This window comes from Neoarius graeffei, chromosome 9, assembly GCF_027579695.1.
Source record: "Neoarius graeffei isolate fNeoGra1 chromosome 9, fNeoGra1.pri, whole genome shotgun sequence".
Taxonomy (NCBI): domain Eukaryota; kingdom Metazoa; phylum Chordata; class Actinopteri; order Siluriformes; family Ariidae; genus Neoarius; species Neoarius graeffei.
Window position 1 is genome coordinate 55,061,586 of NC_083577.1, and position 121,896 is coordinate 55,183,481.

The following is a 121,896-nucleotide window of genomic DNA, read 5'->3' on the forward strand; positions in this document are numbered from 1 at the left end:
CCCGAGTGGCACCCTAAATAAGAAACTCAATATTCACGGTTGTTTTTATTGCACGATGCAGTTGAACTAGTGTTTTAGAGTTGATAGTATCTGATTGATCCAGTCAGTTGATTGTGAGTTCAGTTTACATGAAACTTTGCAGTACAGTATTATGTTAAGTGCCAAACTGCTAATCAGTGGTTATGTTATTATTATGTAAATTTTTTTATTCATAATAAGAATGACAGTCAGTCATATGCTTTGTAGGATCTAGATTTCAGAGGTGGACAGTAACGAAGTACATTTACTTGAGTACTGTACTTAAGTACACTTTTTGAGTATCTGTACTTTACTTGAGTATTTTTTTTTTAAACTTATGACTTTAACTTCACTACATTTGAAAGACAAATATCATATGTTTTACTCCACTACATTTCTATCAAGGTCCTGGTTACTCGTTACTGTGAAGCGGCTTTGAAAGTGGATGTTTTTTCTTTTCTAAAACATGATTGTTTTTTTCGCAGGTGACACTGAGACAACCGATCAGTAATCACTAGGGTCACGTCACGTCCATAGACTGGATAAAATAAAGTTCAGTGATTTCTTAGAAGCGTTATTTGAACATGATCAGTTGATGGCAGAATGGAAGGAGGCGGTTCTTCTGGGGAACACATGCGCTCATGGCCCATGAACCCATGTTTCAGTTTTCTGAAAGGATTAAAGATTCATTTTGTTTTAAATGTTTGCCTAAAACGAACCACATCACAGCCTACAAAAACTCACCATCTGACTTGCGGAAGCATATTGAGGGATATAAACATTTTATTCCAAGAGAAAGCTTGCAACAAAGTTGTCTGTGCTTTTAGAGCTAGCAATAACATTGCAATAGCTGTGCAGTCTGGTTAGTCAAATGACTTTCTGTGGATTTGCCCACCAAGTTGCCATCACCTTGTCCATGGCTAACGTTAACACAACACCAGATGGAGTTATAGCTGCTTGTTGTTGGAGCCATCTACGTGTGACTTGTGTGTGGCTTGATATGTCCTCTCATAGATTTACATAGAAGACTAGATGCCTCGTCCCCGTTGCCCGTCAATGAAGTCGAACGTCCGCACATGGCGGCCATCTTACCTCAGACAGCTGGCTTACCCATTACATTGTGTTGGTAGCGATATGTACTTTTCAGATGACCGTAACTTCCTCAAATTTCAATCGATATTCAAACGGTTTGGTTTGTTATATAAAAACAAACAAACGGAAGTATGTATTTATGATATTAATGATGAATAATCATTTTATGTTTTAAAAAAATATGCATAGCTTAGCGAAAATATTTCAGTATACTACAGACTGTAAGACAGGATGCATGCTGAAATTCCTATGCTGTGAGAAGCCTAACACTGCATACTTATGGATAACTGCGGCCTTAGGACAAATAACCATACAATTTATTTCCAATTTTTAGTGAAAATATTTTTACATGTGATAGGGCCGTAGGGGAAGCTAAAGTTAAATAAACAGCTTACTCACTTCTGAAACTTCAGAAATACTTTATCCACCTCAAAAACCTAATGCACTCACAGCATAGCATAATAACAAATGCAAACTCACATCATAGCATAATAACAAATGCACTGCCCGAGTAAGTAATAGTATAAAACAGTGACAGCGACTCATGGTAGTTTGTGACAAAAAAAAACATTTAATTAATCACATGTGGTTATACTTCCAAGGATAAAAAGATATCTTTACATTTACAAAAAGAACATTCAAAGCTGATTATCATGTCAAAGTCAATATACGTTAGCACAGGAGATTGAAATTTCATTAGACTAGGCTCCAATGTGCAGTTAAAATAAAACTAAACATACTCATATAAACATCTACAATTAAAACACACACACACATCATCTTGTCATCAAAGTCAGTACTTTGATTTCCTGTAAATCATAATGTGAGTGCTGGGCTGTGCTGTGCTTGCGTAAGTCTTCATACCCCTTGTCTGTGGTAAGATGGCCGCCCTGTGCGGACGTTCTGGAATACGCGGTGAGGAATCTAGTCTTCTATGTAAATCTATGTGTCCTCTTCTGCTGCTATCCACTGTGCTGCTGCAAACAGGAAATTCTCTCATTGTGGTATAATAAAGGTCTTCTTATCTTATCTTATCTTATCTTATCTTATTAACTTTTGACGAGGCACCTGTTAATTGAAAAGCATTCCAGGTGACTACCTCATGAAGCTGGTTAAGATAATGCCAATAGTGTGCAAAGTGCCATCAGGGTAAATGGTGGATACTTTTAAGAATATAAAATATGAAACATTTTGTTGTTTTAAACACCTTTTTGTTTAAAACCTAATTCCATATATGTTTAATATGTTATTTCATAGTTTTGATGTCATCAGTCTTGTTCTACAATGGAGAAAATAGTCACGATACAGAAAAAAACTAAAAAGTGTGGTGTGTCCAAACTTTTGACTGGTACTGTATACAGTCATGTGAAAAAGAAAGTATACCCTCTTTCAAGTCTAGGTTTTAAGTGTCAGGACATAATAAAAAAAAAAAATCATCTGGTCCTTACCAGGTCATAAAATTAGGCAAATACAACCTCAGATGACCAATAACACATGACATATTCACCCTGTCATTATATATTGAACACAAAGTAAGCCAAAAATGCAGTAGCAGTGTGTGAAAAATTAAGGACACCCTTACTGTTTCCATAGAAATTATGAAGGCAATTAGCAGCCAGCTGTTGCTGATCAAATGAATTTGATTAATTGATCATCAGCAAGTGTGGCCACCTCTTAAAAAGAAGTAGTTTTGGCAGTTTGCTGGTTTGGAGCACTCAGGTGTATGTTGACACAATGCCAAGGAGGAAAGACAGCAATGATCTTAGGTGGGGTTTACATTAGACCGTATCAGCGGATCATCAGATTAACGTTTTTAAAACGATTAGTGTGCACACAGCAACACCAATACACGATTCACCTGCACATAGCAACGCCAATACACGGATACGCTCGGCTCCGCAGGCATCCTGCGCTCCAAATCACTCCGCCCTGAACAGCGAGTGCCCTCTGGAGGGTGCGCACTCCGGCCCTGCGCAGCTCACACAGCACGCGAGTGAAGTGCACAAGCTGTGATTCGGGACTGAGCCGCTGTGTGTGTGATCCCAGTGCATATCGGGCATGCGCGTCACTTACCACTTGCAAGTGGAAGGATGGCAAGCCTAAAGACAATCATGACTACACAATGGGCAGTATTTGCATCAGTATTTGCAGTATTTTCATACTTTTATACTCTTTAATGAAAGGTGATACAAGGCGGAAGTCCGCGCCGTTTTTCAGCAGTCGCGTCACATGACCAACGCCAGCGAATCAGGAAGGTGGATGTCACAGTGACGTTGTCCAATGACGACGCCAGCTAGAGCTCAGCACAGCGTATCTGCGTATTCTGAATGTTTACACAGCACCGGAGCTGACACGATCTGGATTGAATACGTGGACGCTGGCGGATTCCCGTTTCCCGGCGTTTCCAGGCGGTTTAATGTAAACGGACAGTGCATCCGCGAAGAAAACGAGACAGATACGGTCTAATGTAAACGTAGCCTAAAAAGAACATGGCAGCATGGCTTAGGTTTGCAAAGATGCATCTGAACAAGCCACAAGCCTTCTGGAACAATATCCTTTGGATCCAAAGGATCCAATCATACAGCTGCCTTTGGACAGGAGCACAACTGGGGATGATTGTACAGATTATACAGCTGTATGATTGCCATGGGAAACAGACCAGTCACCTCCTTCGAGACTAAGAAAGTCGATGAGAGCCTGTTGTATCTCTTGGGGTACTACTATGTGTTGCACCTCACCTACCCAAAATGCACTGCAACTCTACTGTCAGTCTTGCAGACTGAGGTGCTTGAATACTGAGTGAGATTCGACAGCATTGTACAAGAAAGCCATTGCCAAGTGGAGGGCTTTCATCAAGTAAGCTTGTTCTGCGTCATAGATCTATAGGAACCTGTGTAATGTAGTGATCTTGTAGTGTTTTGGCAGCAGCCAAAATAGTGTTAGCCTTTTCCTGTTTTCACTAATGGAAAAGTTAAAACAACTTGTTATTGTTGAAGAATTTCTGAAAAACCTATACAATCACAAAGTGGGTAAATCCTGCATGTTATTCTTGTATTTCTCATATCTAATATTTTGTTATATGAGAATTACGTGAAACGAATAGTGCATCCTCTTATCTTTATGCATTTCCTTTTGTTATAATACATAGTCAGTAGTGTGCTTGCTAGTGGCAGTCAGAATCGCCAGATGTACTGTTTATTTCTGAATGCAGAAATAAAATCACTGTGATTTCAAGAAATTGTCTATTTTAAGATTTTTTTGCTAGTCTTTAATCTTGCATCAAGGCATCAATTCTTGCACCTAGCTAAATAAAAAGAATCTTATTTTAAGATTTTATTTGCTAGTTATTATCTTATTTTTAAGATATGAATTCTTATCTGCTCAACTAGGGACTACAATGCTCATTTCAAGGAATTCTGTCTTAAGTGTGATTTTCATTGCTTGAAGTAAGCATGGATTGCTTCAATTTTAGCATTTCTGTCTAGTTTTAAGGCACATTTTGAATATTCAATGCCTAGACTTTTTTGCTAGTTTTAAAAATTCTAATCAAGTAAATTTTTCTTACCCCATTGGCAGATTTTTTTTTGCTCAATACAAGACAATTTTACTAGATTCAGGATTATTTGGTTTATTTTGAGAGGGGCCGTTTTTGCACTGCAAAAAATAAAAATCTTAGGAAGTTTATTTGTCTATTTTCAAGTCAAAACATCTAGCCACCCTTATTATAAGACATAATTGCCCAACAAGCAAAACCTCATTTAGCTAGAAAGGCTAGTTTTTAGACAGTCCATCTTGAAAATCTTGTATAGACAAAATGTCTTGAAAAAGTCTTATTTGGAGCACCTTTGAAAATAAAACAAGTTTTTTTTTTAAAAACAAGTAAGTACATTTTGGACATTTGTCAAATGCGGTTCATCTTGTTTCAAGAAAAAAAAAACAAAGTATGCTTGTTTTGGGAATAAGTGAACTTTACTGAAATCTTTGAATCTTTCATTACAATTCAACTCCACCTTACAGATCCTAAGGGCCCGTTTACACGAGGACGCTGTCGGGTAAAAACGACTAAATATTTTATCGGAAGTGCCTTTCGTCTACACGGCGACGGCGTTTCCGAGGCTGAAAAACGGAAAAAATTGAAAACGCCTTCCAGAGTGGATAAGTTAAAAACAGCCCCCGTTGCATATCCGTCTAAACTACCCAATACGCGAAACTCTGCTCAGATCTGCTCACGTCGGGTACGCGTTTACATCATACATATGTCATATACTGTACATGCCAGCCCGGGAAGTAAGAAAGTAAGTAAAAAAGTAAGAGCATGTCTGATTACATCGATCCAACGGACCTTCAAGCTGCTCTGGCAGCTTTAATAAACGTCCAGGAGTCCTTCGAACATCTATACCCTTAATGAACAGAGGCGGGTATAGTATGCTCTTACTTTTTTACTTTCTTTCTTACTTACCATAGCCAGAGTAGTCAAAGTTTTCGCGGCGCAGATGTGCAGATCAGACAAGACGGAAGACGTTGCGCATGCGTGCAGACATAGCGGAGGTCTTTCACAGCACCACCTAGCCGCCTGGCATGCACATCTGTGACAGAGCGCAATGCGTCTGTCACTAAACAGCGGTTCCTCCCGCTGGTCATGTTTCAATGGTCAAGTGCAATGGACTAAACCACAGTTGCAAAGACATTCCAAATACAATCTGTGTTGTATGTCTGTTGTGGGTTTGGTAATGGGGGCTTTACAAGTATGTTTTGTTACGGGTACATTTGTTACAACTTTTAGATATGTAAACCTGAAATGTTTGGTCCATGTGTTCATAGGAAAAGACGCGACACAGGTTTAAACAGCGCAAGCATTTATTAGTTTTCACTATAAAAAATAGCGTGTAAAGATTCATTAAGTGCGCACGCTTAACATCTGAATCCTTTTCTGCTAGAGTTTATCTAACATCAGCCAGAAATGTTTGTAGCCGTTTACTTGCTGTAGTCTTCCGGGTGCGGGACCAAACCAGAATGCAGGGCTGAAAGCGCTTTTCAAGGTTTCTTCAGCGATGCGCGGGAAAGCAGCTCATTAGAGCGGAGAGAAATGGTCTAAAAATCTCACATAAGTGTTTGTTGTAATATTTAAGGTCTGCACATTGTTGTAGGAGTGTAATGCATGCACTGAAAATGTTTAGAACTGTTAAAATCTGTCTAGATGTGTTGATTGATTTTAATTGTGTTAAGACTGTGCCGTAGTCTTTTAAATATGCGCTGCACTGTTCATTGGGGGGATGGCCTCTGCAGGGAGAGGACACGTGACTTGAGCTCTGTGTGAGTAATGCCAGAGTAGCCTAGCTTGCGTGGGCATTTTGTCCCAGAATTTTTTTTGTTTGGTTTTGTCATCAGTGTTTGTTTGTTTGTCCTGTTTGTGTTAACTGCCGGCTTAAGAATAAAAAGAAAACTATTTTTGTACAAGAATTTTCCTTGTTTTGCTCATCATTCTGACTGACTACTCCATCCGCTCGGCACACTCTATTACAACATCCAATTGAATTCCACACATTTATGCGTCACCGTATACACGCAGATTTCCTCCTTGAAAACGGTCGTGTAGACGTGGAAAAAAGTGAGAACGAAAACGGACTTTTGCGTTTTTGTTTCAGACCGTCCCCGTGTAAAGTGGGCCTAAGTTTACTACGACTGTTTACTCAGTCATTCAGAGTGAGCTCCTTCTAGATGCTGTACAGACTCTAGACCAGACAAGTGCCTTCAAAAAGGCTATGAGTGAGTGGAGGGCGTTTTAGTGAGGTCTTTTTGGAATGCTGTGAGTTAAGTTCAGTGTTTTATTTATTTATTTATTTATTTATTTATTTATTTTTGTGCCTGATCTTGTAAACCCCTCGTACACATGAATAGTCAGTGCCCCCAAAATGCACCGTTGCTTTGGCGTTGTGTAAGCACTGTAAGTCAAAGTGTAGACTTTTTTATTTTATTTTTTTTTTGGTGCCTGAGGTCCTGGGGAAGTGGAATCTTAGATGTTTTAATGTTTGAATGTTGAAATGGGAAAAAAAAATAAACTTGTTGCAATGCTACACGTGTCGTCAACTTGATTCAAGATAGTCTCTGGTCTCATATCTAGAGTATTTTACTAATTACAGGTCACAAAAGGAGAATCTTTTAAGCTAGCAATGCTTAGTTGTAGAATTTAAAAATCCTAATATTAGTATATTTATCTTAAATTCAGTTTTTACTGCTAAGACTTTGTCATGAATTTAAGTGAAATACCCTTAAAATGAAATAAATAAAAATGACTTGAATGGCTAAATGTAAGAAGTACGATCTTGTTATAAGAACTATTTTGATTATTTTGAGTTAATCAGATCTCGCATAATAAGTTCCCCAATCTTATTTTGGAATTATTTCATCTAAAAACAGGTTAGATTTTTCATCTTACTTTTAAGAAATCTTACCAAGTCAAATTTGACTAGTTCCATTGGCAGATTTTTTTCACCTGATTCAAGCAAATATGCTTTGTTTTAATCTTTTACTTCTTATTTTTGAAAGGCCATTTTTTGCAGTGTGCACTGGACAGATGAGACCAAAATGGAAATGATTGGCCATAATGCACAGCACCATGTTTGGCGAAAACCAAACACAGCATATCAGCACAAACACCTCATACCAACCATCAAGCACGGTGGTGGAGGGGTGATGATTTGTGCTTGTTTTGCAGCCACAGGACCTGGGCACCTTGCAGTCATTGAGTCAACCACTCCTCTGTATACCAAAGTATTCTAGAGGCAAATGTGAGGTCATCTGTCCAACAGCTAAAGCTTGGCCACAGTTGGGTCATGCAACAGAACAATGATCCCAAGCACACCAGTGAATCTACAGCAGAATGGTTGAAAAAGAAAGGAATCAAGGTGTTGGAATGGCCAAATCAAAGTCCAGACCTCAACCCAATTGAAATGCTGTGGCGGGACCTTAAGAGAGCTGTGCATAAACAAATGCCCTCAAATATGCATGAACTGAAGCAATGTTGTAAAGAAGAGTGGATCAAAATTCCTCCACAACACAGGCGATTGCTCTAAGACAACGAGGGAGGCTCAGCCTCCTCTAAAAATGACGAACATCGTGTAGGCTGAATTGCGCTAGGCTTATGTTATAGCCGACCTTATAACATTGCTATTTCAGATCCAGCATCATAGAAATATATGTGCTCAACCCAACTACAGTGCGAAATCATTCCGTTATAACTTTCCCCAGTTCACCTATTGTGCGCGTGAGTTTTTCCCCCTCGTGACAGCGCGATGCAGCCCAGCCTCAGTGGACTTCAATGGCATTTGGGAGCTCTGCGCTTTCAATCTCAAAATGCAAGAAGATTATTGGACAAATACTGCGAAAACGCCCGCCCACCGGACTCCCAGTGGGAGGGACATGGCAAAGCTTTCCGCGAGGAGACTGGTGATTGGTGAAAGCAGCCGGATATTTTCTTTGATTGACAGCTCGTTTCGAATACAGACAGGAAGCGGTGAATTTCAGTTCAGTCCCATGTGGATTCGCAAGTGCTGTGGTGTATTGTAAGAGATCGGCTTACATTTCGATTTCATTCATTACATACGGTTTCTACCAGCTTTTTTAGTTTGTATATATTTTCATTGTAAATATAGTGCTGTCAAGTTGCTATCTTGGTTCCAGAAAATTTTGTTTATTTGAGTGACTGAACTTGAACTTGAGGGGGCTAGTCAGCTAGCAAGAAAGCTGCCCACGGATGCCAAGCATTGCTGATTTAATTTTGGCAAAGCCATTTGCCAGTCTTCCTTTCGAGGAAAAAATTAAAATTAAAGAGCAGGGTAGACCAACGCCTCAAATTGACTTGGTGAAAAAGGTAGGGAATAATACTCGTTCCTTTCAGCTCTCCTGGTACGAGAAAGTGAATTGGCTAACAGCAAGTGACCCACATCAACAACAGTAAATAGGCTACTTTAGTAATATGTCATGGATGGACCAAAAATATAGAATCTATTTAAAATGTTTATGCTGAGTATATTATATTGGAAGATATATTTTTCTGGATATGAATTAAACACAGCTACAATTTGGAAAACATTTTTAAACAAAAACACAGCCGAGAACATTTCACACTACAGACCTGGATTAAAAGTGAAGGGTTATCAAAATTGTCAATAAAACATTTCTCAGTCAAAATAAGTAAAATATAGGGAAAGTGTCACTGAATGAAATGTGTGGCACCCAGCTCTGTGTTTGGCTCCCCAAGGTCAGTGCTTGTGCCTATTCCAGAACACTCTGCTGTTACTGCTGAGGTTCCTGACAAAGAGCTGCTTTCAATAATGATCAATTTTTAAACAACATGCCACAATTTTAAAATATAAAATGTTAAAATATACCCCCCCCCCAACACCACCATCATGTATATTGGACAGTAGGCTAATGGGCCAAAAGAACCTGTTATTTCACAGTTTGTGACGCTGCCAACAATCAGCCAGATCAGAGGCAAGAGTATGGGCAAAATTTATGTGTTTTTTCTTTTAAAATCTGGAAATATCGTAACCAACCAGCCTCCCCTGTTTGAAAGACTACCAGCCACCACTGCTCCACAACGATGTGAGAGACTGATAAAATCATACAGAAAACGATTGCTTCAAGTTATTGTTGCAAAAGGTACAAGCTATTGAATCATGGGGTGTACTTACTTTTCACATATGGATTCTGCATTTTCACTTCATTTTTGTTAAATAAATAATGACACGATGGAATCTGTTGTGTGTTGCTTTACACCTGAGGTTAGACTTGCATAATTTTCGGACCTGGTAAGGATCAGATGATTTTTTGTTATGTCTTGATTGGTAAAACCATGTAACTGGAAGAGGGTGTACTTTCTTTTTCACATGACTGTATATACACTATATGTATGTAATGTGTAGAAATAATGACACTTGCGAAAAAGTAGATGTGTTTTTATCTATTCTGAAATCTTGTCTTCTCCAGAAAAGTGAGTGTGTATCGGTAATCACATAATTTATGCTTCTGATTAATGTGGTTTACTAGAGTTCAAATTTGATTTGTTTCCAAAGTTGCTTAAATGGCCATTTCATTTCTTGACATTCTGCATGCGTTACCAGAGAACATTTGGTGAAGTTGCGGAGCTTGCCTTTAGTTACTGAGCTGTGACAGCGTGGGACTTAGTTTGTGAGTCGAGCATGGAACCACCAGCTGCTCTAAAACTCAGAAAAATATTGATTGTCACATACACAGAAACTTAAATCAGGCACACCGTTTTCCTTTCTCAGATAAAATGCTAATATACAGTATAGCAGATTGCAATCTAAATGCTTAAGTTTAAAATAGCAGTGTAGAGCCTCTCAATGCATGGCACTAGATCAAGTGTTAAAAGTGAGGCAGTAGAAGATTTTCCCACATTCAAAGGTGTGAGTGTTTTCAAGATTGTACATACACAGTATTATGCTCAGAAGACAGATAAAATGGAAAAAAAAAAAAGATTTTCAGAACACTGTTTGAGCAAACGATCCATTTCCTGAATATATCCATAAGATGTGTATGTGTATACAAAAACCCACCAGCAATTAAAATTTTCTACATTGGTTCCCATCCAGCTGTTTAATTTCAGAGCACAGACTCTTTCCTCCTGATATACAGTGTCTTGTAAAAGTATTCATCCCCCTTGGTGTTTGTCCTATTTTGTCACATTCCAAACTGGAATTAAAATGGGGGGTAGCACCATTTGATTTACACAACATGCCTACAACTTTAAAGGTGCACACTGTTTTTGTATTGTGACACAAACAATAATTAAGATGAAAAAAAAAAACAGAAATCTGGAGTGTGCATAGGTATTCACCCCCCTCAAAGTCAATACTTTGTAGAGCCACCTTTTCCTGCAATTACAGCTGCAAGTCTCATGGGGTATGTCTCTATTAGCTTAGCACATCTAGCCACTGGGATTTTTGCCCATTCCTCAAGGCAAAACTGCTCCAATGCCTTCAAGTTAGATGGCTTGCGTTGGTGTACAGCAATCTTCAAGTTATGCCACAGATTCTCAATTAGATTGAGGTCTGGGCTTTGACTAGGCCATTCCAAGACATTTAAATGTTTTCTTTTAAACCACTCCAGTGTAGTATGTTTAGGGTCATTGTCCTGCTGGAATGTGAACCTTCGTTCCAGTCTCAAACCTCTGACTGACTCAAACAGGTTTTCCTCCAGAATTGCCCTGTATTTAGTGCCATCCATCTTTCCTTCAGTCCTGACCAGCTTTCATGTCCCTGCAGATGAAAAACATCCCCACAGCATGATGCTGCCACCATCGTGCTTCACTGTAGAGATGGTGTTCTCAGGGTGTTGGGTTTGCGTCACACATGGCATTTCCCATGATGGCCGAAAAGATCAACTTTAGTCTCATTTGACCAGAGAATCTTCTTCCATGTGTTTGGGGAGTCTGCCACATGCTGTTGGGCAAACTCCAAATGTATTTTCTTAAGCAATGACTTTTTTCTAGCCACTCTTCCATAAAGCCCCACTCTGTGGAGTGTATAGCTTAAAGTGGTCCTATGGACAGATACTCCCATCTTCACTGTGGATCTTTGCAGCTCCTTCAGTGCTATCTTTGGTGTCTTTGTTCCTTGTCCAGTCTGTGAGTTTTGGTGGGCGGCCTTCTCTTGTCAGGTTTGTAGTGGTGACATATTCTTTCCATTTTGTTATAATGGATTTAATGGTGCTCCCTGGGATATTCAAAGTTTGGTTATTATTTTTTTTTAGAACCCAACCCTGATCTATACTTCTCCACAACTTTGACATGTTTGACTTGTTTGGAGCGCTCCTTGGTTTTCATGTTGCTTGCTTACAAGTAGTAGTGTTGCAGAGTCAGGGTCCTTCCAGATCAGGTTGATTTATACAGACATCATGTGACAGGTCATGTGACACTTTGATTGCACACAGGTGGATCTTAAGCAACTAATTATGTGACTTATGAAGTGACTTGGTTGGACCAGCTCTTATTTAGGGGTTTCATATGAAGGGGGGTGAATACCAATGCTACTCCAGATTTCTATTTTTTCATCTTAATTATTGTTTGTGTCACAATAAAACAACAATTTTCACCTTTAAAGTTGTAGGCATGTTGTGTAAATCAAACAGTGCCAACCCTCCAGAAATCCATTTTAATTCCATCTTGTAATGCAACAAAATAGGACAAACACCAAGGGGGATGAATACCGGTACTTTTGCAAGACACTGTAGACCTGTTTTGACAGATCAGTGTGGGAGCACCAGATATGTGAGCCTCTTACCAAGGTGGAATAACTGAATAATCGTTGTGTGGCTATCTTTCTGTGGTTACTACAAAATAATATGACTCACTTGCTCCATCAGAAATGACACAGAGCTCAGTGTTGTTATGTGTACATAATTCACCCGAATAAACCCATGGCAGACAGCTGAGGTACATTTTCTAGTTATAAATTATAATGTGCCATTATGATAGTGTAGTGTTGTGTAATCAGTTATTCCTGGTTTTCCATATCTTACATTAGAGACATGTTCATTTTTCCCCGTAATGGAATCATAGTTTTGTTTCTTTCGGTATAAAATGTGCTTGAATAGGCAAAAATGTCCTGTTATATGCACCTCTGCACAGCAAATGATCCTCAGTGCTGAATTAACACCTACTCTGTTGCACTTCCAGAGCTCATTTCTGTCCACTGTCAGTGTTAGTTCAGCCCTGAGATTTTTTTTTTTGTTGTTGTTGTTGTGTGCTCTGTGGTTTATTCCACCCACATGTGTGCAATCACAATCTCTACACCCTCTGCAGTTGAGTGGGCAGGATGCCTCTGTGGCTCTCAACTCAGTTGCCAGTCTTTTATTTCAATCGGTAAATCGATTTCCAAATATCATTAGCTGTGATAGATACACCATCACTTCAAAGAATGGTTTATAGAATTAAAAAACGGAGAGACAGAAAATAATAGGATTTTTTTTAAAGAATTAACTGACAGCTCAAGCTGACCATCATACATCCAAACCAGACAATACAGAATTATGTTTGTTTTTAATGTGTTTAATCCGGCGGCACGGTGGTGTAGTGGTTAGCGCTGTCGCCTCACAGCAAGAAGGTCCTGGGTTCGAGCCCTGGGGCCGGCGAGGGCCTTTCTGTGTGGAGTTTGCATGTTCTCCCCGTGTCCGCGTGGGTTTCCTCCGGGTGCTCCGGTTTCCCCCACAGTCCAAAGACATGCAGGTTAGGTTAACTGGTGACTCTAAATTGACCGTAGGTGTGAGTGTGAATGGTTGTCTGTGTCTATGTGTCAGCCCTGTGATGACCTGGCGACTTGTCCAGGGTGTACCCCGCCTTTTGCCCGTAGTCAGCTGGGATAGGCTCCAGCTTGCCTGCGACCCTGCAGAAGGATAAAGCGGCTAGAGATAATGAGATGAGATGTGTTTAATCCATGCACGATATTAATACAACAAATATATTGACTTAATGGTAAAAGTTGTTTATTATTATTATTATTATTGATGTCTGAAGTCCTCTCCTGCTTTAGGTGAGTAAGTGGATTCATCGTTATCAGGTGTTTTACAGTGCAAGGTGAATTGACAGTACCAGAGATTGGAGAAATCTGAATATGAAGAAGAAAAGATTTCCATCAGCAAAGTCTCTCGTCAGCATTCTTTGACAGTTTGAGGAGATTCTGCTTCTAATGGGCTAAGAAGAATTGATCGAGAGGGGAATTGAGTATTCATCCTGCTCTGTGCAGGTTTTGCTATCACACACAAAAACAAGAAGGCTATTACTGGAAAGAGATAAAATTCTAAAAACCACCTGTGAAGTAACTCAGCTCTACAAATACTCAACATTATATTAGTGTATGCTACAACTCAAGAACACCTGCGTCCAGACCCCTCCCTACTCCTATACAGATGAAATAAAAAGTTATTCACTGAATTTACTGAATACATAAAAGTAATTTACTGTTTCAAGACAGCGGGTGAATTAGTTGGCTCAGCACATTCAGGATAGAGACAGATTGAGGAGAGATAAATTAGCCTTGAACGGCTTAACCTGAATATTAACTTCTAGAGCCCTCTGCTGCTTGTGATGGGAACTGCAATAGCAAAGGAGACGGCGTCCATCTTTCCTCTCCTGCAACATCTATCCACCCAACTGCCCCTCCCTCCACCCTGTCCGGCTCAACCCCACTCCCTCTACATATGGACCTCATATAACTCCACGTGTCTCAAGGGTTGGTTTTAAGGAATGTTTTCGCTTTGTGCCAAATGGAGGTGGAGCAAATTTCTGGGCCAGAAAAAAACAGCAGCTATGAATGAAGTAACCAGCCAGATCTATTGCATTTCAGTGTTGCAAATCACAGAGTTATCTTTGAAATTATATGGTTATTCTCAGTCCATGAATACATTTCAATATTACAAACTGTACCTTTAATTGGGAGATTGTGACCCATCGTAGTGAGTTATGAAGTTAAGTAATCCCTGCTGATGTGTTATGATTATGCAGGTTCAAACCTGAATATTTTCAGGGCCACACTGTGGACGTTTAAGTAATGGAAGGAGGAAGAAGGTCTTTGAGCTAAATAGATGTTCAAATGGTTCAATATTTTAATTCAAGAAGAGATTTTACATGGGAGGACATTTACACCTCCTGGTTCTCTGGCTTCCTCCCATTTCCCAAACATGCTGGTAGATGGATTGGCTACAATAAAAAAAGAAAGAGAGAGAGAGAGAGAGAGAGAGAGAGAGATGGTGCCCTGCAATGGACTGATGTCTGTATTCTTGCCTCAAGCCCAGGATAGGTTCTGGATCCACCACTACCACCGCCCTGGGCAAGATAAAGATGAGCGAATGAATGAAAATTTAAGCAGATTACGATAATAAAAACTGTGAACAGAGCCAGTATCCTTTTGTGTCACCTTTATAGCTACATACTTGGATGATAATAAATAAGATAATTGCTTCTGAACCTTTTTTTCAACATTAATGAAACATTCATGTTACAGTTCCACCATCCACAACTCCCTAAACACTCCCATACACTACCATTCAAAAGTTTGGGGTCACTTTGAAATGTCCTTATTTTAGAAAGAAAAGCACTGTTCTTTTCAATGAAGATCACTTTAAACTAATCAGAAATCCACTCTATCCATTGCTAATGTGGTAAATGACTATTCTAGCTGCAAATGTCTGGTTTTTGGTGCAATATCTCCATAGGTGTATAGAGGCCCATTTCCAGCAACTATCACTCCAGTGTCTAATGGTACAATATGTTTGCTCATTGCCTCAGAAGGCTAATGGATGATTAGAAAACCCTTGTACAATCATGTTAGCACAGCTGAAAACAGTTTAGCTCTTTAGAGAAGCTATAAAACTGACCTTCCTTTGAGCAGATTGAGTTTCTGGAGCATCACATTTGTGGGGTCGATTAAATGCTCAAAATGGCCAGAAAAATGTCTTGACTATATTTTCTATTCATTTTACAACTTATGGTGGGAAATAAAAGTGTGACTTTTCATGGAAAACACAAAATTGTCTGGGTGACCCCAAACTTTTGAATGGTAGTGTAGCTTTATCCATTTCACAATGAGTGTATTCACTGAGGATAGGTTAGTTGCACACTTGGAGTTGTTTACAGCAGAGAACTCTCATCTCATCTCATTATCTGTAGCCGCTTTATCCTGTTCTGCAGGGTTGCAGGCAAGCTGGAGCCTATCCCAGCTGACTACGGGCGAAAGGCGGGGTACACCCTGGACAAGTCGCCAGGTCATCACAGGGCTGACACATAGACACAGACAACCATTCACACTCACATTCACACCTACGCTCAATTTAGAGTCACCAGTTAACCTAACCTGCATGTCTTTGGACTGTGGGGGAAACCGGAGCACCCGGAGGAAACCCATGCGGACACGGGGAGAACATGCAAACTCCGCACAGAAAGGCCCTCGTCAGCCGCTGGGCTCGAACCCGGACCTTCTTGTTGTGAGGCGACAGCGCTAACTACTACATCACCATGCCGCCCAGCAGAGAAATCTTCAAATATAATACCAATGTGCTCCAGTCTTCCATACAGCCCCTTTTTATAGCTTTGCTTACTCACACAGTTTACAGACAAGTTTTATATTGTTTGACTTCTAGGCCTTAGTCAAGTAGATTGATTGTTCAAATACGTTAGATTGAGCTTTCCAATTTGATTAAGCCTACTAAGAGATTGGAAGTGATGAATCAAGATACAATAATTCATTTGAGCACTTGCAAAAAAAAAAAAAAACACTGGAGATTTGAACAGTGCAGTGCAATCTAGCCAAATGCATTTATAGACAGCATTTAAAGAATGCACAATAGTTTTAAATGTTTTGTGCAATGGAGCCTGTGGCACTGCTTTCTTGTTTAGATAGCAATTGTAACGAATTAGCAATTATACAAGAGATATATTAAATGTGCAAAGTCATTAATTTACATGGTTGCTGTTTGCTGAAAGGCTTCTCTTATTTATAGTAAGTATAACGCTTTATTTGTGTCACACGAAAGTCTGCCATCTACTAAAGATATCTCTTATTTTCTCTCTATAAATTGTTTTTCTTTTCCTGATATCCATCCATTATCTGTAGCCGCTTATCTTGTACAGGGTCGCAGGCAAGCTGGAGCATATCCTGGCTGACTATGGGCGAGAGGCGGGGTACACCCTGGACAAGTCGCCAGGTCATTGCAGACTGACACACAGAGACAAACAACCATCCACACTCAAGGTCAATTTAGAGCCACCAATTAGCCTAACCTGACACAGACAACCATTCACACTCACATTCACACCTACGGCCAATTTAGAGTCACCAGTTAACCTAACCTGCATGTCTTTGGACTGTGGGGGAAACCGGAGCACCCGGAGGAAACCCACGTGGACACGGGGAGAACGTGCAAACTCCGCACAGAAAGGCCCTCGCCGGCTGCTGGGCTCGAACCCAGGACCTTCTTGCTGTGAGGCGACAGTGCTAACCACTACACCACCGTGCCGCCCTTTCCTGATATTTATCATATTTTATATTTAGTCTTCTACACATATTACACATACCGTATCACTGATTCCCTTTGTGCTTCCAAATTGCACTAGAAAAGATTTACCGTACATTTGACTGTAAATACTGTATATTTTGGCAGCAAATTTTACAGTAAGAAACTGCACAATAAAATAATGATGTGCTGTCATCATTATACAGTATGTTACTTTAATTTACATGTGGGTGAGGCAGGAATACACTCTGGATGGGACACCAACCTATCCATAACAGGGCACCACGTGTGCGTGCACCAAGGCTTTACGTTAGCACATGCCCACCTGCCAAATGCGGGTAAAATTCAGCTTTGGCGGGTAATGACTTTAGTCCCACTAGCCACTTTGGCGGGTGGTCTATTCTGTGGTATGACAATATATTTTAATTGTAGTTTTCTCTGAAGGCATCTGATATAATAAACACATTGCAATGTCATATTATGTGCCTACAACTCCCATGAGCACCTGCATAAACATTCTGACAACATGTTAGAATTGTTTAGAACGTTCGTTAACGTCTCAGATAAAATCAGTAATATGGTAACCTGCGGTTAATGAACGAAGCAACAAAGTTGCTGACGACTGACAAGCGCACTATGTGTCGGCATATAGCTGGAGTTTCAAACCCTGCTGCTCAGGGAAAAAGGAGCAGAGATGAGCAGGGCCGGAGCAGCATTTTAAAATCACCGAGGATCGTGATGCGCAAAGCGCGCGCCGAAACATTTGACATATTTAAATGAGAGGGGTGAATTACACATCACACGAGATCTATTCCTGAAATTACTTTTAATGGTATTTGAACTGAATATCATCAGTTTTGAAAAAAAAAATCATGTATGTGGCAAGAGTAAGAATAATTTAAGCTTGTTTAATGGTTTGATCTGGCCCAAGCAAGGAGGACAAAAGATACCTTAACCATGTAGCCTATGGAACTAAGATACATTAACAATCTGGCATCCGTTACACCTACACAAAAATAAATTCTGGGAAAAAAAAATCAGTATACACCACCATGTTTTAGGCAAAGTTATCCAAGGCAAACATAAGTTGAAACTTTCCACTCTATTGCTTTGGCTTATTGAATTATTTATTTTTTAAATCACAAACAAGGCAGGCTACAACTGCGCTGCTTCGAAAATGTAAATTGAACAGTTTGATGAAAGTGCGCTGATGGTCCCACGAAAAAAACGTGTCTACTGCACTGCGTTCCTGCGCTAAGTCGTGCGCTCATTTGCTTTTGTGTTCTTGGTCTCAAAGCCGCGTGCACGAAACACACACAGAAGACAGAATCAACGTTTAACATAATTAACAATGCACTTTTTACAGAGACGTTTTAATGTTATTCTTTATTTTTTTATCCAGTTGAATATTTAGCGTACAAATGTATTTTCAGCTCTTAAAAATGACCAAGGTCCGGATCGCGGGGGCCTCATAGCTGGCTACGGCCATGGAGATGAAGAAGACGCTAATAGGAAGATAAGACAGTTCAATGACAAATGGAAGTTCGGGTGAGATTGGCTAGTTCATAGCAAAACCGAAAATACCATGTACTGCGAAGACTGTAGAAAGTCTGGCAAAGACAGGCACCAGCAATTTTAAACTCGAAACTATAAAGGACCACGAAAAGTCAAATGCACACATCGGCACTATAACATCAAAACAGGCGGAGACAGCTGGTTTACTACAGGACAGCATTGCTTTCAGTCCCTGGCTGTCATGAAGTCGGTTGAGCTGGAGAGGATGGAGCTGCTGTTTAGAAACGTTCACGCGATTGGAAAGAAGTTGATCCCGCCCCAGCTATCAACTTATGGCCTGCTGGAAGCCTCAGGTCATGAAGACCATTTTTCATGGACCATTCAGACTCATCTGATGATGAATGGAATGAGGACATTTAATGTCTCTCTCTACACATGTTCACACACACACACACACACACACACACACACACACACACACACACACACACACACACACACTTAATAGATAATGCATAATATACATAATAATGCTTGATAATACACAATACTTGCATATCAAAACATCAAATGTTTTTCAGTGATAAATGTTTTGAATTGGACTTTTAATATTAGAATCAGTTCAGTTGTACTGAAGGTTATTTTTCATATTATACGATATTTCATATTGTAAGGGGCTTGAATTTGAGTTCAATAAACAGAATACTGTGTTTATATTTCTGTCTGAATTGGTTGCATGTTTTCATATAGGGAGCTACCTTAACAGCAGTGAATAATTGAGTGCTACTGTAGAGATACATTATACGCTGCCATTCATAATTAAATCTAGATCTTCCGAACTTTAACGTATCATGGTGAAGAAAAAACTGTGATTTCCTGGCAACTAAATTGTGGCTAGTGAAAAGGCTGAATGGCTAGTGACTCAGGAAAACCACTAGCCACAGTGGCCAGTGAGCAAAAAAGTTAATGTAAAGCCCTGGCATGCGCACACACACACACACACACACACACACACACACACACACACACACACACACACACACACACACCTAGTGGAAAATTAGAGTAACCAATTCACCTACTGGCATGAATCTACAGAAAAATCCCTGTTAAAAATGTCTGGAGAATCACAACCCTGTTCTTGTGTGGTTTGAGTGTTTCTTGTTCGTTATGTGCCCGGTGGAGTATAAGATCAGGTAAGGGATGGTCCATGATATCGTGAACCTATTTTCACCTGCACTGACATGCTGTTTTTCGAAAAAATACACTGTAGATGGTTTTTGGAAGATTATTGATATTTTGCATTGCGTGGAAATGATTACAAAGTCCAGCAGTTCTATAGGAAAAAACAAAATCATTCCAAAGTATTTGCGCTGCTGATAAAATCGAATTTTGACTTTAGTATTCCAAGAAAGAGTAACACAAACACTAGCTTTCTAACTATGACAAAGCACAGAATAGTAGTTAACAGAATTTATATTGAGCACTGCATCACCATCCACGATTCAGGATTGCAGCGTCTCTCTGAAATACCACAACCAAAACCCCAGCTGAATGAGAAATCTATATGGTGGGCTTCTCACAGGAATATTTAGCATACAATTTCCAGGTTTGTCAAATGGAGGAGGACAGAGAATAATGTGGTATGAGTATCATGACTACAGTATATCATGGGGGCTGTGACTCATGCCAGAGCCCTGAGGCCTTACTCCTGCTGGTTATAAACCCAATACCTTCATGACAGATTGGGAAGCAAATTGCCTGTGTCACTTTTCATATGCATCAGAATGACTGTGGGTCCAAAGTAATGGCCTGGTCATGTGAGACTGCAACCTGTGTGTCATTGTAATGGCTAACATCAGCACCTTTGCGTAGAACAATATGCCTATCCTACAGAAATAAATGTGCTGTGCTGACTGGTAAAACAATTAAATGAGAAATTACATTAAGGAGCAAGCACTAGCGAGATGCATTGCTATTAGTGCTCGACCCTGTGAATAATATCAAGCCTCTGAAACAGAAGCAGTGTCCATGAAGATCACACGCCATCTGGTGTTGGTGCTGCTCCTGCTGTTAGCTCAATGCTGAAACTGTGTCGTAACTGTGTCGGACTAACGCATGGACACAAGCCAAGCCTCCTGACGCATTTCAGTGGGCCTTTCATTCATTTCTCATCCTGATGGAAAGCTGCCACTGCCAAAATGGACAAATATCTCTTCCGCGTTCTCCTCTCTTCCTTTCTGTTATCACGTGCTGTGTGAAGCTCCAGCAGATGGAGCACAGCTGTACGTCTGATACACTACAAAAATGACATCTTAGCAAGTGAAAATATCTTGAATATAGTCAGGTTTGTATAGTATTTCCGATTACACTGCAAAAAATGATATCTTAGCAAGTGAAAATATCTTGAAAATAGTTGAAATGATCTAGCATTTCCTATTAGAAGAATACAAGACACCAATTCTGAGATTATTAAACCTAGTTGTAGATTGCAACCAACTTATTCTAAGATGTCTTATCAAGTAAAAATCTCTGTCCATGCAGCAAGATAATTTCACTAGTATTAAGTAATATTCTCCTCAAATTCAGTTTTCAATTTTTTGCAGTGATTACCATAAATCAAATATGAGCTTATTAAACCTATTTGTAGACTTTTTTTTAATAATTAATTTCTATCTTCAAAGAGGCTTGTTCTGGGCAGCACAGTGGTGTGGTGGTTAGTACTGTCGCTTCACAGTAAGAAGGTTCTGGGTTCAAACCTCATGGCTGATGGGGGTCTTGCTGTGTGGGGCTTGCATGTTCTCCTTGTTTCTGTGTGGGTTTCCTCCCACAGTTCAAATATATGCAGATTAGGTAAAAATACCCAGCCACTGGGGTTGCACAAGCCAGTGCATACTTAGTGCTGGTCCCAAGCATGGATAGACTGGGGAGGGTTGTGTCAGGGCATCTGGTGTAAAACTTATCTCATCTCATTATCTCTAGCCGCTTTATCCTGTTCTACAGGGTCGCAGGCAAGCTGGAGCCTATCCCAGCTGACTACGGGCGAAAGGCGGGGTACACCCTGGACAAGTCACCAGGTCATCACAGGGCTGACACATAGACACAGACAACCATTCACACTCACATTCACACCTACGGTCAATTTAGAGTCACCAGTTAACCTAACCTGCATGTCTTTGGACTGTGGGGGAAACCGGAGGAAACCCATGCGGACACAGGGAGAACATGCAAACTCCGCACAGAAAGGCCCTCGCCAGCCACGGGGCTCAAACCCGGACCATCTTGCTGTGAGGCGACAGCGCTAACCACTACACCACCGTGCCGCCTGTGTAAAACTTATGTTGAATCAAATATGCGGATTGGGAAGCTCTGCTGTGGCGACCCCTAATGGGAGCAACTGAAAGAAGAAGAAACAGGCTTGCTCTATAGATAGTTTTCACATGACATCACAGAGTCAGGGATTCCCTAGTGGCGGCCATCTTGCGGGTCAAGCTTACCGAGCTTACCAAGCTTACATTGTAATGCGCGAGTACAAAGTCTTCAAAAGAACCCAAGCAGGCTATTTGAAGCTAGCAATGGTGCACACCTGTTGTATTCACGGCTGTCGTAATAGGCCAGATGATGACGTCAAGTGGAGCTTTTATGGAATTCCCACTGTACGGGAGCACGAAGGCGAGCAAACAAAGAAACTCAGCATACAAAGGAGAAATCTATGGCTTGCAAGAATCAACCGCAAGGATTATCAGCCTTCCAAACACAGCAAAGTCTGCTCCGATCATTTTATAAGTGGTAAGTTGTTTAAATAAACAATCAATTGTGTTTAAGTTTGTTTTTGGAAACCAAAACATCGTGTAAACAATCTCTGGAGAATGCCTAACTGGAACCGCTGAGTGTACATTTACATTGTAATGTACACTTAATATCGCTCATTTGTCATGTTTCTATTTGAAACTTGTCACTTCACTCACGCAAGGGTCATTTTTGAAAAACATTTTAGGTCTATTCTGTATGATTTGATTTGTGTTTGGGATGCAAACAGCGCGCCTTTTGGTGGATGCCGCCTGAATCGCGCAGATCTGATTTTTTTTGGGGGGGGGGGGGGGGGGGGGGCGTTGGAGTGTCTGATTATAATTTCAAAGTAAATTCTGTATTAAAATTACTAAATAAGCAAATCCGTTACAGTCCATGAAACAGGAAGTATAAGGATGAGAAAAAAAAACAGTTTAAATCGCAAAGCTGCGCACATTTGCGCAGCCTGAGCGGTGTGCAGGACTGCGCAAATGTGCGCAGCTTTCCGATTTAAACTGTTTTTTTCTCATCCTTATACTTCCTGTTTCATGGACTGTAACGGATTTCCTTATTTAGTAATTTTAATCCAGAATTTACTTTGAAATTATAATCAGACACTCCAACGCCCCCCCTAAAAAAAAAATCGGATCTGCGCGATTCAGCCGTGAAAAAGGCGGCATCCGCCAAAAGGCGCGCTGTGAATATATAAAGTTGTATATATCAGACAGCCTTTCAAGTTTGATGAAGTCAGTTTCAGGCTTTGGAGCAGGCTTTGGCAGTTTCAGGCTTTGGCAGCCCTGCATAGTCACTTGAAAATGCATCTTTGATCACTTTGTAGGGGTCAATTCCCCCAATCAAGGCCAGTTTGGCTGCATACCGTTGTCGTGAGATGTCGTCCAATGTGTCTATATACTTCTGTTTGCTTGATTTTGCTGACATTGATCTTTATTTTAGAAAACTGACTATATAACTTCATAAATTCGTCCGAGATAACGTAGCCAGTAATGGCGATGGTCCGTTTTGTTTGCCCCACAAGATGGCGGCTGGAGAGCGTTCCCCGGAATGCCGTGACGTCAGTGAAAACTATCTATTGGCAGATCATTTTAAGCATTTATTTCTAGAAAGAAACAAAATTATCTGACAAGAGAATAAGAAGATGTAGGTGGTGGCATGGCGGTGTAGTGGTTAGCACTGTCGCCTCACAGCAAGAAGGTTCTGGGTTTGAGCCCAGTGGCCTTTCTGTGTGGAGTTTGCATGTTCTCCCCGTGTCTGTGTGGTTTTCCTCTAGGTGCTCCGGTTTCCCCCACAGTCCAAAGGCATGTAGTTAGGTTAACTGGCTACTCTAAATTGTCCATACGTGTGCTCCCTTTGCTCATTGTTTCCCAAGCCTGGAAATGGGAGGGTTATGCAGGAAGGGCATCCGGCATAAAATTATGCTCCAATTAATATGACATGTCGTTCTATAGGGTTCACATGGCAGTGACCCCACACATATAAGTGGGACAAGCTGGAAGGAGTGAGTGAGTGAGAATAAGAAAATGTAGAGCCTTAACTAGTAAAAGTGTCTTAAAACTGGTTAAATAATCTTATATTTGGATTATTGCAATCTTATAATCAGAAATACCCAATAAATATTACTATATTCCAGATGTTTTCACTTGATAAGATGCCAGGTTTTGCAGGAATGTGACAGACAAGCTGTCTTTGTGCTGAACATAAATGGGTTTGTGTTGAATGCGCTTGCGGTAATTGGACACAGTTGGACCACATTATTCTGTCAGATTCTATAAATACAAGAAGCTGAATGCAAACCATGATTGATTCCTTTTATACTTTGTTTCAAATGCAGTCTGATCGGTGGTGACGTACCTGCCTGTCTAAACACTCGTAAGATTGTGCTTATACACTGCAAAAAATAAAAATCTTAGGAAGTTTATTTGTCTATTTTCAAGTCAAAACATCTAGCCACCCTTATTATAAGACATAATTGCCCAACAAGCAAAACCTCATTTAGCTAGAAAGGCTAGTTTTTAGACAGTCCATCTTGAAAATCTTGTATAGACAAAATGTCTTGAAAAAGTCTTATTTGGAGCACCTTTGAAAATAAAACAATTTTTTTTTAAAACAAGTAAGTACATTTTGGACATTTGTCAAATGCGTTTCATCTTGTTTCAAGAAAAAAAAACAAAGTATGCTTGTTTTGGGAATAAATGAACTTTACTGAAATCTTTGAATCTTTCATTACAATTCAACTCCACCTTACATATCCTAAGTTTACTGTGACTGTTTTCTCAGTCAGTCATTCAGAGTGAGCTCCTTCTAGATGCTGTACAGACTCTAGACCAGACAAATGCCTTCAAAAAGGCTATGACTGAGTGGAGGGCGTTTTAGTGAGGTCTTTTTGGAATGCTGTGAGTTAAGTTCAGTGTTTTTTAAATTTATTTATTTAAAAAAAATTTTTTTTTTTGTGCCTGATCTTGTAAACCCCTCGTACACATGAATAGTCCGCGCCCCCAAAATGCACTGTTGCTTTGGCGTTGTGTAAGCACTGTAAGTCAAAATGCGTAGCCTTTTTTTTTTTTGGTGCCTGAGGTCCTGGGGAAGTGGAATCTTAAGAGATGTTTTAATGTTTGAATGTTGAAATGGGAAAAAAAAAAAAAACTTGTTGCAATGCTACACGTGTCGTCAACTTGATTCAAGATAGTCTCTGGTCTCATATCTAGAGTATTTTACTAATTACAGGTCACAAAAGGAGAATCTTTTAAGCTAGCAATGCTTAGTTGTAGAGTTTAAAAATCCTAATATTAGTATATTTATCTTAAATTCAGTTTTTACTGCTAAGACTTTGTCATGAATTTAAGTGAAATACCCTTAAAATGAAATAAATAAAAATGACTTGAATGGCTAAATGTAAGAAGTACGATCTTGTTATAAGAACTATTTTGATTATTTTGAGTTAATCAGATCTCGCATAATAAGTTCCCCAATCTTATTTTGGAATTATTTCATCTAAAAATAGGTTAGATTTTTCATCTTACTTTAAGAAATCTTACCAAGTCAAATTTGACTAGTTCCATTGGCAGATTTTTTTTTCACCTGATTCAAGCAAATATGCTTTGTTTTAATCTTTTATTTCTTATTTTTGAAAGGCCATTTTTTGCAGTGATACTGTATGTGTTTACATGCTCATGTCTGATTTAGGCTGCTAACAGTAAAAGTATGAAGGTATGTCAGTAACAGTGGTGGTAGATAATGGATAAGATTAAGACAGAGCATTCCAATTAAAAAAAAGATTTGAAAGCAAAGCTCATATCTTGATTGTGTTGTCTCTAGAGGTCAATCTACGTGTCTCATTATCAGGAAGACTTTTCTCATTATTGACATTGCCAGTGAAAAAGTCACAACAAAGGACATCAGATGTATGGATCTGATAATCACTCTACAGACAATTGTGATAGACATTATTAGTTAAACAAAAGGGCTTCTTAAGGGCATATCGCTGATGTACAGTAAAAGTCTTAGGCACATGTAAAGAAATGCTGTCGACCAAAAGTGGCTTAAACATAATGAAACAAAATGTTTTGACATTAAAAAAATTATAAACAGCAGTAAGCCATTATAAATGAAACAAAGTCAATATTTGCTATGAGACGACCTTTTGCTTAAAAAAAAAAGTAGTCTCAGGTACAATGAGAGCAGTTTTATAAGGAAATGAGCTGTAGGTTTTACTGAACATCTTGCAGAAGCAGCCACAGTTCTTCTGGACACTTTGACTGTCATACTCGCTTCTTAATTTTGCACTAAAACCCAGCAGCCTTCATTATGTTTTCTTTTTTAATCTGAAAAGTGGTTTCTTGTGTAATATGCTGCTCAGATACAATTTTGTTTTCCTGTAACATTTAATTTTGTGCTGGAAAATGAACGTCTGGAACTTTAAAATGTTTTTGTATTGACTCGATAATGTAGAAGTCATAAAATAGAAACATATAACAAAGTTTGTTTGAAAAAAAAATAGGGTGCCTAAGACTTTTGCATAGTACTGTACATCTCAAGGAGATCACAGACAGACAGTACACAGACAGACGTCAGAGTTGGAGGATGATACAAACTGAGGTCTCATTTCTATCCAATGAGAGCATTGTAAAGTAAAGCAGTATAAGCCTTCACCCACTGATGACTTGCATAAACTCTGAATAGAAACAGGTCGAGGTGGGAGTTTGATGTGCACTTGAACAGATCGGCGTCTTTGTACAAGTAAATGGAATATGAGCTGTCTTTTCAAACCATAAGTGAAGTCAGAAATATAACAAGTGTCTCTTTTTATTTCAAGGTACTGAGCAACTGAATACATATTTGTGGAGAAAACTGTAAATGATGTTTCATGACTTCTCAAAGCTTGGCATATTCATCAAGGTAAAAAAGATCTTTTTATTAGTCATTTTCTGGCTGTGGCTCAGCACTCATATGGACCTCACATTATAACCTCTTTTGCATTTTTAATTATCAGTCAAAGCAGAGGTGGACAGTAATGAAGTACATTTACTTGAGTGCTGTACTTAAGTACATTTTTTGAGTATCTGTACTTTACTTGAGTATTTTTTTTTTTTTGGAAACTTATGACTTTAACTTCACACCATTTGAAAGACAAATATCGTACTTTTCACTCCACTACATTTCTATCAAGGTCCTTGTTACTCGTTACTCTGAAGCGGCTTTGAAAGTGGATGTTTTTTCTTTTCTTTTCTAAAACATGATTGGTTTTTTCGCAGGTGACCACTGAGACAGGCTATCGGTAATCACTAGGGTCACGTCACGTCCATAGACTGTATAAAATCAAGATCAATGATTTCTCAGCAGTGTTATTTAACACGATCAGTTGATGGCAGAACGGAAGGAGGCAGTTCTTCTGGGGAATGCACGCACTCACGGCTTTACCTAGAACCCATGTTTCAGTTTTCTGAAAGGATTAAAGATTTGTTTAGTTTTAAATGTTTGCTTTGTTTGCTTAAAACGAACCATATCACGGCCTACAAAAACTCGCCATCAACATTTTATTCCAAGAGAAAGCTTGCAGTAAAGTTGTCTGTGCTTTTAGAGCTAGCGATAACGTTGCAATAGCTATGCAGTCTGGTTAGTCAAATGACTTTCTATGGATTTGCCCGCCAAGTTGCTGTAGCCTTGTCTACGGCTAACGTTAACACATAGCTAGTTAACTTGGACACCGTTAGTTAGCATGTAAAAACGGAGTTACGCTGACATAAATGACGTTAACTTATCTGAAGTCCTTTCAGAAATATGTTTTAGCATAATCTTGCTAAATGAACAGAATGTAGAAATCTTTCTTTTCTAGTAGCATTAGCTACCCAATATGATTTCGAGTTTGAAAAGAGTTTGCTCGCATGTCAGGTGGAGTTTCACTGACTAGCTAGCTTAACGTTAAACCACCATGATTCCACAGCATGCGTTCATTTTGTGACTTCACATTTCTGTCTTTGGTAATGGCATTAGGTTTTGTAAGCATTGTGGCAATAATACAATGATGCGTTGACACAAAATGTACATTTAATACTTAAGTATTTTTAAAAGCAAGTACTTCAGTACTTTAACTTAAGTAAAAATTTGACTGGAGAACTTTCACTTGTACCGGAGTGGGATCTGACCAGTGGGATCTGTACTTTGACTTAAGTAATGAAGTTGGGTACTTTGTCCACCTCTGAATCAATCAAAAGGATGGGAGTTTTATAGTTAAGAAACACTGAGGAACATAACATCATTAACCGGTGCTCTCAAAGTAAATCCATGAGTTCAGACAGAATATTATATGTTCAATTTTGACACATTCATGAATGCTCACATTCATGTGGCATGATGATGGACTCCTGAATTATACTCAATCACCAGTTTTCTTTAGCACACCCGCCTGGCTACACTCACTGACCATTTTAGCAGATACATCTATCATAAACGTTACTCTTTAGGTAACTAATTACTGAGTGTAGCCAATCCTGTTGCTATGCACCATTTGCCCACCCCATGTGACATATTGCTCAATTATAAAAGGCCAACATAAAGGCCACTGCTACACAGATATTATTTGAAAGGGTATATAATTCTCAACACCGCAACATCTCTGATATGGCAGCGTGTACTGCGTAGCAGTATCAGTGTATTTAAACACAGGGTTCAATGTGCTGAAACTTTTAGGGATAGATGAGACTACAGCTCGTGTTTTTCTATACACTGTATGTGTTCATTGTGTACGAGACCTTCATCAGCATCAGTTTCTGACCACAAGACTGCTGTTCAATGGAGATTGGGTTTTTTTCTTTCTGGATCCAAGATTGCAAACGTAGCAATGCAAAAAAAAAAATCAGTCAGTCAGTCAATACTACTGTGTTAATACAGCTGTGCTGCAAATGGTACACCATCCAGAAAACATCTGGGCAGCAGTGGTCTTACCATGGTCTCTTTCCACAAACAGAAGGGGCTATTGGTGGGTTGACAAAAAGAGCTGGTAATACTGTGCCTACAGTCGCTTTGAAAAAGGGCTGAGTCACCATGATTCCTTGCAAACATTTACTTTGACAGTAAGATGCTAGTTTAGAATAAAAGGTTGTTTTAGTTTGCTTAAGGGCTGTACAGTGCTGTAGTGGTTAGCACTGTCGCCTGACAGCAAGAAGGTTCTGGGTTTGAGCCCAGTGGCCGGCGAGGGCCTTTCTGTGCCGAGTTTGCATGTTCTCCCCGTGTCTGCGTGGGTTTCCTCCGGGTGCTCCGGTTTCCCCCACAGTCCAAAGGCATGCAGGTTAGGTTAACTGGTGGCTCTAAATTGACCGTAGGTGTGAATGTGAGTGTGAATGGTTGTCTGTGTCTCTGTGTGTCAGCCCTGCGATGATCTTGTCCAGGGTGTACCCCGCCTCTCGCCCATAGTCAGCTGGGATAGGCTCCGGCTTGCCTGCGACCCTGCACAGGATAAGCGGTTATAGATAATGGATGGATCAATAGTTTGCTTACTTATTTGCATGTTGTGTAGGAAATTAGGAAAATGTAACAAGTGCTTACATTATTAAGGTCTGATTATTATTAAAAATAACAATTAGCATTTGATTAACAGTTTTGCAGTATTTGTTAACGAGCAAAACAAAATGGTTGAATTTCCTCTTGCATGCTTTCAGATAAAATATTAAAATCACTTTTTTAGACCAACACCCATGATTTTTCTTGCCTTATAGAGGCACCATGCATCATTTGTAACAGATGGTAACACCTCAGGCAAGCATACTGTGCTGTTCATACGCAGTGACCATGCTATACCCAAAATAGCAAACCTATAGAGCAAACTTACCCCACACACACACACACACAGTGAGGGTGCTGTGATTAAACTGAGAGATGCTGAATGCAGTAACTCAGTGTGGGGAATCACATCTCATATGCCTGCTCATGTGATGTAAATCCTCTCTCTATAACCTCGTCAATCCGGGTTGGAGTCCTTTCATCATCTGATTATGCCTTATCGGGCATTTTTTAAAATTTCTTTCATCTAAGATTTACCCTTTTTCTTTGATGGAAAATTGTGAAGCCTCTTTTCTTGCGTTACTCTCCTCGGTTCAGTTGGTCTTATCCTTTGCTAATCGCATTTTGATTTGATTTTGTATTTTTCTAGATGCTACTGCCCATTTTCAGTGCTTGTGTGTTTGAAGTGGCATTTTGTTGACGCTTATCTCAGTGTACCACTGGAAATTTCTTTGAACTTGGCCTCGGGTGGTGGGGAGCATGGGACAGATAGGGACAGGCAGCTGATTTATGGAACAGATACACATCATTGTGAATGTGTGATTGCACTGAGTGCCATGATCAGGACTAACTAAACACACTGTAGCTGGTGGATCATAGGAGTTGCATGTACAGTATGGTTCTGATAAATCTATATATAATAACGCTAAGTTCCAGTATGTCAATTTTTGGAAAAAAAAAACAACAAATGAAAAAAAAAGACAACAGTGACGACAACAACAACAACAACAAATACAACAACCCACTCAACCTATAGAATTAATGTATGGCTGTATTTATAATGACCATGTGTCCTGTTTTCCTCAATATAACTACTGTATGCTTCTGGAAAACTGTGCCTTGGTCATTTGGGACTCAGTAATAACATTTTGAATAAACATCTCAATAAGATAAAGCAAAGAAAAATAACTGAGACGTAAATGATAACTCAGACATTTTAGTAGTTACGGTTCTGTGTTATCCATCCACTCATTATCTGTAGCCACTTATCCTGTTCTACAGGGTCACAAGCAAGCTGGAGCCTATCCCAGCTGACTATGGGCGAGAGGTGGGGTACACCCTGGACAAGTCGCCAGGTTATCGCAGGGCTGACACCGAGACAAACAACCATTCACACCTACAGTCAATTTAGAGCCACCAATTAACCTAACCTGCATGCCTTTGGACTGTGGGGGAAACCGGAGGAAACCCATGCAGACATGGGGAGAACATGCAGACTCCACACAGAAAGGCCCTTGCTGGCCGCGAACCCAGGACCTTCTTGCTGTGAGGCGACAGTGCTAACCACTACACCACTGTGCCATCCTGGTTCTATGTTAGTAGACTGTAAATTGTAATGCATTCCTAGGGCCTTGATGAAGGCTCTTAACCATTAATTGCTCTACACATGTTTTATATTCATCACTTATAAACTGCTTTGTATAAAAGTTCTAATTCATGGGTAGAAGCAAACTCCTAATGCTGATTATATCAAAGTGTGTTACACTGGCGTCACCTTGTGGTCATTATTAACACTGCATCATTTGGAAAGATATGAAGTTAGTTAGTTATGACCAGGTTCTTGGCCAAACTGATCATTACATCATCAGTTTTTCCTCTAGCTAAATCAGACACAAGGTACACTACTCTTGCTGGAGCAATTGGGGGTTAGGCACCTTGCTCAAGGGCACTTGAGCCAGTCCTGCTGGTTCAGGGAATCAAACCAGCAACCTTTTGGTCCCAAAGCCATTTCTCTAACCATTTGGTCATGGCTTCCCCGACAGAGATATGAAGTAGGTGTCATGAACAGTTAACGGTTTCTCCTGCTCTATTTCCACCTCCCTTTGCTCAATGTTAGTTTCTTTCTTTCTTTTTTTTGACAAATTTCTTTTCCCTCAATGTTGTTTTTGAGACTTGGAATCTTGTTCCTGCCATACTTTTATGTTTATTTTTTTTTTAGTTTTCCTAACCTATCTCAGGTGGTGTAGTTGTTAGCACTGTCGCCTCACAGCAAGAAGGTTCTGGGCTTGAGTCCAGTGGCTGGCGAGGGCCTTTCTGTGCGGAGTTTGCATGTTCTCCCCGTGTCTGCAATGGGTTTCCTCCGGGTGCTCTGGTTTCCCCCAAAGACATGCAGGTTAGGCTAATTGGTGGCTCTAAATTGTCCATAGGTGCGAGTGTGGATGGTTGAGAGGAGAAAATATCAATAATAATCCAGTAGAAGGCAACGGGAAACCACTACTGTAATGTTCCCTAGACACTTTGATGGCTGAAGCCGTCAGAGCAGCCATGTCACTGTAGTCATACACCAAAATGGATGGATGGAGCCTACCTCAAGTAGTTCCATCCAAAATGGATGATAATAGACATACTGTATATGACAGTGTTCTGACCCCTGCCATAATTTATATAATAAACCTAGAAAAGCTTGTTTTTTACAGTGAACTCATTCATTCACCCTCAGCAACAAGTTGGTGAATTCGGAGTCTATTCCAGGAACACTGGGAACAAGGCGGAAGAATTCAACCTGGATGGGACGTCAGGGCACCTATCCATATTTCTGGAGAGGGGGAGGAACCCGGTGAACTGGGAGGAAACTAATATGGACACAGAGAGAACATGCAAAACTATTCAGATACAATAGTAACCTGAGCTCAGGATCAAAACAAGGTCCCTGGACTTGTGAGACAGCCCGACCCTGAAGTCCACAGGGACAAACCATAAACAAACCATAAAACCCTAAACTGAACCTTTGGCACACTGAAGATTGTTAAAAAACAACAACAAAAAAAACTAATGACGCACAAGATGAATTGGTTATTGTCTTCCATCTCCCTCTGACGGACGACACACTCCACATGCATGATACATGACTGCTGTTTATTCACTGATAATAAAAAACTATGCACAGCCAAGAGGGTGGTACTTTTCACATTTTATATCCAGTTGTGTTGTTGGATTTATACAAAGAGATCAAGTAATGCAATTACAAGATTAAAACACTGGACACTGCAAACGGACATGGCTTGACAAAGGGTCCTCACAGGAGACTAGTGCAAGCAGCAGCAGACATGGAGTACAGAGACTGTACCATGGTTTAGCAAAGCGTCATTAAAGTACGGAGACATGATTCACCAGTCAAAGAGGCTACATCAATCACAATGTTACATAAGGACATCAGAGACAGAATCACTGAACCATTACAGTTCATAGTCCACCAGGTTCAAGAAAGGGTAACGTGTGCTATGGGAACTTCATCCAGGTAAAGTTTTAAAGATAATGGTATAGTCAGTACTTCATTTACCATCTGGTTCACATCAGTCTTCTCTGGGTCATCAGTGGCTACTTTAGGGGTGAGTAACATTAGGCTGGTTCAAAAACATGAAAGATCAAGATCAGTCACCACCCATCAGCATGAGCATGATTGCACCAACATGAGACACTAACACAATATGATGATGGCACTATCTGATTCAATCTAAATAGTCTAAAAGAGATGACACTAGAAGAGAGGAATTAATAATAATTAATAAGAGGAATCTTGTCACTAAAGTAGCCAGTGACTGACCCTGGAGCTGTTTACCAAACGCGCGCACGCGCATTCACAGAGGCTTTTGAGAAATGACAAACACTATTAAATTATTAAGGCACCACAGACGACAACACACACCTTTGGAATAATGACACATTCCACAAACACCAGGTTTACACACACACACACACACACACACCTATTCATTTAAACAAACAAACAAACAAACAAACAAACAAACAAACAAACAAACCAAACCAAACCAAACCAAAAACCCCCATTTTGTCCCATTTCTTGTGTCTTTCTTATGGATGTGTTACAATCATTTTCACGAAATCACATTTTACGTCACATTAAGAAATTTCAAATTCTTTTGGTTTAGCAAACTATGTTTTAGCAGTGAAATATTAAAACATATCTAAAGTATCAGAATCAACCTGTTCAATCTCTATTGACAAAACAGAGATCTATATTGTACTCTAAGATGCTATTATGTGCAACCGTGAATATGAAGTGCAAAAAAGGGCTTACTCTGACTCTTCTATGAAAATGATAAAACCTGATGCAAGGGGCTTCCTGTAGATAGATATGATATAAATGTGAATGATGAAACACAGTTAAAAGGGTGACAATAGAGTAACAAAAACATAATATATATAGTATCAGTCAAATGTTTATACACACTCATTCATAGTAATGAGTGTGTCCAAACTTTTGATTGGTACTGTATATCAAGTTTACATCTGCCTAAATTATGATCAAAATCATATACAATATGTAATCAGAAAAGAATACATTCAAATACCTTCATTAAAAATCAATCATAAGTGACACTAATGCCATAATCATGCACAGTAGCTTGAAGAAATCCCCAAAACATGGCTTTCTCAAACCATCTAAACTGTGCTAAATGGAAAATGTGTGCACTTAGTGTGCCATGCGTCAGAGAGGACATATTCTCAAAATGTCAAGTCTCTTGTGAAAGACTATCATAAAACTAAACAGAAATATTCAGCTAATGCTTTAGCTTTGTCTCTCATAGTTTGAACGGCTACTTCAGGGAAGGAGTTCCTTAGAACAGCACCTAAAATTATCAGAGGTAATCAAATCGACTGGTTCATCTCACACACACACACAGTACTGCGCGTGAAGATAATATGTGTCGTGACTATATGGTGAAACGTTACTGATGTTCTCTGTGGACTTGGAGATTTTTTAGAAATTAGTGACCAGACAAACGTCCTTAAAAGTTCTCACTTCTGACTATGTGTCCCGTGAAAAAAAGCAGCTCCCATTTCAACAGTAATGATTACATATTTTATTCATTACACTGGTTAAAACGTGATTGGGTGATCAAGTGCTTGAGTTTTAAATCAAATCTATAACTGACATGAGCTCACGCCAAGTCAGTAGTATAGCCTTAGTGTGATTACTGCATGGAGGAAGCAGTCTTAACCAAGGCCAGGGAGACACTAAAGTGGGAGCTCTAGCTTCGGGGAAGGAGTCCCTTTTTATAGGCCACTGCACCTACAATAGTGCCAATCGTCAGGACTGAGGACACGCCCATGAACTTCAAGAATCCTCCAACAGATGGCAAGTTTCTCTCCCAGAAAGTGGTGACAAAGGGGAAAGCAGGGACATCCTGAAAGAATGTCAAAAATATACAATAAAAAAACAATAAATTCACGGACACAGACTGATAATAGATAAATATACAACCCCAAACCAGAAAAAGGTGGGACAGTATTTTGAAATTTAAATTAACCCTTTGGTGACTGACCCCTTGAAGATGGTTCCTCCAGGAACGATGATGTTTCAGTTGTCAAGACAACGGAAAAACTAAAATACAAAAACAGAAAGATACGTCACAATGCTCTTGTGCACAAAATAAAATGCTCTTGTATTTGTATTTTAGTTTTTCCGTTGTCTTGACAACTGAAACGTCATGGTTCCTGGAGGAACCATTTTCAAGGGGTCAGTCACCAAAGGGTTAAAACTGAAAACAATGATTTGTAAATAATATTTGACCTGCATTGCACTCAAAACAATACAACAGCACATGATTTGATGTTTTCCCCCATGAAATGTATTTTTTTTTTTTTCAAAATAAACACTTATTTTAATTTCAATGGCAGCATATGTTGCTCCAAAATCTCATTCTACTTTTCTACACTAATGCTACCATCACAGAAGTGTAAGTTACCTTTGCTAAGGGCACTGACATCAACCCCATACCATGGCAGACCCTGGTTTTTGGACTTGTTGCTGGTAACAATCTGGATGGTCTTTTTCATCTTTGGTCCGGAGCACATGGCATCCATTTCTTACAAAAAAAAAAAATCTGGAATACTGATTCATCTGACCACAGTACACATTTCCACTGTGTGATGTTCCATCCCAAATGCCTCCAAGCCCAGAGAAGTAACTCAGTATTGTAGTGTCGGACAAAGGTCTGCCAAAGTAATCCTGAGCCCATGTGGTTATATCAGCTATAGATGAATGATGGTTCTTGATTCAATTCCATCTGAGGGATCAAAGATCACGGGTGTTCAGCTTAGGCTTGTGCCCTTGTCCTTTATGCACCACAATTCCACCATATTCCTCAAACTGTTTAATGATATTATGCGCCATAGAGGGTGAAATATCCAAATCCCTTCATATCTTTCTTTGAGGAATATTGTTTTTAAATATTTCAATAATTTTCTTGTACATTTGTTGATAGACTGGAGATCCTCGACCCAGCTTTGCTTCTCAAAGACTAGGCCTTTCCTGGATACTGATTTTGTACCAAATCATGATTACAATCACCTCTTGACATCACCTGTTTCAAATCACATCATTATTTAATGGTTTTATCTCATTACTAGCCCTAAATTGCCCCTGTCCTAACTTTTTTTGAAGTGTGGTGCAGGCCTGAAATGTAGGAATGGATGTATATTAACAAATGACAAAGTTGACCAGACAAAACATGAAACAGCTTGGGTTTATACTGTCTGCAATGAAATACAAGTCAAAGTAAGAAATCGCTGCTTTCCTTTTTATTTGCATTTTCCATATTGTCCCAAAATTTTCTGATTTGGGGTTGTAGGTAGAATAAGCACAGTGGAAATAGATTTGGTACCAATGACTCAGGCTCTGTTTGCCAGATCTGACTTGAATGCAGTCTCCCCATTGTAAACAAAATCTGAAAGAGAATCAAAGGGTTAATGCATAAAAATTCATATTATATTTATTTAATGCTATGTATATATGCACACATGCACACCAAGCATGGGTGCAGATCCCGGGGGGGACGGGGGGAGACATGACCCACCCCCCATTTCTGAAAAACATGAATTGTCCCCCCCAATAAAAATCCCCTAAATTATTCAAAATTGTACAAACAAATGTATTTTCAGACAAATGATTCCCTGTGCAGTACTTTTTGAATGATGTGGCGAGCCTCTATGAAGTTGTGATTTATGGTTGCATGGTATGAGTTGCATACGGGCAAAAAAAAAAAAAAAAAAAATCACTTTTGTGTCCCCCCCCCAATCCTGACATCGGATCTGCACCCGACACCAAGTGTATACAGAGTGCAGTGATGTCTCACCTCCCTGACTGCTCTCTCCCCGGCCTGTACAGCCCCTTCCATATATCCACTCCACTCTGTAGCTGTCTCAGTGCCTGCGAAGTAAAGTCTACCCACAGGCTCCCTCAGGACTCTACACACAGAGAAATGCATAACTGTTAGCTCACATCTACTTTTTAAGACTCCATGTGCCCATCAACATTTTCACCATGGATTCTCTTAAAACTTTAATAATTGCTATGGAGAATGAAGAGGACGAATTAAATTAAAACAAATATATCTATCGTTAAATCCTTCAATACATCATTCATACATAAATAAATGTACAATATCCATCCAGCCATTATCCGTAACTTATCCTGTGCAGGGTTGCGGGCAAGCTGGAGCCTATCCCAGCTAACTATCACAGGGCTGACACATAGAGATAAACAACCATTCACACTCACATTCACACCTACAGTCAATTTAGAGCCACCAATTAACCTAACCTGCATGTCTTTGGACTGTGGAGGGAACCAGAGCACCTGGAGGAAACCCACACAGACACGGGGAGAACATGCAAACTCCACACAGAAAGGCCCCTGTCGGCCACTGGGCTTGAACCCAGAACCTTCCTGCTGTGAGGTGACAGTGCTAACCACTACACCACCATGCCGCCCTAAATGTACAATATCTGGAATGTTATCTGCCTTGCAGTACAGCATCTTTCAACATGATTGTGGTTGTTATTAGCGGGATTATTTTCAGAATTATTGTACAGCCCAATCAGAACTCCTCTTAAAGGAAGCCCACCCTCACTGATTGTATAAATATACTGTAATTGTATAAATACACCGATGGGCCACAACCTTGAAACCACTGAGAGGTAAAATGAATAACATTGATTATTTCATTACAGTGGCACCTGCACAGGTGTGGGATATATTAGGCAGCACATGAGCAGTCAGTTCTCAAAGTTAGTGCGTTGGAAGCAGGAAAAATTGGCAAGCATAAGGATCTGAATGACTTTGATAAGGGCCAAATTGTGATGATTAGATGACTGGGTTTGAGCATCTCCAAAACAGCAGGTCTTGTGGAGTGTTTCTGGTATGCAGTGGTTAGTACCTACCAAAAGTGGTCCAAGGAAGGACAACCGATGAAACAGTGACAGGGTTATTTGCGCCAAAGACTCACTGATCTGTGTGGGAGCTAGCCTGTCTGGTCTGATACCACAGAACAGCTACAGAAGTACAAGCTGCTGAAAAAGTTAAAGCTGGCTATGACAGAAACATGTCAGAACACACAGTGCATTGCAGTTTGCTGAGTATGGGGCTGCATAGCTGCAGACCGCTCAGAGTGCCCATACTGACCCCTATCCACCGCTGAAAGCACCTACACTGGGCACATGAGCATCAGAACTGGACCATGGAACAATGGAAGAAGGTGGCCTGGTCTGATGAATCATGTTTTCTTTTACATCACACCTGGAGAAGAGACGGCACCAGGATGCACTACGGGAAGAAGGAAAGCTGGTGGAGGCAGTGTGATGTTGGGAAACCTTGAGTCCTGGCACTCATGTGGATGTTACTTTGACTCATACTACCTACCGAAACAATGTTGTAGACCAAGTACACCCCTTCGTGGCAACGGTATTCTCTAATGGCAGTGCCCTCTTTCAGCAGGATAATACGCCCTGTCACACTGCAAAAATTGTTCAGGAACATGACAGAGAGCTCAAGGTGTTGACTTGGTCTCCAAATTCCCCAGATCTATCCGATTGAGCATCTGTGGGATGTACTGGACAAACAAGGTCGATCCATGGAAGCCCCACCTCATAACTTACAGGACTGAAAGGATCGCTGCTAACATCTTAGTGCCAGATACCACAGCACACCTCCAGAGGTCTTGTGGAGTCCATGTCTCAATGTGTTAGACAATATTAGGCAGCTGTTTTTAATGTTATGGCTGATCGGTGTATATCCACCACTATTGCCTAGTTACAATTTTTAAAAAATGATATGGAAAAGAAGCCACTTTTAGGCTCAGGCTTAAGTCTTACAGTTATGGACTTATATGGCATGTGGATACTAGAACAGATCAGGATATACCATGATCTGGTTATCTGGATATACCATGATCAGGATATACCATGAGATAAAGGTATATAATAAAATTTTACTATATTTCAGTAACCACTTTATTCTCTTCAGGGTTGTGGTGTATCTGGAGTGATGCAAGGCAGGAGAAGTCACCCCAGATGGGACATGTAATAAAGGGCAGGAATAGGAGAGTCATTTCACATGAAGTCTTGAAAGTGTACTTACTTGCCATACTGAGTGAGGACTCCGGGGGGGATGCTGGCTGTATAGCAGCCACCAGAGTATTCATCCTCATTCCAGTTCTTTTCCTCATAGTGCACAGGCTGGAAAAAAGAACCATTATCCATCAAACTTGTAGGTTTAACACAAATATTTTAAATAGCTGAAATCATGCATCTTAAATTTAAAAGTTGAAATTTGATCAATTTAATCAGTAACTTCATCGATTAAATACAACTAATGTATTTTATGCTCATTAGAACACAATTTATGCCAGCAAAGAATCAGTGTCTGTGTGCATGCACAATTTCCACTTATAAATTATACATTAAATAACCACAAATGTGTGTTAAATTTACTTTGCTTTTATTTCAGGAACGTGGTCGTTCCTGAAATATAAGTAACTGTAAAATAATTGACTTTCCCACTACGAACAAACTGGACCTGTTTGTGGCTGGTAGGCAGATTTCAAGATTTAATTTCAAGTCCTGATCATAATGCTATGAAATGTACTCCTTTTTTAACACTCATGCACCTGATGGTAGAACATAAGGTATGTACTACTTACTCTATTTCTGTACTGTGCCTTATATAACCAATAGCTTTATATACACAGTGGTGGCAGCGGGGGTGACCCCCCTCCAAAAAAAAAAAGCAACAACAAAAAACTAGACAGAACTCGACGCCAACGGCGTCGATGGGGATGCCTCCGCCCGGTAGACTACACGCCTTATTAAGTTGTGATTTGGGGATGAACATTTGACCTCACAGTAATCGTGACCTGGTGAAATTACTTGTATCAGCCTTGGAGACATTGTGTTCACAAGGTTTTCGCACAGACATTTGACCTCACAGTGACTTTGACCTTAGACCTTTTAATCTCAAAATCTAATCAGTTCATGTTTGTCCCAAAGCGCACAAATGGTGAAAGTTTGGTGAAATTCCTTTCATTAGCCTTTGAGATATCGCGTTCACAAGGTTTTGGGACGGACGCACGCGGACAGACATTTGACCTCACAGTGACCTTGACCTTAGACCTTTTGATCTCAAAATCTAATCAGTTCATGTTTGTCCCAAAGCGCACAAATGGTGAAAGTTTGGTGAAATTCTTTTCATTAGCCTTTGAGATATTATGTTCACAAGGTTTCAAGACGGTCGCACAGACGGACAACCCGAAAACATAATGCCTCCTGCACCTTACGGTGGCGGAGGCATAACTAGATAGAACTCGACGCCAACGGCGTCGATGGGGATGCCTCTGCCTGGTAGACTACACGCCTTAAGTTGTCATTTGGGGATGGACATTTGACCTCACAGTAATCGTGACCTGGTGAAATTACTTGCATCAGCCTTGGAGATATTGTGTTCACAAGGTTTTCGGACAGACATTTGACATCACAGTGACCTTGACCTTAGACCTTTTGATCTCAAAATCTAATCAGTTCATGTTTGTCCCAAAGCGCACAAATGGTGAAAGTTTGGTGAAACTCCTTTCATCAGCCTTTGAGATATCGCGTTCACAAAGTTTCGGGACGGACACACGCACAGATGCACGCATGCACGCACGGACGTTTGACCTTTTGATCTCAAAATCTAACAGTTTATCCTTGTCCCCGAATGAGCAAATGGTGAAAGTTTGGTGAAATTCCTTTGATTTGCCTTGGAGATATTGTGTTCACAAGGTTCTCGGACAGACATTTGACCTCACAGTGACCTTGACCTTAGACCTTTTGAGCTCAAAATCTAATCAGTTTATCTTTGTCCCCAAATGCACAAATGGTGAAAGTTTGGTGAAATTCCTTTGATCTGCCTTGGAGATATTGTGTTCACAAGGTTTGCGGACAGACATTTGACCTCACAATGACCTTGACCTTTTGATCTCAAAATCTAATCAGTTCATGTTTGTCCCAAAGCGCACAAATGGTGAAAGTTTGGTGAAATTCCTTTCATCAGCCTTTGAGATATCACGTTCACAAGGTTTCGGGACGGATGCATGCACGCACGCACGCATGGACGGACGGACAACCCGAAAACATAATGCCTCCTGCATCTTACGGTGGCGGAGGCATAAAAGTTATGTTGGGGGCTGTGCCCCCCCAAGTTACGATGGGAGTCTTTTGACTATTTACAAGGAAGAAAAGGAGAGAGTAGTGTGAATAAACAGCCCGCTGCGCGCCTTTGTTTTCCCTTATTAAATCCCGCTGCATCCCTTCATCCTGGCACCATCCCTTTGTACTGTAGGTTGGTAGTACCCATTCGCTCCAAAACCGATGCAAATTAGCCTGGCCCTGACGTCACCCATTTCCTCCGCTTTTCGGGATTTTCCTTATTTGGCTTACGCAGAACTGTAAAACCCATCACTTTTAGTAGACAAGCTGATTTATGAATATTCTGTGGACTAATTAACCCATTGCTGTGGCAACTGTCTAGATATGTCTGGTCTCCTTGGGTACTCGTGCCAAAGCGGGGACCCTGTGACAGCAAGGCTATGACAGTGTCGCTACATTTGTATTGGACTGATAACTCGTGTCCTGTCTGGATGGCTAGATAGCGTTCACGAGGCGTACAAGCAGTTTTGGGCACCCAAAAACTTGATGCTGCTCTAGATCTACATGAATTCGTTTGCTGCCCTGACCACTCACTGAAAATCAGTATGAAGAGGAGTTTCAGACAAATATCCACTGCAAACTTTTTGGGCTCGACAAAGGCACCCAAGTTGCTTGATGATAACGAGGCAAGTTTTCAGTATAAATGTTTTTTAAACACCCCAAGTCAAATTTCGCAAACCAAGAAAGGAATGATTGTTTACTTGCACCGAAGACTAAAGGAAAGACAGTTATTCATGTTCTTGCTTTATACCATGTAGCTGAGCGGGTATATAACTATTAGCTCTTTAATTCAACAAGGATATTGAGAACAAAAATTTCTCAGGTTTTGTTTTTGTGTGTGTGTGTGTGTGGGGGGGGGGGGAATCCATGAGAAAACTACGGGAATGCAGTTTTTACAATTTACCAATACAGCCCCAGTAGACATTAAACTTAGCTTTACTCTCACCAAAATTTACCTCTCAAAATGCGGGAAATAGCATTTTAGAGGGTTAAAAATTCCAAAATTTCATGGGGGGCATGCCCCCGGACCCCCCCTACATTTGGCGCGCCACACGTTGACCCCCCCCCCCCATCCAATATATCAATAGTGCTCTACTATTTACTCAGTGACCTGATTTTTTCTCAATATAAGCATTGTGCTCATTTCTTCCTTCATGTAATTAAGCAGATTTGATCCTCCTTGCATTTTTAGAATACCCAAAGTTCATATCAGGTGTATTTTTGCCCTTATCATTTGTTATAGAGCATAATTTTATACATGAGTTTGTGAGTTCTGCAACGATATCCAGATTAGGTATAATTTCAGTTTGTGTACGTATGAAGAAGGAACTTATAGTGGTGCTTGAAAGTTTGTGAACCCTTTAGAATTTTCTATATTTCTCCATAAATATGACCTAAAACATCATCAGATTTTCACACAAGTCCTAAAAGTAGATAAAGAGAACCCAGTTAAACAAATGAGACAAAAATATTATACTTGGTCATTTATTTACTGAGGAAAATGATCCAATATTACATATCTGTGGATGGCAAAAGTATGTGAACCTCTACGATTAGCAGTTAATTTGAAGGTGAAATCAGAGTCAGGTGTTTTCAATCAGTGGGATGACAATCAGGTGTGAGTGGGCACCCTGTTTTATTTAAAGAACAGGGATCTATCAAAGTCTGATCTTCACAACACATGTTTGTGGAAGCGTATCATAGCACCAACAAAGGAGATTTCTGAAGACCTCAGAAAAAGCATTGTTGATGCTCATCAGGCTGGAAAAGGTTACAAAACCATCTCTAAAGAATTTGGACTCCACCAATCCACAGTCAGACAGACTGTGTACAAATGGAGTAAATTCAAGACCATTGGTACCCTCCCCAGGAGTGGTCGACCAACAAAGATCACTCCATGAGCAAGGCGTGTAATAGTCGGTGAGGTCACAAAGGACCCCAGGGTAACTTCTAAGCAACTGAAGGCCTCTCTCACATTGGCTAATGTTAATGTTCATGAGTCCACCATCAGGAGAACACTGAACAACAATGGTGTGCATGGCAGGGTTGCAAGGAGAAAGCCACTGCTCTCCAAGAAGAACATTGCTGCTCATCTGCAGTTTGCTAAAGATCATGTGGACAAGCCAGAAGGCTATTGGAAAAATGTTTTGTGAACGGATGAGACCAAAATAGAACTTTTTGGTTTAAATGAGAAGTGCTATGTTTGGAGAAAGGAAAACACTGCATTCCAGCATAAGAACCTTATCCCATCTGTGAAACATGGTGGTGGTAGTATCATGGTTTGGGTCTGTTTTGCTGCATCTGGGCCAGGACGGCTTGCCATCATTGATGGAACAATGAATTCTGAATTATACCAGCAAATTCTAAAGGAAAATGTCAGGACATCTGCCCATGAACTGAATCTCAAGAGAAGGTGGGTCATGCAGCAAGACAACGACCCTAATCACACAAGTCGTTCTACCAAAGAATGGTTAAAGAAGAATAAAGTTAATGTTTTGGAACGGCCAAGTCAAAGTCCCGACCTTAATCCACTCGAAATGTTGTGGAAGGACCTGAAGCGAGCAGTTCATGTGAGGAAACCCACCAACATCCCAGAGTTGAAGCTGTTCTGTATGGAGGAATGGGCTAAAATTCCTCCAAGCCGGTGTGCAGAACTGATCAACAGTTATCGGAAATGTTTAGTTGCAGTTATTGCTGCACAAGGGGGTCACACCAGATACTGAAAGCAAAGGTTCACATACTTTTGCCACTCATGGATATGTAATATTGCATCATTTTCCTCAATAAATAAATGAACGAGTATAATATTTTTGCCTCATTTGTTTAACTGGGTTCTCTTGATCTATTTTTAGGACTTGTGTGAAAATCTGATGATGTTTTAGGTCATATTTATGCAGAAATATAGAAAATTCAAAAGGGTTCACAAACTTTCAAGCACCACTGTACTTAGTTGAAACCGCTACACACAATTAAAAGATGATGTAGTCCTGCCTCATGACATTTCTGTTTGATTTTCTAAAAGAATCTCTAAACAATGTGCCTGTAATATTTGTAACAAATCCAGTACATTATTTTTGCGAGAGGAAGTCATGTTCTGCTCATCGTGCTGTTCTTATTAAACAACACCAGCTCGAAAAGACAAATATTTATGTAGATAATTACTCTTCAATGATTAGATTTATGTCATTTTGTTGGCTTAAAGGGCATATCCTGGACCAATTTAGTGTGTTTTATATGAAAGAATGTCCCTTTACACACTCATCCAGAAGGGTAATTTTGCACAAGGCCATCTGTCTACAGCAGAAAAAAATAAAATAACAAAACGCATCTGGAAAAATCCCAAGGGAGTCTGGAGACAGATTCGCGACGTCACGTACGGATCCGCCAGCAGGCTGAGAGAGCTTGCATGGATTCAGTGCACAGCCTGTGTAGACCAAGTTTAGCAGCTAGCGATTTTGCATTGAAATATGGACTTGTCACCTGAGCTTCTAAACCCATGGATTCATGTATCAATGCTCATCTATATATTGTTACATAAATCATATTTTTTCTAATTACTATTATTTATTTATATATTTCTTCATTTAGAAGAGTACTGGCTACTGTAGGAGAAAGATTTCATAAGCTACACACATGGAATCAGCTAAGCAGGGTTGTATATACATTTAATGTGTTTGACAGGTCCCAAAATCTCAAGCCCTGACACGCATATCCCTTAATACATGTGAAGTAAGTGTATTATCACCCGGCGCTTTCGTGTTGTTTATTTTTGTGCGCGTCAATAAATAACATCATCCGTGTACCAAACAAACACAGGAACACCTAATTTAGTATATAGTATAGTACTTGTGAATTGCTGATTTTCTTCGTCTTTTTCTCGTCTCTGCTTGGTCCTCAGCTTTTTCCGGGTGTCTTGCACGAAGCACCCCCATTTCTCTCTCATTGTCCGGTCTTTTGGGAAACGATGAGTACTAATCCCATCATGACTGGTGTTGCTACACCCTCCTACAATACATCTGTTAACCATTTTAATAATTATGTGATAATGTTGAAGAAATTTGCAGAAAACCACCAGGTCGTTTTCTCATAAACAAACCAACGCTGACATGGGATTCAGAGGGAGACGTCCCGCGCGTGACGTAACGAAAATCAATGTTTGCTGGGAAATCCAAATGCCAATTTTTTTCAGAGGCAGACGAATTCGCCTCCAATGGCTTGATTTCAACTGAATTTTTCTGGTATTGCGCAAGGTAAAAAAATTGCACAAAATGCAAAACGTGACAGATATTTGACCAAAGTTTAATATAAAATAAGAGAATTACATTGATCTTGCTCCTAAATATACCCAAGATGTGCACTTTAATGTAAACACAGTTCATCACTACTTGATTCTCTCCACCATAATTTGGAAGGGAAAGCAGCTCAGTACTCATCCACCATGGCCAGAAAGAAAACCTTAAGAATGAAGGATTTAATGAAGAACAGAAACTCACATGCAAAGCTTCGTCAGAGCCTAGGACACGTGCATAGATCTCACAGATCCTCTTCTTTCTATTGAAGTAAAATTCCACATTTCAGATCAGCTGTGACTACAGATGAAAAAAGCTTCAAAAGAAAAAAAAATTCAGTTTCCAACAAATACAGTGGTGCTTGAAAGTTTGTGAACCCTTTAGAATTTTCTATATTTCTGCATAAATATGACCTAAAACATCATCAGATTTTCACACAAGTCCTAAACGTAGATAAAGAGAACCCAGTTAAACAAATGAGACAAAAATATTATACTTGGTCATTTATTTATTGAGGAAAATGATCCAATATTACATATTTGTGAGTGGCAAAAGTACGTGAACCTATGCTTTCAGTATCTGGTATGATCCCCTTGTGCAGCAATAACTGCAACTAAACGTTTCCGATAACTGTTGATCAGTCCTGCACACCGGCTTGGAGGAATTTCAGCCCATTCCTCTGTACAGAACAGCTTCAACTCTGGGATGTTGGTGGGTTTCCTCACATGAACTGCTCACTTCAGGTCCTTCCACAACATTTCGAGTGGATTAAGGTCAGGACTTTGACTTGGCCATTCCAAAACATTAACTTTATTCTTCTTTAACCATTTTTTGGTAGAACGACTTGTGTGCTTAGAGTCGTTGTCCTGCTGCATGACCCACCTTCTCTTGAGATTCAGTTTATGGACAGATGTCTTGACATTTTTCCTTTAGAATTTGCTGGTATAATTCAGAATTCATTGTTCCATCAATGATGGCAAGCCGTCCTGGCCCAGATGCAGCAAAACAGGCCCAAACCATGATACTACCACCACAATGTTTCACAGATGGGATAAGGTTCTTATGCTGGAATGCAGTGCTTTCCTTTCTCCAAACATCTCATCTCATTATCTCTAGCCGCTTTATCCTTCTACAGGGTCGCAGGCAAGCTGGAGCCTATCCCAGCTGACTACGGGCGAAAGGCGGGGTACACCCTGGACAAGTTGCCAGGTCATCACAGGGCTGACACATAGACACAGACAACCATTCACACTCACATTCACACCTACGGTCAATTTAGAGTCACCAGTTAACCTAACCTGCATGTCTTTAGACTGTGGGGGGAAACCGGAGCACCCGGAGGAAACCCACGCGGACACAGGGAGAACATGCAAACTCCGCACAGAAAGGCCCTCGTCGGCCCCGGGGCTCGAACCCGGACCTTCTTGCTGTGAGGCGACAGCGCTAACCATTACACCACCGTGCTGCCTTCTCCAAACATAATGCTTCTAATTTAAACCAAAAAGTTCTATTTTGGTCTCATCTGTCCACAAAACATTTTTCCAATAGCCTTCTGGCTTCTCCACGTGTCTTTAGCAAACTGCAGACGAGCAGCAATTTTCTTTTTGGAGAGCAGTGGCTTTCTCCTTGCAACCCTGCCATGCACACCATTGTTGTTCAGTGTTCTCCTGATGGTGGACTCATGAACATTAACATTAGCCAATGTGAGAGAGGCCTTCATTTGCTTAGAAATTATCCTGGGGTCCTTTGTGGCCTCGCTGACTATTACACGTCTTGCTCTTAGTGTGATCTTTGTTGGTTGAGCACTCCTGGGGAGGGTAACAATGGTCTTGAATTTCCTCCATTTGTACACAATCTGTCTGACTGTGGATTGGTGGAGTCCAAACTCTTTAGAGATGGTTTTGTAACCTTTTCCAGCCTGATGAGCATCAACAACGCTTTTTCTGAGGTCCTCAGAAATTTCCTTTGTTCGTGCCATGATACACTTCCGCAAACGTGTTGTGAAGATCAGACTTTGATAGATCCCTGTTCTTTAAATAAAACAGGGTGCCCACTCACACCTGACTCTAATTTCACCTTCAAATTAACTGCTAATCCTAGAGGTTCACATACTTTTGCCACTCACAGATCTGTAATATTGGATCATTTTCCTCAATAAATAAATGACCAAGTATAATATTTTTGTCTCATTTGCTTAACTGGGTTCTCTTTATCTACTTTTAGGACTTGTATGAAAATCTGATGATGTTTTAGGTCATATTTATGCAGAAATATAGAAAATTCTAAAGGGTTCACAAACTTTCAAGCATCACTGTATTTACCTTTCTTCCTTGGTGAGTCCAGCAAGCCTCCTGCTTTTGCGTGCAAGGATGAAACTGCAAGAACCGAAAAGGTACGGTCAGCCAAACATGTTTTAACCAGCTGTGTCTACAAAGAACATGTGCTTCTATTCGCTGCAGGTGAAAGTGCACTATCCCATTAGTGTACACAACTTGTTTTACCCCATAATGGCTGGCACTGTTCCATCAGGCTTAGTGTCATCTAGAGTCAGTCCAATAGGCGCCTCCTCGTCTTCGATAACCATGGTTCCACAGTAGCCTGGAACAAAACAGCACTAATAAGCACATGCATGATACATGTAAACACTAAACACGATGTGTCATTTGTCCAAGGTGATTTTCACATTGTCTCCATAGAGAAAAATAAATAAACCTGATAGACAGACAGCACATAGAACTAGTAACAGTAATTTGAAAATGAACATACACCAGTAGAGACAATATGAAGAACAATAAGCGTTCAATCTCAGAATAATTCAAACTTATTTAGTTTTTATTAAACTTACAAATATCAGTTTATGGCTTTCACAAGTGCCCCTTTAAGTGACTTAATATTGATATGAGTGTCTCTAATTTCTTTGTTGGTGGCATTTGATTTTCTGGCCCTGAAATCTCAGCATTCAGACTGATGACACTATTTAGTTACACTTTCCTCTCTTTTCTCTAAACAACAACCCACAAGCCAAACAAATTAAAGCACAAGCTACATGTCTTGATATGGAATTACTAATAACATAGACAGACTGGTGATGATGCTGAACAGTGAAAGCAGAGAGAGGACTCATAACTCTAGGCCAGAGTTTAGATATATTATGAAAAGTGCTGAATTGCCAATGTTGAGTATGTTGTATCTATACAACTAGTGTTGGGGAGTAACGGGATACATGTAACAGTGCTACGTATTTAGAATACAAAATGCGAGTGTGGCAGCGGGGGCGTGGTCAAGCGCCGGTCTGTGACTGGAGGGCGGAGTCAGGGAAGGTAAATGGCAGAATCACTACACCTGATGTCAATTAACCTGTGTTTGTGTGTCTTCCCAGTGACCACGCCCTATATAAAGAGAGAGAGAGCAGAGGAAGTGAGCTCTCTCCCCAACCAGACGACTTGTGTGTGTGTGTGTGTGTGTGTGTGTGTGTGTGCATGGCTGGGAGAGTGAATTTGCATCTGAAAAGACCAAAAGAAACAAATTATGGAACTTTATTCTGCCTGCCGTCTTTCTGTGCTCCTCCCCCTCCTACGAACTGCTACCGTGGTGCTGAAACCCGGGACCGAGCACAGGAAAAGAACAGCCCCATGGAGTCCTCCCCCTTCACAGACCTGGTCCATGCCCTCGCCACGGCCCAGCAGAGCCAGCACCAGGCGCTAGTCACCCTCTGGAAGGAGCAAGAGCACCGGTTCGAGGCCCTGGTGCTGGAGCAGCAGGAAGATCGACAGGCATTCCGGCACCTCCTCGCGTCGGCGGGGTCCACCATCTCCACCGCCGCGGGCCCTTCTTCCCTCACCCTAACTAAGATGGGCCCGCATGACGACCCCGAGGCCTTCCTCACGCTCTTCGAGCAGGCAGCAGAGGCCTCGGGCTGGCCAGTGGAACAGCGTGCCTCCTCCCCATGCTAACGAGCGAGGTGCAGCTGGCCGCGCTACAGCTCCCCGCCAACCGCCGGCTGGCCTACGCGGACCTTTGCCGGGCCGTCCTCCAGCGGGTGGGGAGCACCTCCGAACAACAGCGACAGCGCTTCCGTGCTCTGCGTCTGGAGGAAGTCGGCCGGCCGTTCGCGTTTGGCCAGCAGCTCTGGGACGCCTGCTGGCAGTGGTTGAGGGCCGACAACAGCGACGCCAAGGGAATCATCAATCAGGTGGTGCTGGAGCAGTTAATCGCCCGCCTACCAGAGGGAACCGCAGAGTGGGTCCAGTGCCACCGCCCAGCGTCGCTGGATCAGGCCATCGAGTTGGCGGAGGACCATTTGGCGGCTGTTCCAACGGCAGGACAGTGGACATCCTCTTCTCTCCTCTCTCTCCTCCTGTGTCTCGTCCTTGCCCCTTTACCCCACTGCAGAGGCGGGGGCCGGCCCCACCCCAGCCGGCCCGTTGCACCCGCGGTGTTCTCACATTTTTCCCTTCTGTGTCTGTCTCTTCCCCCCCTCACGTGAGTGAGCCCCAGATAGCCAGTGCAGAGAGGAAGCCTGGGCCGGTTTGCTGGCGCTGCGGGGAGCCGGGCCACCTCCAACAGCAGTGCTCGGCAATGGAAGTGGGCGCGGTGGTTCGGATCCCCGACGTGCCAGGAGCCGCCCTCGATCAGGCTGGAGTGTATCGCATACCGGTGAGTATCCAAGGGGATACATATCAGGCGTTGGTGGACTCTGGCTGTAATCAGACCTCAATTCACCAAAGCCTGGTGCAAGACGAGGCATTGGGGGGAGCACAGGGGGTGAAGGTGTTGTGTGTGCACGGGGATGTTCACAGCTACCCTTTAGTGTCGGTCCACATTTTTTTCCGAGGGGAAAAATTTAGAGTATAGGCGGCGGTTAATCCTCGCCTCACCCACTCGATAATTTTGGGGACTGATTGGCCGGGATTCGGGGAGTTAATGAGTCATTTAGTGAAGAGTGGGTCCTGCCATAGTTCAGCAGGGGGAGGTCCTGGTGTCGCATTGGTGGGAGCAGCTGTCACAGAGCCGTCTATGTCATCTCTGCATCAGAGTGAGGAGCCGCAGGCTCCTCCTCCTTCTCTCGGGGAATCCCTTGTGGATTTTCCGTTAGAGCAGTCGCGAGACGAGACTCTGCGACATGCGTTTGACCAAGTGAGAGTAATCGATGGTCAAACGCTCCAGCTGAACGCCACCCCGTCCTTCCCCTATTTTTCTATTATGAAGGATAGATTATACCGAGTGACGCAGGACACTCAGACTAAAGAGCAAGTCACACAGCTTTTGATCCCAAAGAGCCGCCGGGAATTGGTATTCCAGGCGGCTCACTTTAATCCCATGGCTGGACACTTAGGGCAGGATAAGACACTAGCCTGACTAATGGCCCGGTTCTATTGGCCAGGGATTCGCGGTGATGTCCGTAGGTGGTGTACGGCGTGCCACGAATGCCAGTTAGTAAATCCAGCGGCCATTCCAAAAGCGCCTTTGCGCCCTCTCCCATTAATCGAGACCCCGTTCGAAAGAATTGGGATGGATCTCGTCGGGCCATTAGATCCGTCAACACGAGGGTACCGCTTTATTTTAGTTCTGGTGGACTATGCAACGCGATATCCGGAAGCAGTGCCTCTTCGCAATATCTCAGCACGCAGTATTGCGGAAGTGCTCTTCCGCGTCATCTCCCGAGTTGGAATCCCGAAAGAGATTCTGACTGACCGAGGCACCTCGTTTATGTCACGTACACTGAACGAACTGTATGGGTTATTAGGTATTAAGCTGATCCGCACCAGCGTGTATCATCCACAAATGGACGGTTTAGTTGAACGGTTCAATCGCACCCTCAAGAATATAATTAAAAAATTCGTAAGTGAGGATGCACCTAATTGGGATAAATGGCTCGAACCCTTGTTATTTGCAGTGCGAGAGGTCCCCCAAGCCTCCACGGGGTTCTCCCCGTTCGAATTATTATATGGGCGTAAGCCGCGCGGCATTCTAGTTGTGCTGCGAGAAAATTGGGAGGAGGGACCTTCACCAAGTAAAAACGAAATTCAATACGTTATTGACCTGCGCGCAAAACTCCACACACTCACACACCTAACCCAGGAGAATTTGCGGCAGGCCCAAGAACGGCAAACCCACCTGTACGACAGGGGTACGCGCCTTAGGGAGTTCGCACCGGGAGATAAAGTACTCGTACTGTTGCCCACATCGAGCTCCAAATTGATCGCCAAGTGGCAAGGACCCTTTGAGGTCACACGGCGAGTCGGGGACATCGACTACGAGGTGAGGCGAACGGACAGGGGTGGGGCGCTACAGATTTACCACCTCAATCTGCTCAAACTCTGGAACGAGGAGGTCCCCGTAGCGTTGGTGTCAGTGGTTCCGGAGAAGGCGGAGCTGGGGCCGGAGGTTCAAAAGGGAACATTGGCATCGCGTACCTCTCTGGTCCCCTGTGGAGACCACCTCTCCCCGAACCAACTCGCGGAGGTTGCCCAGTTGCAGACCGAGTTTTCGGACGTGTTCTCGCCCCTGCCCAGCCGCACCGACCTCATAGAGCACTACATTGAGACGCCCCCGGGGGTGGTAGTGCGTAGCCGCCCTTACAGGCTACCCGAACACAAGAAAAAAGTGGTTCAGGAAGAACTTGAGGCCATGCTTGAAATGGGCATCGTCGAGGAGTCCCACAGTGACTGGAGCAGCCCGGTGGTCTTGGTACCCAAGGCCGATGGGTCGGTCCGGTTCTGTGTAGACTATAGAAAAGTCAACGCGGTGTCTAAATTCGACGCGTACCCAATGCCTCGTATTGATGAGTTGCTCGATTGACTAGGCATGGCTCGCTTTTACTCAACACTGGATTTGACAAAGGGTTATTGGCAGATCCCCTTGACTCCATTATCCCAAGAAAAAATGGCCTTTTCCACACCGTTCGGCTTACACCAGTTTGTCACACTTCCTTTTGGGTTGTTTGGGGCGCCCGCTACGTTCCAGCAGCTGATGGATAGGGTCCTCCGCCCCCACGCCACCTATGCAGCCCCGTACCTCGACGACATCATTTATAGTAATGACTGGCCGCGGCACCTACAACACCTGAGGGCCGTCCTTAGGTCGCTGAGGCGAGCGGGTCTCACAGCCAACCCGAAGAAGTGTGCGATTGGGCGGGTGGAAGTACAGTATCTGGGCTTCCACTTGGGCAACGGGCAGGCGTGTCCCCAAATTAACAAGACAGCAGCAATTGCAGCCTGCCCGAGGCCCAAGACCAAAAAGGGGGTGAGACAGTTCCTGGGGCTGGCTGGCTACTATCGTAGGTTTATACCTAATTATTCGGACGTCACCAGCCCGCTGACTGATCTGACTAATAAGGGGGCACCAGATCCGGTCCAGTGGACGGAGCAATGCCAGCGGGCTTTCTCTGAGGTGAAGGCTGCACTGTGTGGGGGACCACTGTTACACTCCTCTGACTTTTCTCTCCCTTTTATGTTACAGACGGATGCATCGGACAGAGGGCTGGGGGCCGTTTTGTCCCAGGAGGTGGAGGGGGAGGACCGTCCACTGCTGTACATCAGCAGAAAGCTGTCGGTACACGAGGGGCGCTACAGCACCATCGAAAAGGAGTGCCTCGTGATCAAGTGGATGGTCCTTGCCCTCCGCTACTACCTGCTGGGATGCCCTTTCACCCTCTGTTCGGACCACGTGCCCCTCCAGTGGCTCCACCGCATGAAGGATGCCAACGCGCAGATCACCCGTTGGTATCTGGCACTCCAACCCTTTAACTTCAAGGTGGTCCACAGGCCGGGGGCGCAGATGGTTGTGGTGGACTTTCTCTCCCGTCGGGGGGGGGAGTCGGCTGCATGCCAGATGGCTGCCCGGCCTGAGTCGGGCGGTGGGGGTATGTGGCAGCGGGGGCGTGGTCAAGCGCCGGTCTGTGACCGGAGGGCGGAGTCAGGGAAGGTACAGTAAGTGGCAGAATCACTACACCTGATGTCAATTAACCTGTGTTTGTGTGTCTTCCCAGTGACCGCACCCTATATAAAGAGAGAGAGAGAGCAGAGGAAGTGAGCTCTCTCCCCAACCAGACGACTTGTGTGTGTGTGTGTGCGCGCGCGCGTGTGTGTGTGTGTGTGTGTGTGTGTGTGTGCGCGCGTGTGCATGGCTGGGAGAGTGAATTTGCATCTGAAAAGACCAAAATAAACAAATTATGGAACTTTATTCTGGCCTGCCGTCTTTCTGTGCTCCTCCCCCTCCTACGAACTGCTACAACGAGTAACTGTATTCACATATAGTTACAATATAAATCAGTGGTAATCAGAATACAGCTACATTCTTGAAATTAATGGATTACTTGAAAGAACTGATTTCTTAGTTCACATATTCATTTGCTCTCTGTAAGGATTTATTTCTTTGTAAGGATAAATAATTGTAAGAATTTATTCTTAATAATTGTAAAGGATTTAGTATGTGACCCTCTGTTTTGTTTAAAATGACCTTCTGTCTCAGCTAGACACAGTATCTTTGTTTAAAAATTCCATTCTGTCTGAACATTACTATCATATCATGAGAACAGGCTGTGCGTCAGGGACAGCCTATCATATCATATCATATCATATCATATCATATCATATCATATCACATCATATCATATCATCAGAACATTCTGCTTATTTTGATATGAAATGTGTATCATTGATCAGAAATGTGTCTGAACAGCGCCAAGGTCTTCAATGATGTCACATTCATTTACACACACACATAGACACAGATATCAAAATGATGTCACTCACTCACACCCCCCATACACACACACACCCTCTGCAGTGATGTCACTTCATCCACACAGATAACACACACACATAAAATCCCCTGTATTCTCTTGCCTCATTGGGGACTTGCGAATAAAAGATTGTGAACTCATGGGGTTCCTGTCTTTTTTTTGCGACTCACCCCCAGAGCTCTGGGTGACGCGAGGGGACTGATTTCGAGATGGGTAATTGCTCTGGCTGAGGGCAAGAGGTTAAGAACCCTAACACTCTCAAATTAAATTACAGAAATTCAGTGCATTTTCCAGAAGCCCTTGACTGAAAAAACTGCAGCACGCCTTCATATTACACCATTATACCTACCCATACACCACAAAACGAGCTAATGGAGTTGGCACACTGCCAGGACAGAAATGCATTTCTGTCATGGAAATTCAAACACTATTTCACTTTTCAAGAAGGAAAAGGAGATTGCAACATCACTGTGCAGTGCAACCTCTGCTTTCCAGCAATCAAGTAGCTGTCAGCATCAAAAGACTCCATTTCTAACTTCAAGAAGCATCTCAAAGTATCCATCCATCCATTATCTGTAGCTGCTTATCCTATTCTACAGGGTCGCAGGCAAGCTGGAGCCTATCCCAGCTGACTATGGGCGAGAGGCGGGGTACACCCTGGACAAGTCACCAGGTTATCGCAGGGCTGACAGAGACAAACAAGTCATTCACACCTACGGGCGGTGGGGGTACGGTATGTGGCAGCGGGGGTGTGGCCAAGCAGCTGTCTCTGAATGGAGGGCGGGGTCGGGGACGGTAAGTGGCTAAGTCATTCCATCTTCTGTCAATTAATGTGCGTGTGTGTTTGTTACAGGAATGGAGCATAAAAGGAGGGAGAGAGCAGAGAAAAAGGGCTCCCTCTTGACCATAACGCATGTGTGCATGTTTAGTGAGTGAGTGAGTGAAAGCTGAAAAGCTGAAATCAGTGAAATAAAGCGTTTGTGTGTGACCATCAACTCTCGTCTGCCGTGCTTCTGTGCTTCACGCACATCAGGAACTGCTACAGTGGTGCCAAAACCCGGGAGCACAGAAGGGAACCACCCCATGGAATCCTCCCCGTTCAAAGAGCTCATCCTTGCCCTCGCTACCGCCCAACAGAACTAGCATCAAGCACTGATCACCCTCCGAAAGGAACAGGAGCAACACTTTGAAGCCTTGATGCTGGCCCAACAGGAAGATCGCCAGGCGTTCCGGCACCTTCTTGCGTCAGCAGGGGCGTTGACCATCGCCGCAGCCGGCACCCTTACGAAGATGGGCCCGCAGGACGATCCAGAAGTGTTCCTCGCCCTCTTTGAGCAAGCAGCCGAGGCGTGGGGGTTGGCCACTGGAGCAGTGCGCGGTGCGCCTCCTTCCGCTCCTGACTGGCGAGGCGCAGCTCGCAGCGCAGCAGCTCCCTGCTGACAGCCGACCGGTTTATGCTGACCTGAGGAAAGCCATCCTGCAGCAGGTCGGCTGTTCCCCAGAACAACATCGCCAGTGCTTCCGGAAGCTGGCATTGGAGGATGTCGGCCAGCCGTTTGCATTCGGCCAGCAACTCCGGGACGCCTGCCGGTGGTGGCTGAGGACAGAAGACCACGACGAGATCATCGATCTGGTGGCACTGGAACAGTTTATCTCTCGACTTCTGGAAGGAATAGCAGAATGGGTCCAGTGTCATCGCCCGGCGTTGCTGGAATGAGCCATCAAGCTGGCGGAGGACCATCTGGAGGCGGCTCCGATGGCAGGCAGACGAGGCGTCTCCTCTCGCTTCTCTTCTCTCTCTCTTCCCCTCGTCTCTCGTTCCCTTGCCGCGGAGGCGGCGGCCGGCTCCTCCCCAGCCAGCCTGTCGCACCCGTGGTGTCCTCCCATTTTCCTCTTCCATGTCTGTGTTGTCTCCCCCTCAGGTGAGTGACACCCATAACACCAGTGCAGAGGGAAAGCCTGGGCCGGTATACTGGCGCGGCGAGGAATCGGAGCATCTCCAGAGTCAGAGCTCCGGAAGGGAGGTGGGAGCTGTAATCCGAATCCCCGGCATGCCAGAAACCACCCCCGATCGGACCAGAACGTATCACATATCGGTAAGTGTTCAAGGGGATACATATCATGCTTTGGTGGATTCCAGTTGTAATCAGACCTCAATTCACCAACACCTGGTGCAAGGCAAGGCATTGGGGAGAGCACAAGCAGTGAAAGTGTTGTGTGTGCATGGGGATGTTCACAATTATCCCTTAGTGTCTGTCCGTATTCTATTCCGGGGACAAATGCATAGAGTAAAGGCGGCGGTTAGTCCTCGTCTCACCCATGAGTTGATTTGGGCACTGATTGGCCAGGGTTTAAAAAGCTGATGGAATATTTAACACGTAGTGGGTCCTGTACTAGTAGGTCACGAGAAGATCCTGGTGTAGAGTTGACTGGAGAAGCTGTCACAGAGCCGTCTACGTCAACACCATGTCAGAGTGGGGAGCAGCCTGCTCCTCCTCCCTCTCTCGGGGATTCCCTTGGGGATTTCCTGTTAGAGCAGTCGCGAGACGAGACTCTGCAGCATGCGTTTGACCAAGTGAGAGTAATCGATGGTCAAACTCTTCAGCCAAGCGTGGCACTGGCCTTCCCTTATTTTGCTATTATTAAAGATAGATTATACCGAGTGACACAGGACACTCAAACTAGCAAACGAATAACCCAATTGTTAATCCCAAAGAACCGTAGGGAACTCGTATTCCATGTGGCTCACTTTAATCCCATGGCTGGACACTTAGGGCAAAATAAAACACTAGCCCAAATAATGACCCGGTTCTATTGGCCAAGGATTCGCAGGGATGTCCGTCGGTGGTGTGCAGCGTGCCGTGAACGCCAATTAGTAAATCCGCGGCCACTCCAAAAGTGCCGTTGCGCCCTCTTCCTCTAATCAAGACCCCGTTTGAGCGAATTGGGATTAGATCGGGATTAGAATTGGGATTAATTAGCCATTAGATCGGTCAGCACGGGGATATCGCTTTATTTTAGTTCTGGTGGACTATGCAACGCGATATCCGGAAGCAGTGCCTCTCCACAATACCTCAGCATGCAGTATTGTGGAAGCGCTCTTCCGCTTTATCTCCTGGGTCGGGATTCCGAAAGAAATCCTGACAGATCAAGGCACTTCTTTTATGTCTCGCACACTGTGCGAACTGTATGGGGTATTGGGGATTAAGTCTATCCGCACCAGTGTCTATCACCCACAAACGGATGACTTAGTAGAGCGATTTAACCAAACACTCAAGAACATAATCCGGAAATTTGCAAGTGAAGATGCGTGTAATTGGGATAAGTGGCTCGAGCACCTGTTATTCGCAGTACGAGAGGTCCCGCAAGCCTCCACGGGGTTTTCTCCATTTGAATTATTATATGGGCATAAGCCATGTGGCATTCTGGACGTGCTATGGGAAAATTGGGAGGAGGGACCTTCACCTAGCAAAAACGAAATCCAGTACATTCTTGACCTGCGCGCAAAACTCCACACCCTCACGCACCTAACCCAGGAGAATTTGCAGCAGGCACAAGAACATCAAATCTGGCTGTATGACAGGGGCACGCGCCTTAGAGAGTTCATGCTGGGAGACAAAAGTGCTTGTATTATTGCCCACATCGAGCTCCAAATTAGTTGCCAAGTGGCAAGGGCCCTTCGAGGTCACACGGTGAGTCGGGGACGTCGACTATGAGGGGAGGCGAACGGATAGGGGCAGGGCACTGCAAATCTACCACTTCAACCATTTAAAACGCTGGAATGAGGGAGTCCCCATGGCGTTGGTAGTTCCAGAGAAGGCAGAGCTGGGGCTGGAGGTGAAAAAAAGATAACATCTCGGACCACTCCGGTCCCTTGTGGAGACCACCTCTCACCGGCCCAACTCATGGAGGTAGCCAAGTTGCAGAAGGAATTTTCCAACGTGTTCTCACCCCTTCCTGGTCATACCCACCTCATAGAACACCACATCGAAACGCCCCCGGGGGTGGTAGTGTGTAGCCGCCCTTACCACTTGCCCGAACACAAGAAAAAGGTGGTACGGGACGAACTCAAGGCCATGCTCGAAATGGGCATGATCGAGGAGTCCCACAGTGACTAAAGCAGCCCAGTGGTCCTGGTTCCCAAGCCCGACGGGTCGGTCCGGTTTTGTGTGGACTATAGAAAGGTCAATGCGGTGTCTAAATTTGACGCATACCCAATGCCTTGCATTGATGAGCTGCTTGATCGGTTAGGTGCTGCTCGCTTTTATTCGACACTGGATCTAACAAAGGGATATTGGCAGATCCCCTTGACTCCTCTATCCCGAGAGAAAACGGCCTTTTCCACACTGTTTGGTTTACACCAATTTGTCACACTCCCTTTTGGGTTGTTTGGGGCGCCTGCTACGTTCCAGCGGCTTATGGACAGGGTCCTCCGCCCTCACGCTGCCTACGCGGCCGCCTATCTGGACAATATAATAATCAGCAATCATGATTGGCCGCGGCACTTGGAACACCTGAGGGCCTGTTCTAAAGTCGCTGAGGTGAGTGGGCCTCACAACTAACCCAAAAAAGTGTGCAATTGGGTGGGTGGAAGTATGGTATCTGGGTTTCCACTTGGGTCATGGGCAGGTGCGTCTCCAAATTAACAAGACTGCAGCGATTACGGCCTGTCTGAGGCCCAAGACCAAAAAGGAGGTGAGACGGTTCCTGGGGCTGACTGGCTATTATCGTAGGTTTATACCTGATTATTCAGACGTCACCAGCCCACTAACCAATCTCAATAAAAAGGGGGCTCCAGATCCAGTCCAGTGGATGGAGCAGTGCCAACAGGCCTTCTCTGAGGTAAAAGCTGCACTGTGTGGGGGGCCAGTTTTACACTCCCCTGACTTCTCTCTCCCCTTTATTTTGCAGACTGATGCATCGGACAGAGGGCTGGGGGCCGTTTTGTCCCAGGAGGTTGGTGGGTACAGCTGTACAGCTAGTGTGTTGTCTCCTCCTGAGGGGAAACACCTCATCTGCCTGCCATCGCAGCCGCCTCCAGATGGTCCTCTGCCAGCTCGATGGCTCGTTCCAGCGATGCCGGGTGATGACACTGGACCCATTCCGCTGTTCCTTCCGGAAGTCGAGAGATGAACTGTTCCAGTGCCACCAGATCGATGATCTTGCTGGCGTCGCAGTCTTCCACCCTCAGCCACCACCGGCAGGGGTCTCGGAGTTGCTGGCTGAATGCAAACGGCCGGCCGACCTCCTCCAATGCCAGCGTCCGGAAGCGCTGGCGATGTTGTTCCAAGGAGCGGCCAACCCGCTGCAGGATGACTTTCCTCAGGTCAGCATACACCAGTCGGCTGTCAGCAGGGAGCTGCTGAGCTGCGCCTCACCAGTCAGGAACGGGAGGAGGCATGCCATGCGCTGCTCCATGCCTTGGCTGCTTGCTCGAAGAGGGCGAGGAACGCTTCTGAATCGCCCTGCGGGCCCATCTTCGTGGGGGTGCCGGCTGCGGTGATGGTCGACACTCCTGCTGACGCGAGCAGGTGCCGGAACGCCTGGCGATCTTCCTGCTGGGCCAGCATCAAGGCTTCGAAGCGTTGCTCTTGTTCCTTTCGGAGGGCGATCAGCGCTTGATGCTGGTTCTGCTGGGCGGTAGCAAGGGCAAGGATGAGCTCTTTGAATGGGGAGGACTCCATGGGGTGGTTCCCTTCTGTGCTTCCTGGGTTTCGGCACCACTGTGGCAGTTCCTGGTGTGGGTGGAGCACAGAAGCACGGCAGGCGAGTTGATGGTCATACACAAACTATTTCACTTTACTACTAGCTTTTCAGCTTGCAAACTTGCTTTCATTCACTCACTCACTCTACACACACACACACACACACACACACACACACACACACAATGAGTTGTGGTCGGGAGGGAGCCCCTTTTCTCTGCTCTCTCCCTCCTTTTATGCTCCGTCCCTGTAACAAACAAACACACACACACACACACACACACACACACACACACACATTATTTGACAGCAGGTGGAATGACTTAGCCACTTGCCTTCCTCGACTCCGCCCTCCATTCACAGACTGCTGCTTGGCCACGCCTCTGCTGACACATATTTATTCAACTTAAATTCTGGGGAAAAAACATCTCATCTCATCTCATTATCTCTAGCCGCTTTATCCTTCTACAGGGTCGCAGGCAAGCTGGAGCCTATCCCAGCTGACTACGGGCGAAAGGCAGGGTACACCCTGGACAAGTTGCCAGGTCATCACAGGGCTGACACATAGACACAGACAACCATTCACACTCACATTCACACCTACGGTCAATTTAGAGTCACCAGTTAACCTAACCTGCATGTCTTTGGACTGTGGGGGAAACCGGAGCACCCGGAAGAAACCCACGCGGACACGGGGAGAACATGCAAACTCCACACAGAAAGGCCCTCGCCGGCCACGGGGCTCGAACCCGGACCTTCTTGCTGTGAGGCGACAGCGCTAACCACTACACCACCGTGCCACCCTTAATAATATAATATTCACTTTAAATTTATTGAATTTATTTTAGTTAAAAACTCACATGTGAACAACTCATTGTTCATACTGAGAAATTAAATCATCCTCCTGACCATATTTTAAACAGGGGTGGGTGGGGACCAAGCATGTCAATATTTTTACTATTTATACTGATGTTCATTTCACTTCGTAGGTAATAGGGGACTCAAAACCACTTAATAAACTGATCAATTACCCTTCTTCCTCCAGAAGTTTTCCCTGTAGTAGACCATGCACTTGATGACTGAGCCCATGGGTACTCTGTGGATAAGTTGATTCCTCAGTGGCGGAAGTTCAGGGTTAAAGTGGATCTTCACGTTCAACCCTGGTGGTATGGCAACAATAACATATTTTGCCTAAAGAAAAAAAAAAGACAACATTCAACATTTAAGTATCTAAGCTCAATCAGCGCAAGTTGTACACACAAACTCATTTTTTGTAAAAAAAAAAAAAAGTTGCGTAGTAAGTAGAATTTTTGGAGAAATGTTAGCTGTACACACAAAGTGCTGATGTTGTTGGTTGTGAAACCTGAGGCCTGGTCTTTGTATGCAGATTATGGATTTAGCTGGAATGGATGGTTGATGATGAGTGGATGAGTAATTGATGTCTTGTTACCAAGACATCAAGTCCATAAGCTCAAACCTGCTTAGGTGCAGGCTTATTAAATATAAACAAGATTAGATCAGGCATTTAAAAGCATTTTTGATCCACAGAATCATACACTTTAAAATATGTAACTTTAGCTAAGGGATGCGAGACATATTGTCTTGGTCACCCATATCATAATTTTATGACGACTATTGTGGTTTACGGTTTATTTAGAGTAGCAAAAATAAACCAATACATGGATATAACTCTAGAAAATTTGTGTGCTATATTTCTCATTACCTAGAGAACCAGTCAAAAGTTTGGACACACGTAATTCTTTTTTTTTTTCTTTTCTTTTCATTAATTTAAAAACACTTCATGTCTTAAACTTATTATAGACTGTAGTTTCTCTTGACTTAGTTGAGCGGTTCTTCACATAATATGGATTACTACAGTTGTGGAATAGGGCTATTTACTATATTTTTATTAATTACTGTTTACTGTCTGATGATCTCAACTGCAATAACAAGGCAAGAAATTGCACTAATTAACTTTTGACAAGGCACACATGTTAACTGAAAAGCATTCCATGTGACTACCTCATGAAGCTGGTTAAGATAATGCCAATAGTGTGCAAAGTGTCACAAAGGTAAACGCTGGCAACTTTAAAGAATCTAAAATTTAACACTTTTTTTTACCACATAATTCCATATATGTTCCAAAATATAGAAAATAGTCAAAATACAGAAAACATGTGAATGATTACATCACATCTCACATCACATTATCTCTAGCCGCTTTATCCTTCTACAGGGTCGCAGGCAAGCTGGAGCCTATCCCAGCTGACTACGGGCGAAAGGCGGGGTACACCCTGGACAAGTCGCCAGGTCATCACAGGGCTGACACATAGACACAGACAGCCATTCACACTCACATTCACACCTACGGTCAATTTAGAGTCACCAGTTAACCTAACCTGCATGTCTTTGGACTGTGGGGGAAACCGGAGCACCCGGAGGAAACCCACGCGGACACGGGGAGAACATGCAAACTCCACACAGAAAGGCCCTCACCGGCCCCGGGGCTCGAACCCAAGACCTTCTTGCTGTGAGGCGACAGCGCTAACCACTACACCACCGTGCCGCCCATTCACAGTAAATCATCCTACAAAACAGTATTGTACATATTTCCCTTATGGGTTCCTAGTAGATGAGAAGACCTTCCAGCTCTGGCTATTGCCCTTTGCAATAGCTCTTTAAAGAGGATGTGGTCAGTGCAAGGGAGATAAAGAGCAGTTTAGTGGTCACAATTCCACATGCTTGCATGGTTACTTGTACACCAAGACATGCTGCAGAGAAACGCTCTTTTTATACCCCCAAACCTTCTAGATTTAGAAATATGTATGTTCTACCATGGTGCAGTTACTATTTAATGAAACAACAGAAATCATATCAAAAGGTGGAAAGTCCTGCAAGCACACAATTACTTGGACTCAATTAGAAATACCCCTCCCTAAATTGCCACCTTATTGTGGTGGAGGGATTTGTGTGTTCCAGTGATCATAGAAGTTGTCAGGAGCAGTCAGCCCTCATAGGCTCTTCCAAGGCAAACTAGGTGAGGGACCAGACAAAGAGCGATTCAGAAGACCCTCATGAGGAAAAATAAAAATGAGGAAAAATAAAAACAAGGACACAGATACCTCGCCCGAAACAAGGATACCGGGGCCCTGCTCTAGAACCAGGCTTGGAGTAGGGGCTCGTTAGCGAGCACCTGGTGGCCGGGCCTTTACCCATGGGGATTGGCTGGGTACAGCCTCAAAGATTATCATGGGTCCGCCCTCCTCTGGGCTCACCACTGGCAGAGGGAACCATAAGGGTCTGGTGCGATGTGGATTGGGCGGCAATATGAGGCAGGTGCCTTGGCGGTCTGATCCCAGACTGACAAAACTGGCTTTTGGAACATGGAATGTAACTGCTGTGGTGGGAAAGGAGCCTGACCTGGTGTGGGAGGTACCAGATAGATATTGTTAGGTTCACCTCAATGCATAGTACAGGCTCCAGAATCAAACTCCTGGAGAGAGGCCGGACTCTATTCTGGAGTTGCCCTCAGTGCAAGGCAACGTAGCAGGTGCAAGTTTTCTCCTAGCCCTCCCGGTATGGTGCCAGTACGTTGGTATTCACCCCAGTGGATGAGAGAGTTCTCTCCCTGAGGCTTCAAGTTGGGGCACATGCACTGACTGTTGTCTGTGCTTATGCACTTGTAACCCATATGGTTACTAAACCCATACCCATATGTTATTTGAGTGTAGTTCCTGTGCGTCACCAATTGGTGGCGAATCGGCCCCGTATTGCCACACTCACTGCCAATACACCGAACCGAGAACAGCACACCTGTTGAGTGAGCTGACGGACCTTGGGTATGAAACGTGACATAGAACTCATAAATTCACAATTAATCTTCACATAGTGTGTTGATAAACCTTTCGTTTATTAGGAGAGAGTTTGTGAATGTTGGGGAAAAGGGAGAGGAGCCGCTACGACTGCGTAAGCCCTCTGTTGGACTCCGGTAAGTGCAGAGCTACATGTTAAGATTTTAAGATGCTAGACCTCAGTATTAGCCTGTTGATATTAGCTCATGTGAAGCTGTTGCTTACTAAAACACTTTAATAAAACCAGTCGGATTTATCATCCGATGTTTTTACCCACCGTGGTACGGTTGTATCATTGTGTTATGTGAAAAAAAACAACTTTAAAAAGATCGCTAGCTACCGTGCTAATGCTAATTGCGGTTAGCCCCGCTACGCTAACTGAGGTAACCCGCCAAGTGGGCAGTATAGAGATTAATGGTGTAGCTGGCCAAGCTACTGGGCCACTGCCATTTTAAATGAGGGAGACAGAGATGCGATATGATGACAAGCTGTAAGAATGTTGTCCTACTATACTGTTGTGTACATAATGTGATTTGTTTTATTGTGGTTGTTTAGTTATTCATGATGATTAAAAAGAGTGAAGTAATAAAATTCATTTAAGGTTTAAAAGGTTAAGAAAAGATAAATATATTGAAGTTAAAAGATAAATATTCATTTAAAAAGCTGCTTAAAAAGACAATTAAATCAGTTATAAGTAAGTTGGTTATGAATATTTAGAGAATCAGAGTGGAAGTGGTAGAGGGTCAGTGTGAATGTAGTATTAATGGAATGTGTTTTCTACACCATGTGTGTAGATTGGTTTTATTCCTTTGCTAGATCAGGGATTGATCAGTACAAGTTCTGAACCTTCCGGTTCAGTGGCGAGCCAGGCGATGACAGAGAACGGAGAACGGGATCCACTCCAAAGAATACAGACCTCTACTCACTACACTCTGATACAGATGAGAACGTTCACCACAAAACCTACCCGGGTAGTAGAACGAACTGATACACACACACACCAAACCCAGAACTGAATTTTGTTCTTCGGATACAGAAGAACAGGAAACTTTTGGTTGAACTTTGTTTTATTTTTTTATTAATTTATTTCCTTATTAAAGAGCTCTATTTTGTTTTTTGGGGTTTTCAAAGTCCATGTACTGCAAGTAATAATTGTTGGATGCAATAAATGATCATTGTTCAACTTCCACTCAAGTCCAACTTTCCGTACCTAAAGAATGTGGTTTCTTCCCTAACATTTAGGTTAAAGGTGCTACACACTAAATACCAATTCGGAGTATTCAGCCTTCTTGGAGGCCTTGGGTGGGGTGCTGGAAGGCACCCCTTTGGGTGAGTAACACTCAGATGGGCAATGACAGTGAAACCTGGAAGGGCGTGATTGGGAGTACTGAACCCCGAGTGGTACTCTGTTATTGAACTTCCGTGCTAAGTGTAGTCTGTCCATAACGAACACCATGTTTTTGTCCTGGCCATGGAACACTGAACCACCCCTTTACCCTGTCAGGAATACTGGAGGGTTCATGGGAGTTTTACCCAACCAGTCCACATGTACTTTGTGGACTTGGAAACAGCATATGACTGTGTCCCTCTGGGAGTCTTGTGGGAGGTGCTCCAGGAGTATGGGGTATCGGGCCCATTGATACAGGCCATTAGGTCTCTGTATGAACGGAGTGAGAGCTTGGCTCGCATTGCCGGCAGTAAGTCAGTCTGTGGGTGTCAGAGTCTACTAGGGCTGCCCTTTGTCACTGAGTCTGTTCATAATTTTTATGGACAGGATTTCTAGGCACAGTCAGGGGATGGAAGGTGTCCGGTTTGGGACAATCAGGATTGCATCATTGCTTTTTGCAGATGGTCTTTTTGGCTTCATCATGCTGTGACCTCCAGCATGCCCTGGGACAGTTTGCAGCTGAGTGTGAAGCAGTTGGGATGAGAATCAGCACCTCCAAATCAGAGGCCATGGTTCTGAGCCAGAAAAGAAGAAGAAGAAGAAGAAGAAGAAGCAGCCTTTATTTGTCACATGTACACTCAAGCACAGTGAAATTCGTCCTCTGCATTTAACCCAGCTGAAACAGTGAACATACACATGCACACACAAGTGAGCAATGAGCACACACACGTCCAGAGCAGTGGGCAGCTATGCTACAGTACCTGGGGAGTAGTTGGGGCTTAGGTGCCTTGCTCAAGGGCACTTCAGCCATGATACAGAGGGAGGAGAAAGTGCTGTTCATTCACTCAACTCCCCTCATGTTTTTCCTGCCAGTCCCAAGAATCAAACTGGTGACACTTTGGGCCCAAGACTGCTTCTCTTACCTTCAGGCCATTCCCCCAAGGGTGGAATGCCCTCTTGAGATTGGGAGTAGGTCACTGCCTCAAGAGAAGGAGTCTAAGTATCTCAGCAGCTTGTTCACGAGCGAGGGAAAAAAATGAATGGGTGATTGACAGGCGGATCAGTGCAGCATCAGCAGTCATGCAGATGCTCTACTGATCTATCGTGGTGAAGAGAGAGCTGAGCCAAAAGGTGACGTTATCGATTTACCTGTCAATCTACGTTCCCACCCTCACCTATGGTAACGAGCTCTGGGTAATGACCAAAAGAACGAGATCGCAGATACAAGTGGAAGAAATGAGCTTCCTCCGCAGGATGTCTGGGCTCAGCCTTAGAGATAGCACCCTATCTCTAAGGCTGAGCCCAGACATGACTTTGGTCTATAGCTGTAAAAGGCCTCAGTGGCTCCTTTCCCACCACAGCAGTTACATTCCATGTTCCAAAAGCCAGTTTTGTCAGTCTGGGATCAGACCGCCAAGGCACCCGCCTCATATTGCTGCCCAATCCACATCACACCAGACCCTTATGGTTCCCTCTGCCAGTGGTGAGCCCAGAGGAGGGCGGACCCATGATAATCTTTGAGGCTGTACCCAGCCAATCCCCATGGGTAAAGGCCCGGCCACCAGGTGCTCGCTAATGAGCCCCTACTCCAAGCCTGGTTCTAGAGCAGGGCCCCGGTATCCTTGTTCCGGCGAGGTATCTGTGTCCTTGTTTTTATTTTTCCTTGTTTTTATTTTTCCTCATGAGGGTCTTCTGAATCGCTCTTTGTCTGGTCCCTCACCTAGTTTGCCTTGGAATATCCTATGAGAGATGACTGCTCCTGACAACTTCTATGAATACACAGGGATGATTTTATTTCAATTTGGTACACATTTTTTAATTTTTTTATTAAGAGCTCAGACATTCAGGAGGGGCTCAAAGTACAGCCACTGCTCTTTCACATCAAAAGGAGCCAGCTGAGGTGGTTCGGGCAATCTGTCTAGAATTCCTCTCGGATGCCTCCCAGGGGAGGTATTTCGGACATGTCCAACCGGACGGAGACCCTGGGGCAGACCCAGGACACACTGTAGGGATTATATTTCTTAGCTGTACTGGGAATGCCTTGACACCCCTTCTGGAGGAGTTAGAGGAGGTGGCTGGGGAGAGAAAGGTTTGGGCATCATTTCTGAGACTGCTGCCCCCGCGACCCGGATTGGACAAGTGGTAGAAAATGGATGGATAGATGGAATTAGAAATACTACATTTATTGACAAATCATCTCCATACTGTACATGCCACATATTGCAGTTAAAGCAGAATGGCAAAGCTACACAGACTGAATGGTCATACACAATGAAAAATACAGAAGGGGCTTTTACTGATGGTCTCTAAATACTAGGCTGTTAGATTTTGAGAGTGAGGGACATATACCCTATAAAGTCTGTGCATGTAGAAGGCTCTGCTATAAATTTAATTTGCTTACCTTATATGTCTCCTCATTGATGGTCTTGACTTCCACCATGTCTCCACTCTGGTCAATGCTGTAGACAGCACTCTGAAGCTTGACCCTGTCTCCCAGCTCCCTGGCCATGCACTCACTGATCTGATTTGACCCTCCTACAAACTTGCGCTCCTAGGGAAAAAAAAAACATGAAACTATTTTGTCAGATAAAAACACGTACAAATTAAGGCCTTGCAGTAATCCCCATAATCTGTAGTCTGTATTTTCTGCTACCACTTTGATTCTGGAACTTTTCCTGTCTAGTTCTGCTCCTTGTCAGCAAATACACAGGGATGATTTTATTTCAATTTGGTACACATTTTTTTATTTACCAACAGGAGGGTCCATATTTCAAAGACCTGAGTCAAACCATGTTCACACCGCTGTTGAGACAAAATCCTTAAAGCAGATACGCAGAACCTTTATTTTTAAATACATTTCTGAGTGGATAGTATCTCCATCCTTGACTCTTGTATGCTGCATAAATGGGAATATAAAAATATATTTTTGAGAGTTAAAATCAACCGCAAAGTTGGCATTTGAGCTGCCCCGCTGAGCTAGCCATGCCTGAGTGCGTGACGTCACAGCGGTAACCACTGAGGCCTTTTACAGCTATAGACCAAAGTCATATAAATAAAAATTTATGGTGAAAGTAAGAAATATCGTTACCGACTTGCTCAACTAAGACTGATTTGACTTCACTGATTGTGGGTTGACTCTCATTAAAACGGGATAGGTGTTATAACTTATGCAACATACATGTACATGCATGCATTTTCACTGATAAAACGTAAAAGGCTAATTAAATAATCAGATGAACTGAGACAATCACATTCTGAAGCAAATTAAATAATCTTATACCGGTAACTTAAATACACAATACTAGTTACATGTATGAATCTAAATGCAAGTAAACATGTTGTTTTTGTTGTTTTTTTTAATCCAAATGAGAGTTGGAGCTTACCCGTCTGTGTTCTCGCTTCTTGAAGGCCGATCTTGTGGCCGATTGTTTTGAAACAATCTGACTTTCAGTTGTTCGTTCAGTTCTCCGTTCATTCGCTTCTTCCACATAAGGGCGAGATGGCAGCAATATCCAGTTTAGAAATAAGACGGCTGGTCCATTCATTCTCTCCATACTGTGTATTCCGCCATTACGGCTCGACTCAGGCAATTACTAAAACCTGGGACGGAACGGGATGTCACTGGTTTTAGCAACAACCGCGGGGAGGTCACTGCCTGAGCGATATGTCCCGTCCCGTCCCGTCCCAGGTTTTAGCAACAACCCTCAGCTCATGCTCCAGGAGGACTGGTGCAACTGAACTCACTTTAAAAAATAAAATAAAAACTTTCCTTTTCTTGTTTTATTTTTCTTTAATTGTTGGTACTGCACCCTCTTTCAATATGGGCTTATAGCCAATGCTCCTCAACAGATCAGAGGTCTCGTACGAGTCTTCAGTAAAATGTGCAGAGCAGAGGAGAGACCACTTTGTAGTCGCCCAATGTGTCCATGAATTTCTCGCAAAACGCATCCAAATCTTTGCAGTTTGAACATTCTTGGGCCATGAATGCAACATAAATCCACCTTCTGTCGTGTTGCTGACACATCTACGTGGCATGGCGAAAAATTAGCTCAAAATGGAGGATCGGAGTTGCAGTCAGCTCTGTGTTTTAGTATAGCGGAAATGGCGATGAGACCGATAGACTTCCTGTTGTGACGTTACGGATGTCAAGGTCAATCACTCAGGCCACTACCTAAATTACTTTAATCGTAAAAATTACTATATTAGATTTATTGATAGCGCTTAAAACTACTCCTGTGCCATTCTTGAAGTCTCAAGGCATTTATAAACGAAAGTGAGGCCATGGTTCTGCGTATATGCTTTAAGACTCTGGTTATACACATACAAAAATAACTTAATACTGTGTGTTTCAATGTACTTAAGTTAAACAGTTTGCTCAGCTGCTCAAATTACTTGCTGTAAAAATCATAAATTAAAGGCTCAATCAAAAGTGCCAGCATTTAAAATTTTCTAATTGTTCATAGATGATAACATGAGATATCATATTTCAAATACATAGAATTGTGGAATCTAAGTTAGAGCACCAACAATTAAATTTTATTTGTACAGAGCTTTTAACAATAGAAATGGCCACAAAGCAGGCAGGCTTTAATCAGTTTCAATACGGTGACTCTTCTGAACAGTTTTAAATGATGTATCCCCACATACGGAGGGCGCTGTATATGAACCAGAATCCAAGATGGCGGCACAGGTGTTTTCACGTTTGTCTCTGCGTTTGTTTGTGTAGCTAAACTGTGTTTATATACGTTTGAATGGGCTACCAGATCTGGGACTTCAGAACTTAAACCGCAGCTGCATTTGCAAATAGCAACATAATTAAGCCTAATTAACAAACGCGCAACTTGGATAACATCAACGTCATGAAAGCGGTTGGCCTGCTACTCCTGCTTGCTTATATGCTGAGCTTACCTGAGGAGTGTGTTCTGCGATGTGATGAGCAACTGAACGTATTCCGGATCGTTTTTCCGAGTTCTGGCACTATGGTGCTTCTTTCAAGAAGTAATGCTTTCTATCTGACTTCATTCACTACCTCCACTGAGGCCCCATTGGGATTGCTGCCCCGATGGACAGAGATACGACCTATGCCCACCTCCAAGCGTGAGCAGGGATCCTGGGCTACTCGGTCAACAAAACCAGCAACCCTATGGATTATTCTACTTCTGTTCCTCTCAGGTAACATTCACCCCAATCCAGGCCCAGAGCGGATTGAATTCACGAATCCTGATGAACTAAAAAAACAGTAGTGGCTTGCGTTTTTTTCATGTTAATGTACGTAGTCTGGTGAATAAAATCGATGAAATTCGCCTGTGGGCGAAGTTGACAGAAAGTGACATAATTGTTCTCTCTGAGACATGGCTTAAACCTTCAACTACTGACAGTATGCTCCATATCGATGGATATAATCTCTTTCGGGCGGATCGTACACATAAAGGAGGAGGAGTAGCTATTTATGCCAAAGCATCATTGGACTGTTGTTGCGTTGAAACAATATCCAAACCAAAATGTTTTGAATTGTGTGCCATCAAACTGAACCTTTCCAACAATGCAAATCTGACAGTGGTGGGTTGTTATCGCCCACCTTCGGCTGTGGTTGGAGCGACTGCTCTACTGACAGACTTTCTACAGAAACTTCCAAACAAGTACGCTGTTCTAGGAGACCTAAATTGGGACTGGCTATCGACCTCTACGTTAAGGGATTTATGCGACGCACTACACCTAACACAGCTGGTACAGTCACCAACACGCCTTAACTCGAAGAGAATGGACAAATCTACATTAATTGACGTTATTCTTACTAATGCACCATATAAGTACCCTGCTGTGGGCGTTTTCTCCAACGATGTTAGTGATCTGTGTAAGAAACTGTAAATCAATTAAAGTGAAGCCACGGTTTATTTTTAAAAGGAATTATAAATGTTTTAATGAGCAGGCTTTTTTGCATGACATCCATCTAAGTGACTTAAATAGAGTGTGTTATATGGATGATGTAGAACTGGCATGGGATTATTTCAAAACCACGTTTTTATCTATAATAGACAAACATGCGCCTCTTCGAAAATATAGAGTGAAGGGTAGGGATAACCCTTGGTTTAACGACACTCTTGCAGTAGCCATTAGAGAAAGAAATGAAGCTTGGGCTAAAGCTAAACGGTTTAATGACGAGAAACACTGGTTATCTTATAGAGTTTTAAGAAATAAATGTACTAGATTAATAAAAAAATACAAAAAGTGAGCACTACCTAAATTTAATACAGGAAAACCTGAATGACCCCAAAACATTCTGGAAACTAGTTAAATCTACCTCGGGGGATGTGCCACTCCCCACCATTCCTGAAGCTATTATAACAGAACAAGGAGAAGTGAGGGGTAAACTAAATTTAGTAGAGGTTTTTAATAAATATTTTATCAATGCAGGAATGGTGACACAGTCGGTCCTCCAATGCGGACAGTGAACCTCCTTCAGTCTCTTCTAGCTTTTTGAATGTGTTTAACTTTTCTTATATATCTGCAGATGATGTACAAAAGGCACTTATAAATTTGAACTGTAAAAAGTCTGCTGGTTCAGATCAGATTGAACCATACTTTCTTAAGCTGGCTGCAAGATTGACAGCTGATCCTGTTTCTGCTATTTTTAATCTAAGTTTAAACAGTGGCGCTATTCCAAATTCTTGGAAATCTGCACTTGTGCTCCCACTGTTAAAGGGTGGTGACCCTACTAATTTGGACAATTATCGTCCTATTTCCAGACTATCCGTCATGGCTAAATTATTTGAATCACTTATAAATGAACAAATAAAGCATTTCTTAGCTGATCAGTGTTTTAAGCCCCATGCAGTCTGGTTTTAGACAAGGGCACAGTACTATTACTGCCATAACGTCAGTCACGAATGATATTATTACTGCTTTAGACAACAAAAAATCGTGTGCTGCTTTATTCATCGATTTGTCTAAAGCATTTGATACGGTTTGTCATGATCTATACTTTTCAATCTGTTCAAAAGAAGGTTTCAGCCCTTCTGTTATTAGGTGGTTCTCTAACTATTTGAGTGGTAGAACTCAGTGTGTAACTGTTGATAACTGAACCTCATCCTCTCTAGAGGTAAAAATGGGTGTGCCCCAAGGATCAATTCTAGGCCCCATTTTGTTTTCTATCTATATAAATAACTTGGGTGCAGGACTAGGTCCCACAAAAGTACATCTTTATGCAGACAACACAATATTATACACTTTTGCTTCATCAGTGCAGGAGGCTGTGATACTTACAGTCTGCTTTTAACAAGGTACAAAATTCCCTTGTAGGATTTAAGTTGGTGCTAAATGCTAAAAAAACTAAATTCATGGTCTTCACATGTTCACACACATCTTGTAATGACACTATTTGTACTACGAATAGAACACAGTTAGAAAAAGTATCCTCCTATAAATACCTAGGAATATGGTTGGATGATAAACTGTCGTTTAGTACACATATTGAGTGTCTCTTAAAAAAAACTCAGACCCAAATTAGGATTTTATTTTAGACAAAGAAAGTGTTTTCCATACAAAGCAAGAAAAAGGTTGGTAGAGAGCACCTTCTTATTAGTATTAGACTATGGTGATATGATTTATATGCATTCCTCACAATTGCTATTGAAAAAATTGGATGTTTTATATCATTCTGCCTTGCGTTTTATCACAGGAACAGCAAATAGGACTCACCACTGCTTGCTATATGAAATGGTTCAATGGTCCTCTCTCTCAAGAGAAAGTTTCACTTGTTGATTTTTACTCTGAAAGCATTAATGGGTAAATTACCACAGTACATCTCAAATTTGCTTTCTTATCACACTAGTATTTATAGTACAAGGTCTACAAATAAGATACTATTAATCACACCCTCAATAAGGACTGAACTGGGCAAGACCTCTTTTTCCTTCTATGCACCATACATTTGGAATGAACTTCAGAACACAACACCTAGAAACACTTCCTTCTGTTAATACTTTTAAAAATCTTTTAAAATCAGCTCTTACAGAGCAGTGCCATTGCTTTTAAATATGGTGTCTACGTTTTTTTTTTTAAATTCTTTTATTGTTGTTTAGTTTGTGTTTTATCTTAGAATTTATGTGAGTCTTGTCTTCTTGCAGTCTCTTGTCTTTAGTGTTCTTGGCTGTACTGTCAATTGTTTTTGTTATGTTTGTGAGATTTGTCTTTAGTTGTGTTCCTTTGACTTGGTGTATTTAGTGTATGTTATATGTTTAGTTACAGCACATATTCCACTGTTTTGTGTGCTTTGTAGTCTGATTTAGTCTTTAGTGTTTTGGTAGTGTTGTCCTCTGTCTTTGTGTTTTTTTTTTAACTTGCTGCCACTTGGCCAGGACTCCCTGGAAGAAGAGTCACTGTGACTCAACGGGACCTTTCCTGGTTAAACAAGGGTTAAATAAAAAAAAATAAAATGTAATAATTATTTGGTAGAGTCCTCTTATAAAGACAACAGCGATCCTTGCTAACCATGTTGGTTTGTTCACCTGCACAACATGCATCTTTCCTTTTAGGCCACAAACCCCTGGCCTCCCTCCCAAGCTGCACATTGATCACTGACCACACACCCAGTACCCAACGCAGAACAATATGTGACACAGAGCAACCTATCTTTAAAGGGTGCCAGAATGTAGGAAATCCCTCAGAATCTCATAATAAAGTTCTCTAATTACCCCTGTGTGCGCTCTTTTCTCTGTAGCTATAGCAGCTGAGCATTCATTATTTTATCATTGCCAAAGAATGGCTGTCCTCCAGCTCTCACAATCCCCTATTGTGAGTACCACAATTAACTAAATTAGGGGTAAAGAACAGAGAGAGGTGCTGATTACAGGATTTTAGGTTAGGATGTAGAAAACTCAACTCGATGCCTATTTACTTTTGTATGCACCTGCCTTTTGAGAGTGCTTTTTTTTTTTACAACAGTACATAATGTAATGCGCGTAATGTTACCTGATTACACTGTAATCAGCATTAGAGAGGAACAGAAACGTGTGTAAGCACGTTGCCACACATTTCTGTGCAAATGCAAAAATCATAGTATTAAGTCCTGGGCCCTTTGTTATTCAAGGCCTTATTATAAAGCAATATTTCAGAGACTGGACTCAGTGTGATAATATTAAGGCAACCATTTAATGGTCTGGTGAGCCGCTATGATTTACCTGGCCTCCATTACTGGTGGAGAAGATCCTCATGGTGCCTCCGCACTGCTTGACATACCAGAGAAACCAGAGAGCGGAAACCTCATGAGGTTCTGAGGTCACATTCACATTAACAAACAGTGTGGCAAAATGGCGGGCAGCGCTGCATGGAAACAATTTAAAGGAGCAGGTTTATCGCTACATCAAGAATCCCCATCTCATGAAAAACACAACTGAACATTTTTCTTTCATCACAGTTTTCTGGTGTTTCCTTTACCTTGTCCAGCAAACCTTCTCCAAGAGCTCTTTCATGGTCATTTTATCCCACTCTTCAGCATGCGGGGCCCTCCATGGAGCTTCTCTTGGGATCTAGAGTGTACCATCACAATCAGCTACCATAAAGGACATCAATAACAATATCAATGTCTCTTCAATGTAAAAAAAAAAAAAAAGGATAATCTGAAAGGCTTAGAAAGCTGTCACTGTGAAACCAATTCACAGCAGCTCCTATGCGATGTTTAGGCCTAACATAGAATTCCTGTTTCTTCATAATATGGTTGACTTTACCTCCATACCCATCTTGTCCATAACCCTCCAGAGGTTGTTGTAGTCCATCAGAGCTAAAGGGTTCCACATTGGGGGAAAAGGCCCCTTGAATGGATATGACTTCCCCTAGGAGGCATAAAGCAACCATCATGAGAATTTTTTTTGCACCTCAGCATGCTACCATAAAACTAAAATGATCATAACACGTCATTGTTTGAGGTAATGTCTTTGTGATCACCATGCATCATAATTGGAATTACAATTATGTTTTGGATTGGAAAACTTTTTTGTCTGCCTAAAATATTCGTCACTACATTTTTCAGGGCTTGTATTAAAATAAGCAAAAACAAAAGTGGGGGAATTTTTTCCCCCAGTCTATACTGCATTTCACAATTTGACATCAGACGTAATTAGATCCTATTAAGTGTAAGGTTTTAAAAACGACACAGGAAGTCGCGTAATTTTTGCATATAATTTGCCAATTATTTTGGTACTTTAAGGGGTCTCAAATTATTATAGCTCCTTAAGAAATTATAACTCCATCTGTAATCTCAATAAAATAAAAACTTCATTACCATGAACAAAAAAAATGTCTCTTTGGCACACAGCAGCAATATGACACAGGATGTTTGTTCACACAGCATTTCATTCTCACAGTAGTGGAAATGCTTAGTCAGGATGACAACATGGTCCATAGCTGGCCGATGGGGTAACAGTAAGCAGACATTACTTCATACCTGAATTGCTTTGTTGCAGAGGGACTCTTAAATAAATGCATTTATGGCTGATTGATTAATATTTCACTACAGATTCGAGATCTGAGACACATACACCAGAGGAGATAAACTCCCCCTAATCTACGCTTCATTCGAATATGGCTTTAATAATTGCTCAATCTGTGCAGCCTTCTAATGTGGTCACTGATAAAGGGGATAGAGTGATCAGGAGCAAGGGTTACAACATTGCTCAATGTTTGACGTTCAGTATTTTATCTAGTATGTTGCATTTTTTAATGTGCAGTTTAAGGACCATGCTTTAGAAAACCTTAAAGCATGGTAAGATGGTAACAACAAGTGTCTGAGGAAAACAAGCACTGAGATATATGGCTCTGCAAACAATAGAAGAATGCATCAAAACATTAATTGGAGAAATAAAAGGAAAGCCTCATCCAATCAACCACTGCTTTTGATAAGACCTGATTATACACTCTGCTGTCATCAAACTGGATATTGATCAGAAAATAAAGCAAAGCTCACGCTAAATGCAACAATGTGTCGCACAGGCAATGCATTTCCACTCATCAATATCTTACGAGATGGAGAGCTAGAAAGCAGCAAGCAGGAAAACATCACATTTATCTGTGTAATTATAGGGCTGTGTGTGTGTGGGGGGGTTTGAGCATTGCATTAGAGCACAGTAGCTCACTCACCATCTAGCAACAGGTCTGTTCCCATGGTGACAGAAGTGAGGAGAATGCACAGACAGATGAGAAACGACATGTGCCTTTTCTTTTCTCTCAGGCACAGCATGAGCCGAGCCTGTCTGCTTCTTGTGTCCACACACTGGCTCTGAATCCGTCCCTTCATAACCTTTCATCTTCATCTATATTTAATCCCTGATGTGCTGAACTTGCTCAAGTAGACAGTTTGGTAAAAGGTGGATAGAACAAACAGGTCTGGCCTTTAGGATTAGAGCTATAAGAAAGCTGATTAGCCAGAACCATTTGCTCAGATGCACCCCCTTATTACAAAATGGTCAGCTCATTGTGTGGCTATGAGCCAGGGCATATTGCTGCACTAAAATTCAAATCATAAAGCTTTCAACATACTGTAGTATTATAGTATTTTAGGTAATAAAGCAATAAAGCAATACTTCAACAACCATACAGATACCTATGCTTTCATGATGACATTTCAAAAATATGAGTAAAGGTAACTGCTATTCAGCTTAAATAAAGTAAAATGATTTACTATCCGAATGTGGCTGAATATGTTCATATTTTTGTACAAGATGATTCACTACTACACTGCACAGTTTCTGGTTGAACATTTTTCAGTACACCTGATTTATTTTATCTTGGGGCTTTTTCCTACACTTGTCAAGTTACAGACATCAAAATATTCATAGAATGTCACAGTAACAGTTGAGTTTTCAAAACAGTGTGACAGAGTTCAAAACAAAGAGTCTAGAAGATGGTGCATAATAGACCAGAGAACCAAATTCTAAAAAAATTTAAATGATGAACTTCAAAACAGAAGAATAATAATACAGTAAATAATCTCACTAAAGGATGAACGTCTAAAAATTATTTTTAATATTGGCTAACTCTCTTAGATTTTTATGGATGTCAAAGGTTATGTTCTAGAGAGAGAGGATATTGCACGGTGGCACGAAGATATTAAGTTTATCTTTGAGTGGTGAATGTATATTTCACGAGTGAGCAAAGTAAACGAGTGATATATTTTTCAACACAAGAAGATAAACGGGCGGCACGGTGGTGTAGTGGTTAGCGCTGTCACCTCACAGCAAGAAGGTCTGGGTTCGAGCCCCGTGGCCGGCAAGGGCCTTTCTGTGCGGAGTTTGCATGTTCTCCCCGTGTCCGCGTGGGTTTCCTCCGGGTGCTCCGGTTTCCCCCACAGTCCAAAGACATGCAGGTTAGGTTAACTGGTGACTCTAAATTGACCGTAGGTGTGAATGTGAGTGTGAATGGGTGTCTGTGTCTATGTGTTAGCCCTGTGATGACCTGGGTGTACCTCGCCTTTCGCCCGCAGTCAGCTGGGATAGGCTCCAGCTTGCCTGTGACCCTGTAGAACAGGATAAACTGGCGAGAGATAATGAGATGAGATGAGAAGAAGATAAACTTCATACCTTTATCTGATTTTCTTTTTACTATACAGACACATTCACAAATAAAAAGTACCCAAATTTCTCAAAACAAAACAACTCACTGATTTCCTCACAAGTGACATACATACAGTATACACACACACACACACATGTTATTTACCAGCTTAAGGTCGGTCCATATCGTGAAATACCATGACTGAGGACTTGAAAGTATTGACCGAGGCCCTCTGGGCCTCGGTCAGTATTCAACGCCGAGGTCACGGTATTTCACCATACGGACCGACCTTAAGCTGGTAAATAATATATATCATCTCATTATCTGTAGCCGCTTTATCCTGTCCTACAGGGTCGCAGGCAAGCTGAAGCCTATCCCAGCTGACTACGGGCGAAAGGCGGGGTACATCCTGGACAAGTCACCAGGTCATCACAGGGCTGACACATAGACACAGACAACCATTCACACTCACATTCACACCTACGGTCAATTTAGAGTCACCAGTTAACCTAACCTGCATGTCTTTGGACTGTGGGGGAAACCGGAGCACCCGGAGGAAACCCACGCGGACACAGGGAGAACATGCAAACTCCACACAGAAAGGCCCTTGCCGGCCACGGGGCTCGAACCTGGACCTTCTTGCTGTGAGATGACAGCGCTAACCACTACACCACCGTGCCACTCCATATATATATATATATATATATATATATATATATATATATATATATATATATATTTTTTTTTTTTTTTTCTTTACCAAATTCTAACAGAAAACGAGAGCGCCTGAAAGGGAAAACTGAGCTGAGACGCCATTTTGAATCCTCATTCACGGCTGTAATGCAAATGGCTTCCTCCTCGGTATACAAGTGCACTTCCATGGCAGGAAAAAAACTACATTTTGCCACTTATGTAGTCCCCTATTTATACAAATAGGAGTCATTCAGGATTCAGCCATGTTTTTGCTCGGTGTTAGCAAGTTAGAGGTTTTTAGCTTTCTCCTGAAATGTTTTTTTTATTTCTTCTTCCTCAGGGTAGTAAAACTTGCTTTCGCTGTGAAGACTTATCACTATCCATGCTGTAAAATTAATGCTATTCTCCTTAGAAATGTGAAAATAAATGTTGACAAAAATTGCTACTATGTTTGTTGTTGTGAACGAGCGAGTCGTCAGAGGTCCGTATCCGGGGTCCGTAATTGGTGTCCGTATTGTAGGATACGGACCCGCTCGCCAGCCAGTCAGAGCGCAGGATTTAATGGAAACTGGACCGCAAAAAAATAAATATATATGTTATTTACCAGCTGGGAGGTCCGTATTGTGAAATACCATAACCGAGGTCTTGAAAGTACTGAGCGAGGCCCTCTGGGCCGAGGTCAGTATTCAAGGCTGAGGTCACGGTATTTCACCATACGGATTGACCTTAAGCTGGTAAATAATATATTTATTTTTTTCTTTACCAAATTCTAACAGAAAACGAGAGCGCCGGAAAGGGAAAACCGAGCCGAGGTGAGCCGCCATTTTGAATCCTCATTCACGGCTGTAATGCAAATTGCTTCCTCCTCAGTATACAAGTGCACTTCCATGGCAGAAAAAAAAACTACATTTTGCTGCCTATGTAGTCCCCTATTTACACCAAAATTGAGTCATTCAGGATTCAGCCATGTTTTTGCTCGGCGTTAGCAACAGTTACAGGTTTTTAGCTTTCTCCTGAAATGTTTTCTTTTATTTCGTCTTCATCAGGGTAGTAAAACTCGCTTTCGCTGTGAAGACTGTCATTACTGCTATCCATGATGTAAAATTAATGCTATTCTTCTGAGAAATGCGAAAATAAATGTTGACAAAAAATGCTACTATGTTTGTTGTTGTTGTTGTTGTGAACGAGTGAGTCGCCAGAGGTATGTATCCGGGGTCCATAACTGGTGTCTGTATCGTAGGATACGGACCCGCTCGCCAGCCAATCAGAGCGCAGGATTTGATGGAAACAGGGCCGCGAAAAAAATAAAGAGAATTATGTCATGGTTTTGGTTCTCCATGTCCCAGATGTAGCTTGTATGAAAAATACGAGTGGTGTATTTCCCAGTAAAACTCCCATGTCCATATGTGTATGTGTGTGTGTGTGTGAAGGGGGCTTGCGAGCTAGGAGGAATTTTCAGAACCAGGAACGGAACGGGGCAGGGCGGCATGGTGGTGTAGTGGTTAGCGCTGTCGCCTCACAGCAAGAAGGTCCTGGGTTCGAGCCCCGGGGCCGGCGAGGGCCTTTCTGTGCGGAGTTTGCATGTTCTCCCCGTGTCTGCGTGGGTTTCCTCCGGGTGCTCCGGTTTCCCCCACAGTCCAAAGACATGCAGGTTAGGTTAACTGGTGACTCTAAATTGACCGTAGGTGTGAATGTGAGTGTGAATGGTTGTCTGTGTCTATGTGTCAGCCCTGTGATGACCTGGCGACTTGTCCAGGGTGTACCCCGCCTTTCGCCCGTAGTCAGCTGGGATAGGCTCCAGCTTGCCTGCGACCCTGTAGAAGGATAAAGTGGCTAGAGATAATGAGATGAGATGAGGAACGGGGCATATTTACTTCATATTCACCTGAAAGATACTTTTGACAATCAGATAGTCCATCCGTTTATTGTTTTTTATAAAATAAAAGACAATAAACGGATGGACTATCTGATTGTCAAAAGTATCTTTCAGGTGAATATGAAGTAAATATGCCCCGTTCCTGGTTCTAAAAATTCCTCCTAGCTTGCAAGCCCCCTTCACACACACACACACACACACACACACACACACACACACACACACACACACACACATCATGTCGCGTCATTCATTACACCATCAAGTAATTCTTCATAAATAGTCCAGGAGACCTTGAACAATCATGACCATGCACAAAAGCTCTCTAATTAGAGGCTGTATCAGGAGAAGACAGCTTACAAACTGTGTCAATGCTCTGCATGTTTACATTGGGTGAATTCTGTCTCTAGAGTCTGGTTATGAAATGTACCGTATGAAGGGCAACACCCCTTTTACTAAACCCAGGGACAAGCAGAGAGATAGAGACAGGAGGGGGAGGGGGATAGAGGGAGCCAGTCTTTTCAGAACTGATAGCAATCGCCTTTTGATGGAAGCAGCAGCCAAGATGAGGGCACAGGAAGAGTGCCTCAGAGTAGATTCAGAGAAAACACACACACACACACACACACACACACACACACACGTACATACACACACACACGTACATACACACTAAATCATGTGCAATCAGATACAGGGAAGCATGGGTCATAAGCACGGTTCAGCTGGCAACTGTAAAGACAAGGAACATGAGCTTCCTCAATTCAGGCACAAAAAAAAACAAGTTAATCATACACATGTGGTAGTGACTATACAGGCTGCAGTGCTGTTCCTCTGAACGAGGTCATGTCAACAGAAAAACGACTCTTTGAGCTCTGATAGAATAAAAAGCAAACATTTTTGTGGTCTGTGGGTGGAATAATGCAGGGCTTTTGCCAGATAAGCCTACCTTATCAACCATTTTTCACACAAAAGTTCTCTCCAAATATGCATCTAAGCATAAATCATACATTTGAAAAAAAAAAGGAAAATATATATATAAAACACACACACACACACACACACACACACACACACACACACACACACACACACACACACAGGTGTTTGAAAGTTTGTGAACCCTTTAGAATTTTCTATATTTCTGCATAAATATGACCAAAACAACATCAGATTTTCACACAAGTCCTAAACGTAGATAAAGAGAACCCAGTTAAACAAATGAGACAAAAATATTATACTTGATCATTTATTTATTGAGGAAAATGATCCAATATTACATATCTGTGAGTGGCAAAAGTATGTGAACCTTTGCTTTCAGTATCTGGTGTGACCCCCTTGTGCAGCAATAACTGCAACTAAACGTTTGCGGTAACTGTTGATCAGTCCTGCACACCGGCTTGGAGGAATTTTAGCCCATTCCTTCGTACAGAACAGCTTCAACTCTGGGATGTTGGTGGGTTTCCTCACAAGAACTGCTCGCTTCAAGTCCTTCCACAACATTTCGATTGGATTAAGGTGAGAACTTTGACTTGGCCATTCCAAAACATTAACTTTATTCTTCTTTAACCATGTTTTACAAGATGGCGGCGCGTATGGATGCAACGGCCCTTCTCTCTCCGTGTTTAGCGTTTAAAAGTGCGTGTTCTAGTGTATGTTTGTGTGCTTTATGTCTATGTACATGTGCGAGTAGTGCACTGACAATGTCGGTCACAAGATATTGTCGACACTGCCTTCTAGCTATAGGAAATATGACCAAACAGCTCCTCTTGGACCAGAAAGTCATTGAGGAACTTCGAGGCCTGGGTCTTCTCCGCCAGACTACAACATCACTGGACTCGCCTGCTGTGTCTCACCCAGAGAGGAGGCGCCAGAAGCGGTGTAAGAGGAAACAGAAGCGTGGCAAGTGCGGAGGTATCCGCGCTAGGCTAGCCGCTAGCCCGCACAGACCTGCGATACCATCCCTCATTCTGGCCAATGTACACTCACTAGACAACAAAATAGATCACAGAACTCATGCGATCTGTGCTACGTGATGCGAGGGATTGCTGTGTTTTCATCTTTATGGAATCCTGGCTGAATAACAACATCCTAGACTCTGCTATGTTAGCTGGGCTAACATGCTACCGTGCTGACCGAGCCTTTATGGAAGGAGGCAAGACTCGCGGCGGGGGAGTGTGTGTTTACATCAGCGATGCCTGGTGCCAGAATGCTACTGTTGTGCACAAACACTGTTCTCCGCTGGATCAGACCAACACAAAAGGAGGTACGTGTGTGGCCAGAGGGGGCCTTCTATGCTCTGAAAGACTGTTTTAGCACGACACACTGGGACATTTTCAAAGAAGCAGCCACTTACAACGACCACATAGACTTAGAGGAATACACTGAAGCCGTCACATCATACATCGCTAAATGCACTGATGATGTCACTCACTGCAAAACCATCACTGTTCGTGCTAACCAGAAGCCTTGGCTGACAGGAGAGGTTCACAGGCTCCTGCGGGCTCGAGACGCAGCCATTAGGGCCGGTGACACCGCAGGTCTAACAACAGCCAGAGCCAACCTGTCCCGTGGCATCAGGGAGGCAAAACGTCAGTACAGCAATAAAATATCTGGACACTTCAGCAACACCAGAGATGCACAGTCTCTCTGGTGTGGCATTCAAACCCTCACAAACTACAAACCCCCACCACGGACCTGTGAGAGTGACATCACATTGCTAAACTGCCTAAATGACTTCTTTGGATGCGTTGAAACACAAAACAACACACCAGCACAGAAGACCACTCCTCCCCTGGATGAACAGGCCGTATGTCTGGATCCAGCCAACGTGGAGAGGACCCTCTCCAGGATCAACCTATGTAAGGCAGCTGGACCAGACAACATACCTGGTCGTGTTCTGAAGGACTGTGCCATGGAGCTCAGGGATGTCCTCGCTGACATCTTTAACATGTCCCTGAACCAAGCTGTTGTCCCCACGTGTTTCAAAGCTACAACCATAATACCAGTGCCAAAGAAGCCCCCCCATCTAACTATAACGACTATCGACCCGTAGCACTGACTTCCATCATCATGAAGTGCTTTGAGCGACTGGTCATGCAGAACATCAAGTCCATTCTCCCTTTCTCTCATGACCCATTCCAGTTTGCATATAGGTCAAACAGGTCCATAGAGGACGCTATCTCCGGTGCTCTACACCCAGCCCTCACTCACCTGGACTCAAAGAACATCTATGTGCGAATGCTGCTCTTGGATTACAGTTCAGCATTCAATTCAATCATTCGCCAGCAGCTAATACAAAAATTCAGACATTTGGGACTCAACATCTCTTTGTAACTGGGTGCTGGACTTTCTTACAGGGAGGCCACAGAATGTGCGGGTCGGTAGTAACACCTCCAGGACCATCATCCTCAACACAGGGGCCCCACAAGGGTGTGTGCTCAGCCCACTGCTCTTCACCCTGCTGACCCATGACTGTGTACCAATCAAATTTGAGGATGACAACTGTGGTGGGCCTCATCACTAACAACGATGAAGCCAACTACAGGAATGAGGTGAGCCAACTGGTCGAGTGGAGTAAAGACAACAATCTCTTCCTGAACATGGAGAAGACCAAAGAGATTGTAGTCGACTTCAGGAGAGGTCACTCACAGCATCCCCCTCTGACCATCGATGGTGCTGCAGTGGAGAAGGTGAGCAGCACCAAATCCCTAGGGGTGCACATCGCTGAGGACCTCTCCTGGTCCAACAACACCGCATCACTAGCCAAGAAGGCTCAAACTCGCCTCTACTTCCTCTGCAAACTGAGGAGTGTACGAGTCCCACCTCCCATCATGTGCTCATTTTACAGGGGCACCATTGAGAGTGTCTTCACTGGCTGCATCACTGTGTGGTATGGAGGCTGCAGTGCATCCTGCTGGAAGACTCTGCAATGCATAGTGAACACGGCCAGCAAGATCATCGGTACCCCTCAGCCCTCCCTTACGGACATCTATCACACCCGTCTCACCCGCAGAGCCATCAGCATCGCTGGTGACATCTCCCACCCTTCACAGTCACTCTTCAGCCTCCTGCCCTCAGGGAAAAGGTACCGGAGCCTCCGGGCCCACTCCACAAGACTGCTAAACAGCTTCATCCACCAGGCTGTCAGGATGCTGAACTCTGTCCACTACCCACCCCCTACCCCTGGTCTGTAACACATTCATTCACACAAGAAAACTACCTCATCCATTTGCACATCACACCACAAACATTAGCATTACTCATCCATTTGCGCATCACACCACAAACATTAGCATTACTGCTGTATCTGCTGCTATTGCTCATTTGCACTACTGTCATATACGCCTCATAAGCTGCTCTTCTAGCACCTTCTCCTGTATTGTACTGTATTGCACTACTGTTATTTTGTACATTGATTTTAGAGTGTATTTTTTCTCCTATATGTCCTGGATATACAGTGAATTGACAATAAAGAATCTTTGAATATTTGAATCTTAAAAAAAAATGTGTAGGTAATTGGTTGTGTTCCTCTCCATTCACATGAGTTACACAAAGCCTCTGAGTGTATTTGTATTACATGTCTACACTATTACAAATTAATCAGTGAGGGCACCAGATTAACCATTTCTCAGATGGCTATGATTTACAGCTCCATATGGCCAGAGCCATAGAGGAGCTGAGTCTACAGGGAAATCTAATAAGAGCATACATAATGTGTGTACTAAAGGCAGAGATGCGTCTGCTCAAATTGGATATAAGAGGCAAGAGGGGTGGGGTTGCTACTGTTTTCTCTTCCTTTTCCTCCGTGTCCACTCTGAACAGGAGAAAGCATATTACACACTTCCTTCAGGCACTGATTAGCATCTCCAGGCTCTGCCACACCATAATGTTAAACAAGGTTCTGAGCCAATGTCTTTATGCGACAAAGAGCTCAAGCCCAGCTATGACATTCTGTGCACTACAACATAAATACACAGGATGAAGAGGGTATTTCGTCTTCTGAAAACAGTAAATTCTTCAAAGCCTAACTGATTATTTCCTTGTCTGCTCACCCATTTTAATTTATGGCATTTGGTAGGCACCCTTATTCAGAGCATCTTACAGGTATCTCATTTATACACATAAGCAGCTGAGGGTGAAGGGCCTTGCTCAAGAACCCAGCAGTGGCAGCTTAGCAATGCTGCCACTCACAACCTTCCTATCAGTAGTCCAACATCTTAGCCACTGAGCTACCACTGCTCAGCAATGCTAGGCTTTGAGTGTGTTTATGCTGCAATGGTAGGAGGCACGTTTTCTTTCTTACCTTCACAAAGTGCACTAGGGACTCTTCTTCGTTGACTCTGTAAGTCTGAACCCCGTACTCCTTGGCCAGACGCAGAATCCGATTTTGAGTGGGCCCGATGTACGCTCCGCCCAAATCCACCCATTTGGCATGTTTATTCTGAGGCACAAATTCATAACTCAGTACCACTCTCCAAAAGATTTAATACAAACGATATAAAGTAGAACATGGGAGAACATGGAGCTAATTTATAAATCCACTGGCGAATTTATAAATCTCATGCAACCTGTAACTATACGTAATCAAACTGGAAACAGTTTCCTTACCTACAGGTAAGCCTATCTAGTTTGGATTTCTAAGTGTCTGCACTCAGGTGTAAACCACATGTTTATACATTTCGCCCTTATTACACCATCATACCTGAACAGTGAAAGTTCTTCCACCAACACGGTCTCTGGCTTCCAACACCACAGGGTTTAAACCACTCTTCACCAACAGCTTAGCTGCACTTAAACCTGTAGAGAAAAGGTGCAGGAATCGGTGTTATAGTTTGTTAAATCAATTCTAAAAGCTCTAATTATGTATCATTAGTTACTTTAAAATTATAGCAAGCACAGTGCTTCATCGCAGTATTAAGTATTAATTAGCTATTTTACAACAATCCAGCATATACACATATATATACACACATACAGGAATTTTAGCCCTGTCAGAATCCGTCATGTCAGTCATTTTTTTACAGACTGTGTGCATGCACATCTCTGGAAAGGTTACGCCGTATCTTATCCATAACACCCATCAAAAATATATTCACCCAGGCCATATATATTCAGTCTGATTTGACATATCGGTAAAGATTATTTTATATCTTGTGGGAAAGGAGATGTCCAGAAGACACACCAGGAAGCGTTCTTTATGATCATATTCTGCAAATCAAAAGCAAATTCACAACACAGAACAATAAAATGCAGACATGTAAGGACTTGGCACTGTAGTGATGGGTAAGTTAGTGAGCAAGTTCCAGCACTGGCATAGCCAGTAATAATCATGTGACTTACTGATCATCAAATGCAATTTTCACAGCCACAAGTACTTGTAATAACATGAAATGTATGTTGACGTACATGTGGAATTTTAAGTGTGAAGGCACTCCCATCTGTGTGAGATATTATAAATTATACACACACACACACACACACACACACACCAATCCTATGCCAATCCTGATATATGTTAATCCTGCTAATCCTGTGTGAATCCTTCATGATCACTATTGATATCCTGCAACAACATTGCAGAAGTTAGATCAGTTAGATCATGGTGTGGTAATTCCTCTACACAGACACAGCCTTCCTCTTCCTATAGGGGAAGTGAAATCTCTACTTCTGTGAGAAAATGCATTTGGTCTTAGGGAAGCTATAACCAAAGAAAAGAATACTCAAGCACGGATGTATATTTAAAGGGGTTTGTTGAGGGAGAGACTGGACTTCCTGTGATGAAAGTTCTCTCTGTTACTACCAGTGACCTTATGATTGCGCTTTTAACATCTGATAGGAGTAAAACTACATACAAGGCCAGCTTTTGTCACACAGCAGTCTGTCTTAAAAAATAGCTGACACAACATATCATTCGCTCCGTAAAAGATTTCAGACTAACAAAGCCCATTTACACAAATCAAACCACTTACACACAGTAGGAATGCCAAAGTGTACACCATTAAAAGTTTGTTCCATGGATTCTTTTTTACTTTATGAAAACAAAATAGGAGGGTGTAGACATAACTGTTTTCTCATGTACTGTATGTAGAGGTATACTGTGTGTATATATGTCCATCCATCCATCCATTATCTGTAGCCGCTTATCCTGTTCTACAGGGTTGCAGGCAAGCTGGAGCCTATCCCAGCTGACTACGGGCGAAAGGCGGGGTACACCCTGGACAAGTCGCCAGGTCATCACAGGGCTGACACACAGAGACACACAACAATTCACACCCGCATTAACACCTACAGTCAATTTAGAGCCACCAATTAACCTAACCTGCATGTCTTTGGACTGTGGGGGAAACCGGAGCACCCGGGGGAAACCCCCACAGACACGGGGAGAACATGCAAACTCCTGTACATGTCCAGTATATGGAAAACTTTTACAACCTCTGAAGGCTGTGGATAGTGGACAAACCAATAGTCAATGACTGAAAAGAATCATGAATTATAATGTCACAAGAAGACTCAGGAAGACTCTTATGATTACTGTCCTTTGCAGATAAGATCACATATAAAACAGTGTGGGGGGGAAAAAACTGGCCAGTGAAGCATGCAGCAGAGCACGTAAGCAGTCAAACTACATCAACACACTCTGGGGAACCCCCACAAAAAACAAAACAAAAAAAAACAGCAGTTTAAACAGAAGAGACTGAAGTACACAATTTGATGGCATCCAGACAAACCAGGCTCCTTTTTCAACACTCCTGATGTCTATATATTTAACACCAGGGAGAGAGAGTCAGTAAGTAATGCCTGCTAGTATGGTGTGATATAACCATCTATGTGGATTCTGGAATATAAAAAAGGACTACTTTATCATACATCCACAGAACACCACACCCATTAGTGTGGACTGATGATAAGTATATGATAAGTAAGACATCGAAGCTCTCAAAAAATGTGATGCTGCTGTGAGTACACCCACCCAGTTAGCGAAGGGGGCCACACAACCTCAAACATACCTTTAAGGTGGTATTAACAACTCTTTTCGGCACTTGACTCATGCCAGCTTTTTTACAATTGACAGTTTAGTGAGGTGCCTTGAACAGCTAGTATACATAGTCTGTTGGCCTTTCTGCTTGGTCTTCCTCTGGATTTAATTCAATAAAGTAATTGTAAAGCTTTGAGCGGGTGGAACATAAAAAGAGGAAGAGAACAGAGAAAAGGGGCTCCCTCTGGACCACAACGCATGTGAGTGAGTGAGTGAGTGAGTGAGTGAGTGAAAGCAGAAAAGCTAGTAGTAAAGGGAAATAAAGAGTTTGTGTGTGACCATCAACTCGCCTGCCATGCTTCTGTGCTCCACCCACATCAAGAAGTGCCACAGTGGTGCCAAAACCCGGGAAGCACAGAAGAGCTCATCCTTGCCCTCGCTACCGCCCGGCAGAACCAGCATCAAGCGCAGACCGTCCTCCGAAAGGAACAAAAGCAACGCTTCGAAGCCTTGATGCTGGCCCAGCAGGAAGATCGCCAGGTGTTCCGGCACCTGCTTGCGTCAGCATGAGTGTCGACCATCACTGCAGCCAGCACCCCCATGAAGATGGGCCCACAGGACGATCCAGAAGCGTTCCTTGCTCTCTTCAAGCCAGCAGCCAAGGCATGGGGGTGGCCGCTGGAACAGCGCGCAGCACGTCTCCTCCCGCTCCTGACTGGCAAGGCGCAGCTCCCCTGCTGACAGCCGACTGGTGTATGCTGACCTGAGGAAAGCCATCCTGCAGCAGGTCGGCCGTTCCCCGGAACAACATCGCCAACGCTTCTGGACACTGGCATTGGAGGAGGTTGGCAGGCCATTGGCATTCAGCCAGCAACTCCGGGACACCTGCCGGTAGCTGAGGGCGGAAGGCCACGACACCGACGAGATCATCAATCTGGTGGCACTGGAACAGTTCATCTCTCGACTTCTGGAAGGAACGGCGGAATGGGTCCAGTGTCATCACCCGGCGTCGCTGGAACAAGCCATCGAGCTGGTGGAGGACCATCTGGAGGCGGCTCTGACGGCAGGCAGACGAGGCGTCTCCCCTCGCTCCTCTTCTCTCTCTCTCTCCCCCCCCCACCCCGTTCCCCTGCCGTGGAGGCAGCGGCCGGCTCCTTCCCAGCCGGCCTGTCACACCCGTGGTGTCCTCCTATCTCCCTCTTCCGTGTTGTCTCCTCCTCAGGTGAGTGACACCCAGAACACCAGTGCAGAGGGAAAGTCTGGGCCGGTGTGATGGCGCAGCAGGGAGTCAGAGCGTCTCCAGAGTCGGGGCTCTGCAAGGGAGGTGGGAGACATGATCCGGATCCCCGACGCACCAGAAACTGCCCCCGATCAGGCCAGAACGTATTGCATACCGATCAGTGTTCAAAGGGATACACATCATGCGTTGGTGGATTCCAGTTGTAATCAGACCTCAATTCACCAATGCCTGGTGCAAGATGAGGCACTGGGGACAGCACAAGCAGTGAAAGTGTTGTGTGTGCACGGGGATGTTCACAATTATCCCTTAGTGTCCCTCCGTATTCTATTCCGGGGCCAAATGCATAGACTAAAGGCGGCGGTTAGTCCTTGTCTCACCCACTCGTTGGTTTTGGGTACTGATTGGCCAGAGTTTAAAAAGCTGATGGAATATTTAACACGTAGTGGGTCCTGCACTATTAGGTCATGGGAAGATCCCGGTTCGCAGGACACAGGTCAATAACTAATAACTCCCCATCTAAATTATGCAAAACCCATTCTAAATGTAGGTGTAATTAATGATTTTGTGTATTCAAGATTGGATAAGTGATCAATCTTTAATAATTACATGAAATCAGTCTCATTAAAATTTGAAGGTTAATAATTAAAATGAATCAATCCTATTGAATCGTTTAATTTAACTCATTTGAATTGAATCATACCATAGAATCAGTCTCATTTGAATCGTTTGAAGTGAATCATTCAGTGAATCGAATCAGTGAATCATTTAGTGAATCATACCATTAATCCTGGTTAAATTACCAAACAGCTAAAAATCTCATCTCATCTCATTATCTCTAGCCACTTTATCCTTCTACAGGGTCACAGGCAAGCTGGAGCCTATCCCAGCTGACTACGGGCGAAAGGCGGGGTACACCTAACCTGCATATCTTTGGACTGTGGGGGAAACCAGAGCACCCGGAGGAAACCCACGCGGAGAACATGCAAACTCCACACAGAAAGGCCCTCGCCGGCCCCGGGGCTCAAACCCAGGACCTTCTTGCTGTGAGGCAACAGCGCTAACCACTACACCACCGTGCCACCACAGCTAAAAATGGTATCTTCAAATTATTATTGATCACTTACCATATTACAAATTTTCTACACCTTTCCTTGAATTCTTTGCGATTGGGCAACTTCAAAAGTATTAGAACAGCAGATAGACACCACACAATTTCAATAATAATGAAGTTTATTATAAAAAGATAATAAAAATTTTAATAAAAAGAAAAGGAAAAATTGAACAATTTAATAGCAGCAGAATTGAAATCTTCTGTAAACAGAGTGTGTGTGTGGGGTGTGTGTATAAGCAGTTTTAGCTTGTGAGCTATGTGAGACACAGGAATTTTGTTATCTGCAATCTTGGTATGCGTGTGTGCGTGGGGGAAGGAGTTAAGTTCAAAGAATTTGGTCCGTGCCAGGACGAGCTAGGGTGTGTTATCTGCAATCTTGTGGCCCTTTTCCACTACCCTTTTTCAGCTCACTTCAGCTCGCTTCAGCTCACTTCAGCCCGACACGGCTCGCGTTTCGACTACCAAAAACCAGCACGACTCAGCTCGTTTCAGCCCTGCTTAGCCCCTAAAACTCGCACCGTTTTGGAGTGGGGCTGAAGCGAGCCAAAGCGAGCCGACTGAGGCTGGAGGCGTGAGCAGACACTCCCCTGTGCACTGATTGGTGAGGAGGCGTGTCCTCACATGCCCACACACGCCCCGCGAGCGCACTGTGTGGGGGGCCACTTTTACACTCCCCTGACTTCTCTCTCCCCTTTTATTTTGCAGACTGATGCATCGGACAGAGGGCTGGGGGCCGTTTTGTCCCAGTAGGTGGAGGGCGAGGAGCGCCCATGCTGTACATCAGCCAGAAACTGTCGATGCATGAAAGTAAGTAGAGCACAATTGAGAAGGAGTGTCTTGCCATCAAGTGGGTGTTCCTTGCCCTCCGATACTACCTGCTGGGGCACCCTTTCACTCTCTGTTCGGACCACGTGCCCCTCCAGTGGTTCCACTGCATGAAGGATGTCAATGTGCGGATCATCCGTTGGTATCTTGCCCTCCAGCCATTTAAGTTCGAGGTGATCCACAGGCCAGGGGCACAGATGGTGGTGGCGGACTTCCTGTCCCATCGGGGGGGGGGATCAGCTTCAGGCCGGATGGCTCCCCGCCCTGAGTCGGGCAGCGGGGGCGTGGCCAGGCAGCAGTCTGTGAATGGAGGGCGGGGTCGGAGAAGGTAAGTGGCTAAGTCATTCCACCTGCTGTCAATGTATGTATGTGTGTGTGTGTGTGTGTGTGTGTGTGTGTGTGTGTGTGTGTGTGTTAGTTAGTTACAGGGATGGAGCATAAAAAGAGGGAGAGAGCAGAGAAAAGGGGCTTCCCCCCGACCACAACGCATGTGTGTGTGTGTAGAGTGAGTGAGTGAGTGAATGAATGAATGAAAGAAAGCTGAAAAGCTAGTAGTAAAGGGAAATAGAGTTTGTGTGTGACCATCAACTCGCCTGGCGTGCTTCTGTGCTCCACCCACATCAAGAAGTGCCACAGCCCTGTTCCCTTCATCTGCTGGGGCTGCATTGGAGCTTTTACATCACTTTGAACCTAAGTTGGCTAAGTTGATTTTTGTCTTTTATTTGTGTCTAAAGCATTTAGAACAAAGCCAGTGTAATACATCTGGAAATACAAAATTTGCCTTTTTAAAAAAAAAATACATTTGGTTAGAGTTACAGTGTGGAGGGAAAAAAATGCACTCTGGAAATAATAATTTCATGGCAAGCAGAACAATCCAAAAGAATGATGAAATTGCACTAGAAGAAGAACAACAACTTTATTCATCACACGCTTGTGAAATTCCTCTCTGCATTTAACCCATCTGAAGCAGTGAACACACACATGCACGTGCAATGAGCACACACACATACTCAGAGCTGTGGGCAGCCATGCTAACAGCACCCAGAGAGCAGTTGGGAGTTAGGTGCCTCACTCAAGGACACCTCAGCCCAAGGCCGTCCCATATTAACCTAACTGCATGTCTTTGAACTGTGGGGGAAACCAGAGCACCCGGAGGAAACTCATGCAGACATGGGGAGAACATGCAAACTCCACACAGAAAGGCCCCCGCCGGCCACTGGGCTCAAACCCAGAACCTTCTTGCTGTGAGGTGACCATGCTAACTACTTACACCACCGTGCCGCCCACCACAACTGCATAGTAGATAACAATTACCTGCGTGACCCATTGGATGGTGCAGATCAATTTACATCTGCGACTCAGTAGGCAGCCAAAATTGGGTGGACTGAATTGATCTGCACTAAGTGGTTGTGATAGCGTAAGGGTAGTGCAGTGCTTGCTTGCTTTTGGGCTGTTCCACTTCCCATAGTAATTCACAATTATTCAATAATGCTGAATTATTCAATGCTGCGATCGAATTGGCACACATTATGTGTCAGCTCATATGTCCTACATCCTGCTTTAAAAAAGGGATCAGGATGGCCATGACTGGTTATATTGATCAAGGTTGGTTCTGTGATCAGTGTAATATTTTTGTGCACATTTATGCTGTCAGGGCAAAAGGCCCAAATATTACATTCAGCAGCTTTAAGTTTATGAAGTCAATTAAAATAATTAACTTAATCTTATACTCACAGCGGCTGATTAGGATAGCACTGTGCTTGTCGATATGTATACTACTGTAAATACTACTGCACACACATACAGGACAACTTTCAATAAATCATATCATTCAAGTTTATCATTTCTTCCAGAGTAAACTGATTCAGTGGGATTGTCATAATACGCAAAAAAAAGGGATAGGGGACTTTAAAGGAAATTTTCAGTGACCAAAGTGCTTCTCTCAAGCTCGGGTGTCTCTCCCATGCAGTTTCTTTCTCTTGGTCAGTCTGTCTCTCCCTTAATCCCTCTCTTCATTTCTCATCTCAAGACTTTTGCTCTTTTGCTTGCCCACTCTCCAACACCAAGCTACACCTGAGGCAGATGCTGACCTAAATGCAGTGACTTTTATTTAATAATTGGATGGAGCAGAAAGCTTGTGGCTCTTAAATTAGGCAAATATCCTAGCCTCGATCGATTACTCTCTCTCTCTCTCTCTCTCTCTCCCTGGCAAAAGTGGCAAACACACAGTAAGCTAAAATTCGCAACTGGTTGGAGAAACTACAGCTTATAACGCAGTAAATTATTTATCAGAAACTCTACAATAAAACATTATAAAGTCAGTTACAATGTTTTTAGTGAATCAGACATGGTCTCACAATGCTCAAAAGACTACAATCAATATAACCTGTCTGAAAATGTACAAATGAATAAAGCGAGGATTTGATGGCTTTAACCTTATTAATTACAGTTTTTAATTAAAATGAAATATGTTGCTCCTTAATTTTTTTTTTCTTAAAATAAACTTGAGCCAGATATACTAATATAGTTAAGTTGGGACCTGTGGGCTAAATGTATTGCAATTATTACTGCTTCACTGGTTCATGAAAATATGCTAATGGAACAGAACAAATCTTTGAGCCTTAAATCAAAACAAACCAAACTTGCTCTTGCAGTCAGCCAGTTAAACAAGCATCTGTATTTATTCTTGTTAGCGTCAATACAGCAGGCCTTTTGCCAATACAGGCCATCTGTAAAACAAGAGCGCAGAGGAACCAAACATGGTTGCCATGGCAACTGCAAATGTAAGGATGCAGTCGCTTGGCAAGGGTAAGCATAAGAATGGTCTGACTTCCTCTCAGTATTCATCAAGAACGAAAGGTGACACAGCAGGTGGCTCCAAGATATCAAAACAAATGTAAACTCTGAATGTCACAATAGTCTGTCTTGAATCATGTTTGTTTTAGAAGTCGTCTCTGATGGAGTCCTTTCCAGCAGCAGTTCACTTCTCCATCATTAAAAAAAGAAAGATGTTCACTCTTTGGAGCTCAGATTCAGACATTAACCACCGCATCCATCTCTAAGTGTCCCAAAGGTCAACTGCAAATGAATGTTTCTTGGTATTTAAAGTCCAATTCAAACTTAATTACTTCAATTGTTCTCTCAGATGAAACATAATATTAAAGTCTACACATAATCTAGTTTATGTACCAGCTTCAGCCTTAATTAAGAAATCCTATTATCAGATCTGGCTGCCAGAAAAACAGACTGGATGTGACAGAGAACACATTTTGGTCTCTAGAGCCTCTACTGGGTGGCACGGCGGTGCAGTGGTTAACACTGTTGCCTCACAGCAAGAAGGTTCTGGGTTCGAACCTTGTGGCTGATGTGGGTTTCCTCCAAGTGCTCTGGTTTCCCCCACTGTCATGACATGTGGTTAGATTAATTGACAACTCTAAATTACTCATAGGTATGAATGGTTGAGAGGAGAAAACCTCTATAATAATCTAGTAGAAGGTAACAGGAAACCACTACTGTAATTCTTCCCTAGAAACTGATGGCTGGAACTATCAGAGCAGCCACATCACTGTAGTGATGTGTCAGATAGATAGAGTCTTTGCTATTTAAATGCATAGCATTGGCTAACCCACCCTCAATACTATGCTCAAATGTTCAATGTACCGTTTATGACAGTTTGTGTTCAAGGCCTCATGCATTTTTTTCCCTTTCCAAAAAAGACACGTTTCTGCTAAGCACAGAGCACACTATTTACTACCACTGAACACAAGGAAACACCCAGAAAAAGGGTGTACTGGGTGCTGCTAGCTAGTACAAAATGTCATTGATCATTGAGAGAATACACATCTATCCTTAATATTATAAAGCACAGCTGTCTTATCTAATAAGTCTAACAAAATTAGTATTTCTGCTTTTCCCCCTGTAGTATGTCATATTAAATCAATATCTTTTGCTCAAAAATCTCTAAAAAAAAAAATCCAGACGAAAACCCAGTTACTGCAAAGAATACACGAGGCTTGCTCCCTGAATGTGAATGCTAACAAACAAGAAGCAGTGGGGATGTTTATGAGTGGTGCACGTTATTCTCTGGTTCTCACATCCTCCAATCTAGTGAAAGTTATTGTGCTTCAGTAGTGCTACCAAAAGCCAATATATTGTGTAGCTGAAAAGGCAATCACCCAGAAACAGTTCAGGGAAAGTTGAGAGCTGTGAAACACAAGGACATTTGTCCTCTCAGAGAAACAGGAAAGCATTATCTGAAGTTGCATAATGAAGCCAGTCATACTGAATGCAGGCTGTACTCCACTCAAATGGATAAAAACAAAGAAAGAAAGAAGAAATTCTGTTTATACGTGCTCAGACGGCAATACCATAGAGCATTCAGATATCTAAATAAATTTAAGCATACAGTTCCCTCCAAAAGTGATGGATCAGCAAGGGCATCCATCCATTATCCGTAACCACTTATCCTGTGCAGGGTCAGGGACAAGCTGGAGCCTATCCAGCTATGGGCAAGAGGCAGGGTACACCCTGAACAAGTCACCAGATCATTGCAGGGCTGACACACAGAGACAAACAACCATTCATACTCACACCTACGGTCAATTTGGAGCCACCAATTAGCCTAACTTGCATGTCTTTGGGGGAAACTGGAGCACCCAGAGGAAACCCACACAGACAGAACATGAAAACTCCATACAGAAAGGCCCCCATCAGCCACTGGGCTCGAACCCAGAACCTTCTTGCTGTGAGGCAACAGTACGTCGCACACAGACAAGCAATATATCAAAACGTGCGGCTCGATCGGACTCGGTATGCTATTACTTTTCTCTACAGAATACGATTTTTTCGCGACGTAGTCCACCCGAAATTTCCCATTCATTTCTATGGAATTATTTGAAAAACTACACATATTTATAGCTACCCCTAGAACGGTCTGGCACAAAGTTGTGAAATTTTGTACACTGATTCTTGACAACGTCAGGGTTCTTCTCAGCAAGTTTCAAGTCACCACCGTAAACTCTCTAGCGCCACCAACAGCTCAAAGTCGCAGGTACATTTCTGCTCGTAACTTTTGAACCGTTGGTCCGATTTTCAAAAACTTGGTATCCCTGGAATCCTTGGGCCAAGACGAATGCAGCGCAACCTCTAACAAAATTTTCAACCTCGGAAAGTTTCAGCGCTATTTTGAATTTTGTGAAAAACAATTAAAATGCTTCTCCTCCCTCAATTTTTGACCAATTTCTCCCAAACTTGGTACATGCCAACTTTGGACTAAGCTGCAAGAAAGACATTCCCAGATTTTTGAATTTCATAAGCGTTTGGCTGTGGCAGCCAATCAAATTTGGCTGCGCAGACGCGAAACGGGATGTGTGCTCATATCTCGGCCGCGCTTTGGCGTATCTTAACAGAACTTGGTGTCATTATGCCCCACCCCTCCACGAAGGCCCACAAAAAAAGTGGAACAAGTTGGCCGCTAGGGGGCGCTACAGCTGGGAAAAGTGTCCTTTGGTGTCATATTCTGGAAAAGTTCTGCAATTTTGCACACTGCTTCTTGACAAACTCAAGGTTCTTCTCAGCAAGTTTCGAGTCACCACCTTAAACTCTCTAGCGCCACCAACAGCTCAAAGTCGCAGGTCCAAAAAACCCCATCTTCCGTACAAATTTTGATTCGTAATAACTCAATAACCGTACGTCGCACACAGACAAGCAATATATCAAAATGTGCGGCTCGGTCGGACTCGGTGTGGTATTACTTTGTTCGTTATTCTACGATTTTTTCACGAAATGGTCGCGGAAAAATCGTCCAAAATTTCCCAATCATTTCTCGGGAATTAATTGAAAAACAACGCACTTTTTCAAACCTCCGTGCTCTGGCATGCATTGACCTAGAGACATGATTCAAACGTAAAAACGTAGAGAAACTTCTCCTGTGTGGATCTGGCATTCAACTTTTTTGCTAGGTTCTATACTTTTGGATCAGTCCCGGCTCAAACACCATGAGCAAAAATGGAGAAATTCGGGGTTTATAATGGGTGTCTATTGCGTTACACACAAGTGAAGTTCGTTAAGTTAGAGTGTAGAGGGCCTGAAAAAAACCCTCAAACTTTCTCGTTTAAACTGTGTTTTCAGCCACAAATTTCACTCTACAGATATAATTTTCTCAAAAGTAGTAGTCACACTTGTCCTGATTCACACAATGTGTCTACCTAACCGATAGGATTTACAGTTTTTGAATGAGAAGCCTCAAAGTGAGGAGAGTGCAGGTGAGCGGCCTCATTGACTGCCATTATAAACATGCCTGAAAAGTCACTCGTTTTTAACTCGCTCTAGTGTCCTCATTTTTAACACGACAGACAAAAAATTACATCAGTCTATTCAAGAGACCCTTGTGGCACTCCCGGTGAAAGAATTTTGTGAATAGCTGCTTTCGTTTTCGAGTTATTCGTTGTTGTTCGAGGCCTGCTCCTGAGCAAAAAACAGCAGAAAACTGACAAGATCTTGTGTGACTCAGCGCTCCTGCTCAGGCCCGTCGCCATGCCGACTGGGGCCAGTGAGGGAGCAGAGAGGGGAGGGGCTGCTGTCTCAAGCACACACATAATCATTGTAGCTTCATAGCAAGTCACACATTCACGGCCAGCAAACATGCATGACCGAATTGCTTCGCGCACTGCATCCTCTCACAATTTCCCCCGGGGAATTGTCCGGTCTAGTTTTGTTTTTGCTATACACTTAAGACATTTGAGCTTGCAATCAAAAGATGAGTGAGATGATGGATCAGAATTGCAGCTTTCATTTCCTGATGTTTACATCTAAATATGTTAAACATCTTAGATCATGGGACCTTTATTGGCAGACCTACCAATTTTTACGTGAGCAAAATTATAGGAACAAATAGTCTTCAAGTAATTTAAAGTAAATATCATTTAATATTTGGTTGCAGACCACTTGCTTGCAGTAACTGCATCAAGTCATCACTGATATTACCAAAATGTTGCATTCCTCTTTTGTGAGGCTTTTCCAGGCTTGTACTGCAGCTTTTTTCAACTGTTTACTTTGGGGGGTTTCTCCCTTCAGTCCCCTCTTCAGGAGGTGAAATGCATGGTCAGTTGTATTACGGTCTAGTGATTGACTTGACCAGTCTAAGGCCAAGTTTACATTAGACCGTATCTGTCTCATTTTCTTCGCGGATGCACTGTCCGTTTACATTAAAACGCCTGGAAACGCCGGGAAACGGGAATCCGCCAGGGTCCACGTATTCAATCCAGATCGTGTCTGGTCCGGTGCTGTGTAAACATTGAGAATACGCGGATACGCTGTGCCGAGCTCTAGCTGGTGTCGTCATTGGACAACGTCACTGTGACATCCACCTTCCTGATTCGCTGGCGTTGGTCATGTGACGCGACTGCTGAAAAACGGCGCGGACTTCCGCCTTGTATCACCTTTCATTAAAGAGTATAAAAGTATGAAAATACTGCAAATACTGATGAAAATACTGCCCATTGTGTAGTTATGATTGTCTTTAGGCTTGCCATCCTTCCACTTGCAAGTGGTAAGTGACGCGCATGCCTGACATGCACTGAGATCACACACACAGCGGCTCAGTCCCAAATCACTGTTCGTGCGCTCCACTCGCGCGCTCTTTGAGCTGCGCAGGGCCGGAGTGTGCACCCTCCAGAGGGCACTCGCTGTTCAGGGCGGAGTGATTTGGAGCGCAGGATGCCTGCGGAGCCGAGCGTATCCATGTATTGGCGTTGCTGTGTGCACGCGAATCGTGTATTGGCGTTGCTGTGTGCACACTAATCGTTTTAAAAACGTTAATCTGATGATCTGCTGATACGGTCTAATGTAAACCCCACCTAAAACCTTCCACTTTCATTTCCCCCTGATGAAATCCTTTGTTGTGTTGACAGTGTGTTTTGGGTCATTGTCTTGCTGAATGATGAAACTCCTACCAATTAAATTTGATGAATTTCTCTGTAAATTAGCAGACCAAATGTTTCTGTAGACTTCTGAATCCATTCTGCTGTTACCATCATGAGTTAGATCATCAATAAAGTTAGTGAATCTGTTCCAGAAGCAGCCATGCAAGTCCAAGCCATGACACTAACTCCACCTGGCGTGCTCGTATGTTTTTGGATCATGAACAGATCATTTCTTTCTTGACAGTTTGGGCTTTACATAATTTTGGTAGAGGTTATTCTTGCCTCCACAACTTTTTTGGCTCATCTCTGTAATTGTTTGCCAATTCCATTCTGGCTTTCTGATCCTTATTGCTGATGAGTGATTTGCATCTTGTGGTATGGCCTCTATATTTCTGCTCTCAAAGTCTTCTTCAAACTGTGAATTCTGATCCCTTCACCCCTGTCCTGTGTTTGGGGTTTTCTTCTGTTGTTTTCCTTGTCTGACCTGTTCCATGCCAGCTTGATAGTACCCAAGTGGTTTCTTTCTTTTTCAGTACATTCCAAATTGTTGTATTGGCTATGCTCAAATGCTTGTGCAATAGCTCCAATTGATTTTCCCCTCTTCTCTCATCTTACAAATGGCTTGCTTTTCTCCCATACACAGATCTCTGGTCTTCATGTTGGTTTATCCTTTTCAACAACAAATGCAGTCTTCACAGGTGAAACCCAGAGCTCAAACCAAGAGTAGACTGTCAGAGCTATTAACTGTTTAAATAATTAATCTGGGCAAACAAGAAGCACTTGCCAGTCACGTGTTCTAATATATTCGATTATTTGAAAAATGGGTGGATTCAAACAAAAGGTGCCATGTTCTGAGCTATTTAACATATGTAGATATAAATATCACGGAAATTAAAGCTGAAATTCTAATCTATCATCTTATATTCATCTTTTCATCTCAAACCACATGGCTTGCCGTTCCACTACTTTCATGGGGAACTGTATCTTCAACAGTCACTTGTTTTACATGTTCCTGTTTTTCTATGTCTTGGCTTTTGTCACGGAAACGGCAGAGAACACGGACAGTTGAATGCCCCACTGCCACTTAAAATGCTTGGCTGTTAAATAACGAATCCCTGTTGAATTCTCACTGTTTACAGACAAAAACTAAACAATATAAACCAACATTTGGTGTTGTGCTCACAGTGAGAAATCCACAGCTGTGTCCCTTTCATTGCAAACATTCTGGTGTTGGGTCATTCTGATTACATGAATATGGAAAAGTAAATATTGATTTGGAACCTCATCATACATGTGACAACACTGTCCGGGCTCACTTTTGTGTTTAATGTTTATTCAGCTTTTTACAATAATCAGTTGCATGTTGCTAATGTTGGCATGGTAGTTTAGCTACATGGTATGTAGTGTACTATTGTATGTCTGTGAAGATTCTCAATCATCCAGGTCATAGTAAACTGTGGGTGGTAGAAATGGGCAACTGGACTTGCTTGAAGATTCTTGAAAACGTTTCACCTCTTGTCCAAAAGGCTTCCTCAGTTCTGTCTGACTAATAGGGAGTATCAGCTATTTCTAAAATAGCTGATACTCCCTCAGTTCTGTCTGACTAATAGGGAGTATCAGCAATTTCTAAATAGCTGATACTCCCTATTAGTCAGACAGAACTGAGGAAGCCTTTTGGACGAGAGGTAAAACGTTTTCAAGAATCTTCAAGCAAGTCCAGTTGCCCATTTCTACCACCCACAGTGTACTATTGTATGTTACCATAAGTACATACAATCTCTTGCAGTACACATATGATCCAAATAGTTCCCTACACGCACTTTGATTTTCAGTTGCCATATTTTGTTTTATATTGATGCATACCTTTCTCATTATTATTATTATTTTTATTAAACTTTGTATATTTTACATGTGTGTGTTTCTCTCAAATCATGTATCCTTCCATCAGATGACAGACAAATTATAACTTGATTATCTTGGTGATGCAACCAAATCATATATCATTCTGAGATTCTTTTGTCTAATGGTGCCCCATTTAATGGAATTATTATTATTAAAATTAAATACTATAGTGGACTACAGTGGAAAAACACATAAAATCCAAGAAACCTCACTGTGGCTCCAAATGTCTGTTGTGTATAAAGCATTTTTAGAGGCCTTATGAAATATCTAAAGTTTGGAACAAAGGTCATGTCCGAATCTCCCCTATACTATTTATTATAGTCTGCAGTCATTCTGCATGAAAAAAATTCTACACAGACTCCTCAAGCCACAAATAATGTAACTGGAGATGTGACCTGTATTAGAAAATAAGAAAAGAAAGTATCAGCTCCCACTGACACCCAAGACACAAAGATGTTAAATCAGATATGGCAGTTAATGATAGTTTTATGCAGAATGCTGGCATGTAGCTGTGCTTATGTCAACTCCTGGACAATTTTTCTTTTGAGTAAATACTCCTCGCTAACGGCATGTTAGAGTAGGGGCTGGGCACTAATTGGTCTATAGATCAAGGGTGATGACATCCACGACCCAGTGGCTTACCGAAAGGAATTCCTTGAGTCTTACCTCAAAGGAACGTTTTGTCTGAGGACTAGATGACTCCTATCTGGTCCAAATAACACCACTGAGTAACAGACTTTGAAACAGAAGTGTTTGCCCTTAGAAGTAAAATTTGTGTTCCAGGACAAACCAGCAATTATGCTGGTCCACAAACATGAACCAGTCCTGTCACTACAAGGCTTAAAGGGCATATCCTGGACCAATTTAGTGTTTTTTTTATATGAAAGTATGTCCCTTTACACATTCTTCCAGAAGGGTAATTTTGCACAAGGCCATCTGTCTACAGCAGAAAAAAATAAAATAACAAAACGCGTCTGGAAAAATCCCAAGGGAGTCTGGAGCCAGATTGATCCAGATTCGTGACGTCACGTATGGATCCGCCAGCAGGCAGAGAGACCCGGCATGGGTTCAGTGCACAGTCTGTGTAGACCAAGTTTAGCAGCTAGCAATTTTGCATTGAAATTAGGATAGTTAAAAGCTTCAGCTTCTAAACCCATGGATTCATGTATCTATCTATTGTTACATAAATCATATTTTTTCTAATTACTATTATGTATTTATATATTTCTTCATTTAGAAGAGTACTGGCTACTGTAGGAGAAAGATTTCATAAGCGACACACATGGAATCGGCTAAGCAGGGTTGTAGATACATTTAATGTATTTGACAGGTCCCAAGATCTCAAGCCCTGACACGCATATCCCTTGATACATGTGAAGTAAGTGTATTATCACCCGGCGCTTTCGTGTTGTTTACTTTTGTGTGTGTCAATAAATAATATTATCCGTGTACCACACAAACACAGGAACACCTAATTTAGAGTCTCTCTTATTTCTTACCCTGGCAACAGTCAACTTGTGAATTGCCGATTTTCTTGGTCTTTTTCTCGGCTCTGCTTGGTCCTCGGCTTCAAGGGCCTCAGAGGATGTGGCACTTCGCCTTCTGTCAGGAGAGATGAACACGGCTGGCTCCTTTGGTGATGCTGACACAGATAGAGACGGTGTTGCTTTGGGCATTCTAACAGATGGAACTGCGTCTTTTTTCAGATCAAGTTGCTTCTTGAAGTCCATTTCCCACTGCAAATAGTTCTCAAAGTCGTCGGGCTTTATGAAGTGAGCCCCACATATGATGCTGTGGTCTGTTGCATGTTGCCAGTTTTTCCGGGTGCCTTGCACGAAGCGCCCCCATTTCTCTCTCATTGTCCGGTCTTTTGGAAAACGATGAGTACTAATCCCATCATGATTGGTGCTGCTACACTCTCCTATGATACATCTGTTGACCATTTTAATAATTATGTGATAACGTTGAAGAAATTTGCAGAAAACCACCAGGTCGTATTCGCATAAACAAACCAACGCTGACATGGGATTCAGAAGGAGGCGTCCCGCACATGACGTCACGAAAATTAATGTTTGCCGGGAAATTCAAATGCCAAGGTTTTCCAGAGGCAGACAAATTTGCCTCACATGGCTTGATTTCAAATGAATTTTTCTGGTATTGCGCAAGGTAAAAAATTGCACAAAATGCAAAAATGTGACAGATATTTGAACAAAGTTTAACATAAAATAAGAGAATTACATTGATCTTGCTCCTAAATATACCCAAGATGTGCCCTTTAAACTACATCTACAGGAACCAGTTTAGCCCTCCAAGATTTAGAACTGGACAAAAATGCTGTTTTGTTTTTGACCCTGACCCCTAGATGCCTAGTCCACTCAGGAACCCATAAGGGGGATATGGGGGACCCATATTGTAGCATCCTCTCACTCCTTTGATAAAAAGCAAGTATGATGACCAGGCACTGGATTCTTGCAGCATCCACTAGAGGTTCTTGCTGCAGATCCAAAGTCCAGGGGGTGGAGTTAATTGGATCCAACTCCTCCTAAAACCCTAACCCTAACCCACAAGACACTACTCCATGGAATAGCATACTTAACAACATACACCCAGCCTGTAACACAGAGTTGTCTCCTCCCCTTGGAATTTATTGAGAAATTCTCACCCATAGTCAGTTGGGATAGGCTCCAGTTTGCCTGCGACCCTGTACAGGATAAGTGGCTACAGATAATGGATGGATGGATGGATGGTAAAAGGTAAAATACAACCCCAAATTAGAAAATGTTGGGATGGTATGTTGAAATTGAAATTAAAACTGAAAACAATGATTTATAAATAATCTTTGACCTGTATTGCACTCAAAACAATGCCCCCCCCCATTATTTGATGTTTTGCCTCATTAATTTTATTGTTTTTTCAAAATAAACTTATTTCAAATTTGATTCTTGCAACATATTTCTAAAAAAAGTCATGGATCAGTAAAGAAATACCACTTTATAATGTTGTCATTCCTTCTCACGACACTTAAAAGATGTTTAGGGACTGAAGACACCAAGTGATGCAGCATTTCAGGTGTTATTTTGTCCCATTCATCCTGCAAACAGGTCATAAGGTCATTGTTTCAAAATTCGCCACACATTCTCTATTGGGGACAGGCACCCTCTACTACTGCAGCCATGCCTTTGCAATGTGTGCAGAATGTGGTTTTGTACTGTCTTGTTGAACTATTCCTGGAAAAGATGTTGTCTTGAAGGCAGCATATGTTGTTCCAAAATTTCAGTCTACTTTTCTGCATTAATGCTGCTATCACAGAAGAAGTGTAAGTTACCTTTGCCAAGGGCACTTACATTAACCCCATACCATGATAGACCCTGGCTTTTGGACTTCTTGCTGGTAACAGTGTGGACGGTCCTTTTCGTCTTTGGTCTGAAGCACACTGCATCCATTTCTTCCAAAAACAACCTGACATACTGATTTTCCTGACCACGTTTCCACTGTGTGATGGTCCATCCCAGATGCCTTTGAACCCAGAGAAATCGATGGCGCTTCTGGACACAGTTAACATAAGGCTTCCTTTTTGTACAGTAAAGTTTTAACTGGCACTTGTGGATGTAACTCAGTATTGTCATGCTTGATAAAGGTCTGCCAAAGTAATCCCAAGCCCATGTGGTTATATCAGCTATAGATGAATGATGATTCTTGATTCTGTGCCATCTGAGGAATCGGAGATCACGGGTGTTCAGCTTAGGCTTGCGCCCTTGTCCTCTACGTACTGAATTCCACCATATTCCTTGAATTCTAGATAATGTAGCTCCTCTTAAAAGGAAAATGATCAGAGAGAAAAAATTAGCACCCTGGTATAATGATGACACTCACACTTTAAAACAGACCACTCGAAAACTGGAACGTAAATGGCGTCAAACAAAATTGGTAGTGTTCAAATTAGCTTGGAAGGAGAGCTTCCTGAAGTATAGAAAAGCTCTTAGTGCCGCTAGATCAACATATCTCTCCTCCCTAATAGAAGATAACAAAAATAATCCTAGATTCCTATTTAATACTGAAGCAAAATGAACCAGGAATAAGACCACTATAGACACATGCACACCTGCAGTATGTAGTAGTAACGACTTCATGAATTTTTTCAATGACAAAATTGAAAATATCCAACAAAAAAATTCACACTACTAATTTAAGGTCAGACAATTTAAGTGACCCTGTAGTTAACAATATAACTGTATCAGATCAGCAACTAGAATGTTTTACTCCACTTAGAGAAATCGAATTACTTTCATTAATCCCCGCATCAAAATCCTCAACTTGTGTATTAGATCCCTTACCTACATGTCTATTCAAACAGATAATACCTGAAGTAACTGAATCACTTCTAAAAAAAATAATAAATTATTCTCTTAGGATTGGCTATGTACCCAAATCCTTTAAATTAGCAGTTATCAAACCCCTGATTAAAAAACCTGACCTTGATCCCTGTCAGCTGTCCAATTATCGGCCAATATCAAACCTCCCCTTTATCTCCAAGATCCTTGAAAAAGCTGTGGCACAGCATTTATGCTCATATTTACATAGGAATAACATCCATGAAATGTATCAGTCAGGATTTAGACCTCATCATAGCACTGAGACAGCACTGGTGAAAGCAGTAAATGACCTACTGTTGGCGTCTGATTAGAGCTGCCTCGCTGCTTGTGTTGCTTGACCTTAGTTCAGCATTTGATACCACTGATCATTCCATTCTTCTGGATAGACTAGAAAATGTTGTGGGATTTAAGGGAACGGCCCTCTCCTGGCTCAGCTCTTATTTAACTGATCGCTATCAGTATGTTGACATAAATGGTGATTTTTCTAGACATACTGAGGTAAAGTTTGGTGTTCCACAAGGTTCTGTCTTAGGTCCACTTCTTTTGTCTTTATACACATTAGCTCTTGGTGATATCATTCGTAAGCATGGTATTAGTTTCCACTGTTATGCTGATGACACACAATTGTATGTTTCTATAAAACCAGATGAAAGACACCAGCTTAATAGAATTGAGGAATATGTAAAGGACATTAGACACTGGATGCTTATTCACTTCCTTCTGCTTAACTCTGACAAGACTGAAGTACTTGTACTAGGACCACATGCAGCTAGAAGCAAGTTTTCTGATTACACAGTAACTCTGGATGACCTTTTTGTTTCTTCATGTGCAGCAGTAAAAGACCTTGGGGTGATTATTGACCCCAGTCTTTCATTTGAAACTCATATTGATAACATTACCCAGATAGCTTTCTTTCATCTCAGAAATATTGCTAAGATAAGAAATTTAATGTCACTACACGACACAGAGAAACTAGTTCATGCTTTCGTTACCTCCAGGTTGGATTATTGTAATGCCTTACTGTCTGGATGTTCCAATAAGTGCATAAACAAGCTCCCATTAGTTCAAAATACAGCAGCAAGAGTCCTTACTAGAACTAGAAAATATGACCACACCCCGTCTTATCCACACTGCATTGGCTCCCAATCAAATTTCATATTGATTATAAAATACTACTATTGACCTTTAAAGCACTGAATGGTCTCGCACCACAGCACCTGAGCGAACTTCTGGTCCTTTATGACCAGCCATGCCTACTTAGATCAAAAGGTGCAGGCTGTCTGCTGGTACCTCATATAGTGAAGGCTACGTCAGGGGGCAGAGCCTTTCCTTACAAAGCCCCACAGTTATGGAACAGCCTTCCAAGTAATGTTTGGGAATCAGACACAGTCTAGGCTGAAAACATATCTGTTTAGTCAAGCCTTTTGTTAATACTGTTTCTGAGGGAAAGGTGTAGATCTGGAGGGTCTTCAGACATAGAGTGTTTTAGTAAACTGGGATGTATGGATGCTGTCAGTCCCCCACTTGCTTGCTCACTCGAGTTTGTTGATGGTGTAATGGCTGCTGCTTTATGTCCTGGGGTGCCCTCATGCCTGTGTTACCTTCTGGCTCTCCCCTTTTAGTTATGCTGTCATAGTTAGTTTTGCCGGAGTCCCTGCTTGTACTCAGTGCAAAATGTATACTGTTCTTCCTCATCAGGTGACATTGGACATACCTAACAATCTGTGTTTTCTCTCTCTCTCCCGCCCCATCTGTCCCTCTGAGTTACATATCAATCCTGAGATCAAGATGCTGGCCCCCTCTGCTCCTTGGACCTGTCTGATCCATCCTGATGCCCTACGTCTGGTTGGAGTCTCATCACATTGCTCCTGTGGAGGATGGCTCCATATGGACAGTTGAAAAAGTCACACTTGGAAGATGCTCTGGACACTTACAGTAATGCTTTTATGGCTGACGACTACAGCTGACTTGCTAACATTAGGACTGCAGTTGTCATGAACAATTTTGCACTCAAGTTTCAATCAACGAAGAGTTATAACATCAACGAAACTGACTTCATGTTAAAACTGTTATCACGTTGTCTGTTATCACCCAAATGAGGATGGGTTCCCTTTTGAATCTGGTTCCTCTCAAGGTTTCTTCCTCATGTCGTCTGAGGGAGTTTTTCCTTGCCACCGTCGCCACAGGCTTGCTCATTGGGGATAGATTAGGGATAGAATTAGCTCATGCTTAAAGTTATTTAAATTCTGTAAAGCTGCTTTGCAACAATGTCTATTGTTAAAAGTGCTATAAAAATAAACTTGACTTGAATTGTTTAATGATATTATGTACCGTAGAGGGTGAAATATCCAAATCCCATCCTATCTTTCTTTGAGGTACATCTCATCTCATCTCTTTATCTCTAGCCGCTTTATCCTGTTCTACAGGGTCGCAGGCAAGCTGGAGCCTATCCCAGCTGACTATGGGTGAAAGGCAGGGTACACCCTGGACAAGTCGCCAGGTCATCATAGGGCTTGAGGTACATTTGTTTTTAAACATTTCAATAATTTTCTTGCATGCTTGTTGACAAACTGGATCTCCTCGGCCCATCTTTATTCCTCAAAGACTAGGCCTTTCCTGGATACTGAATTTGTACCAAATCATGATTATAATCACCTGTTGACACCACCTGTTTCAAATCACACCATTATTTAATTGTTTTAATCTCATTTCTAGCCCTAAATTGCCCCGTCCCAACTTTTTTTAGAATGTGTTGCAGGCCTGAAATGCAGTAATGGATGTACATTAACAAATGAAATGAAGTTGACCAGACAAAACATGAAATATCTTGGGTCCATACTGTCTGCAAGGAAATACAAGTTAAAGTAAATTTAGAAATCACTTCTTTCTTTTTTAATTTTCATTTTTCCATACCATCCCAACTTTTTCTGATTTGGGGTTGTACAAGGTGTGACCTATTGAGAAGTACAAGATGTTCATGGTCTCAACTTCTGGATCAGTTGAGTTGTTTATGATAGCATGCTAGTGAGTCATCCAAAGAGTAAATCATACTGTTTTTTGGGGCTTCTTGTTGGGGCTGTTAGTGCAAAAGGCGTCCAAGACAGACAGTGTCCTTGAGATGGTTAATTCATAGGCAGTGAACACATACCAGTACAGAGCTCAAGACCCAGAATAGTCTAAAAAAAAAAAAAAAGCACTTGTAAAAACCCCCACAAATGTGAGGAATCTATCCCCAGCTATAAAGGACAGGACTGTGGTCATTTGTAGTCATAAGCTGCTAAGTGTATAGAGCCATAGCATGTTTATATAGTCAGACATGCACGCAAGTGAAAAAGGAGAAATTAATGAAACCTCTATAATGGTGGCATTTATTGCAAATATGGCATCATACTTACAACCCCGATTCCAAAAAAAGTTGGGACAAAGTACAAATTGTAAATAAAAACGGAACGCAATGATGTGGAAGTTTCAAAATTCCATATTTTATTCAGAATAGAACATAGATGACATATCAAATGTTTAAACTGAGAAAATGTATCATTTAAAGAGAAAAATTAGGTGATTTTAAATTTCATGACAACAACACATCTCAAAAAAGTTGGGACAAGGCCATGTTTACCACTGTGAGACATCCCCTTTTCTCTTTACAACAGTCTGTAAACGTCTGAGGACTGAGGAGACAAGTTGCTCAAGTTTAGGGATAGGAATGTTAACCCATTCTTGTCTAATGTAGGATTCTAGTTGCTCAACTGTCTTAGGTCTTTTTTGTCGTATCTTCCGTTTTATGATGCGCCAAATGTTTTCTATGGGTGAAAGATCTGGACTGCAGGCTGGCCAGTTCAGTACCCGGACCCTTCTTCTACGCAGCCATGATGCTGTAATTGATGCAGTATGTGGTTTGGCATTGTCATTTTGGAAAATGCAAGGTCTTCCCTGAAAGAGACATCGTCTGGATGGGAGCATATGTTGCTCTAGAACCTGGATATACCTTTCAGCATTGATGGTGTCTTTCCAGATGTGCAAGCTGCCCATGCCACACACACTAATGCAACCCCATACCATCAGAGATGCAGGCTTCTGAACTGAGCGCTGATAACAACTTGGGTCGTCCTTCTCCTCTTTAGTCGGAATGACACGGCGTCCCTGATTTCCATAAAGAACTTCAAATTTTGATTCGTCTGACCACAGAACAGTTTTCCACTTTGCCACAGTCCATTTTAAATGAGCCTTGGCCCAGAGAAGATGTCTGCGCTTCTGGATCATGTTTAGATACGGCGTCTTCTTTGAACTATAGAGTTTTAGCTGGCGACGGCGGATGGCACGGTGAATTGTGTTCACAGATAATGTTCTCTGGAAATATTCCTGAGCCCACTTTGTGATTTCCAATACAGAAGCATGCCTGTATGTGATGCAGTGCCGTCTAAGGGCCTGAAGATCATGGGCACCCAGTATGGTTTTCCGGCCTTGACCCTTACGCTCAGAGATTCTTCCAGATTCTCTGAATCTTTTGATGATATTATGCACTGTAGATGATGATATGTTCAAACTCTTTGCAATTTTACACTGTCGAACTCCTTTCTGATATTGCTCCACTATTTGTCGGTGCAGAATTAGGGGGATTGGTGATCCTCTTCCCATCTTTACTTCTGAGAGCCGCTGCCACTCCAAGATGCTCTTTTTATTCCCAGTCATGTTAATGACCTATTGCCAATTGACCTAATGAGTTGCAATTTGGTCCTCCAGCTGTTCCTTTTTTGTACCTTTAACTTTTCCAGCCTCTTATTGCCCCTGTCCCAACTTTTTTGAGATGTGTTGCTGTCATGAAATTTCAAATGAGCCAATATTTGGCATGAAATTTCAAAATGTCTCACTTTCGACATTTGATATGTTGTCTATGTTCTATTGTGAATACAATATCAGTTTTTGAGATTTGTAAATTATTGCATTCAGTTTTTATTTACAATTTGTACTTTGTCCCAACTTTTTTGGAATCGGGGTTGTACTTTGGTGGAAAATCTCAGCATGAGTGCACACTTGCACAAGTAGTGTAAAACAAAACCATCTATCCATCTCTGTTACATTGCAATGAACTGCACTTCACATATTGCATAATCACAGAGGCGTAACTTATATTGAGTATGCTGGGAACATTAAAAATATTCAACTGACTGATTTGTGCCCACCACATTTTGAAATAGATATTTTTAACATAATAGCTCAATAGATCCAAACACTTTCTAAAGATATTTGTGTTTTTAGTTATTCGAGAGAGAATGGTCTCTTCTGTGATATTGTTTGAATCACACATTGTGATATAATATTTGAATCTTAACTTTATTTATACAAAACTTTAGTCATGACATTATATCATACATGTAAATATAAAGTGTGAGACTTTATACCACAGCTATAGGTACTTCAATCAGTTTATGGGCTTTCGCTCTTTTGGTTTACATTTTCACTGGAGCTTAGATAACCCAGAGAAAACATGTAGGTGATGTAAAACAGATGAACTACGTTTACTTACAAACACATCCATTATCTGTTCTACAGGGTCGCAGCCAAGCTGGAGCCTATCCCAGCTAACAAGTTGCCAGGTCATCGCAGGGATACACACACACACACACACCAGCACCCAAAACATACTTGCCCGAAAAACAAGTCCACTTGCCCAGAGCTTTATTTTATTTTGGAGAGGACAGAATGCAGTTGATTTTTTTTTTTTAAATAGGTGAAGCAGCATAATTATCATAAATCCACAAAACCACAACACCAGTATGTGCAGGCACATTCAGAAAGAAAAGTTCTAATAGCAGGGGAATTAATAATTTAGGATATATTAAGCTGTGTAGAGTTTTGAATGAGTATAATAATAATAATAATAATAATAATAATAATGCTGGAGGACCTGGCGACTTGTCCAGGGTGTACCCCGCCTTTCGCCCATAGTCAGCTGGGATAGGCTCCAGCTTGCCTGCGACCCTGTAGAAGGATAAAGCGGCTAGAGATAATGAATGAATGAATGAATGAATGAATAATGCTGGAGCTTTGTTTCTGTTATCAAAGGAACACAGTCCTGTGCAAAATGTCACCGTGGAACCAGAGTGCAGAAATTAACCTACAGTTCGAGAGAGTCTCTCTCTCTCTCTCTCTCTCTCTCTCACACACACACACACACACATACACACACACACACACACACGCTGAACTTTACAACAGCTGCATGCATGTGAAATGGAAATAAAAATCGACTAAGTGTGACTCAGCTGTGTCTTTTGAATCGAGAATTAATGAAAAGGGAACTGAACATTAACGATTTATTGAAATTATTATTACAAGAATGATTATAGTTACTATATGACTACAGCTACAACTGAAATGTGCTGATTCTGTTAGTGTTTGTAATTATTGTACCATCCACTATTAGATACAATTTAAAATAAAATCTTACAATATTGTTTGAACATCGAGAGTAAGATATTTTGTTATTCTACAAATAACACTTCAGATATTGTTTTAACAATAATAAGCATCACTGTATAAATGACAGAGTCCAGATAACTGTGTAGCTACATGCTTGATAAGACATGAAGGGGCAGGATTTAGGTCAGAGCCCTTTGAGAATAAATGTTTTGGCTTTCGTAACATTCCGTTCCCAAAAGCTCATGTCGGGAAAAAAGTCTTTATACAAAGAAGGTTTTCTTGCTTCTGTAGTTTTTATAAACTGTTCTTCCGTGTCGGGACTCTTCAGGAAAAAGAAGGTATATTCACACATGCACACGTGTGTGTTCACTGCTTTAGATGGGTTAAATGCAGAGAGGAATTTCACAAGCGTATGATGAATAAAGTTGTTGTTGTTCTTCCAATATGTAGCTAACGCTAGGCCATAAATCTGCACCGTCACTCCAGTCATTTCGAGGAATTTTGTACGGATCATAACCGCTAATAAACTCTAATTTCCGTGTATATCTATCCTTCATTTCTTTCTGACTAAGATTGTCCAAGTAATCTGGTAGTAGAGCTTTTTTAGCTGTAGTTTTCTTCGGACAACAGCAACAGATGCCGGACATCTCCGCTTGGCTTCAGTATGTGAACGGCCAATCAGCGGGTCCCGTATGTGTTTACGATTTTATGTCACGATTTACAACTAATGGGAGACACCCTTTGTCGGCTGTCCACCAATCACAGGCTCCCGTGCCACAATGGCGGTATGTTGATAAATATTTAGAAAATAAAAATATTATGAAATATATGAAACCATCAAAAACAATAAAAAAATCATTATATATATATATATATATATATATACACTGGTTAGAGGTAAGGAACATTATTCAGTAATACTGTTTATTATTAACTCCAACTGTGATATATCATGATTGGAGTTAATAATAAAAAATATCACTGAATAAATGTTCCAAGTTTGACACCTGCCCGCTTCAACCACGCTGCTGGCACACGATCTTCTTGACCCTTGTCACCCTTAGCCAGTTGGTATAATCACGTAATTACGTGGACCCCTCTGAGCCGAGCTTTTCCAGTACACACAAACACATGCATACTTCGACCAAAAACAAGGAAATTTGAATGATTTCCTCAAAATATTTTTTGTACTTTTATATATTGTCGTGTTGATGAATAAAACTTTTTAATGCATTTCCTGTGAAACAAGACGAGCTACTTTAGACTGGTTCCCTGCTCTCTTGGCGCCTGCGTTGCTTAGGTTGCCAGCACTAACTTTTGTCGTCCGATTGGATGATTACCATTAAAGTTTTACTCGTCCTTGCACAGACTTTAGTCACCTCGGACAATCAGACATGAGGTTTTTCGAGCATTGATATATATTAAATTATTTTTTATATATTTTTTTAACTTGTGTGACTTGATATGTCCTCTTCTGATGCTAGCCACTGTGCTGCTGCAAACAGGAAATTCCCCCACTGTAGGATAATAAAGGTCTTATCTTTTTCCCCAGCACTTCAAAACAAAGATATACCCATCAGCATACAATATTACACAATGCCAAAGGGATTTTGCCAGTAACGAATAAGTCAGTGGATGGAACAGAGAGCTGTGCAGCCTTATTTCGCTCAGCATGTTTAACCAAAAGTGACCATAAAGCTTTCAAACACACACACATTCCACATCTGTCTCATCTGTCTCCGTGTGCTGTTTTATTCTGTTTGGGTTTTTTTTGCCTGGCAGTTCTTCAGAAGCAGAATACCAGTATCCTAGCAAGCACAGGATACATAACAGTACACACAAGGGTCAACTGATTCGATATGGAATTCCCAGCCATCATGGTTCATTCTCTCAGAGTTTATAGACAGATGAAATGTAGCGGGTACTCTAAAGTACACTTAGGAGGAATAAATGTTTTGAAGGTTCAGAAAGGACAGAAGGATGACATTCTGCGTTATGGAGAAGTACGACCATGTGATTCTGTCCTAAGGGCATCAGCGCTATAAGTTTTTATCAACCAAATGGACTGGTATTGGACCAGATTGGACTGAACCGAAATGCTGGATCAGAATCAGATTTGACATATTTCCATACCTGACATTTTGCATAACTTGACCACAGAAACTCAGCTCAAATTCTGTGAATTTGTCATTATTAGATCAGTCCTGAGTATGGCAGAATACACAGGGGTTTGATTTTGGTATCCTATCAAAAATGGATGCATGGGAATAGGTCATACCCATTAGTAAGAATAACTACGCTATTTAGGACAGACTCTTGTGCAAGTACAAGGATGAGCCTGAAACAGCCACACTGCAATAAGCAGTTTGGTTTGACAATGTGTATTCATCGCATGAACATGTCAAATACTGGTAACAAAATGAGTGTAAACAGAAAGCTTCCCCTCTTAGAAGGAATGTGCAGAAAAATTACACAAATTATGTGTAGCACTCTATTGTGCACATTTTGTGTCAATAGTAAATGCATTTGCATTGGAATAATTCAGCTTTTTTTAATTTATACACAATTTTAAAACTACACATGACTAACACAACCTGTGAATTTGTTCACAACATTCAACACAATGCATGGGGACTGATCTGCTCCACACAAACTCAGTGTCAGTATTTTAATGCATGAACTATTTGATTTAGCTGAACAGCAGCCAGTCGGTAGTTAGATCATGACATCGACTTGCCATTTCATTTTCATTTTATTGTATATGGTTGTACATAAAAATATATTTTATAATCATTTCGCTATGTGAATCGCTAAAAAAAAAAATCCACAGCTCAACGGTCACTGAACGCCTCTGAACATCCTCTGCGTTTCTTAGAAGCGATGTAAACAACACTGCTAACACCAGACATTTAGAAGCTCATCAGTACTTACTACTCACAGTATAATACACTGGCTCTTTGTGGATAAGACTCAAGACCCCTGATTACAACCCCCTGGTGGAATGATAGTAACTCGGTTGAGGGATTTCATTGGGGAAATTTTAACTAATAGAGTTACTCAAGTAGTGTTACATTAACGCTAGCTCTATCTTCAGTCTGAATGACGTTAGCTTACTACTTGCTTTTAACAACTACATTTGATGTGCTCTTTAAGTGGGTAAAGATTGGTTAACGTTGTAGTTACAGTAGTGTGTGTGTGTATATATATATATATATATATATATATATATATACACACATTACACACACACACACACACACACACACACACACACACACACACACATACAGTGGCATACAAAAGTTTGGGCACCCTTACTGAAAATGTCTGTTACTGTGAATACTTAAGTGAGCAGAAGATGAACTGATCACCAAAAGGCATAATGGTAAAGACGACACATTTCTTATCAGCATTTTCTGCAAGATTTGTGTATTATTTTTGTTTTGTACAATTGGAGAGTGAAAAAAGAAAAGGAACACCATGCGAAAGTTGGGGCATCCCAATACATTTGAGTTCTCAGGTAACTTTTACCAAGGTTCCAGACCTTAATTAGCTTATTGAGCTGTAGCTTGGGCGGCACGGTGGTGTAGTGGTTAGCGCTGTCGCCTCACAGCAAGAAGGTCCGGGTTCGAGCCCTGTGGCCGGCGAGGGCCTTTCTGTGCGGAGTTTGCATGTTCTCCCCGTGTCCGCGTGGGTTTCCTCCAGGTGCTCCGGTTTCCCCCACAGTCCAAAGACATGCAGGTTAGGTTAACTGGTGACTCTAAATTGACCGTAGGTGTGAATGTGAGTGTGAATGGTTGTCTGTGTCTATGTGTCAGCCCTGTGATGACCTGGCGACTTGTCCAGGGTGTATCCTGCCTTTCGCCCGTAGTCAGCTGGGATAGGCTCCAGCTTGCCTGTGACCCTGTAGAACAGGATAAAGCGGCTAGAGATAATGAGATGAGCTGTAGCTTGTTCAAATTCTTCGTTAGGAAAGGTCAGATGATGCAGATTTCAAAGCTGTATAAATTCTCTGACTCTTCAAACTTGTCCCTAAAATCAACAGCCATGGGCTCCTCTAAGCAACTCCCTCGCATTCTGAATAATAAAATAATTGATGCTCACAAAGCAGGAGAAGGCTACAAGAACGTAGCAAAGTGTTTTCAGGTAGCTGTTTCTTCAGATTGTAATGTTATTAAGAAATGGCAGTTAACAGAAACAGTGGAGATCAAGGTGAGGTCTGGAAGATGAAGAAAACTTTCTGAAAGAATTGCTTGTTGGATTGCTAGAAAGGCAAATAAAAACCCCTGTTTGACTGCAAAAGACCTTCAAAAAGATTTAGCAGACCCTGGAGTGGTGGTGCACTGTTCTACTATGCAGCGACACCTGAACAAATATGACCTTCATGGGAGAGTCATCAGAAGAAAACCTTTCCTGTGTCCTAGCCACAAAATTCAGTGTCTGAAGTTTGCAAATGAACATCTAAATACGCCTGATGCATTTTGGAAACAAGTCCTATGGATTGATGAAATCAAAATAGAACTTTTTGGCCACAATGTGCAAAGGTATGTTTGGAGAAAAAAGGGTGCCAAATTCCAGGAAAAGAACATGTCTCCAACTCTGAAGCATAGGTGTGGATCGATCATGCTTTGGGGTTGTGTTGCAGCCAGTGGCACAGGGCACATTTCATTGGTTGAGGGAAGCATGGATTTGAATAAATACCAGCAAACTCTGGAAGCAAACGTCACACCATCTGTAAAAAAGTTGAAGTTAAAGAGGATGGGTCCTACAATAAGACGATGATCCAAAACACACCTCAAAATCTACAATGGAATATCTCAAGAGGCACAAGCTGAAGGTTTTGCCCTGGCCCTCACAGTCCCCTGACCTAAACATCATTGAAAATCTGTGGGTAGATCTCAAAAGAGCAGTGCATGAAAGCAGTGGCGGGTCCTGAAAATTTTCTCAGGAGGGGCAATTTATCCAATAATGTCACAAGGTGACTCATTCAACAGGTACATTATAGGTAGCCAGACATTATTGACTGTTTTCTCTCTGCATATCACAGTTCCATGCCACTTCTGTCCACTAGATGGCAGCACATTACAGAAATCTTTTCCCTGTAGCTACCTAAGCTATAGGCTGTGGTGTAAAGTTGCAAACAACATTCACAATCGAAGAATAGTTTGGCTCCACAATGACTAATTCCAATTACGCCCTATTCACTATTCACATTATTTCAATATTGTATGATGTGAAATAGCCAAGAATGATATCTTTATAAAAGATATGTCCAACAACTAAATAAGAAAGGAAACCATATTTTTTAAAAAAATAATACATATTTATTTGCCAATCTTGAAAGTACTGTTCTACAGAATGTTCTGTAAATAGATTTTGTACTTCAAACTCCATGACCAGCAAGAATTTTACAGACTGTGCAACTTAAGGACAACAGGAAAGTGCACTTACTGTAGCAAAACATTGTAAATAGTTGGCTAACATAACAATAAATAGATGAGTGGATCTTGCAATTACTGGTATTTACCAAGGATATTACCAAACTGCTAACTCTCAGAGCAAAGTGTGGCAAATATAAAAATGCACATTGAAAACATCAAAAGTGAACTGATTCTGTGACTGTGTGTGTGTGTGTGTGTGTGAGTCACGAAGTCAACCAAACCCAGAAAAACACCACGGTGACTGGAGCCCTCAGTTTCGTCTTTGCCTCGTAGAGCTAACTCGAACACTCCACAAAATTTCACGCGTTGGCTGAGCCGGTTTAATATGTGCCTGTTCTTGCTCACCTCATCGTTGTGGCGGTGAACTGCTAGCCTGTAGCCCTCATCCAGTTGTGTAGCGATGTTCACTCTCCCAAAAGCCGAAAATTTCAGGCAGCTGCCCATGTGAATCTTTGATGACTCATGTTTTTTTATTTTCTCCGACAAATGATGCATGTCCGAAACTCCAGTGACCGTCCAAGCAGTGTTGTCCTTGGAGCCACCTCCAGGGTGGGAAAGTAAGCAGGGGTAGCAGAAAACTGCTGAGGCGTCCTTGCAGCCAGCTCGCCAGGATTTGCGCTGGGACCATGTTGAAGTAAAACCTCGAGTATATGATTCCCCCCCTTGTCAAAATTTGTTTTATGTTTAGATTTGGTCGAGGGGGTCTAGCTTGTTTTGTTGCCAATTTAGCTCGATTTGATCACTGACTAAATGGAACTTCTTTTAAGGACCGCACTGAATTGCTTTCCACATCCATCTCACCTCAGAAACTGAGCGGATCGAACGCAACTTTGCCGCGCTTCGCAGTGATGTAAGCATGTTAGGGCAAGCCCCCCCCCGGAACCCACAGAGATTGCATTGAAGTGTCAGTTAGGAGAAAAAAAAATACATTAACATGGGACTCTATCAGTGAACTCTTGGGCGATTTTCAACATGACTGAAATCGCCCCAAAAGGGGCGGTACTCTAGAAGCAAGACCACCCTGATTGGACAATGATACCCAGAGACAGATTAAAACGGCCTAGAGCAGCGCTGGTGAAAGTTTGTTTAAAAAAAAACAACAACTTTTTTTTTCGTTTTGGCAGTGCGTCGCCCAGTCGCCCTTATGCACCACCCGCCCTTGCATGCAAGACAGCCCAAGAAACTTGTAGAACTGGAAGCCTTTTGCAAGGACAAATGTGTGAAAATCTCCCAGGTAAGAACTGAAAGATTATTAGCTGGCTGCAAAAAGTGTTTACAAGCTATGATACTTGCCAAAGGGGGTGTTACTAGGTACTAACCGTGCAGGGTGCCCAAACTTTTGCTTCGGGCCCTTTTTCTCATCATCTCATTCTCATCTCATTATCTCTAGCCGCTTTATCCTTCTACAGGGTCGCAGGCAAGCTGGAGCCTATCCCAGCTGACTACGGGCGAAAGGCGGGGTACACCCTGGACAAGTCGCCAGGTCATCACAGGGCTGACACATAGACACAGACAACCATTCACACTCACATTCACACCTACGGTCAATTTAGAGTCACCAGTTAACCTAACCTGCATGTCTTTGGACTGTGGGGGAAACCGGAGCACCCGGAGGAAACCCACGCGGACACGGGGAGAACATGCAAACTCCGGCCCTTTTTCTTTTTTGTCATTTTGAAAATGTAAAAGATGAAAATAAAAAAAAATTGTTTTTGCTTAAAATATAAAGGGAATGAGTCATCTTTAACTTTATGCCTTTTGGAGATCATTTCATCTTCAACTTGCTTAACTGTTCACAGTCACAGCAATTTTGACCAGGGGTGCCCAAACTACACACACACACACACACACACACATATATATATATATATATATATATATATATTTTTTTTTTTGTGTGTGTGTGTGTGTATATATGTGTATATACTAAAATGTCTCCTTTTTTAATCTTAAAACATATCTTCCTTTGCATTTTGTTGTGGAATCTATATTAACTACTTAATCAAGATATAAAACATTCACGGAATTTATAGCACATTATGAAACACATACATACACAGGGGGTTGCAAAAGTAGGTATACAGTACTGAAAAACAAAACATTTGCACAAAACGTTATTTTATTGATTATACAAACATAATAATAAACTATTATAATTAATGAATTAAATGAATTCTAGTATTAAATGAAACCTAGCAACACTATTATAATACAGGTAATATTGGAATAATCCTTACTGTATACCTACTTTTGCAGCCCTGTGTGTGTGTGTGTGTGTGTATATACTATCACTGGGGGGTCATTTGATCACCAACACGATAGAAAACCATGCTCTCTCTCACACACACACACGCACACACACATTCACTTGGAGTTGCATAGGCGATGATACAAAAAATAAAAAGCGTGCTTGTGGATGCAGGTAAACTCACGGAACAGGAAGCGAACTCTGCTCACACAGGGGTCATAAACCAACTGAACTTTTATCTCGCATAGTACATAAATTAATCGTTTATTGTTTAAATTTCTTTATTATAGACCGGTACACATGTAAATCTGGCTCCAGTCCAGCTGCTCGGTTAATTCTGAAGCGATGATGATGATGATGATAATAATGCAGTAAGGTGCTAAAGTCCCTCCCTGTGTAAAGCGTCTCGTTATCGTGTGTGTGTGTGTTTCAGTCCCACAGCTGTCATAAAACTACTTTTATAACATTACACTTCTCAATAAGACGCAATTCGAACTTTGTCAAAGGGCACTATAAGATTTCATCAAGTTTTTTTTTCTTTTTTGCATGGTGTTTGTGATACTCACCTGAAATGCCGCCGCCAATCACTATCACGTCGTATGTGTTTGCTGCCATGGTGCTGTACTGCAGTGTCCTCTCTCTCTCTCTCTCTCCCACAGAAAAGCAGTGCAGCTCGCGGACGCAATAAAGCGCCACAGCCACCGTGAGCCTGTCGCAGCCCCGCCCATACGACACTTGCCCCGCCCACAACACGCCCCCCTGCGAAGGTCCTTCAATTAATATTTTTAATAATAAATACATTATAGACATAATAGTGAACTCTCGGTTATTTTAATTGTATGTTAACACAAATAATTTTTTTAAATATTAAAAATGTTCAAAGAATACATTTTATTTTTCACCTTTCCATTCGATTAACGTAACATTTTGCCAAACTCCCTTCATATTTACTTTACTGTGTAAAGGTTACCACCTTTGTTTACGGAAACGTGTTAATGGCTGCCAGACCAGAAAAAGAAATCAGTATCACATAATAACATTGTTCTAACAATATATTTTTCACGTTATTATGTGAAACGTTTCACGTTATAACGTGATAATTTGGTTTCACGTTATAACGTGATCATTTATATTGTTATAACGTGATAACTTTAAACTCATGTTTGAATCTATGGTTTGACTGAGGCGTGTGGAGAATAAACTGGATAACATGGAGAATGAACCGGTAATATGGGGGGGGGGGGGGGGGGGGGAACATGTAACATGGAGAATAAACTGGGTAACATGGAAAATAAACTGGGTAACATGGAGAATAAACTGGGTAACATGGAGAATAAACTGGGTAATGTGGAGAATAAACTGGGTAATGTGGAGAATAAACTGGGTAACATGGGGAATAAACTGGGTAACATGGAGAATAAAATGGGTAATGTGGTGAATAAACTGGTTAATGTGGAAAATAAACTGGGTAACATGGAGAATAAAATGGGTAATGTGGTGAATAAAATGGGTAATGTAGTGAATAAACTGGGTAATGTGGAAAATAAACTGGGTAGCATGGAGAATAAACTGGGTAATGTGGAGAATAAACTGGGTAACATGGAGAATAAACTGAGTAATATGGAGAATACAGTGGGTAACATGGAGAATAAACTGGGTAACATGGAGAATAAACTGGGTAACATGGAGAATAAACTGGGTAACATGGGGAATAAACTGGGTAATGTGGAGAATAAACTGGGTAACATGGAGAATAAAATGGGTAATGTGGTGAATAAACTGGGTAATGTGGAGAATAAACTGGGTAACATGGGGAATAAACTGGGTAACATGGAGAATAAACTAGGTAACATGGGGAATAAACTGGGTAACATGGAGAATAAACTGGGTAATGTGGTGAATAAACTGGGTAACGTGGAGAATAAACTGGGCAACATGGGGAATAAACTGGGTAATATGGAGAATAAACTGGGTAATATGGAGAATAAACTGGGTAATCTCATCTCATCTCATTATCTCTAGCCGCTTTATCCTTCTACAGGGTCGCAGGCAAGCTGGAGCCTATCCCAGCTGACTACGGGCGAAAGGCGGGGTACACCCTGGACAAGTCGCCAGGT

At 42.3% G+C, this 121,896-nt stretch overlaps 1 protein-coding gene across 1 annotated transcript; it reads right to left on the bottom strand.

Annotated features, from left to right (window-relative positions):
• Positions 1–32,638: 32,638 nt before the first annotated feature.
• Positions 32,639–120,453, bottom strand: mao (monoamine oxidase). The gene is made up of 15 exons (XM_060929836.1): positions 120,346–120,453; positions 86,021–86,115; positions 85,622–85,759; positions 74,927–75,031; positions 74,637–74,728; positions 74,381–74,522; positions 67,603–67,752; positions 60,995–61,154; positions 48,014–48,110; positions 47,834–47,887; positions 45,717–45,774; positions 39,122–39,219; positions 36,840–36,951; positions 36,369–36,431; positions 32,639–34,889 (listed from the first exon to the last, which is right to left on the bottom strand). Exons 1-15 carry the CDS (start codon positions 120,392–120,394, stop codon positions 34,734–34,736), a joined length of 1,569 nt encoding a protein of 522 aa, XP_060785819.1. The 5' UTR covers positions 120,395–120,453; the 3' UTR covers positions 32,639–34,733.
• Positions 120,454–121,896: the final 1,443 nt, after the last annotated feature.

Excerpts from the sequence above, each read along its gene's own strand:
- mao (XM_060929836.1), bottom strand. The coding sequence starts at position 120,394 with ATGGCAGCAAACACATACGACGTGATAGTGATTGGCGGCGGCATTTCA. Across the intron at positions 36,952-39,121 it reads GTCCTCACTCAGTATGGCAA|AGTCCTGAGGGAGCCTGTGG; the intron begins GTAAGTACACTT and ends CTCTGTGTGTAG. Across the intron at positions 36,432-36,839 it reads GGGAGAGAGCAGTCAGGGAG|ATTTTGTTTACAATGGGGAG; the intron begins GTGAGACATCAC and ends ATTCTCTTTCAG.